At 36.7% G+C, this 122,010-nt stretch overlaps 6 protein-coding genes across 19 annotated transcripts; 1 reads left to right on the top strand and 5 right to left on the bottom strand.

Annotated features, from left to right (window-relative positions):
* Positions 1-10,998: 10,998 nt before the first annotated feature.
* On the bottom strand, positions 10,999-28,058 carry LOC106874058 (uncharacterized). 8 transcript variants are annotated; one of them, XM_089362669.1, is made up of 5 exons: positions 26,308-26,594; positions 24,926-25,080; positions 22,880-22,937; positions 18,989-19,106; positions 10,999-15,925 (listed from the first exon to the last, which is right to left on the bottom strand). In XM_089362669.1, exons 4-5 carry the CDS (start codon positions 19,013-19,015, stop codon positions 14,984-14,986), a joined length of 969 nt encoding a protein of 322 aa, XP_089218795.1. In that variant the 5' UTR covers positions 19,016-19,106; positions 22,880-22,937; positions 24,926-25,080; positions 26,308-26,594; the 3' UTR covers positions 10,999-14,983. The 8 variants fall into 8 exon arrangements, with proteins under 8 accessions (XP_089218795.1, XP_089218796.1, XP_052828782.1 ...); XM_089362670.1 differs by having other exon boundaries at positions 22,884-22,937; XM_052972822.2 differs by having other exon boundaries at positions 26,564-26,594.
* LOC149132678 (zinc finger protein 862-like) lies at positions 19,314-21,967 on the bottom strand. Its single transcript, XM_089362675.1, has one exon. The coding sequence runs from the start codon at positions 20,115-20,117 to the stop codon at positions 19,443-19,445; it is 675 nt and encodes a 224-aa protein (XP_089218801.1). The 5' UTR covers positions 20,118-21,967; the 3' UTR covers positions 19,314-19,442.
* Positions 28,059-34,786: 6,728 nt separating the features above from the next.
* Positions 34,787-38,407, bottom strand: LOC149132677 (uncharacterized). 3 transcript variants are annotated; one of them, XM_089362667.1, is made up of 2 exons: positions 37,246-38,407; positions 34,787-36,000 (listed from the first exon to the last, which is right to left on the bottom strand). In XM_089362667.1, the coding sequence occupies exon 2, from the start codon at positions 35,978-35,980 to the stop codon at positions 34,943-34,945; it is 1,038 nt and encodes a 345-aa protein (XP_089218793.1). In that variant the 5' UTR covers positions 35,981-36,000; positions 37,246-38,407; the 3' UTR covers positions 34,787-34,942. The 3 variants fall into 3 exon arrangements, with proteins under 3 accessions (XP_089218793.1, XP_089218791.1, XP_089218792.1); XM_089362665.1 differs by having other exon boundaries at positions 36,919-37,250; XM_089362666.1 differs by lacking the exon at positions 37,246-38,407 and adding an exon at positions 36,096-37,243.
* Positions 38,408-49,493: 11,086 nt separating this feature from the next.
* LOC106874060 (uncharacterized) lies at positions 49,494-55,520 on the bottom strand. 2 transcript variants are annotated; one of them, XM_014921637.3, is made up of 3 exons: positions 55,161-55,520; positions 54,715-54,805; positions 49,494-50,784 (listed from the first exon to the last, which is right to left on the bottom strand). In XM_014921637.3, exon 3 carries the CDS (start codon positions 50,772-50,774, stop codon positions 49,899-49,901), a length of 876 nt encoding a protein of 291 aa, XP_014777123.3. In that variant the 5' UTR covers positions 50,775-50,784; positions 54,715-54,805; positions 55,161-55,520; the 3' UTR covers positions 49,494-49,898. The 2 variants fall into 2 exon arrangements, with proteins under 2 accessions (XP_014777123.3, XP_089218799.1); XM_089362673.1 differs by lacking the exon at positions 55,161-55,520 and having other exon boundaries at positions 54,715-54,854.
* A 512-nt stretch (positions 55,521-56,032) lies between these two features.
* On the top strand, positions 56,033-75,548 carry LOC106874054 (uncharacterized). Of its 4 annotated transcripts, none has more exons than XM_014921623.3 (2): positions 56,033-56,159; positions 71,146-75,548. In XM_014921623.3, the coding sequence occupies exon 2, from the start codon at positions 71,679-71,681 to the stop codon at positions 73,950-73,952; it is 2,274 nt and encodes a 757-aa protein (XP_014777109.1). In that variant the 5' UTR covers positions 56,033-56,159; positions 71,146-71,678; the 3' UTR covers positions 73,953-75,548. The 4 variants fall into 4 exon arrangements, with proteins under 4 accessions (XP_014777109.1, XP_014777111.1, XP_014777110.1 ...); XM_014921625.3 differs by lacking the exon at positions 56,033-56,159 and adding an exon at positions 56,290-56,663; XM_014921624.3 differs by lacking the exon at positions 56,033-56,159 and adding an exon at positions 61,499-65,442.
* Positions 59,913-117,651, bottom strand: LOC106874052 (uncharacterized). Its single transcript, XM_089362089.1, has 3 exons — positions 117,503-117,651; positions 86,880-87,615; positions 59,913-61,500 (listed from the first exon to the last, which is right to left on the bottom strand). The coding sequence occupies exons 1-3, from the start codon at positions 117,583-117,585 to the stop codon at positions 60,049-60,051; spliced, it is 2,271 nt and encodes a 756-aa protein (XP_089218215.1). The 5' UTR covers positions 117,586-117,651; the 3' UTR covers positions 59,913-60,048.
* Between the last annotated feature and the right edge of the window lie 4,359 nt (positions 117,652-122,010).

Raw genomic sequence — 122,010 nt, 5'->3', positions numbered from 1 at the left:
GTGTGTGTGTGTGTGTATACAATAGGCTTCTTTCAGTTTTTATCAACGAAATCGACTCACAAGGCTTTGGTCGACCTGAGGATGCACATATAATTTGCAAAGAATAACAAAATTTGAACACAAGCAAATTATTTCTGCACATATACACACACATGCATACACCAAAATTTAGAGAAAACATTGCATGTATACATGCACACACACTCAAGGAACACATGTATTTCTGTCTGCCTCATTCATTTATTGGGTTCATTAAGTATTGAGAACTTATGAGACATAATTAATCTTTGTGTTGACTGCCTTGAACATGGACGCACTTTGGACTGAGAACTATTATTTTTTTTCCCACTTCGCACATTTTCTTTTTACTCCTGTTTTTTTTTTTATGTGTGTAAAAATCATGAAGTTGCATACAATTAAATACTTTGAATAATCGACTTGATAATCTTTTATTTGATCATATATACATACTTGTACACAAACACACATACGTGTACACAAATACAATTTCTACATATTGATATAATAAAGTGGAAAATCTATGGTGAGTAGTACAGATTTTATGCTGACGTTAGAGTCTTGTTCATACAAATATTGATTGGTACATGAAGGTGTTCTATGAAATGTTTATCTAAATCACCCAAAAATACTGATGTTTTCCAAAATATAGACAGAACCAAACCTTACAGCCTATTTTATCATCATCTTATTTTCCCTTTGTGAATCTACAACCTCAGTAACAATGTTTTTTTTTACGTTGGTACAAAGTTAGGTGTACTTTATTGGTTGAATCAATCTCATTACATGTCTGGTACTTTAATGACCCATAACAGATGGTTGGTATATTTGTAGACAACTCAGCTGCAGTGTATAAATATTGAAAATAGTATCCATATCTTAGAGCATAGTTTCAGCCTATGGACTTCTGGGTTATGGGCCCAGCACACTTCCTCAGCAATACTCCACTCAACAAGTGATTAAGAAAATATATAATGTATTATTTCTTATATTTTCTATTCTAGGTTACGTCACTTCTATTACATCTTCATCATTATTGTTTATTTATTTCTATACGTTGGACTGTCTCAAATGTATGAAATATACTAACTCCTTAGTACATGTTGCAATACTGGAATGTTAATTTACATATGGAAAGGTGACATTTCACTCTGCTTATACTCCAAGAGTATGAGAAACTATTTGAGAAACTGCATTCATAGATCTGTATGTTGCTAATTTTTATAGGTTTCTCTTTATTTGCCATTTTCAAATCATCCTGAAGCAATTCAAGTCTATAAATGTTTCTCCATTGCAACATAGCAAATGAGGTTGCTAGTAATATATTATTTTTAATGATTGTTTAATGCAAGTTTTCATACTATATCTTCAACTAATATTAAGACCTTTACAATCATCTCACTCACAGAAGAAATATGGTTAGATGTCTTATTTGGGGAACAATTTGTTCTGTTATATAAAATACAAAAGTATCTCTTAAAAAACCCTTTGTTTGTAAACCAGTTGTGTCGTTAACTTTTTCCTTGAAAGAATTTTCTTTCTCTCTCATTTTTTTCATCTGCCTTCACTCAATTTTCCTTTCTCATTCATGGATTTAACTCAATTGTATTTTATAGTTATTTTGTCTTTGCTGTTGCTAAGCATTTATTTTAAAAGACCTGTTTCAGCCATTTTGTGTGTATTTGTATGATGCAAATTAGCAAACTGTAAATTTTATCTCAAAATATATTTTTTGGAAATGTTCCTTTATCTGCTGATACATGTCATTTAAATCTACATACATTAAATATGGTAACTCTCACTTAACTAATTTTTTTCATGCAGATGATGTCTCTGAGTAATTAACTTCTGTGATTGATGATTTATGATTTTAAATATGCTAATATTTTTCACACTTAATAATTTATAATATTGTACATCTAATTAGTGATTCTCTTAAAACAACATCAGCAAATATGGTAAAGCTTTGCTGAGAAAATCTAATAAGACCAAAAGATGTCTCCCATACTCTGCTGAAATAATTAAAATAATATAACTCATTGAGTTTATGTTATCTTTTCCTCACTACATAATTCATTTCTAAATAGAATATTGATTTCAAATTTTGGTACAAGGCCAGCAATTTGCGGGGAGGGAATACATTGATTACATTAACCTCAGTGTTCAACTGGTACTTATTTTATCGACCCTGAAAAGGATGAAAGGCAAAGCCAACCTTAGTAGAATTTGAACTCAGAACATAAAGATAGACAAAATGCCATTAAGCATTTTGTCCACCTTACTAATGATTCTGTCACCTCACTGCCTTTTTCTAAATAGAATATTGATACATTCTGCATTAAATATGTTAAAGCTACCTTAACTACACTTTATTTACAGCATACATTGTATCTAATTTAGGTACAAGGCCAGCAATTCTGAGGGGAGGTGATTTAGTAGATTACATTGACCCCAGTGCTTGACTGGCACTTTATTTTATCAACTCCAGAGGGGTGAAACCCCTAACTGACCTCAGTGAGATTTGAACTCAGAACACACTGTTTTAATGATTCTGCCAACCCATCATCCTTACTTCAACCTGAACAGACATGAACCCTTTAGCATTGAGATTATTTTGTCAAATGTAGAGCTTATTTATTCACATTGTTTTGAATTAATTATGCTTTATCTTGTAGCTTCCAAATTTTGATGATGTGATTTGTTATTTTAAAAATGACATTGCAGGGTAGGTGTGAGAGGCCAGATTTGGTCACTTTGAACATAAAACAGAATATTTTCGCCAGATGTGATCAGTTTAAATGCTAAAGGGTTCAATGCTTACATTTCATATTTGAGTTGTCAGAGTTAAGCAGTGTAATTATTAAATCTGTATAGACTCCCTGTCCATATTAGCATGGAAAACATAATTCCATGTCTAATAATGGTTCAATATAATTTGATACTTCATATAAACCAACTGTTCATAAACTATGGATCTTAATCCAGATTGGAAAGCATTGCAAAGATAAAATCTTTTACATTTGAAATATTTAATAAAATGTAAAATGTTTGTGAATATGTTATATAATTAGCCATAATGCATAAGAGCCAACCTACCACCTGGGTTTGGGTTCACCACTACATGGCACCTTGGGCAAGCATCTTCTCCTAAAGCCCCAGGTTGATCAAAACCTTGTGAATAGATGTGGTAGAGAGAAAGTCAAAGAGAAGCTCAATTCTGTTTTTCTGAGATGAGGAATTTATATATTATGTATTAGTTGAAATGGTGTCTTCATCTTGGTGGTTGCTTTCACTATGTTTTTGCTGTATAAGCTCCAGAAGGCTGGCATGTACACAGCCAAAATGTAGTGAAAACAACAATCAAGATGAGAACACCACTCCAACTAATGCATAATATATTAAAGAAGCCCATCGTGCATACGTATACATGTGTGTGAAAGAGAAATAGTATTTTGTGTTTCCTTGTCTTGACACCACATGATTGTTATTAAATATCACTCATTCCCAACACTCTGCAAAAATATGTCTGGCCATGGGGAAATATTACCTTGTATGGAAACAGGTAAGGGTTAGCAATAGGATGGGCATCTGGCTGTAGAGAATTTGCCTCGATAAGCTCCATCCATCCCATGCAAGCATAGAAAAATGGACATTAAAATATTGATGATGATCAAAACCTAAGGAATATTTCTTCAAAGTAAGTATTTTTTGTTGATTTTATTAAATTTTCATAAAATTGTTTCTTTTTAAATATTTTTTTTAAATGGGTCATTGAAGATTATTGGTTTGCTAAAAAAAAAAGTGTGATGGTAAAATGGTTTGGAACTGCTTATATAAACCAACGAACCAATGATTGGTCCATTGAGAATCTGTATGCTATGATACTCTTGTTTACCAAGTACAAGAATAAATATATTTTAATAGAGTGAAAGTATTTTGAGCATAATTTTCAAAAAATTTCAGTGGTTGTGATGAGATTGTGCTGTGACTCTAAATGGAGTGAGAGGAAACGTCTTTATCGACCTGTGGATCTGGCTTAAACCAGAGACATCAAAATGAAATGGGGATAGTTTAGACAAAAATGAGTTAAGAGAAATAACTCAGAGTGACCAGTGGCATACTTTTGAATAACATAGACAAATACAGATATACCAAATACCATACAACATAACTTTTTGATTTATCAAAATTATCTTCACCTTTAGAGGATGTGTCATAATTACCAAAATGGCAATTAAGATCAGCTCCATGAGAAGGGGAGATAATCTCAAGAATTTTTCAAAGTGTCGTGCCCTTTGAGAAAAGGACAGGCTTATTGTGTGGAGATAGAGGACAATCTTGGACACAAGACTAAGTCATTTGGCTATGGAAGATAAGGTTGGGTAACGTCTTGGTGATGATGCTTACTGAGGCAGAAATGTGTCCACAACTGTTCTCTTATCTCCAAACAATAAACCTCTCCTTTTCTTAATGGCATGTCAACTTTGGAGAATTATTGAGATTTATCTCCCATTCTCAGATGGAACTGGTCTTATTTGCTACTTGGTAATTGTAATGCTTCCTCTGGCAGTGGAAATAACTTTAATAAATCAACAATTTATGTTGCTGGTATTTGATATACAGGTATTTGTTTATGTGTGTGTGTGTGTGTATATATATATATGTATATATATATATAGTTGGAGCACTCCATCGGTTACGACGATGAGGGTCCCAACTGATACGATCAACGGAACAGCTTGCTCATGAAATTAGCATGCAAGTGGCTGAGCACTCCATAGACATGTGTACCCTTAACGTAGTTCTCAGGGAGATTCAGCGTGACACCAAGTGTGACAAGGCTGGCCCTTTAAAATACAGGAACTACTCATTTTTGCCAGCTGAGTGGACTAGAGCAACATGAAATAAAGTGTCTTGCTCAAGGACACAACGCATCACTGAGAATTGAACTCATGACCTTACGATTGTGAGCCGAATGCCCTAACCACTAAGCCACGTGCCTATATTTATACACACACTCTCATACACAGAGTAAACAAAATTTATATTTTTATAAAATAAAAAGAAAATATTTTTAGTGATTCTATGTTTTATGCATTTTTTATTTTGTTTCCAATTTATTGATTTCAGCCTCAGACAAAAAAAGCAATCTCTGGAAACATGCTACAAAGCCACATAATGTGTGACTATCACAAAATGGTTTTTTGAGTAACTTTCCTATATATCACATTAATAGACAGAATGACAATTAATTAGTAAGTATTACAAGCTCAGTTATAATTTACAGTAAAAACAAACAAGTAAATGATGCAGGAATATTGGGTTTTAAATTCCTCACTGGAAGTGTATGTTGTTCATGGTTAAGACACTGAAGTCTCACTGAAGTAGTTCAATTAACTCTACATTGGCACCATGATATAGTATCACTATGGCTGTCTGCTGTAAATGGTTGAAGCAGAATATAATTGTTTTGTTTATGAACAATATTGAGATCAAAGCCTCTGGTGGAACCAGAAAACTCAATGGGAAGCCTCCATTGGATCTACAACCTGGGTTCTGAATATGTGATCACCAGTGTGCAACAGTCTGTCTTATGTTAGGTTCATCATAAATACATTTTTAAAAAATCACGATTCTTAGTTCTGGTGAGACAACCAAGAACAAGAAAGTCTTAAATTAAGAAGAGAGATTTTCTTGTTCATATCTTGGAATGTTTCTGCAGAAGAATTATTCACTGATTCAAGATATGAGGGTGGGTTTGTTGCAGAAAAACCTAAGTTAAGCAGGATCTTTCATCACATTCCTCTGCATCTTGAGCAAGCATCTTCTGTCATCACCTCATATCAACCAAAGCCTTCCAAACTAAATTTGGTTAATGGAAATTCTGTGCACCCATTTGAGGGATTGTTCCTCTTTTTGGATAGTTCTTTAACCTATTGACCAATTTAACAACACCCATCTGGTCATTGGGTGCCTCTAGTGGAGTTTATTTTGGCTTTGGCTTCAATCTGAGGATAAATTTCTCCTTGTCTCCTAACACTTGTAACCCTTTAACATTCAGATTACTCTGTCAAATGTAATGCTTATTTATTCACATTCTATTGAATTAACAATTGTTAACTTGTAGCCTCAAAATTTCAATGAAGTGATTACTTATTTTTAGAATGTCATTGTAAAGTAGGTGTGAGAAGCCAGAATTGGTCAGTTTGAACATAAATATTTAGGCTGAATATGACCAGTTTAAATGCTAAAGGGTTAAACGTTCTGAAAATGATTGTGAACACTGTTGTTCTTTTGATGAAACCATAAAAAAAAAAAAAGAAGAATATTTTCTATGTAACCATGAGATGAAGATTTTTTCAGCATCTATGTGGTGAAGGAAAGTAAACTAGTACCAAAAAAAGGGCTATTGATGTAGCCTTTCCTCATCTGAATGGTTTTTAAAAAAAACGAAATTAAAGAAAAATCCCATAAAATGTGATAATTTCTCCTGCCTCAACAATTTAGTGAAGATTTAGAGGAATATGTAAATTGTAGGATGAGTTAAGTGGTTGCAATATTTCAACAAATACAGATAACGATAAACATTGTTGATACAAAGGCTTCCTACATGGTGTGATTGTCTTTTCCACTATGACAGCGAACAAACATTACTAAACTCTGCCCGAGACACATATTGTGACCACACACACACATACATATATATATATGTGAGAGATTTCGACTCAAAACTGAACCCAAATCTCTCAGCTCACAACTCGACCTCAGAGGAAAATGTTTCCCACGGTCAAAAGTATATTTTCCCAACAAAATACCACACATTCAAGTGAATTGCTTGTAAAACTAAGGGATCCACTATAGATAACGAATGACAAAGAAAATGTTTGGCAAAAATTAATGGCCAAAACACTTGAACTTCGACACCAATAAATCAAGGGAGTGTTAGCTAGACATAGCTTCACTTGTCAGCGCTGTAACCACCAAATGTTATAAATAGAAAGACATTTGGCCAAGGAAAGTTAGTTGCCAGCAGACCCCACACCAGTGTTACAAAGTCAGCTGCTGTCAGATACCACACACTTTACAAGGACTGTCACCTGTCTAATTTAGACATCTCGACTGTTGACTACTACCAGCCCGAGAACACGGTTGCACGAACAACTGTTATACAAATAATATTTTTTGTACACACACGCTTTGTCTATTCAAACAAGCAAAAACACTAGTTACACAAACAGCAATTCCTACATCACGAATACCCCAACTGAATTTGTTTCTTGTGAACATTTTTTCTTGTTATTATTGTTTACCTGCTGTGTTATAGCAAATGTTACCATTACAAATCTTAATAAATAACTTATAACGTATTCCAAAAGTTATATTAAATTAATGCTCTACACCGCATTCATACAATTCGACTCCTGGTTATAAACAAGCGAGACACCTGAACAATACAGTCAGCAAACACGTGAATTGAACATCGGCTTCCTCCGTGGAAGAATCCAAATACTTTATATATATATATATATTGAAGTGATGATATGTTGTCAACTTAATGTGACAGTCCCATGAAAGGGAAGAATGCTACTGCTATTTAGCCCTAGGAAACACCATTTTCTGTTGGCCATGACACATTTTCTGTATCCTTATGTTTTCAAAGGGGAAGATAAGCACCTCCACCCTGCATCCAGAGACTAGTTTTAGAGTCATTGCTCATCATCAGTCTGGAGTAGCATGGGTTACTAGCTGAATTTTTTATTAGGACAACAAATGTCATACACAGATGGTACGATACAGGACAATACAAACAAAAAATGTTATAATGAGTTCAAATGATGCTTTGTTATTTTAAAAACTTTTTATGAAATAATTAGATTTAATTTATAGTCTTTTTCTTTTCAGGGAGGGGATTATGCGCAGTTACCTAAAAGGCCCAGGAACTATGAACGAAATGGACAGATGCCCGGTCTATCACGCCCACCGCTCGCTCATCTCGTACGCATCCTCACCCGTTCAGGCGGTAGGTAATTACAGATGCAATAAATGAACGGAACCCTTTTTCAGAGCTGAAATCTCGCTATCCAGAAGATATAAGAGATATCAGCTCCAATGTGGCAGAGGGGAAGCTAATTGTAAGTCTGGCTGCCACACCTAGAAAAAGCCCAGCGGCTACACCAAGTGAAGAGAAAGATGAGGAGGTAGGTGGATTTGTGCTACTCCAGACAGATGATAAGCAATGTCTCTGAAACTAGTCTCCGGATGCTGGCTTTGCTGGGTGGAGGTGCTTATCTCCCCCTTTGAAAACAAGGACACAGAAAATGTGTCATGGCCAACAGGAAATGGTGTTTCCTAGGGCTAAATAGCAGTAGCATTCTTTTCTTTCATGGGACTGTCACATTAAGTTGACAATACACCATCACTTTATCATACAGCTACTGTATAAATCTCTCTGAGAGATTTAGAAATGTAATATTTCTATATATATTGAGTTGACAAGAAAGTAATTTTGTTTTGCGCAAATAGTGTTACGATTTTTTTGAATGACTTTTGTGAATGTCATGATTTTTTCAGTTTGACATAGCCGTTACTTTTAGCTTACTTTAGAAGCAAATTGTGCATAATTTTGTTTACAGGTATTAGTTCAGTGTCAATTTTAACGTGAAGTGCAAAAACAAACATTTTCGCCATATTTTGATTTTCTATTTCCGTAAAGGCAAGAAAGCTGCTGATGCTCACAAAGAGATATATGAAGTATATGGTGTTGATTGCTAATGTACATGTCAGAAATGGTTTTAAAAAATTCCGTTCTGGTGATTTTTCACTCAAAGATGACCTACTGAGGTTGATGATAACTGAATCAAAGCCATGGTTGAATCTGATTATCATATAACTGTGCAAGGGATTGCAGAGAGGTTAAATGTATCACACACAACAACTGAAAATCACTTAAAATGTCTTCAACTTGTTAAGAAGCTTGATATTTGGGTTCCACATAAATTGAAAGAGATTCACTAAACACAACAAATCAATATTTACAACATGCATCTCAGATGCAGTGAAATCGACCTTTCTCTGAAACGAATCATCGCTGGTGATGAAAAGTGGATTGTCTACAATAACATAGAAAACGATCATGGTCCAAGCATAATGAACCAGCACAAACCACATTAAAAGCTGAATTGCATCAACACAAAGTTATGCTGTCAATTTGGTGGGATTACAAAGGTGAGGTATATTTTGAACTGCTTTCAAGGAACCAAACTATCAATTCAGATGCTTACTGTCAACAAGTAATGAAACTGGAGGAAGCAATCAAAGAAAAACGGCCAGAATTGGCAAATCGTAAAGGTATTATGTTCTACCATGACAGCGCTAGACCACACACATCTTTGCTAACTTGTGGAAAATTATTACAGCTTGGTTGGGAAGTGATGTCACATCCATCTTGCACCATCAGATTACCATTTATTTTGAAGTTTGCAAAATTCTTTGAATGGTAAAACTTTCACTAATGATGATGACCTGAAATCACACTTGCTTTAGTTTTTGGCTGATAAGGACCAGAAGTTCTATGAGTGTGGAATCATGAAGCAGCCTGAAAGATGGCAAAAGGTCATCGAACAAAATGGAAAATATATAATTGATTAAAGTTCATTCTTTGCATGAAAAATATGACTTTTATTTCACACTAAATTCTATGCCTCCAACCTAATTGTCCACACTCCTTGCACCCCCCCCCCCACCATTTACTTTCTTCCCAAAATCCACAAACCCAACAACCCTGGCTTCCCCATCATCTCCGCCTGTAACTGCCCCACGGAACTGATCTCAAAATACCTCGACTGTGTCTTTGCCCCACTAGTGACTTCCCTCTCATCACACATCCATGACGCTAACCATGCTCTTCATCTTTTCAACTCTTTCTCTTTCCCTCCAGGCCCCTCTAAACTTCTCTTTGCTTTTGATATCAAGAGTCTATATATGGTGATCCCACACCATGAAATTTCAAGATTCACAGGTCCCACTCCCGAACTATACAGTCGTTATATTGATGACTGTATTGGTGCGACCTCGCTCTCCCACGAACAACTAGACTCCTTCCTCTCTTTTGTCCAATGCTTCCATCCTGCCCTCGAATTTAATTGCACCATTTCCAATACTGATCAACATTTAAGATCAACAAACTGAAGATTCAGAAAGAGAGAGTAGTATATCAAGAAGAGGAAGGTTTATAAACATCTACTGGGCATATTGTAAAGAAACCTATAAAGTATTTTAATTTTGACAGAAGACTGATGTACTGCTGGAAACACCTTGCTGAATATGTCTCGCTATTCAGAAGGAATAAATACTTATGGCATTTCATCTGAGATTCATGTGTAAACTAACCCTCTGACGATAGAGTGTAATTTGTAGGAGATTTGGGTGTTGTTTCCAACAAGTTTAGTAGCTATGTAAGAAACTTGGTTGTTGACTGTCTTCTGTGTGAGGTAATATGCCTGTCAATCCCAACTTTCGTGGTATTAAATTGATGGAAATGACAATCCGTGTGAAAAACTGAACCTAATTAGGCAAAGGGAAGATTTATTTCTTGGTTACATGATGTTCCTACTTTTTGCAGATGTGTGTTCAATCTCTCCATTGTGTAGTGGTTTGGTGTGTTTGATCTCTTCTTTAGCTCTATACACAGCTAACTAAACTGAAACACTGAGGATTTTACTTCCCTTGTAGTGCCTGTGACGGAATGTCAACTATCAGCCTTTTGGACAGCAGGCTGATATTGCAATAATTCGGTCAGCTGTGGAACTCAGGTATGCGATGAAAGGAATGTTTACATTTTATTTATTTTATCTTTTGTCATCCTTTTACAAGTTTGTTTTTCTTTATTATTTAATCTGTCTTTTAAACAATAAAATTAAAAGGCAATGGGCTTGCAACATCTTTCCTACTGGAGGGAATCAACAGAACTAAGACAGAGAATTTGAGACTGAGCCAATTTATTAATTTTTTATTACTGTGTCCAAAGCAATAACTAAAACAACTGGACACTAACAAATATTTTTTTTTAAATAAAGGGACTATTTTGGATGAAAGTTTGTAAGTTGAATATTAACAAAAAAAGAAATGAAAGTGGGGAACATGTAGAAATTGTTACAAAATCTTTTCAGTAGAGAGATTATAGAAATGAGATTATTATATGATGTTTTTTTTGGTTTTTGTAGCTGTGATTATAGTATGAATATACTGTGACAGGGTTTGGTAGTTGTAACTATGATTATAGGGGAAAAGGTGTTTGGTATGTACTTGTGATTACAGTATGAGTAGGGTGTAGTTGTATTTGGTATGTGGTTGTGATTACAATCTGTATGTGTTTGGCAGTTATAGTTGTGATTAGAGTATGTATACAGTATGGTGGTATTCTGTAGTTGAAGTTGTGATCAGAGCATGGATATGGTGTGCTGGTGTTTGATAGTTAGTCATGATTACAGTGTGGTGGTGTTTGATCATTATGACTGATTTTATGTCACATTGAATAAAAATGTCAACACTTCATCTATGTTACAGTGTACATCTATGAATATATCTATGTGCTGTGTGTGTGTTAACTGCTGGGGAAGCCATGTATTCACCTCTTCAGCAAGACACTTGTTTCTGCCCCTCTATCATACTTTCACATCCTTCAATACGATAACTCCACTCAGTTGAGGAACCCCATTTTGTGAGTACTTGGTCTACCTTACTAGTGCTAGTTCCATGAGAAAAGAAAAAAGCATCCAGAACAATCTGTCAAGTGGTTCATGTTAAGAAAGGCATCCACCTATAGAAACCATGTCAAGGAAGACACTGAAGCTTGGTGCCACCCTCAGCTTGTTGGTTCCTGTCAAATTATCCAACTCAAACCAACATGGAAAAAGGGTCATTAAATGACAACAATAATGACGATGATGATGATGATGGTGGTGTGTATATATATACATACATACATACAAATGTCTTCTACTATGGCCTGACTTAATGCCTTGTGAATAGAATTTAGTACGTGGAAACTACAGAAACTTGTCATACATATGCATATAGCAGGTGTGTATATGTGTTTATCTCTGAGTGTCTTTGCATTGAAACCATTCTAGCAACAGTTACGTGTTTTTGTCTTCCATAAATGATACATCCAATAAAGGATTAACATGTAAAGCCATAATTCAACTCTTATTTGCAAAACTAGGGTTAGATTAGGAAGGGCATCTGGCTGAAGAATACCACCTCAAGAAACTTTATCCAATGCATTTCACCAGGTGTAAAAATTATAAATATATATATATAATGCAGGCATGGTTGTGTGGTTAAAAAGTTTGCTACCCAACCACATATTCATGTAGTGTATATTTGTGTGTGTGTGCATGTAACCTTCATTTAATTAAGGTAATCTCAGCCTGATGATAAACCAAGTTGAGCACCCCTCATTGCATAACTATTAGATCAGAGATTCAGCTAGCTAAGAAACATATGTAGTGTGCATTTTACCAGTTCCACTCCTTCAGTTAAAATTTTTATGTGTATGTGTATGAGTGTATGTATATTTGTGTCTCCTTATTCTGACATCACATAATTGTTGTAAATGAGTGTTACAGTAATAAAGCAGCCTTATTCATTTCCAATATCCTGTGGAAAACGTGGCTAGTTATGAAAAATCTTTGCCAGTAAACACCCTTCTGACTCATGCAAGCATGGAAAAGTAGATGTTAAAAGTGATGATAATGATGATGATGATGATAATATATGAGACCACTGTGAAAGATTGTGAGGTATAACATTTGTAATAACTTTGATAGATTTAATCTTTTTGTTTTTTCTTTGATTCTATTCATATGATGTAGGGAGAAGCAAGATATGCCTATTGATGCTGTTGAAGGAAATTAGGTTGCTAAGTCTCTTTTGAGAGATGTTTGCAAAAAAGTCACTGCTCTGCTCCTCCTAAAACGTAGAATGGGGTATGTCAATGTTACTTGTGGATGACATGTATGCAGGAAGTTAGTGAAGAGTGATGAGTGTAGGGTAAGTATATGTTTAAAAGAAACAAGTAGGCCCATCAGTTGAATAGAAGGAAGGATGTTGGCTACATAATCAAACTTATGAGCAAACCAGAGTTGACAGAATTTTAGGTTGGAGAGAAACATGTGTGTGTGTATATGAAAGAGAGACTGAAAGTAATGAATGAAATATTTGTTTACAATTGTTTCCATTACCTGTGAAATATCACAAATTAGTAGTTAGTATTGTCAGAGATGAGTCCCTTTTCAGTAATGGAGCATGCTGGAATGTGCTTTTATAGTCTGAGATACAGTTTTGTTGAGAGAAATAGCGATATTCTGGCAAGGGTTGGAACTTGTTCTAGGATGTTTGAGGGTGATGGAAGCATCACTGCTGGAACTAATGTTGGTGGTATTAAGGTTTGAGTAATGACAAATGTTTTGAATATAGAGAAAAAGTAAAGGTTGCTGAGGTCAGGTTTAAAGTAAATCTTGATAGGATGATAGCTTTGTTGGATATGTGATGATATCAGCTGATGTTCTCGATGGTTCTCAAGGTTCTGCTATCAAAACCGTCAATCCTCTTTGCCAGGGTATTTGCAAAGGATCACATTTCTGTTCCAAAGAGGAGAATGAAGGGGAACAACAAAGAACCGTGTGCATGCACACATCAGCTTGCAGCCTCCCTCATAGCTATCCATTGCATGCGCTGGTATGAACATATCTACTGTTTCCTGCTAGATCATCCTACCAATGCTTTTCTCTCATGCAATGCAGCAGCTAAGGGCTGGACATGATTAAGGAGGTTTCTCCAGAGGCTTAACATCACCCTGCAGAATGCAGAGGGGCTGGCTAGGAACTGCCAGTGATAGAGAGCACTGGTGGACTTGGTTGGCTCTATGCATGATAATATCTCTGGGATGACCCCATCCCCATCAAGTAAGAGTATGAAGCAAGTGAACAAGTATGATAATGATTATATGTTGCTAAACTGGACTATGAACTATGAACAGAAAGTGAGGATCAACCAATGTACAGAGAAAGGAAGAGAGACTGGCATATTCTTAAGAAAGAAAGAAGTTTTAAAGAAGGAGCCATGTAGCAGGTCAGACATATCTTGTGTAATTATCACACAGTAGTATAATGTTAGTCCAACATTCATTGAGAGTTTATGCTTATGAGTAAGCAAAATGATGATCATTTGAACCACTGGTCAAACTACTGGAAGAATTGTGCAAAATTAAAATTAGCATAAAATAACTACCTGGTTGGTCAATATTAGGTGAGTTGCTTGATAGATCAACATCTACAACAAATAGAATAAAATATACAGCTCATTCTCCATCCAAGTTCTTAACCTTTAGAATTGTTAACATTAATGATAAACTGGTAGGAAACAAGTATTTTATCAATATGCATGTGTGTATATATAATGACAATATTCTTGAATATGGGTATGTTTGTGGTGTGAATGTCTTTGTACATATACATGTATAGGTGTGTTACATATGTGTGTTTATATTCTTGTATGTGTTTCTGTGTAGGACGGTAGTTCTGTTGTAGAGTATAATATATGATGAGTCTAGATATTAAAAGTTCAAGTCAAGACACTATGACATAAACTTTTCATACTTATGGGTTTGGGAGAAAACAAAACAAAAAAAAACAGGTAACCAATATGTAACTGTTAAAGACTTATAGCGACATCTATCTCTACATCAATGAAGAGCTCAATGAATACGGAGCCTTCAGATTGCTACTTTTGGTCAGTCACTACCATGCACGTATATGTGTTTATATACATACTCACACATCACACATACACACATATGGAATTTATGAAAGGATAGTTTTTACTGCAGTTGTTTTGACAATTTTAGCAGCTGTCACTTTTCAGCATCAGTTCAGATATCTTGTAGAATATTAGAATATTCTGGTCACTTACAAGAAAGGAAACCTTCCTGCACACTTTCAAATGGTTTGTTTTCACAGCGCTTTTGCACATGTAGAGCAAGATTTTCTTTACTCCAGAAATACTCATTGCAAATCTGACACTGGTGGCTCATCACCTCAGCGTGCGATTTCATGTGGACATTTAAACTGTTCTTACGAGAAAAAATCTTCTTGCAAATCTCACATTCAATTTTTGTAGCACGTGTATGAGTTCGCATGTGTATAGTCATGCTGTATTTCCTGGAACATGCTTTCCCACAGATCTCACATCGATACGGTTTCTCTCCTGTGTGTATTCGTATGTGATGTTTCAAGGTTCGAACGTCAGCAAAACAGTAACCACAGAATTTACAATTAAATGGTCTTTCACCTGTATGGATTCGTTTGTGTGTATTGAGATGCTCTTTGCGAGTGAAGACTTTTTCACATGTATCGCAACGATATGGTGTTTCACCAGTATGACTTCTGGTGTGCAGAGTTAAGTAGTCTTTTCGGGCAAATACCTTATCACAATACTCACAACTGTAAGGTGTTTCACCGGTGTGTCTGCGCATGTGAATCCTAAGCGAGCATTCCTGGGAAAAGTTTTTCTCACACACTTGGCAGTGGAAGGGCATTTCCCCAGTGTGTGTTCTCATGTGCACTTTAAGGCTTCCCTTTTGAGTGAACATCTTATTACAGACGTTGCATTCGAAAGGTTTCTCTCCAGTATGTGACCTCCTATGATAAACTAAACTGCTGTTTCTATCAAATGTTTTGTCACAGAATTCACACTTGTGTACAGGTTTCTCCTTTGGTACATCTTTTTTCACACCCATCTCCTCTTCATGTGTTTTCATATGTTGCTTTAAATAAATATTTTGAGAGAATATTTTGCTGCAAATACTACAGTGGAACAGGGTTTTGTCTTTCGGCTTATCTGTCAGCTATTAAAAGAAAACATATTATTATCATTAGCATTATTATACACAAGCAGCATAATTATCATAATAATTTTTTGCATATTATTATACATATCATTATATTGTTAGGATACAGAGAACATAGGTGCCAACAATTGGAAGATACAAATAAAGCTTCCTTATTTTAGAGCAAAACTTTTAACAAAAAATTAAATGCTAAGGAATTTGGCAAATCATCCAAGCAATGCAGGCAGATATCTGCAGTGTTACAGTTACTTAGTTTCATTTGTAATTGTCTAAGGTTAGAATGAAAGCTTTGTTGGTATTAAAACTAGTAATCTAACTACTAATGTTGTTACACATGTTCCCCTCCACTTTCTTGAATCTAAGAGTGCTTAGTAATGACTTTCTATAATTCTTTCAGAGCAGTTCTATTACTTTAGCTACTTGCTACCATTCCTCAAGACATGTCTCCAATATTTTTGTGAACCCTTAGTGGTTAATAAAGAAAACATTATTATTATTATTATTACTGAGTGAGAGAACAGCGCATGCCATCAAAGTGACACTGGGGTACAAATATATGAAGCTCAATATACCCATTATGACTACACCAGGCACATGCATCACAACCATATGTGTGCAACATGGTGATCTCATATTAAGATAAACAACACATGACCTCGCAGGTGGGGCCCAGTTAGAATTTTCTTCAGGTCGAATAGCCCATCCCACTAAAAAGCTTCCTGAATAAGGGTTGTTTAAGGATGTTGAATGAAATACCCATGTTTCCAGAGGAGAATGATTCAAACCCCAAAGAATTCCTCTCAACATGGCTATGATGCTCCCCCACTACTTCTGCTCATGATCAGAGATGCACATATCGTCAGCCACCAAGGGACATGCTCAACTGGTTAAGGTCCAACAACTGACAAGAAAATCTGTGGTATTAAGCAGAATATTTGCTGTAGCCCATCTTTTATACCAAGACAAAACATGTACACAATAACACGTCCAATCAGTTAAGATCAGAAGCCATGAGAGCCACTGTCTGATACTGCATCAGGGCATTTATTATAATAATAATAATAATGATAATGATGATAATAATAATAATAATAATAATAATTATTATTATTATTATTATTATTATTATTATTAAGGCAGTGAGCTACCAGAATCATTAGCACGCTGGGCAAAATGCTTAGCAGCATTTAGTCACCTCCAACCTCTGGAAAATGGACATGTTGCATTGTCACTGAGCTTCTACCAGTACAAGAGTGATCTCAGCTTCTCACAGCTGACTTATGCTATCTCTATATGGGTCCGATCTTTCTTTCTCTCGTCTCTTAATATCCATATTATGTGTTCTTCATCTAAGCTACACACCAATCACTTCCCCCTCAAACAGCACCGCTCTGGAATTCCCAACTTGTCCATGTTTTTCCAATAGCAGTCAACTTTCAAATATTCAAGAAAAACATCAACCACACTGATGCCACCAATCTCCATGGCCAGTGAAAGTACCACAGATACAAACCTTTCCTTCAGAGCAAACATTTTTTTATTTTAACCCTTTAGCCTCCAAACAGGCCATATCTGGCCAAAATATTCAACCTGCTCTATGTTCAAACTGGCCAGATGTGGTTTCTCACACCACTTCTATAATATAATCCTCAAAATTAACAGTTATATCATCAAAATAATTAATGCATGATTAATTCAAAACAATGTGAATAAATAAGCGTTACTTTTGGACAGAATAATGTGAATGCTAAAGGGTTAATGAAACTAAAGTCCACTGAAGAAGGTGTGTAACCTAGTAGTTTGCAAGATCGTAGTTTTACTTCCTGGACCAGGCAGTGCATTGTGTTCTTGAACAAAACATTTAATTTCACATTACTGCAGTCCACCCAACTGTAAATGAATAACCCTATGATGGAGTGGCATCCCATTCAGAGGGAATGTTGTGATCTTGGCCACTTATGTGCCATGAAAATTGGGTAACTGACCCTTTGAATCCTAGGACTCAAGACAATAATGTCCAGAGGTTGATGATGATGAAATTCCATCTAAACAGAATTTGCGAGCGGGATCGTTGCTGGTGCCCCTGGGCTGGCTCTTGTGCGGGTGACACATGAGGTTTCTCAAGCGAGATGAGCGTGGCCTTTGCCAGTACCGCCTGACTGGCCTTCGTGCGGGTGACACGTAAAAGCACCCACTACACTCTCTGAGTGGTGGGCTTTAGGAAGGGCATCCAGCTGTAGAAACACTGTCAAATCAGATTGGAGCCTGGTGTAGCCATCTGGTTTCACCAGTCCTCAGTCAAATCGTCCAACCCATGCTAGCATGGAAAGCGGATGTTAAACGATGACGACAATACGTACAGACATATATATATATATATATATATATATATATATATATATATATACCACCTGACTGGCCTTTGTAGGGTTTTCGAGCGAGATTGTTGCCAGTGCCCCTGGACTGGCTCTTGTGCGGGTGGCACATAAAAGACACCATTTCGAGCGTGGCCGTTTTCGTGCGGGTGACACGTAAAAGCACCCACTACACTCTCTGAGTGGTTGGCGTTAGGAAGGGCATCCAGCTGTAGAAACTCTGCCAAATTAGATTGGAGCCTGGTGTTGCCATCCGGTTTCACCAGTCCTCAGTCAAATCGTCCAACCCATGCTAGCATGGAAGGCGGGCGTTAAACGATGATGATGATGATGAATACAGAATGCAAAGAGATAAAAGTAAGAAACACAAAACAATTATTCTACCACTCTGCTATTTCCAACATATGACTGTTCTAATAATGATCCTTAACAGAGGAACAAGATCTGAAATTTAAAGGGAGGGGACGTAACCAAATGATATCAACCTTACTATTTGACTGGTTCTTTATCTTATTCACCCTATAATAATATCCATAAGGCAAAAACCGTTTCATACAAAAGCAATTCTACACCCTTGAAAATCTAGCATGCACTGCAAGAAGGTGGAGGTGCATCTAAAGGAGGAGGAGGAGGAGGAGAAGAAGAAGAAGAAACAACAGCTTTTCGAATATCAATTGATCTTTACCTTGTAACTCCTTTGGAATAATTCCATGTTGAACAGGTTTCTGTTTCCAAATCCTTCAGGTCTGAGAGGAACAACAGAAACAGCTACCACCACCTTATCGTCTTACAAAGCTTGTTTTCTGCCCAAAACAATATAAACACAAAATATACAAGATTATAATTTTGTAAACCATCAACCAGACTTTTAGAGGTCATTTTTTGCAATATTTGCAAGTATGCTCTCTAAAATATTTACAATATTTACATCTACATAACATTTATTGTTGCTTTCATTCACAATCACCATCATGATTTATTGTTGGTGGTACACATGTCAGTAACCTAGAAGACTTGTCTTAGTTTAGAGTAAAGGCAGGTTTCAAGTTTGAATGTAATGTGGAACTATATACAAGGCCAGTAATAGGACACCTGACTGGTTTTATTTTAGAGAATAAAATATTTACAATAGTTGATGATCAAAGTGATAGATATGAATTGTATATGAATCTATATACTGCTGGTTCTATTGACAGCCACCTAGTTGTACAAGAATTCATGATCTTCAAAGGCTCTTTATCATTGATAACAAGGTAAAGTTGTTTGTAGGCACTTTGTCTTGTTGAAGAATGAGAGGACCATGTATAGGTTTCGGATACTAAAAATTCTAAATTTATGAGCAAGCATTCAGCACAAGTGTGGGATACTGCCAACTGTAAAGAATGATATACACATCTAAATAGAAGTAATGATGGAACTCCTTTTAATTTCTGGAAAACACCATTCTTGACTCCTATCATTACTCTAGCATTGTCGGTTCCTATAGCCAGTAAATTTTTTATATCTAATTTCTTTTTTACTAATTCAATTTTTAAGGCATCTACAATGCCATCTGCATCACATGTTTCTAAAGATACCATACTGAGATATGTATGTACCACTTTTTTCTGAGTGTCACTATAATATATGGTAACAATTCCCAACAACTTGTTTATTGATATATCATTGGATTCATCTAATAACAGGCTAAATTCTCTATCTTCTATATCAGAAATCAAATCTCCATCAAAATATGGAGCTAGAACATTTCTCACAATATTTGCACATTTTGTACAATGCAACTTCACTTTGGATATAATATCACTATCAGACATAATTCTTACATAACTCTATTAAGCGATCACAGCTATTAAACAATGAGTGGCAACAAATAAACATTGCTAAATTTGCTTCAAGATGTCTTATCATTTTTGGTTTTAATAAAATTGGTAAGAATCATTTGCCGGGGAGTTGATGCTTTATGTTTCTTTGCTTCACAGTGGCTTACTAAAAGAGAATTTTGCCAACATATTACATCAACAATATCTGCAATGGGCTTTAGATTAATCACTAGGTACTTCACACAACCACTTAGTAAACGCTGGCATCTTAAGCCATTCCTTTCGGAGTTTTTGCTGGTACAACTTTGTTTTTCTTTGCTCATTATAATGTAGTGGGAAGCAAGAAAATAAATTGAATGATTAATAAATATATAAAATTGAAAACAACTTATCAGTTTGCTGCTAACAATTCTTTCATTCGTCATTAACAATTCTCATGTTTGCTGCTTACAAATTCATGCAGTGAGGAATACTGATTTAGGATGCAGAGTGGCCAACTTATAAATGGAAAAGTAAAATCTTCAGAAATCCTAAAACTGTGTTCTGATATAAACCTGGGAACATCATATTTCACTTCCAATCTTACATTTAATATCTATTGGTAAAACCACAAATATATCCACAATAACCACAATACTTGAAAAAAAAAAAGTAAGTAGAAATATAAAGGGGGAGACCCCACCACCCCCGTACTTCTATACAAGATATATAATCCAAAACAAGCATGAAAAAACACAGGCCTATTTTAAAACAGTCAAACTGAAAGTAAACGAGTCAATCTGTCATGATAAAAACTCATCACTACAGAATAAAGCATTGTTAGGATGAATTTCCATGCTTTCATTCTTTGCAACATATTTACATTATTGCGTAGTGAGTTCAGGTGCTGACACGAGTTATCTTCTCCCCCTCCCTCCAGCAACACCACTCTGTATCCTAGCCGGTGGGGGTGGAAAAGTTCATAACTTGATAAACTTCCTTTTGATAAACTTTCATTTGAAGTTTCAAGAAAGGGAAAGAAAAATTCAACAATAGCCGATAGTACTAAAATTTGGCTATAAGATACATTAACGAAAGAAAAGGAGGAAAAAGAAGAAAAAGGGTAACTATTGTCGAAATGTCATGATCAGAGAAAAATGCTAAAAAATGCTAAATAAAATTTTAAACCTGCTATTTTCCCTGCTAAATGCTAGATTCAAAACTTTTCTGCTAAATGCTGAAAAAAGAAAATGCTAGATCTAGCATAAAACATGCTAAATTGGCAACCCTGCCACTACTGCCTGACTTCTATCTTTCAGAAAGTCATGTAACCACTCTCCAAGTTTTCCAGCTACGCCAAGATCACGCAGTTTGTGGTATATCATATCATAATCCACTTTATCAAAAGCTTTTGCAAAGTCAAGGTATATTACATCCATATTTGAGTTGTTGGGTACCTGCCTCAATACCCAGTTATAGTGCTGTAAGAGCTGGATCAGGCAGCTCCTACCTGGTCAAAAGCCATGCTATCAGTCAGCAAGTCATTTTCTTCAAGGAATGCAATCAATTTCCCTCTGACTATCTGTTCCATGACTTTGCTGATGTGTGAAGTCAGAGAGATAGGCCTATAGTTTTTGGCATCTGCTCTGCTTCCTCCTTTATGGATTGGGCATATTATTCCCTCCTTCAGTTTGCTTGGCAGCCTGTCATTTGCAAGAAAGATCTGGAAGAGAATCTGTAGTGATTTTGCCAGGGCATGCTTACATGCTTTGAGGATTGCTGGGAAACTATCAGGACCAGCAGTTGAGTTTGCATCCACCTCATCTATGGCCAGTAGTATATCTTCTTCACCAATGTCAATGTAATCCATCATAACTGCCTCGTTGGTTATAGGTGAGGCGGCAAAGAAATCCACTGGTTCATTCACTTGTCTGTGTTCCAACGGGGTGGCAAAGACACTTTTGAACTGGTCATTCAGTACTGTCTGTGATGGAGCCATCCTTTTGGAAGAGGGATCCTATTTTGCAGTGTACTGAGGCTGTTTCTTTGGCATAATGAAAGAAGGCCTTTGGGTTTGACTTAATGTTTTTTATAACCTAAGCTTCTTTCACTGCTCTCTCCTTCCCATAGGATTGTTGCAGGCTTTTTACACCCTTCGTCTGTCATCTCATGAGGATCATCCTCTCCCTTGGAATCTTGTTTCTTTTTGTGTTGGCCTTGTGCTCTGGGACATATTTCTGGCATAAGGTTTGCATAACAGACATTTCGGCCAGTCCTGTCTGAAGATCTCTTTTTGGATTGATTTCTAGTTTGCTTTGTTAAGTTCAGATTGGAGAGATTGTGGATGTTTCCTTTAGACTGTATGTCTCTGGCTACTTTTGGTCTATACATAGACAGCTCTAACTACACAATAATAATAGCAACTCAACACATCATTCACTAATTAACTCGCTCATCCAAAAAAATAGTGTTAAAATATTTCTCAAGAAACATATTAAAGAAAAAAAAAACCCTTTCGCCTCAACTCCTCAACTAACATGTACTGCATACATACATATGTACGTACGCACTCACACATGCTGAATGTGCTACTAATTACAAATTATGCCTGAAAATATTTGAACCCTGGTTTTGCAAAAAAAATCTGCACATAATAGTCACTGCTGCATGATGGGTCAAATGAAGAAAACCTTTACGTAATCGCTCGATTTGCTAGAAATAACATCCAAATATCCATCAAATCACAACCAGGCAGACGTAAAGAATGTGGATCGCACCTACTTTCGTTTTTTTTTTAAACAGAATCCCCCATTTTCGAATACGGAAATTCTGATTCTGCAAGAAAAAAAAAAACAGCATTTTAAAATTTTAATTTCCCCGCCCAAATTCTTCAATTTTCACTTTTTTCAGAAATTTTTTTTTTATTGTGAAATACATAGAAAAATACGGAGGTGGGGGATTAAAATTTTAAAATGCTGTTTTTTTGTTTTTTGTTTTTTGCAGAATCAGAATCTCCGAACTCGAAAATGGGGAATTCTGTAGAAAAAAAAAAAAAAACGAAAGGGGGCGCGATCCACATTCTTTACGTCCGCCTCACAATAAAGAATGATACATTGAACAATGTATTCCCTGATACACAAAAAAGATGCGATGGTCACATCTGGAAATCCTTGAGTATAGGTCTGCTCGACCAGAGTTAAACAACAGTATAGGCACTACCCACAAGAAACACTAGAAACCATTACTTTATACCAAACATTACGCATGGTAACGTCCCCCACACGCATTATTGTTGTCTAAACAACACATAGAACTACAGTCACAGTTAAATCGCAATCAAACCGATCACTAGTACAGCATTTGACCAAAGGAGTCACTCACCTTACTGGAAATAGCTGCCAAATCGACCTCGAATCACCAGTGGCGTTGCTAGTGTGTGCCGCTCGAGGCAACGCTTGAATTTATCACCCACCATACAAGATTATACAGTAGAATCAAAAGTGCTATCCTCATAAAAGCGCCGGTAAATTTTCAGATTAACACTCGCACCATCTACACTAGGGTGTTAGGGTTAGGGACGGAATTCCCTAACCCTAACCGCAACCGTAACCCTAACTATAAAACCCTAACCCTAACACCCTAGTGAAAATCGTGCGGGTGTTAATCTGAAAATTTACCAAAGCGCCACCCAGAACGGACTATCTTCATTGCAACCCACCTCTCACTTAGTTTGATTCGCAGTAGCCGTAGCTACCCTAGTGAGGTTCAGTATTTGGCCTAACTGTGAAGGCTCCAGCTGTTCGACTGTTTTAGATAACGACTGCATCGGCCTCAGACACTACACAATAAGATAAGAGACAGAGCAAGAGGAACGGTCACGGCTGGGACAACTCACCCCTCGCCTAGCGTGATTCGCAGTTGCTGTAGCTACGCTTACGAGGCCCAGCATTTGGAGCAACTGTGAACTAGATAACGGATACATCGGATAAGAGACACAACACTATTCGACAGGATAGAGAATAAGAGGGACAGTCACAGCTGGGACACTTTTGGTCACGGTCTGTAAAAAATTCCCTCAACATTAACATTTGACCAAAATCAGGAACCAAATATTAGACTTGACTGGGCTTCCAACAATTAAATTTAAAATATTCAAAACATCATACACAACCAACATAGCAGTCTCTGCAAGACAACGAAGGAGCTTCTAAGCGGCTGGTCGGTTGGCATGCTAAAAATAGCAGCAAAATCTAACCCTCCTCCTCAACAAACGATACATATTGGATAGTCTTGGATATACTAAGTCTAAAAATAAAACAAGATGGTCATCGTTGGAGAGATTTGCAGCCAAACAATAACTGTATTCACACACACACACACACACATACATACACACTACTACTAATGTCATATCTACTGATCAACAACGACCGAGAGATTCCGAGCCAACGAAGGAACCCCAATGCAGTCGTTAAGTAGCTAGAAATAGCAGCCAAGGTCCTTCAATTTACATTCTACCAATGAAATAATACATAAGATAATGTAGTCCTATGCAATTCTGAAATGAGAAGGTGGCCTGGGGCTACAGCAATGAGAGAAAGTGGTCTTTCGATCTGCAAAACTTAGCAGCCAAAATTCCCTCAATGTGTATTCTACCGTTTTGAAACAGAAAGGAGATTAAATTACTATAAATCCGAGATACACTGCCTTGGGTTAAAAAAAAAAAAAGAGACAAACTTAGCCCCAGCATGGCCGCAGTCTACTGACTGAAACAAGTGAAAGATAAGTCTGACCAGTGGCTAAACAACAATAATAACACTTACCTGCATTAGAAAACAAAAATATTCTTGTTGATGCGTGGATGGATACCAATTATGACAGCAGCAGTCAGGTGTAACCGACCAACACCTAACACCTACGTGGTCACTTGATCTGTTAGAAATAGCAGCCAAATCTCCCTAAAACCGCACCTTGTCGTCTGAAAATGGGAAAGATACATTAGATAATTAGTAGTTTGAGAAAAATATGGGATGGTAATAGATCTTTTCCAATTTGGGGGTTAAACAACAACTTATTCACGTTAGCAACACCCTAATGCACGCCAGCAACACAACAATACACAAACTACGAATCAATAGAAAATCCTCAGTGTGGTCGCTCAGCTTGCTAGAAATAACAACCAAATCATCTTCATCACACCACATTCTGGACCAAACGATAATGTAGCTGTAGATAAGCAGTGCACGACGACGACGACAAAATTCGCTCCAGTGATTATTTTCTCTGAGAACAGCTAGCCTTCTATGACAATTCCGGAACCACGAAATACACTACAAAGCGATCGAGTATAACTTGTCTGCTTGTTACGATCACCGCTTAACTTCATATCCAGACACAAAATGAAATTGTTGATGTTTGACCGCAGCCCAGCGCTGACAGAACAGCCCTATTGATCAAAAGCCAACCGTGACATCCTTGCCTTTCCAGATATAAAACACCTGAGACTACATTGGGTACTATTTAATTTTTTTTTCTTTTTAAACGGTAGTGTATAATGGCTGGAAGGAAATTTGTTCTATTTCTAGCATGTTGAGAAAGCATGTAAAAACTACTTTATTGGTTTGTCAAATCAAGCTGTGAAATAATCCTAGTAGGACATGTCCGAACTATCACCATACAACATCCTATGCAGGCCCATAGTGATTTAAAATAAGACTGGGGATAAACATCTTTTATGATATAAATTTGTTTTAACCATAGATTCTCTAGTGCAACATATCAATAGCTTGAACATTATACTGCAGCCATACGACTCAACAAGGGAGCCTCTACCTGGTAGCTGGACCAGTTAGAAAACAAAAAACAAAATCTCACAAAAATCACATTCTGCCGTCTAAACAAGGACATGATAGAATCAGATAATGTAGTCCTTTATATCACTAAAACCGTGTATTGGTCATGACAGCAATGCTTTTGATCAGGGTATTGGATTGGAACCAAATAGCAATAAAAATAAAACCAACTTTGTCAGCAACATTCATAGGACTGTCCCAGACATCAACAACAACGTCCACAGCATCAACAACGGACAATAAAGATCAGACCGTACCAAGAAGATGGTAATATCTCGATATTAAAAATAATAAATAAACGGTTTGGAGATTAAACAATGGTGAAGACAGTGTGAAAACTTTAACTCGATCACCTTATTCAATGGTTTGAGATCAATCACCAATATATGTACATATCCAATACGTAAAGGATTCAATGGTGGGAAGAATTTCTTTTCAAAGAACTATATATATACATATATATAAACAAACACACATATGTATACAAACATAAATATATTTCATACAAACACATACACGTGTGTGTGTTTGTGTGTGCGTGTGTGTGTATCTGTGTGTATGTCTGTGTGTATGTATACACCCACGCTTATGTATCAAAGTGACACAAACCTCCAATGAATATTTTAAGTTTCCGAAAGATGCCGGAATAATTCTAAAGCGGTGCTGAGGAACGCAAGTTCCGAATGTAAATTATTCCTCACGAATGACAAAATATACTGTTATTTCAAATTCTGTTTTGTTCTTTTTGCTGTTGTTGAATCTCACAGCTTTGTCTTGTATTCAATAAGACCTACGAACGCTCCTTTCATGTTGAATAGTTGTTCAAAATAAATTAAAAAAACCCTCAGAGGACAGTTTCTGTGCTCTGATAGCCATTTGTACACACTAATACACTAACATGCCACTCCTGCATACGCACGCGCGTGTACGCTTACACATACACGCCCAGCCATTTACCGTCTGCTTCTAGTTTAACACTCACACACCTTAGTCCAGGATTGCGTCTAGTGAAGTTTCACTTTCGGTAAGCATTCAGACCATACGACTGATCAAATATTCCCTGGTACCAGTGACTTTAATCTTCACAAATGTACTCATACATATGATAAATGCTATCACTCTCAGATCTGTATGAAAAGCTTCTCTAAGAATTATCACTGGTCGCACACCACAAGGTTTAACAGAATCTACTGAAGCTCGCAGCATTACCACGGGTGATGGCGAGGCTCAGGCATTGTGAAAGCCAGGCTCCCTCACGGGCATCACCTGACACCTCTGCGGGGTGAGCTGCTAACGTTCTCAAGAACTTTGCGGTTAGTGGTCCCCATCCCTACCTACTATTTTCCCGAAGGTGTCCAGGTTGGACCCTCATTAATCTCACCAGTCTATGAGGGTTTGTATTGTCTACCCGCTAATTTATTTAGTTTTTGTTATCAAATAGCAAAACAGGAAAACGCTTGATCTTGTAAATCCACGACTAAAAATTGTTTACGGAATAAATTTAACGACTATCTCAAATCGAACACATTGTTTCCTTTACAATACAAACTTCGCTGAACAAGGTAATCGAGGCGAAGGTAAAGAATACGCACACCCGGTGTTTAGGGTTACGCCGTCATCGAATTTAGGTTTATATATCAAAGAAGATCTGCTCTCTCTCTCGTGTGTGTATGTATATATGTATAAATGTAAAAAATAGTCACAAGTGGAAGCAACGCTGAATTACAGAACTCACGAGAGAGAGAGAGAGAGAGAGAAAAGAGAGAGGGAGAGAGAGTTTAATATCACGAATATTAGTGCGCATTATTACATTAAAATGATTCAATACCCATGGCCAAACGTTTTGCTCTATACATACTATCCAAATGAAATTTGTGATAAATAATGGAATGGGATCTGTAAATATAGAAAAGTTGTGATAGTGGAGCATAGATAAAGTAAGTTTAAGATAACCAGTTAAGTTCTCTGATTTCCAGACACCATTTTCCTCTTAAGGAATGCAGTTTGATTGTAATGTTTCATTTTTTTCTATTTGGGTTTCAAAATGAAAGACTGCAATTGTTGGTTGTTGCAACATAGTTTAAAAGCTGTAAAAACGGAACCTCCTCCTCCTCCTCCAACTACTACTACTACTGCCACTACTACACACACATTCATACATACGTATATATATATATATACACACATATGTGTGGTGTGTGTGTTTGTGTTGAGTTATTACTGGTAACATTGCATTTATACATTGTGTTATCAACAAGGCACCCATTTTCTAAAAAGCAGCTACTTTGCTTCATGAAGTTACTAATGGCATGCCTGTATACTATACTTTGTAAAACTGAACTTTTTTAGATCAGAGGTCGTAAGGGTTTGCATAAAATTAGGTGTAGTATGGTAAGATAATTTTATGATACTTTTATTAAAAGTTCCATAGTATTGGGTTTTCATGGAAATCATTTTTAATGTCATGGAAAAAAGAATCAGGCTATTGATTTAACTGGAGTTAAATTAAGTGGTGGGTTATACCACATTATATTCCTTACTCTATTTTTGCTTCTATTCCTACTATTATGTATGTGTGTGTGTGTGTAACTAAACATATCCAATCAATAAATTATAACAATAATAGGAATAGAAGCAAAAATAGAATAAGGAATATAATGTGGTATAACCCACCACTTAATTTAACTGTAGTTAAACCAATAGATTGATCCTTTTTTCCCATTACATTAAAAATCATTTTCACAAAAACCTCCAATAGAACTTTTAACAAAAGTATCATCAAATTATAATCTCACACTACATTTATGTATGCATGCATGCATGTACATACATACATACAAAAATATCCTGCTGATGTTGTTGAAATTCCAGTTTTCATAATGCTCCACTTGAACTTTGCAAGTTGACACCTGCAGGAAGGAGTTCCAGACCATAACATCCTAATTTAGTAGTGAATGTGGCTCCTGAGGTGTTGGACATACACATGGATAATGAGGAGAAGAGAGATGAAAGAGTCAGGAGTGCCTGAGTGGAGTAAAAGCAATTAGGGTTAAGGGCCAGAAGTAAGAGCATGTTTGTGAATAACTTTATGCCAGTCAGTTGAATAACTTTTCTCTGGATGCAGCCTAGAAAGTGTGTGTGTGAGATAGAGTGTGTATGTTTCAGTATGCATAATGGCAATTATATAAACTGTAAAAAATGCAAATTGTAAGAACTAGAAAAAAAAAAAGAAAAAAAAGACTTAGAATAAAAACCAAACTTTATAAAATGTAAGTACTAAGGTCAATTTGTTCAATTAATACTTTTCAAGGTAGTGCCCCAGCATGGTTGTAGTCCAGTGACTGAAACAAGTAGAAGATAAAAAATAACTCCTGTTACTAGATTTATTCTAAAGCTAAAAACTAAAATACACGCAGACATGTTTTTTCACCTTTTAGTAAATACTTATAAGCTATTTAACATTATGGGGAGAATTTAAAAAAAATCCATTGTGTGCTACCAAAAACCTTGTGGCATCCCACTGTTGGCATTCTTCATAGGTTCATCACTGTCCTAATTATCTTCTCCAATGTCAAAACATTTCCTCCTTCTCATCCTTTAGGATTATAAAATTTGCACACTTCATGAAAATCAACAGTTAACCCTTTCGTTACTGTATTTATTTTGAGATGCTCTGTGTTTCTTTCAATTACTTGAAATATAAACAAAGAATTTAGTGAAATAACTTAGTTATCATTCAGCTAGTGTTAGGAACATAAACTGTGACTAAGTTTTGGTGGAAGATTTTAATTCAAAACTTATGAAAACAAGACATTTGTACTCAGAGCCAGAGCCGGTTTCAGCCGGGTTGGTAACAAAAGGGTAAAGTATGTATGAAAAACCTAATTAGAAATACTAATGCTGTGAACTTAATGAATATTTTTTTTTTATATATATTCTAATCAGTTTGGCAAAATACAGGAGACAACATTGGAAATGTTTCAGTTTTATTAGGTTTTCTCAGTGAAGCATAGGTTTCACTGCACTTATCAAAGTACAACCAACTCTTGTGTGAATATAGTTAAGTAACATGTACCATAATTTCACTAATTGTTTTATGTCTCAATGTAGTTGCAAGTAAACATAGACACCCTCTCGGTCCCTCATTTTTGGTCCAGCTGAATATTCAGGATGTAACAGGTGGAGAGAGAGAGAAAATTGGGGTGCTGTACTAGCTTCCTGGCTGATACTCATTATAATCAAGCAACATGAAATGAAGTGGCTTGCTCAAAAACCCAATGCACAGTTCTGTCCAAGAACTGAATCTACAAATTTATGATTATAAATCAAACACCCTAACTACTAGGCCACATGCCTTCGTGTTTATTCAACAGTAATGAGTAGCAGCCCTCTCTCTTCTTGGATTGCTCTGCTGTACCAAGGGGCTGTCCATGTAAGCTTGTAACTACATAGGTACCTCAAGCAATTATTCTTTTATTTGTTTCAGTTATTTGACAGGGATGTAAACACACCAGCATCGGTTGTCAAGCAATGTTGGTTGGGGTGGACAAACACAGACACACAAACATATACACACATATACATATACGGCGGGCTTCTTTCAGTTTCCGTCTACCAAATCCACTCAGGTTTTGGTCGGCCCGAGGCTATAGTAGAAGACACCTGCCCAAGGTGCCACGCAGTGGGACTGAACCCAGAATCATGTGGTTGGTAAGCAAGCTACTTACTACACAGCCTAGCAAAAATGTAGTGGATGTTATTAAGCCATACTCATTTGTGAGTGATGGCTGGCTGTACTTTTTTTGAAGTATTGATGAGAAAATTACTCCATAAGATTACAATATAGTAATCTGTGTAGGTGTGGAAAACTAGCATATTTAATTTCTCTAACTATACTTAGTAATTCCTTTATCACAACTTAAGCAAATGTTGTGAAATGTGCTTCACTGAGAAGGTTTAACAAGACCGAAACAACATTGTAATTGTCTCCAATTTTTGCCACAACAATTAAAATAATATTAAGCATTGAGGTTGTGCTCCTCTTTCCTCTCTTCTCTATGTTATTGTTTCTTATAAGGTTTTTGATGTTCATGTCATTTGATATGTTAACACTAACTTAATTATTCTCTGCTTTGTACCTAGTTTGGAAAACCTGAGTTGAGATCTCCAAACAACACAGAATGTGTAGTAAGCTATCAGTCATGATGAACAGAATAGCTACATTGCTATTAATGATTTTAAAAAATAAACGAGATACAAGTGAGAAGAGATACTACAAAGCCCTAATAAAATGGATCAATTTATAGCAAAATCCAAATGTGACAGAATTGGATAAGGTGCATTTCTGATTTCTGTGTATGGCTTGTTGCAAAGACAAGCCAAACACAGTAGAGGAATATCTGCTTATTATTCTTGAACACTGAACAATTCAACGTTTGTCCTTTAACTTTTGCATTAAGTACTCTACAGTTCTTGAATATTTATGTCTGACACATTTTGTATCTGCTACCATTAGTTTGCAGACCTACCACTGGGGTGGTAATGTTAAGCGCAAGGTTTATTTATGTTTATACAGGTTTATTTATGTTTACACCAGCTGAGTGCCTGACACAATTCTGTAAATTTTATATATCCAACTGTATTTCAGTTCATCAGGAGGTCATCCAAGAGACCAAAACATACAGAAGATGGTGTTAATGTTAAAAAGCATGAACATAAAGTATTATCTATGCTTGAAAAGGTGGAGTTATAGAGAAAGGAACTTCAGTAGTGAGCTTGTGTGAATACTGTGGTGTCAGATCATTGACTGTGTATGATTTAAAGAAATTAAAAGAACAAATTCTAAAGTTTTTTGCTGAAAATGAAAGCTAGCAAAGTTTAAAGAGTGGCAAACTTTGAAAGGTTGCTGCAATATATATATGTTGCATACATATGGTTACATAGAGGATTCTTTTAATGGGTCACTCAAAGATCAGTTTTTGTAGTACAGAATTTTCTGTAATCTAGTAATGGTCAGGTCCTAAGTTTGCTGAATTAAAGAGGTTCAACCTGTACTATATCCCTTAATTACTATAATGGTTATTGCCATTTCTTAGCAGTGATAATGTTTTTCCAGATCTATTATGATTATTTCAATTAGAAAATGTTTGGATAGATTATGGGTGAGAAATGTAGGGGGTGTGCATAAAGGGGATAATAATGAGGAGATCAGTGAGGAATTTGGTGTTCAGAAAGCTCATTCCTAAATGCTGTTATCAGGCCATTTCCATCATAACACTCCCTGAGGCAATCACACAGCTGTTTAGGGGCCAGTACTTGTAACAACACCTCTAATAGCCACAACCTTATGCTCATCCCAGGAGTTGTGGGAGAACTGCAGACATTTAAAACTTGGAATAGTGGCCAATAAGTAAACCTGACCAAGACTGAATTACCAATCAGTTACAGGATGTCCATTAACGCTAAGGAAATGTTTTTGCATATATATGTGTGTCTATCCATATATATATATATATATATATATATATATATATATATATATATATACTCTTTTATTTGCTTCAGTCATTTGACTGCAGCCATGCTGGAGCACCGCCTTTAGTCGAGCAAATCGACCCCGGGACTTATTCTTTGTAAGCCTAGTACTTATTCTATCGGTCTCTTTTGCCGAACCGCTAAGTTACGGGGACATAAACACACCAGCATCGGTTGTCAAGCAATGCTAGGGGGACAAATACAGACACACAAACACATACATATATATACATATATACGACGGGCTTCTTTCAGTTTCCGTCTACCAAATCCACTCACAAGGCTTTGGTCGGCCCGAGGCTATAGTAGAAGACACTTGCCCTAGGTGCCATGCAGTGGGACTGAACCCGGAACCATGTGGTTGGTAGGCAAGCTACTTACCACACAGCCACAATGTGCCTATATGTATGTATGTATATATACAAGTGCGGGGATAAATAAAATTCAGGTGATCACCTCAGCAATACTCTTTATGCAAGAACCTGGCTAACAAAATGTTCAAAAAATGGCATAAAAATCTACACCTTTTAATCAGCAAATTAATGACTGATTACTCATTAGCTACTTAATAGTGGAGCACTTCACAAGCCCAAGGTATGTACACCAACAGAATAAATATTAATAATTTTAATGAAGGAATGGAATTCATGCAAGAACCTACCAAACATTAAACTGACTTCTCCATTCCCTCATAAAATCATATATCTTTTAATTATCCCATCCAATGGGCTGTGGTCAATCTATATGAAAATGTGTGGCTTAGTGGTTAGGGTATATGGCTTATGATCATAAGTTCAATTCCTAGCGGCATGTTCTGTCTTTGAGCAAGACACTTTATTTCACATTGCTCCAGTTCACTCAGTTGGCAAAAAAGAGTTGTATGTGTATTTCAAAGAGCCAGCTTTGTCATATTCTGTGTTACACTGAACTATGTGAAGGGCATGTGTGTCTATGGAGTGCTCAGCCACTTGCACATTAATTTCATGAGCAGGCTGTTCCATTGATCAGATCAAATGGGACCCTCATTGTCGTAACTGATAGAGTGCCAATTTGCATTTATATAGATGCAGACATGGTTGTATGTTTAAGAATTTCACTTTGCAACTAAGTGGTCCAGGGATTGATTCCCAAGCACGACACTTTGCACATGTCTGTTATCAAAGCCTCAGCTTTAATAGCAGCAATTTGGCAAGGAGAAGCCTGTCGCATATATCTTTTACTTATTTCAGTCTTTAGACTATGGCCATGATGGGGAACTGCCTAGGAGTTTAGTCAAATTGATCCATTCATATTTTTAAGCTGGGTACTTTTTCTATCAGTCATCTTTTACTGAACTGCTAAGTTATAGGGATGTAAACAAACTAACACTGATTGTCAAGCAGTGGTGGGAGATAAACACAAAGACAGTGTATATATATATATAATAGGTTTCTTCCAGTTTCCACCTACCAAATCCACTCACAAGGCTTTGGTCAGCTTGGAGCTATAGAGGAAGACACTTGCCCAAGGTACTGCAGTGGGACTGAACCCACGACCATGTGGTTGGGAAGCAAGCTTCTTACCACATAGCCCATGGTTGTGCATATATATCATTGTTTAAATGTTCAGTTTTCCATGCTTGCATGGGTCAAATGGAATTTGTTGAAGCAGATTTTCTACAGTTGGATACCCTTCCTATCACCAGCCTGCACTTGTTTCCAAGCTCGGTAATATTTCCAAGTTATCCCTCTTTCTAAACCAATTTCCACTATACACATATGATATCTTACAGGAACAATGAAATAAGTTCCAGTCAAAGTACTAGGGTCAATATTATTGACTAAATACTTCAAAGGTGATGCTCCAGCTTAGCTACAGTCCATTGGCTGAAACAAAAGGATTTAATTGTATTATATACTCCTCCCCACCACACACAGAAATCTGTGATATTTTAACTGACTCCTTGTTACCAATAGTAGAAACATTTATGTACTGCAACATCATCATTATTTAACATGTTTTCCATGCTAGTATGGGCTGGATGGTTGATAGAAGCCAGCAAGCCAGCAGATTGCATCAAGCTCCACTGCTCTGAAATGGTTTCTACAGGTGGATGCCCTTCCTAATGCCAACTACTTAACAGTGTACTGGATTTTTTTTTTGTCCCAGGCACTAATGAGGCCACTCAGTAACTCATAAGATAAGACCCCTCAGCTAAGGGAGGAGTAGTACTGAGTGCAGTGGCTTTATGCCAAGTGATGGGAGGTTAAAGTATGATACAGGGACAAATGAAAATAATGAAAAAAAGAAGACAGTGACTTGAAACACTTCACAACATTACTGTATTGAAAGCCTGTTACATATTACTTTTTCCATGCTGATAGAACTTTTTTTTTTACATAGCAGTTCATCAACTACCTTTTTCTCTTCATATTTTCTGTCCTGGTTATCATTAAGAACTTGACAAACCTTTTCTTATTCTTTATTGTTTATGTATTCTTTACTATTTGAATGTGTTTTAAGATGTTTTTTGAGATAACGATTTTGAGAGAATTTTTTATCACAGAATTCACAATGATATGGTGTTTCTTCTGAATGTGTAAACAAATGTCGTTTTAGGGTACTGTTCAAAGAGAAGCTTCTGCCACAAATAAAGCATTGGTAAGGAGTTTCATCATCATGAATCCTCATATGTGTTTCTAAGTTACTCTTCTGAGAGAAACCTTTATTGCAGAGTTCACAGCGGTAGGGTGTTTCTCCTGTGTGGGTACGACTATGTCGTCTCAAGTAGCGTTTTTGAGAGAAGCTTTTAAAACAGATTTCACAATGGTAAGGCGTTTCATTTGAATGTGTTATTAAATGTCGTTTTAAGGTACTATTCAGAGAAAAGCTTTTCCCACAAATTACACAGAGAAATGGTGTTTCATCATTGTGTATCCTCATATGTGTCTCAAGATTACACTTTTGACTGAAAGACTTCCCACAGATCTCACAATTATAAACTGTCTCACCTGTGTGTATTTTAGTATGTCTTTTCAGGTAGCGGCTCTGAGCAAAACATATACCACACACTTCACAACAGTAAGGCAAGCTATCAGAATGTGTCTTCATATGCCTGTTGAGTGAGCTATTGACTGAAAAACGTTTCCCACAAGTCTTACAGAAGTAAGGTGTCTCTTTAGTGTGTGTCCGTGTGTGACTCTTCAGAGTGCCATTTCGAGAGAAACTCATTCCACAGATCTCACAAGTATAAGGTTTCTCTCCTGTATGTATCCTCACATGCCTCTTTAAACTGCTCTTATCTGACAGAACCATTCGACACACACTACACTGATTCATCAATTCTCCTGTATGTATTTTGACATGTTTTAGTAGATAGCTTCTCTGCTCAAAGCATTTACCACAAGCATTGCAACAGTGGATAGCATTTGACGCGTTTGTTTTCACAGAGTCGGTAATTTGGTTATTTTTCCCATTACTTTCATAAGCTAAAGGTTTACCATCATCACTCATGGCTTCTGTAGCAGGGATTCCTGTAAAACAAGAAAGACAATAAGTTAGATATGTTTCTTGGAGGTACTCACAATAGTATCATGATGGCAATGATTCTAGATTAACTGATACTAACCGAATTAATTTTTTTCTGTCCAACTAATGACAAAAACGGAAATATAAACGAGCGTTAAGCTGGTTATGAAGAACATGCTGCTGCTCGTGGTGACCATGGTATTAAACATAACTACGATACTGACGATAATAATAACTGACGTGTTAAGTGATAACAAAAACAAATGAACAAGGCTTATAATCTACTAAGCAAATACCTAATTACAAAGTTGCTACAGGCATTATTATTGCTACTATAAACGTGATGCTAATTCAAAAGATAAATAAACATTACTCCTTTAACAAGTTCTGATTGAATTGTCAAACGATGAGGTGCTGGTAAGCGGTTGTAATCGGAAGCAAGTATTAATAACGATAAACGTGGGAACTAAAAAACATCAATAAAAGAAAATCGCATCCATTCAACGATGTTAAAATGCAATAAGTTCTCATTTCCCAAAGCGCTGCTATATTTCTATGAGCGAAAATATATACACACATCTACTTTCTCATACACTATTTACTTGTACGAGCTGCGGTACTCAGTTTTGTGACCGTTTGAAAGATTGGATCAAAAAAGAAATTCCGAGTGAATAAATAAACTCTACAATGTATTGAATACACTTAGTCTTGTTCGTTAAACACAATAATAAAAATATTCACACACAAACAAGCGTATTCTGCTAATCTATACGGTATTTTAATATTCGCTGTTAAATGTTCCTTTATGCCCCGCCTTTTTTTTTAATCAATCAAAAAATAAAATTACAAAATATTAAAACAAGCGAATTAAACATCTAGTTGAACAGTTCAAGAATAAGCTATGATTTTGTTTATCTAAATACCTTGGCCACGTTCTGTGTCTATTGGTATTTATCGTCAAATACAAATTGTTGATGTGGTGGTTAGCAGGTGCCTGGTGGTCAGAACTAGGTGGACACAATAGTAGCGTTAAGGTATTTACTAGAGCTTTACAAAAAAAAAATTTAATTGCAAGCAAATGAGAGAACGAGAAAAAATAAAAGGCTTGGGTGGGAGATATACATGCAACAGAAAGCAAATAGAGAAAACAAATTAAGAAAAAAATTTAAAGAATAACATAGCGACAGAAGGGACAAAGAATGAAAGACATATCATACATCTTAAAAACATAAGCAAAAATTTAGACTTACCTCCCTTGACTTAACTCTTAAACATTGGAGATCGTGAAAAGTCGATGCTTAGAAAACAGTTTGCAAAATGAAATAAATTATTTTACAGTGAAAAAGAGGAGAAATCTAAAGTATCGAGTGGGATTCTACACCTAGAAGCGTAGACTTCTCTTTTTCTTCACTATAAAATTAGTTATTACACTTTTCCAGCCAACGCTATTTTCTGACGGAATCCATTGATACAAACTTCGCACTGAAATATACTTCACAGTTGAGGCTTTTTTTCAAGGAGTACATAACAATTATGTTTTAAAGAAAAAAAGACAAAACATTATGCTGAACATCTTTGATCATAAAACCTGTTCGGTCTGGGCTTGCCTGTTGTCAGATATCAACAACAAAATGTGACTATTTACTGGTAATCAACTGTTCGTATAAGCGACAAGTATTTTGGAAGAGACAATCCCGATAAACAAAGGATTTGTTACAAAATTATTATAATAAGATACTGTATTTGATGGCATTTAAGTTGCATTCACCCCATCTCTCAGATGTTTCAAAAAGTCACCCGGGGTCCTGTATGCGAATTTGGGCTTCCTTTAAGCTTTAATGCACTTAGCACAATTTGCTCTGAAGATGCGTTACTGAAACCGACACACCCTTGCGTCTTTTATGCCATCAAATATGGTAAGTAAAGTTGTTTAACTAGAGATCAAAACATCGATCCATTTCTATTGTGATTATCCCGTCTTTTAAGGGGCGTGAAGACTACCCATTTTTAAAATTATTTATTTAACAAAGGTGTATGGTGAAAGTGGTTGTCTGCTATTTCTGAGTTCTGACAGTATTTTAGTGAACATGTCACTTGTTTAAAATTTCGAAGCTCACAATTATGTCTCCAATAAGATAACGTTGAATATTTTCATGTAGAATAAAGTTGGGATAGTTGTCCCAAAACCATCATAGGTGTTGTTTGGTCAGTCCCAGGTCAACCCTATGACAAAGGGCATTCTAGAACAGCATAAATTTTGGTCATGCAGTACAGTAACCAAATTGGCTGCCTCTCTTCAATATAACAAACCTTCAACTACAGCAAACACATGTATATTAAGGGGCCGACCTGTGTGGTTCATGCATCCAATGGCCACACCAGGCTACTCTCGGGCATTACATATCTAGGACTACATTATCCAATGTTACTCATACCCTTCCCCCTTTACATCTAAGCAGTGGTGGCTCAGATAAAATTAGTAGGGGCGCTGCTTCAGAAAATTTTTAGCCGTTTTGATATTGTGTAAAAGGAAACAAGCATATAAAAAGAATATTTATACATAAGCTTGATCGGTTCTCATTTTAGCCACTACCTGGTAGTGTGTTTAATTTATTCACTGAACATCAACGTGAATTCCCCCTTGTTTTTCAAAAATCCCCCCTAAATAACAAAATAAGGGGGAAAATGTGCCCTATATTTCAAATTCTGGCAGCAACACTGAAGCTGGAAGCAGGATAATAATCTAATTCTACACTTTATCACATTCAAGAATATAAACACATTTTTAAGCATAACACATACAGAGTCAAAAAGAAATACTACCTTTCACCAGAACACCAGGGTCAGGACTGTCGTTCATGCATTGCTCTCTCCCTAGCATGAAGCTTCCTATCTCAGACATGTGGGCATGCACACAACAGCCAAACACCGCGTTGCTGTAACTGTGAAGTGCAGTTTTTTGTACTTTTTCATAATCTAGGGGATGGCTACTGACATTAAGCTTAAGGATTATATAATGTACTAGTATAAAGGAAGAATTAAAGTAAAAGGGACTTATATTAAATGTTATCAATAATATCGAGTGGAAATAGGGGGTGCTGCAGTTCCGCAGTACCTATGCATGAGCCACCACTGCACAAGCATTAATCCATGTGTCCTTATGACAAAAATCATATGATTGCTTACATACAGCTCTACAAAAGGTCATTAAATGTAGTGAATGCATGGTAGAAAGGGAGCCAGCCCAGTATGAATCCAACAGAGGGACTAGCTATTTTAGTAGGTAGCAGTAAGATAGATAAAGCAGTTAAAGATATGAAGGCAGGGCAAACACTGGATCCATTGAGAATTACTGGCGTCAATCTTATTGTCAGCAGTTTGTACAGCAAAGTGTCATACCCAATGACTGGCATTATAAGCATCTATTACAAGGGCAAAGAAGATACCTGAGAGAGTGGTAATTACAAGGGTATAAAGTTGCTGAATCAGGTCAAGAAAGTCACAGAAAGGTTATAACTCAACTGATAAGAGAGTGAGTTAATCAAGATGATATGCAATTTGCCTTTGTGTCAGGAAGAGGAACTACTGATGCAGATTCCAAATGAGGCAAGTGCAGAAGTACCTCGCTATGAGTAAACCACTGTATTTGGAACTTTTTGACCTGGAGAAAACCTTTGTCAGAGTTCCTTACATGGTGATCTTGAGGTTCCTGAGGAAGCTAGTAAATGAATGGTTTGTGAGAGAAATGCAACCATGTACAAGATTGCTGTCAGCAAGCTGAGAGTTAGAAATGAATACAGTAACGAATTTAGTGTACAGGTGGGGGTCCATCAGGTTTCAGTGCTCTTCTAATTATCATAGTCCTTCATACCATAACAAAGAAGTTTAAAACTGGGTGCAATAAGAACTATATATTGATGACTTTGTTCTTATAGCTGAATCTGTAGTAAGATTAAGGAAGAAATTCCAGGCATGGAAGTAAAATCTGGAATCAAAGGGCTTTAAAGTCAACTTTGTAAAGACCAAAGTCTTAGTAAATAGGAAAACAGACAGAACCGTGCTGCCATCAGAGAAATGGCCTTGCTTGATGTATAGAAAAGGAGTAGGTAGAAATTTGATACAGTGTACTCAATGCAAATTATGGGCATATTAATCGAGAAAGCAAACTTTGTAAGTGTTGGAGCAACAAACTCTAAATGGAAAATTGATGCTCTTATATGTCTAGGAGAATATCTTCTGATATCTAGGTGACCTATTTAGCAATGATGGAGGATGTTCTGAAAGTATAGGGTATGAATAGAGTGGAAAGTTCAGAGATTTGTTACCTCTGTTGGTATCAAGATTTCTCTCTCAGTGAAAGGTAGATTGTATGATGCTAATATATAAACTGCAATGCTACATGGAAGTGAGGCATGAGCTTTGAATGTGGAGTGCCTGTGAAAACTAGAAGAAGGAAATGAAGCAAGCAAGCTCTGCTGAAGGTAGAATGCCAGCAAGAGCAATCAATGGAGTACAAGTGTGATGAGAAAAAAAAATAAGGCATCTTATAGTGCATAAGAAAGAAGACTGCATTAGTTGGGGCATGCAATGCATATGGGTGAGGATAGTTGTACGAAGAAACTACAATCACTCCTAGTAGATGGAACCTATGGAAGAAGAGACAGGATGTAGGATGTGGTGGTGAAGGTTAATTTCAGGATGCTGAAACTCATGGAAGAGATCACAAAGAATGGAGATAATTGGTTTTAGGCAGTATTCAAGAATACTCCCCTAAACCACATTGTGGTTGAGGCTCTCAAAGCATAATGTATATATACACAACTGAATCCCAGCAGATTTTGTTGTGATGAGAGGAAGGGGGAGAAGACAACTAAAGGCAGACAGGAATATGGGGAGCTCTAACAACCATTGTATGGTGCTGGATTCAATGAATGAATGACAATGATAAATACAACAAACAAATCAGTTAAGTTCCAAATCAAAGTTTATTCAAATCCCTAATATGGAGAAGATAACACCAAAATGGAGTTACATACTTCAGTTGCAATAAACACAAATTAAAACAGTTGCACAATGATTGCTCACCTTGCATCAGGCCATAAATTGATAGATGGGTGGTGGGGAGTGATGGAGGGGGAAGATATAGTTAATTGAATCAACATCAAGGTATGACTGGTAATGTTTTTTATTGAACCCAGAATGATAAAAAAAAAAACAAAGCCAACCTTGATGGGATTTGAACTCAGAATGGAGAGACGTAAAACTAAATGATACTGGCATATTGTCTAAGACACCACTGTTTCTGTCATTTCACACTGTAATTATTTCTAAAGTAGGCACATAGTCAGAAATTTGAGGTTGGGGGCAGGAATTTTGTCAATTAAACTGCCCCCCCCCCCCCCCCCCCCCGAACTTGACTGGCTACATTATTTCATTGACCTCACAGAAAGTGAAAGTCAAAGCTGATCTCAGTGATATTTGAGCTCAGAACATAAAAGCCAGCATAAATATCACAAAGCATTTTAACTAATTATTCTGCCAATCTGTTACCCTGATGATGATGATAAAAATAATAATCCTTTCTACTATAGGCACAAAGCCTGAAATTTTGGGGAAGGGGTTAAGTCGATTATATTGATCCCCATTACTCCACTGGTACTTAATTTATTGACCTCAAAAGGATGAAAAACAAAGTCAACCTTAGCAGAATTTGAACTCAGGACGTAAAGATGGATGAAATGACACTAAGCCCAGCGTGCTAATGAGTCTACCAAATAATAATAATAATCCTTTCTACTATAGGCACAAGGCCTGAAATTGGGAGAGAGGTCCATTGATCACATCAACCCCAGTGTTTTACTGGTTCTTATTTCATCGACCCTGAAAACATGAAATACAAAGTTGACCGTGACAGAATTTGAACTCAGAACATAAAGACAGGCAAAATGCCACTAAGCATTTTGTCTGCCACTAATGATTCTGCCAGCACATAATGGTTTCACATTTTGGCACAAGGCCAGCAATTTTGGAGGAAGGGTTTAGTTGATTATATTGATCTCAGTGTTCAAGTGGTACTTACTTTATTGATCTTGAAAGGATGACAGGCAAAGTTGACCTTAGCGGATAATATTGGTTTCAAATTTTGGCATAAGGCAAGTAAGTAAGGGGGTGGGAGTAAGTCAATTACATCAGTTCCAATGCACAACTGGTACTTATTCTCTCTGAAAGGATGAAAGGCAAAGCTGACCTTGGTAGAATTTGAACTCAGAATGTAAAGACAGACAAAATGCTGCTAAACATTTTGCCTAGTATGCTAACAATTCTGCCAGCTTGTTGCATCATCATCATTGTTTAACATCTGTATTCCATGCTAGCATGGGTGGGATGGTACCACAAGAGCTGGCCAGGCCAAAGCCGGCACCAGACTTCTGTGACTGTTTTGGCAGGATATTTACAGCTGGATGCCCTTCCTAACATCAACCACTGAGCAGAGTGGACTTAGTGCTTTTTATGTGGTACAAGCACTGGCACAAGGTCAGCAACTCTGAAGGGTGGGTAAGTTGATATTGACCACAGTTCACCACCATCATCAGCATCATCATCATCATCATCATCATTTAATGTCTGCTTTCCATGCTGGCATGGGTTAGATGGTTTGACTGGTTCTAGTCTGATTTGGCATGGTTTCTATGGCTGGATGCCCTTCCTAATACCAACTACTCTGATGATGATAATAATAATAATAATAATGGTTTTTCTGATTAAGATATAAAGCTAGCAATTTTAAGAGGAAGGGTTAAGTTGATTCTCTTAAGCCTAGTTCTTGACTGGTACTTTATTTTGGTCAAATGTGGAAGGATGAAAGTTAAAATTGACTGTCAGGGCTTGAACTCAACATAAAGAGCCAGAATAAATACTGCTAAGTATTTTGTCTCCAGCTCTAACATTTCTGCCAACCCACTTTCTTTCTGACAATAATAAACAATGAGGGAGCTTCCACATGACTGTTAGAATTGGCAGAAAATCTCCCTCAAATCACTCTCTTTTGTCTTTGAAAAATGACTGGAAGGACATATTGAGTAATGCTGTCTTACATGCACTGTGTAAGATAATAAAAGCCATGATGAGTATGGATTGAATAAGTAATGCTCATCAGGACTGATCTTGAGTAAATATCAACAACAATAACAAAATATTGGTTTCAAATTTTGGCACAAGGCCAGTAAGTTTGGCAAGGAACAGGTAAGTCGATAACATCAACCTCAGTGCTCAACTGGTACTTATTTTATTGACCCCAGAAGGATGAAAAGCATGCCTGGCATGCTAATGATTCTGCCAACTCACTGTCTTAACAATAATAAAAATATTAATAACAATAACAACAACATATTAATCTGACTAGACATAAAAGGCAATGCATTGTGTAAAGACGGCAGAGTTGCTTCAATCTCAATGCAGAAAAACAAGTTACTAAATCGAATATAAAATTAGACAACAATGCTCTACATTACCTACTGCAGCAGCTCCAGTGCATTTATGTGACTCAAGTGTGACAAGCAAAATAAATAGATTGATTCCTGTTGATCAATTGTATACATCAGTGGGTGGATACAATTGATCAGCAAGATGCCTCTCCAAGAAGCATGGGGCACAGTACATCAGTTCATTGAAACACTGCTGCAGTTGTTACACATCACAGTGAGTGCTACCTACTAATGGCATCTGTTTAAAAAAATAGGAGGGCTGAGTAAGTGACAGTTAAGGAGTTGAGTAAAAAAAAAATATAGTGCAGTCCCTTGTTATCAGATGTGGACCTTGCTTACACCACTTGGGTGACCAACACCAGCAAGGACCCTCCTTGCCCTATTATTGATACTCAAACCTTTACATTAAAACAACATATAGAAATGTTCTTAACATATAAATATTCTAAACATTATTAATATTTATATCAAGTTATAATAAAAACAATTTAACATTAAACTGTAGAATTACAAGAGGGGTGACAATGGCTTTGATGTTTCTGCCTGTCAGCCTTCATTGAATAGTCCAACAAAAATTAACAAGCAGAAATTCTAAAGTGATGACACTTCTCTTCATGTAAAACTATAAAAAATATATATACATATAATATATAGTATATTTATAAGAAAACACACATATATATTTAAAAATATAAATAATATCACTTTCTGACATAGGCACAAGGGGCCACAACTTTAGCAGGGACAGAACAATCACACTGATCCATAGTAATTTATTTTGTCTACCCCTGGAAGGATTAAAAGCAAAGTCAATCTCAGCATTATTGAAACTCCAAAGGTAAAACTCTGCAACTAAATAGTGCAAAGTATTTTACTCAATGCTTTAACAATTTGGCCAATCTACAGTTTCTATATGCACACACACACACATAAAATACAAACAGGTATACAAGCAAGACAAAAGGGCATTGAATAAAGGGTGTGGAGGTAAAATATTTGTAGTTTGGCTTGCATTAGCATTACTGAAAGTTTCACAAAAGCATTTGTCTGATTGTTCAAATGTCAGTCATTACCTTACAACTCGGTGATACTGCATCTGAATGATCAGGCATGCTCTTTTGCATCCATGAAGTTTTTAGTGTTGCAGATCTAAGTCAATGTTAGATAATGTGTGTGTGGAGAGAGAGATGTAAATATAGATATGTATATATATCCTGTGAAGGATCAGCATTCTGCACAGGGAGGAATATATACACCAGAGAAACCAGGAAACTGGCCCTTTACTCCTTAAGGAGTAATGAGGACTAGTAAAAAATGTGTGTGTGTGTATATATATAAATATCTGGAGGCGTGTGGCTTGGTGGTTAGGGTGTTAGCATCATGATTGTAAGATTGTGGTTTTGATTCCTGGACCGAGCGACGCGTTGTGTTCTTGAGCAAAACACTTCATTTCATGTTGCTCTAGTCCACTCAGCTGGCAAAAATGAGTAACGCTGCGATGGACCGGCGTCCCGTCCAATTGGGGAACACATACGCCATTGAAACCAGGAAACCGGGCCCATGAGCCTGGCTAGGCTTTAAAAGGGCGAAAAAAAAAATATATATACATTTATATATATATATATATATATATATATATCATCATCATCATCATCATCACCATTCAACATCCATTTTCCATGCTGACATGTGTTGGACACTTATTTATGTGTGAGTGTGTGTAATGATCAACATTAAAATATATTCTGAAAAGGTTAAACAAACATTTTTACATGGCACAACAAAACTACAAACATAATAGAAGAACATGTCTTTTGTCTTTTTGTCCATTCTGACCACCACATGGTCTGGAGAATGCTGGTGTATCTTTGGACTTGTCATAAAAGAAGTTATAGCAAAGAGATATTTGTACAGTATCCACTACCGAAAAGATTTTGTGGGCACTGATATGGCTATGAAGTTAATAATGTTCACTTCAAGACAATGTAATTTTAAATCTCAGTGCATCAACTCTTATCCTACATCCTCAGGTTGACCAATATATTGTGAGTGAAATTTGATAAGATATAAACTGCATGGAAGCCCATTGTGTGTGTGTAAATAATAAATGTATGTGTCATCCAGAATTGGCACAGTTAATGTCAATGTGAATACCCGTCAGAGTGTAAGTATCTTGAGAGAAAAGCTGAACATCAGAAGCATCAGTTGTGGTGTGCAAGAGAGACGATTGCGCTAGTATGGACATGTGGTGAGAATGGATGAGGATAGCTGCGTGAAAAAGTGCCACACCCTAACAGTTGAGGGAACCCGTGGAAGAGGTAGGCCCAGAAAGACCTGGGCTGAGGTGGTGAGGCAAGACCTTCGTACATTGGGCCTCACCGAGGCGATGACTACTGACCGAGACCTTTGGAAATGTGCTGTGCGTGAGAAGACCCGGCAAGCCAAGTAAGATCGTTGCCAGTGCCATTGGACTGGCTCTTGTGCGGGTGGCACATAAGATGCACCATTTTGAGTGTGGCCGTTGCCAGTACCGCCTGACTGGCTCCCGTAGGATTTTCGAGCGAGATCGTTGCCAGTGCCCCTGGACTGGCTTGTGCGGGTGGCACATAAAAGACACCATTTCGAGCGTGGCCGTTGCCAGTATCGCCTGACTGGCCTTCGTGCAGGTGACATGTAAAAGCACCTACTACACTCTCTGAGTGGTTGGCATTAGGAAGGGCATCCAGCTGTAGAAACTCTGCCAAATTTAGATTGGAGCCTGGTGTTGCCATCCGGTTTCACCAGTCCTCAGTCAAGTCGTCCAACCCATGCTAGCATGGAAAGCGGACGTTAAACGATGATGATGATAAGACTACCTAGTGTTTGTGTGCATATAAATATATATGAGCATATATATGTGTGTGTATGTGTATATATATAAATGTGTATATATATGTGCATATATATATATGTATATATGTGTGTATATACATATGTGTGTGTGTGTATATATATATATATATATGAATTTGAGTGGCTAAAATTGGGTCCATCACATTGGAAGAGCTGGATAAAGTAGATGTGTATGTAAATATGTGTGTGTTTGCACATCTATATATATATAGATGTATATACACACATACACACATAATATGTATCTTTTATTTCTTTCAGTCATTTGACTTCAACAATACTGGAATGCTGCTTGAAGCATTTAGTCAATAAAATTGCCCCCAGTACATACTTCAATTCTGGTATTTATTCTACAGTCTTTTTTGCTGAATTGTTAAGACAAAGGAACATAAATAAACCAACTGGTTGTCCAGCAGGGTGTGTATGACACACACACACAATGGGCTTCCACAGTTTCCATTTATCAAATTTCCTCACAAGTCGTTGGTTGGCCTGAGACTATAGTAGAAGATACTTGCCTAAGGTGCTGAGCAGTGGGACTGAACACAAACCCACATAGTTGCAACTTACATATATAGTATACATGTGTGTGTGTGTGTGTGCATATATATATATATTTTATCATTATTAATAAATCATAGGGCAGCAAAAAATTTTTAGAAATTTTATTTACCACCAGTGGTCCAGCGAGAATAAAAATTAGTCAATATACTATATACTATTCATTTAAAATACAGAGATGCCTATAATAGGACATCTAACCCGCTAGAAAGAGCAGCAAAAAACTTTATACCACAAAAATAGGGATAATTTTGAAAGGGAATGAAAAATAAAAACAGTTTGCTAAAATAGCTTGAAACCATGGTATGGAAAATAGATTGGTAAATGTTTTTATTTTTCATTCCCTTTCGAAATTATCCCTATTTTTGTGGTATAGAGTTTTTTGCTGCTCTTTCTAGCGGGTTAGATGTCCTATTATAGGCATCTCTGTATTTTAAATATATATATATATATATATATATATATATATATATATATACACACACACACACACACACACACACACACACATGCATGCACATCCATCCAGCATATACATATAAAAACATACACAAACACAAAGTTGGTAGACATAAAGCCCTAGATTTATAAAGATCAGTAGAGGAGGTGTGACAATTATTCTGAAGAGTATTAGCATGCCAACTGAAGGGTTTCAGGAAATGGAAACAAAGACACTGATTCAAACTGCTGCAAACTGTAACCATCCCTAAAGATATCTTTGGCAAAAATGCAGCAGTATAGCAGACAGTGAATGAACGAGTGGGTAATATACCAAGGTAGAGAAACAAGAAGAAAAGTGCACAGCCATTCAGGGTGTGGACGGAGATACTAAACATAGGAATCGTGTGTATGTGTTTGGACATCTTCGATAATCTATGCATTCACTTTTAACATCACCCCCATCACATTCAATCAGGGTGGAGGAGTTAGCTCTACAACATATGGAAGACTCCATTTTCTTGTTCTGAAAGTGGATCTGTGAAGAACAATGAAAGTTAATACATATTATTGTTGGTAATAATATATTTTTGTTGCGTTTTTTTTTTCTCCAAGTTTGGAACAGAAAAAAATCCCCAATTATCTTTTGACTTGGCACAAAGCAAAGGGTCTGTACCACTAATAGGTACATTATATACAATGGACAGATAGGTGTCCTCACCTTGTTTGTTGTTATCACAACATTTCGGCTGATGTACTCTCCAGCCTTCTTCAGGTGTTCTGGTGGAATTTCAAATCTTTATTTGACTAATGAGGTACACTGTTCTCTCATTCGTAAGATATGTTGCTGATGTTATTTTTCTTTTGATATTATTTTCGAAGTCCCTGCAATGGATTGAACTTAGAAACCAAGGGTTAGTAGCCCACACTCTTATCCACTATGCTATATGTCCATGGGCAATTGTGAATTTTTTAGGGCTTATAAACCTAGTATTTTATCTTTTAATACTGGTTCCCATATTACATTCATATCTGCACTAGGTCTGCTTAGGAGGTTATTGTGTCTGAGCATATGTGCAACCTCTTTTAATTTTCGTATTTTCCAGTACTGTTCTCTGTTAATTATTTTAACTTCATCCCACAGTGGGAGGTGGTCTCTGTTTTTCCATACATGATCAGCTATACCTGATTTTTCAACATCTCCTCATGTCAGAGCTTTACGATGTTCCTCTATCTTTACTTAAAGGGGGCAGCATGTTTTGCCTTTGCATAACCTACCACAATTGCATGGGATATAGAGTACACGCAGTTTTTGGTCATATTCTCTTCTATGGGTGGTTTTACTCGGAGAAGATATTTGCAAACTGTTGTATTACTTCTGAATACTGTCCTGATGTCATATGGACCACTTTCTTTTTGTATCTTTTCTGAGAGGCCTTTGACACAGAGTAGACAAACTGTGCTCAGTTTATGGGTTCCATCCTCTCCCCTCTTCCTAATTAGAGTGGATAGTATGTTCTTTGGGTAGTTGTTGCATAGCAGATTGTTTCTTAGCTTGATCATTTCTTCCTGATATGTAGGAATATATTTTTGTTGCGTTTTTTTTTCTCTCCAAGTTTGGAGAAAAAAACTTGCTTGATGTTTAGGCATTCGACAATCCCTCTCTTTATAGTGGATACAATATACTGTATACTTCCCACTGTAGGATGAAGTTAAAATAATCGACAGAGAACACCACTGAAAAATAGGAAAATTAGAAGAGGCTGCACATATGCTAGGACACAATAACCTCCTAAGCAGACCTGGTGTAGATATGAATGTAATATGGGAACCAGTATTAAAAGATAAAATACCAGGTTTATAAGCCCTAAAAGATTTACTCTATAATTGCCCACAAGCATATAGCATAGTGGATAAAAGCGTGGGCTACTGACCCTCGGATTCTAAGTTCAATCCCAGGCAGGGACTTGGAAAATAATATCAACAGAAAAATAACATCAGCTACATACCTTAGGAATGAAAACAGTGTACCCCATCAATCAAATAAAGGGTTGGGTTCGAAATTCCACTAGAACACCCGATGAAGGCTAGAGAATACATCAGCTGAAATGTGATAACAACAAACAAGATGAGGACACCTATCCATCCATTGTAAATAATGTACATAATTCCTCATCTCAAAACAAATATAGAATAGTTATATAATAGGGTGTATTGAATTTACCCCCATTATGTTACTGATGTTCATTTTATTGGCTCTAGATAAATAGAAGACTAAGCTGACCCCAGTAACAAGACAATATAATTCTTCAAAGGGGTACATAATGTTCAACATTAACAATATAATATATATATATACATGAGAGAATGGAGATTAAAAATAGACAGAAGAGAAAGAGTGTAAGGCACCAAGGTGTGAGTTATACCTCTCTTACCTTATAGTTTAAAAAAAATATATAAACACTTCTTTCTTTAGATTATAAATAAAAATTATTTATGATTGTTTTATCAATATACATATATGTATATCAAACTGTTTTATCTATTGCAACAGGTTTTACCTTGTGAATTTTCATGTGTCGTATAAGATGGCTATTCTGAGAGAAATTCTTCTGGCAGATTTCACAAGTATATGGTCTGTCACCTGTATGTGTTTTGATGTGGCGGACTAGTGTACTGTTTCGAGAAAATCGCTTGCCACAGATATCACAGGGGTAGGGTGTCTCTCCTGTGTGTGTTCGCATATGTTGCCTGAGATTGCTGTTGACAGAGAAACTCCTAGCACACACCTCACAATGATATGGAGTTTCTTTGGTGTGGGTGCGAATGTGTCTGATCAAGTCAATGCTCAATGAGAAACTCTTGCCACAGTCTTCACACTGGTATGGTTTCTCACCTGTGTGCGTTTTGATATGCTGTTTCAGGGCACTATTGTCAGAGAGACTCTTTTGACAAACTTCACACCGGAAAGGCTTCTCACCAGTGTGTATTCTCATATGTTTCTTGAAAGAACTGCTGTAGGAAAACCGTTTTTCACAGAGGCTGCACTGGTATGGCCTGTCTCCTGTATGTGTCCTCATATGAAGGATCAGGTGACTATTCTGGGAAAAGCATTTGCCACAGTCATTGCACTTATAGGGTTTTTCTCCTGTGTGAATCCTTACATGTTTTTTCAAAGAGCAGCTGGCTGAGAAACCTCTACCACATACTTGACAGTGGTAAGGTCGATCACCAGTATGTGTCCTGATGTGCAAAACTAGAGTATTCTTCTGGGAAAATGTCTTTTCACAAATATCACAGACATGGGTCCTTTTCACAGAGGCTACTTTGGTTGATTTTAAGAACTGAGTTTCCAATGAAGGATCTGCTTTGAAAATAATTTGTAATTCTGGTGGATCCTCCATGCTGGATATTCTATTAAACAAATAAAAAAATACAAAAATTAACAAAACAATAAGTAGGAATGACAAGAAATAAATCAATGTTAATGAAACTAACTGTTAATTTCAATTATCCTGTTTTTTATTTGTAGCCTTTAAATTTTTTTTGCTAACTTCAGTTATTAGATTACAACCATGTAAGGGCAATGCCTACAAAGTTTTTTAAGTAATCATCTCAGCCCCAGTACTTAATCCAGGCTGGAACTACAATCCTATTGATATCTAATTATTGAGTCTCTCAATTATGGAATTGAAAAAAAAATCGCAAAAAAATAGCAATACAAACATAAACAGACATATATAAGTTATAAAAAGTTAACTGCTAATATTTTATATAAACATCTTTTTCAGACTGAAGCAGAACAACAAACCCACTGATGGGAATTTTTGTAAGTTTTCACTCTCAAATGATATATACAGTAATTGCCTGCATACTGAATAGTTACCTCCACAATATGTGTAGTTGCTTCACTAGAATCAGACAACTTGGAGTTTCGATTTTCCAATAAGCACCATGAAATGTGATAAGGAAGTAAAATTATTCCCCTGGCCCATCAGGAATCACTGCAGAGATGCTTAAAATACCTGGTGGTGTTGGCTATAGTCTAGTCACCTGTACAGTCAATCAGGTGATACATGAAGAAGTCATACCCAATGACTGGTGTAACAGCACCATAGTCAACTGCTACAAAGGTATGAACAATTACAGAGGTATCAAGTTGTTGGATCAGGTAATGAAAGTCACGGAGAGGGTTATAGCCCAACTAATTAGGGAGAGAGTCAGTTTAGATGAGATACAGTCTGGGTTTGTGCCAGGGAAAAGCATCACCGATGCTATATTTCAGGTAGGATAGCTGCAGGAGAAATATCTAGCCAAAGATAAACCTCTGAATCTGGCTCTTGTTGACATTGACAAATCCTTTGACAGGGTCCCCCAATCCCTTATCTGGTGGTCAATGCAGAAACTAGGGATAGATGAGTGGTTAGTGAGAGCTGTACAAGCCACATACAGGGATGCTGTCAGTAAGGTGAGGGTTGGCAATGAGTATAGTGAAGAATTCCGAGTAGGGGTCCACCAAGGATCAGTCCTCAGTCCCCTCTTATTCATCATAGTCCTCCAGGCAATAACAGAGGAATTCAAGACAAGATTCCCCTGGGAGCTCCTCTATGCTGATGACCTTGCACTAATTGCTGAGTCACTATCAGAACTGGAGGAGAAGTTTCAGGTGTGAAAGCAAGGTCTAGAATTGAGGAGCCTTAGAGTTAATCTAGCAAAAACCAAAGTCTTAATAAGCAGGAAGGCAGACAAATCACAAACCCCTTCAGGTAGATGGCCCTGCTTGATTTGTAGAAAAGGGGTAGGTAGAAACTCCATAAGATGTACTCGGTGTAAGCTATGGACACATAAGAGGTGCAGCAATATCAAAGAAGGCTAACTGGGATGATAGTTCTTGTGTGTGGCAAATGCTCAGGGGTAATAAACACTGAAAATGTGCAGAAAACAGCTTCCGTCACATGCCAGGGGGAAAAACTAGAAGTAGTTGATAGCTTCCATTAATTAGGTGACCGGATGCTCTGAAAATGTAGCTGCTAGAATAAGAATAGTATGGTCATGTGTTGTGTATGGATGAGGAGGTGTGTGAAAATGTGTCACACCCTAGCAGTAGAGTGAACCTGTGGAAGAGGTAGACCCAGGAAGACCTGGGATGATGTGATGAAGCACGATCTTCAAACATTGGGCCTCATGGAGGCGATAACAAGTGACCGAGACCTTTGGACATATGCTGTGTTTGAGAAAACCCAGCAAGCCAAGTGAGACCGTAACCGTGGCCTATGCCCGTGCAGCATAACGAGCCCATTTAAGAGTACCCTTGAATCATTGGGCAATAAACTGTACTTGCGAAGACCTGTTGAGTCAAGTGAAGTCACTGTCGTGACCGATGACAGTACCACCTAATTGGCACCCATGCTGGTGGCACATAAAAAGCACCATTCAAGCGTGGTCGATGCTAGTACCGCCTGACTGGCCCCGTGCCGGTGGCACGTAAAAAGCACTATTCGAGCATGATCGTTACCAGTGCCGCCTGACTGGCCCTCGTGCCAGTGGCACGTAAAAAGCACCCACTATACTCTCGGGAGTGGTTGGTGTTAGGAAGGGTATCCAGCTGTAGAAACTCTGTCAGATCAGACTGGAGCCTGGTGCAGCCTTCTGGCTTGCCAGCCCTCAGTCAAGCCGTCCAACCCATGCCAGCATGGAAAGCGGACATTAAACGACAATGATGATGATGATGATGATATGCTTGACACTCCTTCGCCCTCAACGCCCAATGTTCCAATTATTCTGATCAACAGACCTGCTCGTTCGTGAAATTAACGTGCAAGTAGCTGAGCAATTTAACAGACATTCATACTCTTAACATAGTTTTCAGGGAGATTCAGCGTGACACAAAATGTATCAAAGCCCTTTCAATTATAGGTACAACTCATTTTTGCCAGTAGAATGGACTGGAGCGTGAAATAAAGTATCTTGCTCAAGGACAGAATGCGAAGTCGGGAATCTAACTCACGACCTTACGATCGAGAAGCGAATGCCCTAAGCCATGCACCATCACTATATACATATATTACATTATTACCAACTAGTAAAGGTATATTCCTAAATTTGGGGGGAATTTTGGTATTACACACACACCTCGTGTGATAGATGTGTGTGTGTGTGTATGTGTGCTTATACATGCACATTCAAACGCCTAGGACTTGAATATAAGGGAAAACGATTTCCTAGCAGCTTGCTGTCTGCTACTGACCAGAAGAGGCAGTGATGTGAATGTTGGTTTCCGAAAGACGAACAAAAGTTAGTTTAATTTTAATTATAAAACTGGCAGACTGATCAAATAAGAGCCAGGAAATAAAAATAACTCTTAACAAAATATGATAAATGAAAAGCAATCCAAACAGTTTGAAATTATTTTGGATAGTTACAGCGGAAATATATGATTTGCACCGATTGTATCGATACTTTTAACTATCAATACAATCAATAAAAGTCGTATATAAACTTTTCAAGTTCAATTTTTCTCTTCTTATTTTATGCTTACAATTCTGTACATTGTTTAATCGAAATTCATAATAAGAATTACTAAAAGCACAGGAGTACAGGGTATAGCAGAAAAAGTATCAAAGTGATGTGGAAACGATTAAGCTGAATTAAGATACTCGAGGGGAGGGGGAAACGTGTTTTAATTTTTACGAAAAATAATACAGTCTGGTAACAACACCCATAATGAATTCTGGAAACGTGGAGTGATGTGAAGAAAGAGAGAGAGAGAAACAAAACTCCAGTGAATGGGGTGTTGTTGCTGATAGCGCAGAAAAGAACAATCGCTGAATCAGAACTAAACTTATGTGGTGCTTGTAAAATATTTTCCTTGAAATTTATATATTTTTTCAGAATTAATTTATTGCACAAGTTTCAGTCGTAATAACTTGGTCAACTTTCCATTGTATTCTGAATTAACACCTGTTCCCTTTTTCCTTCCGTTTTGGAACCAACCTGCGTATAAATTTACAACTTTCGTTCAGTAGCAGACGGGCAAACAATGATTTTATTGTATTTTCTATTCTAGGCAACAGTAACCCTGATTAAAAACACACAAATATGTATAAGCACATTGATAGCCATACCTCTACATGCAAACATATGCATCTGCACAAATACGTACACTAAAGTTTCAGCTGTCAGCAAAAACTTCGTAGCTATCTAAAGTTTTTGCAGACATCGAAACAATCGCAAGGACATTCGCCAAAAGTTTCCCAAACAACAAATTCCGACAAGTTGTCACCACTACTAGATAACAATTTCTCTTTCTAAAAGGTATAAGTATAAATTTAGAATTGTACCTACCACTTTCCAGTCCTTATTCCATGCTTAAATTCAGTTAGGATTACAAGTACAAATCTACATGATCGTAGGCGAAACGTACAAAAATCCGCAACTGTCCGATTTAAAAACAAAAGAAAAAATTTATATATTTATATAAAAAAATGACAAGCAAAAACATCCAATAAAAATAAAAGTATCTAAAACAAATTAAGACACAAGCAGAAATAAATAAATATGTTCCCACACTGTTTTAGCTAAATTTTGCCATTTGCTAACAGGAAACTTCTTACGAAGTTTTATGTAACTACTGAAGAATGAGTAACGCCAAAAGTTATTGGAAAAAATACAAATAAAATATTATTAAAGTTTAGTCATATTTTTTTCTTCAGTTCTTTCGGTATGAAGATTGAAGTGAAAATGTAAAATATGAAAAAAAAGTTATAGAAACTACGGAAGTAGGTTATTACCTTAAGTCGGTCATTTTCCGCAACAGTTTCCTTCCTGTTGTTTTTGTTTTGTTTTTTTTTCCACACTCGAGAAAGTTTTAATAGAAAATGTGAAATAAAAGAAAAAGTTTGTATATATTTTTGTTGAAGTATTTGGTTCCGATAGAATATATATATGTACATAAATATATATTTGTGGTCCGAAAGAGGAGTAAATTAACAACAATAAAATAATAAATAAGTCGGTTAAAGTTTAAAAGTTAGTTCTGACACCCGGCACACCCATTGAGTAATCAGAGTTACCTCCCTTGCATACAACGCCTCCTCCTCCTCCTATTAATACTAAAGATAGTCGGTCGCTTTCGAACATTTTCATTTGAGGTTCTTCTCAATTATATAAATACAAAAAGTCAAGAAAATACTAATTAGATTATATCTCGCCCTGCATGATTCCTTCTTCAGTTTTGTTTCTTTCAAACAAAAAGTTTTTGCAAACAGATAAATTCTATTTCTGTACATTACGAATGTTTGCCTGTATGTTTATGAAATATCATTTTCATAACCTCTTGTATATTTGTAGTTTACATCATCATCATCACCACCACCTTCATCATTTTTATTCCTTTCTACAATAAGCATAAGGCCTTAAATTTTATTAATGGAGGGGCTAGTCAATTACATCGACCCCGGTGCTCGACTGGTACTTATTTCATCGACCCTGAAAAGATGAAAGTAAAGTCAACCTCGGCAGCATTTGAATTCAGAACATAAAGGACTGGAAGAAATGCCACTAAGTATTTTGTCCGGCGCGGTATCAATTCTGACAGTAAACATAATTACGTTTGTGTTTCTGCATTTGTAAGAGTGAAACACAAGATGTTAAACTGTCGTTGTTTTGATTCATATACAAGCTTAGCCAAATACGAATCTACGTTCTGCTCCAGGTTTCTAACTATGTAACCGTGCACGATAGCTTGAGTCTGAATGTAAACAACGAACTTTACCTCCAACGACATAAAGGTAAGCAGGTCATTAGCTAAGAAGTGTAATGCAGGTATAAAAAATGGGGCCTAATGCAGTTTCACACATTACCTTCAAAATTGCATTGTTTTGAAAAAAGTTCTTCGGATTCCTAAGTCGGAGATTACGAATATGCAAAAAAAAAAAAAAAAAAAAAAAAATTCAAAATTTCACCCCTTCCCCATCACCAGTGGAGCTCGTGTATAGACTCCGCGGAACTGCAGCACACCCTATTTCCACTCGATATTATTGATAACATTCAATATAATGAGTCCCTTTTTCTTTAATTCTTTCTTTATACTTGTACATTATATAATCCTTAAGCTTAATGTCAGTAGCCATCCCCTAGTTTATGAAAAAATACAAAAAACTGCATTTCACAGTTACAGCAACGCGGTGTTTGGCTGTTGTGTGCATGCCCACATGTCCAAGATAGGAAGCATCATGCTAGGGAAAGAGAGCAATGCATGAACGACAGTGCTGACCCTGGTGTTCTGGTGAAAGGTAGTGTTTCTTTTTGACTCTGCATGTGTTCTGCTTAAAAACGTGTTTATATTCTTGAATGTGATAGTGTAGAATTAGATTATTATCCTGCTTCCAGCTTCAGTGTTGCTGCCAGGATTTGAAATATAGGGCACATTTTCCCCCTTATTTTATGATTTAGGGGGGATTTTTGAAAAACAAGGGGGAATTCACGTTGGTGTTCAGTGAATAAATTAAACACACTACCAAGCAGTGGCTAAAATGAGAACCGATCAAACTTATGTATAAATATCCTTTTTATATGTTTGTTTCCTTTTACACGATATCAAAACAGCTAAAAATTTTCTGAAGCAGCGCCACCACTGCTCAGATGCAAAAGGGGAAGGGTATAAGTAACATTAATAATGTAGTCCTAGATATGTAATGCCCGAGAGTAGCCTGGTGTGGCCATTGCGTAGCGTTGGGTGCATGAACCACACAAGTCGGCCCTTTAATATACATGTGTTTGCTGTAGTTGAAGGTTTGTTATATTGAAGAGAGGCAGCCAATTTGGTTACTGTACTGCATGACCAAAATTTATGCTGTTCTAGAATGCCTTTGATCAATAGGGTTGACCTGGGACTGACCAAACAACACCTATGATGGTTTTCGGACAACTATCCCAACTTTATTCTACATGAAAATATTCAACGTTATCTTATTGGAGACATAGTTGTGAGCTTCGAAATTTTAAACAAGTGACATGTTCACTAAAATACTGTCAGAACTCATTAGAAATAGCAGACAACCACTTTCACCATACACCTTTGTTAAATAAATAATTTTAAAAATGGGTAGTCTTCACACCCCTTAAAAGACGGGATAATCACAACAGAAATGGATCGATGTTTTGATCTCTAGTTAAACAACTTTACTTACCATATTTGATGGCATAAAAGACGCAAGGGTGTGTCGGTTTCAGTAACGCATCTTCAGTGCTAAGTGCATTAAAGCTTAAAGGAAGCCCAAATTCGCATACAGGACCCGGGGCGACTTTTTGAAACATCTGAGAGATGGGGTGAATGCAACTTAAATGCCATCAAATACAGTATCTTATTATAATAATTTTGTAACAAATCCTTTGTTTATAGGGATTGTCTCTTCCAAAATACTTGTCGCTTATACGAACAGTTGATTATAAGTAAATAGTCACATTTTGTTGTTGATATCTGACAACAGGCAAGCCCAGACCGAACAGGTTTTATGATCAAAGCCTTGTGCGCTTCACAGTTACAGCAACGCGGTGTTTGGCTGTTGTGCACAAGCTCACATGTCTGAGATAGGAAGCTTCATGCTAGGGAGAGAGAGTACTGCATGAACGACAGTGCTGAGCCCACGTGTTTCTTTTTGACTCCGCATGTGTTGTGCTTAAAAATATGTTTATATTCTTGAATGTGATAAAGTGTAGAACCAGATTATTATCCTGCTTCCAGCTTCAGTGTTGCTGCCAGAATTTGAAATATAGGATATATTTCCTCCCTTATTTTGTGATTTAGGAGTTTTTTTGAAAAACAAGGGGTAATTTATGGCAGTGTTCAATGAACAAATTAAACACACTACCTGGCAGTGGCTAAAATGCAAACCGATCAAGTTTATGTATAAATTTTCTTTTTATACATTTGTTTCCTTTTACACAGTATTAAAAACAACAGCTAAACATTTTCTGAAGCAGCATCCCCAATAATTTTATCTATGAGCTGCCACTGCCCTTGCCCCCAATTTTAAACTTTAGAATATGGGGATTTTAACAACAATATCAAAACAACAATTTCTACAGTTTAGCCAAATGAACATAGAAAGTGTACTTTACATACCTGCTTTAATTAAATTTCCACACTTCAATAGACAACAATACATTCAGAATGAAGGGCGGGGGGTTAAAAATCTCAAAAATTTCATTTTGCATGTTTGTAATTTCCGACATCTAAAACCTTGGAATCTGAGGAAATTTTTTCAAAAAAATGCATTTTTGAAGGTGAGGTGCGAAACTGCATTAGCCCCACAAAATGTATACTGCAATGCCACGTTTCGATATGAAACTAAAATGTCAATCAAGTGGACATACACTTAATGGAAAAGTGTATTATATGTGAACATTAGATGAATTGCTTGAGACACTCATTAATATTGGACATTTGTTATTTCAATGATCCAAATCAATATTTAATTTTTGATGATTGGAACATAGTGTTAAAATAAGTAAATTATTCGTTATCGTAAAATACCCATACAAGTGCTGGCACCCAATTTCCTGGCACTGCAGTTTCCCTTGCTCCAAGCAAATAAAGCAAAACACTGTTTTCAGGAGTTTCATAGGATCAATTCTTGTAAAGTGTTTTGAGAAAGAGGAAGAGACAGTAGTTTTTGGTTGTTGCTACAACTGTAAGTAAAAAATTACTTTTTGTCTTCTGTTATATAATGTACCGACCCTTCTGCTGAGTTAGGTACACTAAAGCTGTAAGGTTTAAGTTCAGCTTGAAACTCTTGCATTTTACTAAATCTGTATAATAAAGCACAACAGAATTTTTTCTGGCAACTGAGTAAATTATACTACTTAATCTATAGTATTTTGATAAAGTTACATGTGGTTTTTATTTAAACAATAATCCAATGGTAACTTTAAGAGTTAGCATACAAACTTTAAGTACTAAACTCAAAATATGTGATAATTTTTGAGAAGGAACTAATCAAATAATAAGATTTATAGAAACCTAACAATCCAAGCAAGATGATGGCTCGGTGCTGAAGTGGTGGTCAAGACTATAAACGAATGAACCAGTAACATTCAATCTGGATTTCAATTTCCACAAAGGTCAAATTAATCTTCATTTTTATTCCTTGGACATGTTTTTGATAAAATAAGTACCAGCAATAACAAATAGATTAAAACCTAGATTATAACTGATAGATTAAAAACAGTTACCATCAAATGTTCATTTGGTCACTGCCATACCAAGAAATACTTTAATAGATATACTCAGCTTCATCATCAACAATACTATATGTTGTTTGTTTTTATATCAGTCTTTCCTATCTTAAATTACTTATGTTGCTAGTTCCACCTCTACTTGTGTTGATAATTATAGAACTGCCAATAACAATATCCACTTACAACTGATCACTTGTTAGTGCAAATTTTATTCTAAGCAGTAACTACCTCAAATATTGAGTTGCCATGCTTATATAATTTTTCCCATGTTTCCAGTACTGGATATAAAACCAAACTGAATCCTGAATCTATAAATTTTATTCTTGGTAAAATACATCAGTGGAATATCATAATACTATATGTAGCCAGGGGTAAGGGAAGAGAAGAAAAAAAAAAAAGCAAAAAACAAATTTAGCAGACCTCTTTAATCTTTGACTGCTATGGGAGCATTTCGCTAAGGTGATGTTTTAGTAGGTGTTTTTTCATATGACAACTCTGACTGAAGGCTTCCCCACACACTTCACAGGGGAAAGGTTTCTCACCAGTATGTACAGTGTAATGTCTTTTTAGTGCACTATTTTTTGCAAATGGTTTACCACATGTTTCGCACTTGAATGGTTTTTCTCCAGTGTGAATCAAAATGTGCTGATGGAGATGACCACTCTGGGTAAAACATCGACCACAGATATTACATTTAAATGACTTCTCCCCTGTGTGAATCCTCATGTGTTTTCCCAATGAACCCTTTTCACTGAAACACTCTTCACAGATCTCACACTTGAAAGGCTTCTCACCAGTGTGTGTCCTGTAATGGCTTTTAAGTTCACTACGTTGTGCAAAGGACTTTTCACACAGAGAACACTCATGTGGTTTTTCCCCTGTGTGAATCATGTTGTGTCGTTTTAGGTGTGCTTTGGTAGTAAAATCCTTACCACATATATCACAGTTAAAAGACTTATCCTCTTTCATTTTATTGTGATACCCAATTAGATTATCAAAAGCAAAAGTATTTATATGTAAAGCAACAGGGACAGGATTTTTATCAAGATAAATTTCGCTGTCTTCATTGATATAAATCATTTCAGTACAGGTATTTTGATGAGTTTCTGTTTCAAATGTGTTCTCAACAAAATGCATTTCCCAATGAGACAATAGATCATCTTCCCTCATGAAAATTTCCTGACATATGTCACACTCAAATGATTTAGCTTCTTTATGATGTATTAAGTGTTTTTTCAAGAAACAACTCCGAGTAAAAGACTCGGGACAAAAACTACATTGAAATGGTTTCTCTCCTGTATGCACCCTATAGTGTCTTTTCAAAGCACTATTTTGAGCAAAATTCCTACAGCAGATCTGACACTGGAAAGGTTTTTCACCAGTGTGGGTCAGAATATGTTGTCTCAACTGACTACTTTGGATAAAACCACGTCCACAAATGTTACACTCAAAGGATTTTTCTCCAGTGTGAATTTTTATATGTTTCCGCAGTGACCCACTTTCACTGAAAGACTCATTGCAGATTTCACACTTGAAAGGTTTTTCTCCAGTATGGATGCGGAAATGGCTTTTTAGGTCATTGTTTTGTGTAAAGGCCTTTTTGCAGATGCCACACTTGAATGGTCGTTCTCCAGTGTGTATCCTATGATGGCGTTTCAAGTGGGAATTAGTGAAAAATTTTTTCCCGCATATATCACAATGGAAACGTCTCTCATTTGTATGTGTTTTACGGTGCTGTTTTAAGTTCTTCAGACGGAAGAAAGACTTTCCACAGATATCACAGTCAAGAAGTTTACTTTTTGAAGTGTCTTTGATGTTTTTCTTTGTAGCACAGTCATTGAACTCAATAGAAGATTTATATGAGCCTTTGAATAAAGAATCAACCATAATTCAACATTGGCAGCAGGGATCAGTAACTGAATTCTGAAAAAAAAAGAAGAAAAAAAAATGATGACAGAAACATAAATTGCAGGAAAAGCAAGTGACATTTTTTAATGAGCATATAATCAATTCTGTTGGTACTTTATTAGTATAAAACTATTATATACTATTTGAACTTAGTGAAAGTGCAGGACCTTGGCAAGCCAAGACCAGAAAGTAGTTTCAGTGTCTGGTTAAAGCTGTTTTGCTTCTCTTGCACTATGAATAACTTTGAAAAAAGTTGTTAATTTTTTTTTTCCTGTGTTTCCTTGTTCCTTAAACCATTCAAATCATGTATCTAGTCTGATATGATGGAAGAAAAGAAAAGTTTAAATTAACACTCATCAGTAAAAAGAACAATCTTTTAGATTGATATTTTTAACTTGCTCTTTATAAAAAAGAGAAAAGTTAAATGCAAATTATCATCATCAGCATCATTTTCGTATCCAGCTTTTCCATCCACACATAAGCTGGATGGAATTTTTGGAGGCAGATTTTGTAGAGCTGGATGCTCTTCCTGTTGCCAACCTTCTCTAGGTTCCAAGTAAGGCAAAATATTCCTTCTTGACTAGAACTGTTTTCACAAAAGATTGCAAATGAAAAGCACTGCTTGCATAACAATGGCACTCATTTACAACTATCAAACAAACACAAGGCAAAGAGAGAGAAATATTGTGTGCATATACACACATGTATATTCTTTCAGTTTCCATCTACTAAATCCACTCAAGGTTTTAGTTGGCCCAGGGCTATAGTAGAAGACTTGCCTAAGGTGCCATATAGTTGGGAAGCAAGCTTCTTAACCACACAGCCATGCTCGAACATCATCATCATTTAATGTCCATTGTCCATACTGGCATGCTTGGACGGTTTGACCAGGACTGGTATGATGAGGGGTTTACACCAGACTCCAGTCTGATTTGGCATGGTTTCTATGGCTGGATGCCCTTCCTAATGCCAGCCAATCCGAGAGTGTAATTTTTTTACATGCCACTGGCACATGTGCCAGTCGCATGACACTAATACCTGCCACAACTTGGCTTGATGGGTCTTCTTCTCAAGCACAGCATAATGCCAAAAGTCTTGGTCATTTGTCATTGCCTCTATGAGGCCCAATGCTTGAAAGGTGCTTTTTACATGCTACTTTTTAAGGACTCTTGAAAAAATTTTGCTGTACATATATGTATTGGTATTTATTGCAAGAAACAGCTAGGTTTCTTTCTCTAACATTTTACATAGTTCAATCTACTCAAGTTAATGTATGAAAAACAAAATAGGAATTTTGAAAGAAGTTTATATAAAACTAGTTTTTAAACATCGAATGGCAATGGGGGCCCACCAGAATAAAATAGTAATCAAAAGGGTCCATAGATAAAAAATGGTTGAGAACCTCAGCTTTGGGCCTTTTGGTAGAATCAGATAGATTGCTTTTAGAAGTGAAATTATTCCAGCTCTTTGCATTCATCATCATCATAATTTAATGTCTGCTCTCCATGCTGGCATAGGTTAGATGGTTTGACTGGAGCTGATGAGCCAGATAGTTGCACCAGGTTCCAGTCTCATTTGGCATGGTTTCTACAGCTGGATGCTCTTCTTAACACCAACCACTTCAAGAGTGCTTTTACATGCCACTGACATGGTTGCTGGTTACATGGCACCAGCAACAACCAAGACTTTGATTCACGAGTGGGTGCCATTTACATGGCACCAGCAGCGACCCTGACGATTCATGGGTGCCATTTGCATGGCACTGGCAACCACTATGAACAATGACCATGATTCCTGAGGTGCCACTTTAAATGGCACCACCGATGATGACCATGATGCACAAGTGTAATTTACACGGCACTAGCATTCTGTGTTCAAATCCACCTGAAGTCAATTTTACAGTTCATCCTCATGTGGTCAATAAATAAGATACCAGTACTACACAGGAATAAATTATTTTCTTTCCCTGTTGGAAAGGGACAGGTTCAGCCAGGTCTAAAAATGCCCAAGACATACCATGTATCAGGTACTTTCTTATAACTCCAGCAATGAGTTAAGCCTAAGGCAAGGAGTAGACATTTTATAGATGAGAATCAAAGACTAGCAATGCCTATAATACATTATACACCGGAATACAATATGCTGTGTGTGAGAAGACCCGGCAAGACAAAGTGAGACCATAACCCATGGCTTTTACCAGGGCTGTAGCCAGCCCACTTATGTGTACTTTTCCTTCTTTGGACACAAAACTCTGCTTGCAAAGACCTGTTGAGGCAAGTGAAATTGAAATCGAACCAAATTCAACGACTGGCACCCATGCCAACCTTTCTTCACTGGATACTAAACTCTGCTTGCAAAGACCTGTTGGGGCAAGTGAAATCGAAATTGAACCAAATTCGATGACTGGCACCCATACCAGTGGAGCGCTAACAGCACCATCTGAGCGGGATCACTGCCAGAGAAGCTGTCTGGCTTCAGTGCCAGTGGCACATAAAAAGCACCATTTGAGCGTGATCGTTACCAGCGTCGCCTTACTGGCACTTGTACCAGAGGCATGTGAACAAAACATTTGAGCGAGGTCGTTGCCAGTGCTGCTGGACTGACTCCTGTGCAGGTGGTACGTAAAAAACACCATTTGAGCGTGGCCATTGCCAGTACCGCCAGACTGGCCGTCGTGCCAGTGGCACGTAAAAGCACCCACTACATTCTCGGAGTGGTTGGCGTTAGGAAGGGCATCCAGCTGTAGAAGCTCTGCCAGATCAGATTGGAGCCTAGTGCAGCCATCTGGTTCGCCACTCCTCAGTTAAATCGTCCAACCCATGCTAGCATGGAAAGCGGACGTTAAACGATGATGATGACTACAACACATTCTACATTAGAATATGACACATTCAACACTAAAGTGTGGCACATTCAATACTAGAATATATCATACCCTATATTAAGACTGTGAAGGTATATTGTTATGTGGTTAGGGTGTTGGCCTTACAATTATAGTCATAGGGTTCAATTCCTGGACTGGGAATTGCAAGTGTTCTTCAGCAATGCACTTCAATTCACATTGCACTCAGCTGAAATTACCAGCTAAGTGCTGGTGCAACTATTCTTATTCTAGGTCACATAAAAAGGGATGACTGTTTACCCAAGAACCAAGGCTTCAGACACAGGATTCATGAAATACATGTCCACTATCAAGCTATATCAATCTCTCTTTCTCTCTGAGTTTTTTCTTCAGATACTCTTTTAAACTTGCTGACTCAATGCCAAACTAACCTAATGATCCCATCTCCTATTTTCTTCACTGTGTCTCACTACAATGAGGGAGCCTTAATGTAATTGCTTGACCTGCTTGAAGTAGCATCTAAATGTCCCTCAAATACCACCCTACTGTCTTAAAAAAAGTAAGGACACATTAGATAATATGGTCCTAGATATTCTGTGTCTGGTAAAGAGAGCGGATAGTTACCTTTGAGTAAAGTTTATTCAATTAGAGCAGACCTGCAACTAAACAACAACAAGAACAACTAAGCACAATTCCTTTATTTCTTTCTTTCCACAACTGCATCTTAGAATTCCATCTCTATACATGATTTCCTTTCAGCCATTAATCTGCAATTAGTCAAAATTACCATTAACTGCATTAATCATATGCAGCTACTTGTCTCCTGTTCAAAAAAGCTTAAAACTATTACAAATCAATTGGTCTCTTGATTTTTATATACAAATATCTACCAGTCTTGTCAACCTGTTGAATAGTTCCGTCAAAGTTTAAGAGTGACTAGCCCAGAACACAGAACCTGGACAGAATGATGTGAAGAAGCAGCACTTACCCAGTTCGCAGATTTCTAACTCCCTGCAGACTAGGTTTTCAGCAACTCTGATAAAGTAGACTTATAACTGCTATAATTTACCCGAAGATGACACGTAAGTATTTGTTAAAAAAAAAAAAGTAACCTTATCTATCGATGCTGCACCTTCACAGCTTGTCATTTAAATCCTAGTCCGAATAGTGAACGTCGCTTTATTTTCGTCATACACCTTAATGGTAATGAAGGGTGCAATTTGAGAGACATTTGAGCTATTTCTAGCCGGTCGATTGACCGCATAGAGGTTTCTTCGTTAAGTCGTTCAGAATCAGCTGTAGTATGTCGTCGCGGAAAAAAAAAAGGGGGGAAGAAAAAGAAAACGTCATTTTGGAAATAATTGCTAATATTAATGTAACTAAAGGCGGAGAGCTCGCCGGGCAAAATGCTCAGCGGCATTTCGTCCGTCTTCATGCTCTGAGTTCAAATTCCGCCGAGGTTGACTTTGCCTTTCATTCTTTCGGGGGTTGATAAAATTATATCTACTCCAGTTAAACACTGGAGTAGATATAATCAACGTGCCCGCTCCCCCGAAATTGCTGGTCTTGTGCCAAAATTTGAAATCAATATTAATGTAACTAGATTCCGGCACTTTTCGTTCTAAGTTCATCCTTTTGGGATCGATAAGATAAAATACCAGTGAAGAAATAGAGTCAATATAATCGACTAAAACTCTCCTCACCAAAATCACAGGTTTGTGTCTAAATTAGGAAAAAAAAAAAATAATAATAATGCAACTAAAGAAAGTCACTAACATTAACAGATTATTATTTAAGAGTCTTGTTCATTAATATTAACTTTCTAGCAGAAGCTACTGAAGATGACTGAATGGATTAGGTGTAAAGTCTAATAGTAAGATAATAGTTGTGCCACGAAGAAACAGCGACCGATTGAACTGATCATGGAAAGCTACGAATAGACGTAGCTGCTTAACAAGTGTCGGCTAGGTAGTCCGAGCAGTGTAAATATAGTAAGAACATGTCATTACCATCTGTTGATAGAAAACGATGCTGCGTCAGCTGCTAGACTATATGACACTTTAATACGAAGATAGCGACAAATATATATTAAAATTTCCTATTTTTTTAAATGCAGAAAACAGATTAACTAAGATGCTAGATGCCTGGATTACGAATAAACTCTGCGCTGTACTCACCTTAATTCTCGATAGTTATCTAGTTCAGTGGGAGTATTTTTTTTTTTTATTTAACTTAAACGAATTGCATCTACAATGAAGATCGATCTTCTTTGTTGCAGACAATGGCACGGATTGTATAAAGTAAAAGAAAATAAGAAATACTTTCATCAACAACAAAGCAGTGTCTCTTGTCTTTTTCAAATATCAAAAGACATAATAAACTGTGTAACTAATCTCTGAACCGGTAGCGGTGTTTTTGCTAAAATGTTCTTTTCAAATTTATTTCCATATTACTCGAAAGCGTAATCTCTTAAAGTGCTCTCGTTTAGATGTGTATATAATTAAACATTTTAAGTAATGATTAAATAGTTTAATTTGAATTGTTCTTGATTAGGTCTTCCAGCCACCTAGACAGTAGTTTAGAAGTTTCAGTTCCAATTTTAATATGAGCGGTATATACATAATGAAAAGTGAAAATTCTTAAGAATAAAAATATATGGACTAAATCTAGTCTAATTTGAATATGTTTTATCATGATTCGAATAATTGTACAATTGCTTTAAGATTTAAAATAATTACATGATGCGATATATTCCTTACAACATTTTAAGACAGAACAAACACCGTAATTCACCGCCAAGTTATTTATTGTATTGCGTATTCTGTGGAAGAAAATATGGTTAACAGGACGGTAGTTTCTCGTTGATCATTGGGTACGAGTTAATTATTGGAAAAACAATGCTAAAAACAAGTTCGGAGAAAGAACTCCTTCTGTGTATTTAAAATTCTTTGAAGGCAACGTAAGTTTGATTGTCAAAATTCTCATTTAAGATATGTTTGTTATGCATGTTTATTCCAATATCTTATGTCTATTGAATGTTAACGGAAAAGATACAAATAAATAGAAAATGAAAAGTGAACGCCGTGTTGGAATTAAAAATACGATTTCTTGCTGAATAGAATAAACTAGGGTTTTATTTATTCCACTCTTGATGCAGGTCATTGATGTATTAAACACACTATTGGTAATACGTATTTCATTGACCCACAGAAAGGTATCAAACGTTATGCCAGTTTTGTCACGCTGTTCTGCTTGAAATAAGAAATGAAGATTTCTTTCAAAGGCACAATGCCAGTTTTCTTGGAAGAGATGTGTAATGATTTAGTCAATCTCAGTACACCACTGGTTCTTAATCCATCGACTTAGAAGAGTGAAAATCAGAATTGATATAAACAGGATTTGAATGCATTGATATGAAATAACAATAATTTCGAGACAGCGAGGGAACCGCTACGTGGTTATGCTCGACCGATAAGAAATAGTTGGTAAATATTCCCTTGATCACACCACGGTTGTAAAAAAATGGAAGGGACGCGGGGCAACGTTGCTCCTGATGTACAAACAAATGGTCATGTCTAGAAATGCTTTTGACCAAAGACCTGCTTTATTGGGAATGACTGAAGGCTACACACAACCACAATGATAATAATCTCAGTCATTTGTTTTGGTAAAACAACTAAAATTCATTTTTGTACTTGAAGGAAAAAAAGCAACAGAATTTTAAACTGGATAACTTTTTCGTCTGAAAGATTAAAAACAAAGTTAACCTAAAAACGTATGAGAAGTGAATGAGATGTCACAAAACTTTTAATTAAAAACTATATTAGCTTCAGCCTCAGAGGTCCCCTCTGTGGTTGTTCGATCTTCTTGAAATAACAACTAAGTCTCCCTCAAATTATACTCTACTGTCTTAAATATGGAAAGAATAGGAGATAATATAATCTTATACAGACCAAACACCAAGGATGGGATGCTTATGTTGTTGTTTAGCCCCAGAGCTACCTGAGGGCTAAATAACAAAGCAACTCATCAATAAGAATGATTTCTTCCTTAAGTAGAAGTAAAGATCAATTGAATTGGTTCAGTATAGTGCTGCTATTTTATTATATTGACCCTAGATAACAGTCATGGCACTGTTAGATTTGACTCCAAACATAGAAACAAAAGTATATGATGGAAAGCATTTAGACTATCCTGGTTAGCCACTTTAACTGCCATTGTAATAATAATGATGACTTCCAATATAGGTTTAAGCTGAGAAATTTGAGGGGAAGGGGTTAAACTTTTAAACTGATTCCTGTTTCTGATGTGTGATCTAGTGGTTAGGTGCTGCAATCATGATTGCAAGATTGTGGTTTTGATTCTCGGACCAGGCAGTGCATACTTCATTTCATGTCATTCCACCAGCTTTCAGTTGTGAATGAGTAACTCTGACAGACTGGTGTCTCATTCAAGGGGAGAATGTTCTGATCCCAATTACTTATATGCCATGAAAACCTGATATCTGGCCCTATGAAACCTAGGACTTGAGACAGTAATGTCCAGAGGTTGATGATGATGATGATGTCCTTGACTGGTATTTTATTTTATTAACTCCACAGGATGAAAGGTAAAGTTGACTTCAGCAGGATTTGAACAATTGTTGACACAAGGCTAGCGATTTTGAGTGGACAGGGAAGTTGGTTACATCTGTTCCAGTGCTCTACTGGTGCTTATTTTGTTGACGCTGAAAGGATGAAAGGCAAATTTGAACTCAGAACATAAAGATACAGAAGAAAAGCCACTAAACATTTTTACTGATCCACTTAAAATTATGACAGCTTGCTGCCTCATAGACTAAAATAAAAATAACAAATTGTAATATTGTCTCATGAGCACAAATTTGGGGTATGTTATGATGTAGTCAGTTTAATCAAACCTCCTCTCACTCCTCAATAATTAACTTATTTTTTAAATTGATTTTAAGTTAACTATGGGAAGATATTTGATTTGAAAATTGTTGTGTATTGAATTCCTAATTAATTATTTAAACAAATGTACAGCATTTGTTATATATAGTAGCGATGGAATGAATTGTGTGTCCTTGTTTATTTTAATTGCAATATATATATATATATATAAAAATGAACAAGTTCACATAAAACTCATGTATGCCATGTGACTGGCAGTTTTTAGTTATTTAAATGTACAGCATTTGTTATATATTGATTAGGAATTCAATACACAACAAGAATATAAAGTGCTGGATCAAATATATTGATGTTTAACATGGGCTAAAGCCGCAAATATTGAGAAGAGGAGTGTATAGAGTTCATCATATTAACTCTGCTTATGACTGAAAGAAAGAAAATTGAAATCAAGCCCATTGTACCTACTGTAAGAAATGTTATGTTAAATAAGACTGATTTTAGCTCAAATAGTATCATTTCAGTTTTCTTAATTTTTGTTCAAATCTTCCTGAGACCATTGTTACCACCACCATCATTGTCATATTTTTAATGCTCACTTTTAAGAATAATGAACAGGGTTCATTGAATTAGATTCTCAATGTTCCTGTTGTCAACCCTTACTTGTTCCCAAGCAAAGTAATATTTCCCCATGGCCAGACATGTTTTCACAGAAGGTTGGAAATGAACGATGTTTCTTGTATGATGGTGACACTTGTTACCATTACAACTATCATACAATGTCAGAACAAGAGGACACACACACGTATATAAAATATATGAGAGAAAGAAAATGGAATTCATGAGATTCTTTACTATTCACTGCGATGAATTGAAACGATTGTAGTGAATAATAAAGAATCTTATGAATTCCATTTTATTTCTCTCATATATTTTATAAAATCTACAGATACAAAGTAAATTCAGTGGCATATACTTCCATACTGTTGATGACATTAAGTAGCCAAATATTGTGAACAGGCTTTAAATTGCATAATGTAAGGCATATACCCAATTATAAAATTATTACTAATATATACACATGCATATACATACATATAACAGGTGTTTTACAGTTTCTATCTACCAAATACACTCACAGAATTTTGGTCAGCCTGAAACTGTAGTTGAAGACACATACCTAAGGTTTTTCACTGGGACTGAACTCAAAACCATGTGGTTGGGGAGCAAACTTCTTAACCTCAAAACCTTTCCTGTACCTCCTCAACCAGTTCTGTTTGTACTGACAGCATTTGTTTTGTTTAACATCTATTTTTCCATGATGGCATAGTTTAAATGGAAGCATTTTTATAGCTGGGGGCTTTTCCTGGTACTGGCCTATACCTATTTTTCAAGTTAGGGATTTTTTTTATTCCCAAAGAATTCAAAAGCACAGAACTAGTGGATGGTTTGTTGACAGAAAATGTCAACTAATAAGTGCAGGAATGACTGTGTAATCATGAAATTTGCTTTGCAGTTATATAGTTCCAAGATCAATCACATTGCACAGAACATTTGATAAATATCTTCTGTGAACTGTGTGGAATACTGTTGGACAGATTATTCCTATTCTTAGAATAAAGTTCCTACTCTTGGGTGGTAGACTTAATCCACTGGCTAGTTTGACACCACTCCCTGTCTTTTGGGTGTCTTTAGTCTAATCTATTCTGCTGCAAGTATTTGGTTCATGTCTCTGGCCTGAGATTAACTTCCTTTACATCCAATAATCATGGTGTCCCTAAAAAAAGAATGTAATTGGGAATTGCCATTTTGCCTTTAATTGTCATTGGAAAAAAAAAGAAAAAGAAAATGTTTATGTTATTGTTTTTTATTTTGTAGGTATTGATTCCAATGGATTTACACTCATTCTCTGCCACAGATGTGTCAGGATGCAAATATGGACCCTGAGCTGATCCCTTCCAGAATAACATTCACTGCTACAGGTATATCTAGCAAATGGATTGCAATTATTTGATGCTCAAAAAGATCAGTGGAATGCAGGTTGCAGAGGTAGAGATCAGCTCTTGGTTAACTGATTCTGGGACATGAATGAATTCTTGATTATGCTATTTCACTTTGTTTATTACTTATGTCCTTGCTCTAAGGTATGAACACCACAAATTCAAATTCCTTCCTGTCTGGAGTCATTAGGGCTAATCCTACATCTGCTCGAATACAGCAAACAAGTATAACTTAATGATAATATGAACAACATGAAGCTAGTCACTTATTTATGAATATGATCACCACTACTCAAAAATATAGTTTTGAAATTTGTTTTACTTGTGTTTATTATTAATTTTGTATTTTTCAAAGAATTCAGTTTATTGGAGTGTAACAGTTCAAATGTACGGTCATTGCTAATTGTAAATATGACTGTGAGCATGGATCTCGCAGATATTTTAACTGCATATACATCTGTGATTTCTGTCACGGAACCTCCCAAAGATTTTTACCCTCAAGAACTCAATGACAACAATATTAACAATCCCACTGCCACCACCATTACCACCACCACCACCACCACCACAAACAACAACTGCAACAGTGATATTTGTAATATCCAAACCATTGAAAATAACAATGTTGGTGGTGATTTCACACAAATTAAGGATATCCAGGAAAGACTAACAAATACCAACAACAATGAGGAAAAAATGCCACTTTGTGAAATTTGTGGAAAGTATTTTCTTAATTTACAAGAGCATCTTAAAATTCATGTCACCAAGAAGTCATTTGTTTGTGAAAGTTGTGGGAAATCTTTTGCTCAAAACAGCAAATTATTGGAGCACAACAGAATTCACACTGGGGAAAAACCATTCCAGTGTGATGTGTGTGGCATGCATTTTGCCAGGAATTATGATATGAAACGACACACAAAAATACATAGTGGTGAAAAACCGTTTAGTTGTCATATTTGTGGGAGACATTTTGGTCGTAGTAGCCAGATTCGAGAACACATGCTAACACACACTGGTGAGAAACCATTCAAGTGTGAAACCTGTGGAAAATGTTTTTCCCGCAATAGCCAATTGCAACAACATCAGAATACTCATTCAAGTACCAAATTATTTTCTTGTAAAATCTGTGAGAAATCTTTCTCATGCAAAAGCTCTTTAAATAAACATCAACATATTCATTTAGCTGAGAAACCTTTCCAGTGTGATGTTTGTGGAAAGCAATTTCTGAGAAATGATGAAAAAATTAGACACACTCAAACACACTCTGAAAATAAACAATTAGACTGTAATGTTTGTTGGACATCATTTCAGGAAAACTCACAATTGCAGGAGCATTTGAAAACTCATCTTAGCGAGAAACCATTGGAGTGTAGAATGTGTGGGAAATATTTTGCAAAAGGCAGTAAACTACAAGAACATACAAGAACACACACTGGTGAGAAACCATTCCCTTGTAATGTCTGTGGAAAGCACTTTGCTCGCAGTTATGACAGGAAAAGGCACACAAGGATCCACACCGGAGAAAAACCGTTTGGTTGTGATATCTGTGGCAAGCGATTCAGTCGAAGTACTCAGATACGTGAGCATATACGGATACACACAGGTGAAAAACCATTCAGCTGTGAAACTTGTGGACGATCTTTTACTCAGAGTAGCAAATTGAATGAACATTTACGAATGCATACTGAGGAAGTGCTATTTCAATGTTCAGTTTGTAATGAGAACTTCAATCAGAATAATATTTTGCAAGAACACATTAAAAGTCACATGGATGAGAAACTGACTACCTGTGAGGAGGAACACCGGGAACCTTTAGCTATAGACAATAAATTAAAAGATTGTAGACAGAAATTATTCCCATGTGAGGTGTGTGATAAGTCCTTCCAAGAGAATGATTTGCTGGAGAAACATCTAACAACAATCCATATTGGAGAGAAATCATTCGACTGTGATATGTGTGGAAAGTCTTTTGTTCAAACTAACCAAATGCCAGCATATCAGGATGTGGAAATGGCTGAGAAGCTATTCAGCTGTGAGATTCGTAGCTCTTATATTGAAAGCAGTGAATTGAAGAAGCACAGCCAATTACACAGTGAAGAAACACCATTTCCTTGTGATGTATGTGGAAAGCTATTCCACCAAAGTGTTCAGCTGAAAAGACATTTGAAAATACATTCTGGGGAAAAGCCATTTAGCTGTGATGTCTGTGAGAAAAAATTTGGCCGAAGGTGCCAATTACGTGAACATATGAAGACACATACCAGTGAGAAATCATTTAAATGTGATACATGTGGCAAAGGTTTCTCACGCAGCTGTAAACTTCAAGAACACAACCGAATACACTCTGGAGAGAAACCATTTCAGTGTTATATTTGTGGTAATTTCTTTGCCCGAAACTATGACATGAAACGCCATATCAGGACACACACTGGAGAGAAACCGTTCAGCTGTAGCACATGTGGAAAGAAGTTTAGTCGGAGCAGCCAGATGCTGGAGCACACTAAGACACACTCTGGTGTGAAGCCTTTCCGATGCAGTGACTGTGGGAAGTGTTTTGCACGTTCTAGCCAGATGCAGGAACATCATCGAATGCACACAGGAGAGAAACCATTCCCTTGCGATATTTGTATAAAATCCTTTGCAAGAAGCAGTACATTAAAGAAACACAAAAAAACACACAAATAAGAAAAAATTATATATACATATATGATATAATAAATATATTTCTATGTATCCAATGTAAACATTAATACTCAATAGTCAAGAGATAAACAAAAATAAGGTAAACATTACATAGTAATTCCTTTTTTTAATTTTTTAACTGCATATAACTTATGTATCTAATAGCCAGGGTCATGTTAATGACTTTGAAATGCATTTGTTCAGCTATTTTGGCTAACGGGTATAGTTGTGTAATGAAGAAACTTGCTTCACAACTATGTGGCTTTGGGTTCAATCCCACTGCTTGGCACCATGAACAAGAGTCTCCCACAATAGTTAAAAGTCAGCCAAAGCCTTTTGAGTAAAATTTAGCAAATGGAAATTGTAGAAACCCATGGAAAGGACTGTTCCACGTTTACTTCACGCCTCTGTTGACACACTTTACTATGTACCTAAGACATCATGGTTTCAAACACTTAGAATTAATTACATGGGGACTACACACCAGGCTTGTGAACATCAAATGTTATTGGATACCACTACAGCAAGTTATGAAATACATAAATTATTGAGTATTGCAACATGTTATTGCATACTTAAAAAATTTATTTTTTATGAAAGACATCTTCATTTGAAATGATTTTGTTTAGGAATCTTCTATGAGATTTATACATTGTTTTGACTGAGACCCCACTCCATATTCGTATCTCTGTGACTTCATTCACACCAGACTGAGTGTAACACTTCCTGTTAGTGTTACTAAAAGATCATTCCAGTGTGACTGCAACACCACTCCACATCAGTGTGACTATATCACCACTTCACGTTGGTCTCGCTATATTACCACTCCACATTGGTTTGATTACATCACCACTCCAAATCAGTATCACTTCATCGTAACTCTTATCATATTGTTTATAACTCCACTTCACATCAATGACTTCATCAGTTTATCACAGTGATATACCAGATCCCTGATGCTTTTCTTCTTCACTTCATCTCCGTCTGTCACACCATGTTCCCACATACATGTCACTCGGTCTGTCTGTCTGTCTACATAGATATACTGAGCCATTCAAATCGAACTAAGTGTTATATATATTTATATATATAGACATGTATATGTATGTGTGCACGCACACCCACAGATACACACAAATATATACCGAGTCATTCAAGTCAAACTAACACTTCATGTATGATATTGTTACAACGTGATATTACATTTTTAGTTTGAATTACAGAAACACTAGTCAGATAAAAAAGAAAGTGCCACATGTGACTTTTGCACAAAAAACTTGTCATCTATTTAAAGGAATCAATAAAAATACTTAAGCCTGAACTTCGTTTTTATTGTCGAGTCCCTGGTCAGTTATGATTAAGCAGACATTTGATCAAATGCATTCCAACCATCACAACTACATTTTAATTTTGACCATTTGTTGTTGGAGCTGCAGCTGCTGAGATCATGTAAGTTGAAATGGGAGCAAGCCACTAACCCTTTTATTTGCAAACCGCGACCTGATCGCCGATACAAGACCATGCAACTATTGTCATCAGACCGCAGTTGTGTGACGAAAATTTTAACACTTCAAGAAATAAAAGCAAAGTAGATATTTAGCTGGTTTTGTCTGATGTTTATTTTTTGGAAAAAATATTGGTGGCTTAAAAGAAGAGAATTTTTTAATCAAATAGTGGCGGGTAAGTTTCGTGGCGAAATTACCACAAATACTTTTTGCCTTTGATAACACAAATAAGGGGAATAACTTGTGTGCGCTTGCTTATTTACAGTTGTTTCCCTTGACGGATTTTTAAATAGAAGGGCATTAACTAGCTTTAGTTTTCTTGAACTGTAGTTTGCTTTCCGTTCCTTGTTCAAAACCCCTTTACTCAGTCATTTATTTCTCAAGATTAACAGATTGTTTGAGGGAGGTCTGCTTTATTGATAATTGATCCTACATGCTACAGATTATTTTTGCATATGTCACGTACTTTCTAAAGGGTTTTACCTCGGGTCAGCTCTTAGTGAACAGACATGATTAAAAGCATTTCGTCAATGACATTCCGCTCCCCCCCCCACCACCAATAGTGTATCTCTGACTTATCTTTCCCTTTTTAATCATTGTACCAGAGACAGGTTGATGACAAAAAGGTTAATGCTACTGTTTAGGATTCATTTGTTTAACCCTTTAGTGTTCAGATTACTCTGTTAAATGTAATACTTTTTCACTCAAATTGTTTTGAATTAATCATGCATTATCTTATAGCTTTGAGGTTTCAATGATGTGATTGTTTATTTTTAGAATGTCAATGTAGGTTAGGTGTGAGAGGCTAGATAACGCCAGTTTGAATATAAAACATGTAGAATATATTGGGCCGGATATGGCCGGTTTAAACACCAAAGGGTTAAGCTGGTTATATTTTAATAACCTACAACACTAACAATGCCCCACTTCAACTCATCAACATCATTATCTTAATATCTTTCTGTTAATTAGGCAAATTGGCCGAATCGTTCAAGTGTCAGATAAAATGCTTTGCGATGTTTGTTTTGACTCTTTGCACTCAATGTTCAAATCCTGCCGAGATCAAACTTTGCCTTTCATCTTTTTTTAAGGTTGATAATAAGTACCAGTCCAGCACTGTGGATTAGCTGAACTGTAAGCACTTCAGACTAGATGCCTTGAGGTATTTGTTGTGGCTCTTTGCATCTTGAGTTCAAATTGTACTATATCCTACTTGGGTAGCAGACTTCATCTGTCACCCAGTTTCTCATCACCACCTGGCACCTTTAGTTTCTCAGGTGGAGTCGACTTTGTAGCAAGCATTTGAGCCAGGCTTCCAGTTTGAAGTTATCTTCTTACTTCTTTCTCCCACTAGTCCTACAAACACTGTCAAATGTTATAACTCATACCTTTTCTCCTGATTCAAAGATAAGAACAAATGTACAGGAATTAAACACTATATCTTTCATGAATACAACTTCAGCATGCTGTAACTAGTAACATATATGTTGTCTAGACAGTGATTACCTTATGAAACAGGATACTGTCCCACCTGCAAATATTCATACATTTCCAAATCCAATCTTGGATTGTTATAATACAAATAATAGTTAAGTTACATGTACATTTCTCTCAGGGCTCAAATCCTTGGGTGTAGAAGAAAGAGCCTATTATTAACTTCTATAGTTAGAATTCACAACAGAAAAATTGTTGTAGCATAGTGTTAATGAACCCCTATATGTATATGTGACTGAATAAGCAAACTACTTTTAAATTGTTACCTCTGTTATTTAATGTAAATGATGCATTTGCTTGTAGGCCCCAGACTGACCATAGTCTTGCAAGTGGATTTGGTAGGTAGAAACTGAAAGAAGTAGTGTCATTCTTTTCCAGTCTTTCATGGAAATGTGCCTGGTTATGGGAAAATATTACCTTACTTGGTGACAGAAAGGGTATCTAGCCATACAAAATCTGCCTCAATGAACTCCATCTAACCCATGTGAACATGAAAAAATTGGAGCTTAAATGATGATGATTATGATATTCACTAATGATTGTTCTTCATAACATAGATCCATTTATTTACATAACTTAGTATAATAAGCCTATGCTGAAATTGGTTTTCCATGGCATCATATACATACATTGTCTTGTGAAAGACAAAACTCGTCAAAAGAGCAGAATATTCAGATTAATTTCTATTAATTCCTAAGATTCTCTATATAAAATTGATTCAGTGGAACAGTATATATCAAATCACTTGCATGCAAATATATGTGAGTCTATCGTCACGCACTTTTCCAGGCTTGGATGGATTAGAAAGATTTTTTTTTAAAGCTGGATGCCCTTCCTATTCCCAATGCTCAACTGATTCCAAGTAAGCTAAAACTACACTACCCCATGGCTGAACATGCATTCATAGATCAGAAATGTTGGATACACTTTGTATGACGATGACACTTGTTTAGAATTATTACACAATGTCAAAGCAAGGAGGTACAAACATACCCAACCATAGGCATTAACATAAATGTATATGATTGGCTACTTTCAGGGAGATTTAGTATCAGACGGAATGTGACAAAGCTAGCCCTTTGAATTACATGTACAATTCATTTTTGCAAGCTGAGTGGACTGGAGCAATGTGAAATAAATTGTCTTGCTCAAGGGCACAATGTGCTACAAGGAATCAAACTCATGTGCTAAAGACCCTAACAACTAAGCTATGTGCCTTCACACATATATACACACACACACATATATATATATATACACACCCATATATATATATATACACACACACACATATATATATGAATATTTATATCTATACAAGTGTGTGTGTGTATTTATATGTATCTTTCACACCCCGATCCAGTCCAATGTATCATTGCCATCTGGTAGTCCCAGATACCCAGGTTTTCACCACTCAGTGCATTCCCCTCCCTCACTTTCTGCTCACACCCCTTTGGAAATGTCCTGTCACTTATATTATTACTCCCATACCTCAAGGGTATGCCCTGGCACTTGCCACTATCTGTTTTTCTCTCCTTTTGCTCAACCATCCCATTTATATTGATTCCCATCCCTTGTGAGTATGCCAGGTACTCTGCCACCATCTCTTTCCCACACTCTCTCTCCATCTCCTGCTCTTCCCTCAGGCTGGGTAACCATGGATCTCCTTTACAGTGGCACACCTGTTTTTGTCTCACTATAACCTTTCAACATCTGACACAAGATCACCTTCAATGCCCCCTCCCCTTTCAAAGGATCAAAGTTACTTGGTGACCCTGCCAGTGTTGATGCCATGTAAAAAGTGGTTGGCAATTGAAAGGGCGTCCAGCAGTAAAAACCTTGCCAAAACTGACCTCACCTGTGCTGGTGCCATGTAAAAGCACTCAGTCCACTCTGCTGGGTGGTTGGTGTTAGGAAGGGCATCCAGCTGTAAAAAACCCTGCCAAAACAAATAGAAATCTGGTTCAGGCTCCTACCTGGCTAGCTCCTGTCAAACCCATGCCAGCATAGAAGGTGGATGTTAAACTATAATGATGATGTATATACATATGTATTAATGTGTGTATATATATATATTATGTATTTATATATGTGTAAAAACCAGTTTGTCTGGAGCCCATCCATGGATTTACAATACAGAATTGTGATGAACCATAACCTTGGACCTTACCACAAGATTACCTGGAGTTCTTCACTAATCTAAGTAATATTGTTAGCCTGATGTGCCAACAGAAAGCTTATGAAGTATTTTGCCCAGACTGATAATCCATCACAATTTGTTCTATAATCACATGTATATGTGCGTATATATAGTTAAGATTTGGGTAAAAACATTGTAGCATGCTATGTAAAGCTCATTCTGGTTATCAGATGTTATACTGTGAGAATACTCTTGTTACTGGATATACAACAGTATCAGGCATGGCTGTGTGGCAAGAAGCTTGCTTCCCAACCACATGGTTCCAGGTTCAGTCCCATGGTGTGAAAACTTGGACAAGTATCTTCTACTATAGCCTTGGGTTGAACAAAACCTTGTGAGTGGATTTGATAGACAGAGACTGAAAGAAGCCCACCGTGTGTGTGTGTATGTCTTTGTGTAGTGTTTGTCCTATCACTATTTGAAAACTGTTGCTGGTTTGTTTACATCCCCATAACTAGCAGTTTGGCAAAAGAGAATGATAGAATAAATACTAGGGTTAAGAAATAAATCCTAGGGTCGATTTGTTTGATGAAAACCCTTCAAGCCGGTGCTCCAGCATGGCCACAGACTGAAACAAGTAAAAGAATAAATAGATAAATAAAAGAAAACAGATTGAATGACATTCTTTATTTAAAATCACTAAAATTGTTTCAACTCATTGTTACACCCGCAGTACATTGGTGAGATGATATAATTAACATATTTTCTAATTAGTAATCATCCATCAAAAGTCTAAGATGTTTTTCTTCAGGTGAGTATTTTAAAATAATCACCTGAATAAACACATCTTACACCTTTGATGGATGATAGTGATTACACAATATTAATGTCACCAATGCACTACATGTGTAACAATGTGTGAAAACAATTGTAGTGATTTTAAATAATGAATGACTTTCAATCCATTTTATATATCAGGTCATCCCATAAGTACTGTCCGGATTTTGAATAAAGAAACAAGTGATCAAATGTTATATTTAATTGAAATTTAATCATCAATGTACTTTCCCTGATTATCTATGACTTCCTCCCATCTATTTACAAGCTTTTCAATCCCATCAATGTAAAACTCTTTTGGTTTCAAAGCAAAGAACTCTGAAATGTCAGTTTCGATTTCCTCCTGGCTTGCGAAAGTTATATCCCCCAAATGATTTTGTAAACTACGAAACAGATGGTAGTCTGAAGGAGCAAGGTCGGAGAATAAGGTGGATGAGGAATTTTATCCCAACCAAGCTCTTCGATCTTTTGTGATGTGATCTTTGCAGTGTGGGGTCGCGCACTGTCCTGATGAAACATCACTCCTTTTCAATTCACTAAAGCGGGTCTTTTTCTCTTCAAAGCTTGGTTCAAACACTCTAATTGCTGACAGTAGACTTGAGCATCGATTGTTGTATTAGGTGGTAACAATTCAAAGTGAATTACTCCTTTGCAATCCCATCGGATAGAGAGAGGAACCTTTTTTCCCATGAAGTTCCCTTCTCAGTTGTGGTTGAGCTTTTTCTCTTTTACCAAGCCACTGTTTACGACATTTAACATTTTGATAGAAGATTCACTTTTCGTCACCAGTCACAAGTCTATCCAAAAAGGGTGAAATGAGTTCGCGAGAATGGAGAGAAGAGCAGATGTCAACTTGAGATTTGCAGTTGCTTTCGGACAATTCATGAGGCACCCATTTTCCAAGTTTAGGAACCTTTCCAAGTTGTTGAAGATGATGATGAACAGTTGTATTATTTGAACTAAGCTTTATTGCCAATTCTTCAACTGATAATGCAGGATTTTCTTCAAGTAATGCCTCAAGAAGCTTATCATCAAACTCAACTGGACGTCCTGTTCGATCTTCATCTTCAAGGCTGAAATCTCCACTTCTGAATTTTGCAAACCATCTTCTGCAAGTTCTTTCATTCAAGCATTCTTTCCCATAAACTGAGTGTATGTTTCGAATCGTTTCAGCTGCAGAGTTTCCTTTTTTGTACTCATAAAGCATTATGTGCCTCAAATACTCTTTGGATACTTCCCTGTTAGAAAGGGTTTTAATCAAAGAAATTTTAATTCTGTTATTCTGTAAAATAATATTTAATTAGTTTAAATGTACACAAATGCATAAAATTTCATTCAATTTTAAAAAAGGTAAAATCGGACAGAACTTATGTGATGACCTTATATATAGGAGCAAGCTATGTGGTAAGAAGCTTGCTTCCCAACCACATGCTTCTGGGATCAGTCCCACTGCGTGGCACTTTGAGTGTCTTCTACTATAGTCTTGGGCTGACCAAAGCCTTGTGGGTGAATTTGGTAGATGGAAACTGAAAGAAGCCCATCATATATATATATATATATATATATATATATATATATATATATATATACACATACACACACACACATACACACGTTTGTCCCTCACCACTGCTTCACAACTGGTGTTAGTTGTTTACATCCCCATAATTTAGCAGTTTGGTAAAAGAGACTGATAGAGTAAGCACCAGGCTTAAAAAAAGAGTTGATTCATTCAAACTAACGATTCTTGAAGGTGGTGCGCCAGCATGGCTAGTCTAATGACTGAAATAAGATATATATATATATATATATATATATATATATATATATATATATGAGGGGTGCTGAAAAATTCCTGGCTTTAAGGGTATCATGAAAGGCCTGGTTGGAAGCCCAGCATTCCAAGTTCTTTTATAGGGCTTAGGAAAACTGAAGGACTGCTGCAATGAGGGTATTACTCTGAGATGGGAATATGTTAAACAAAATCATAATTAATTGATCCTCTTGTATTTTCTTTTATCCAAAGCCAGTAACTTTTCAGCACTCCCTCATATATATATATATATACCCATTCATATGCATTCATGAATAGGCAAACAATATATGACAAGAACAAATACATTTTCTCTCCTGTGGAAGTTGTTTTTAACAAGAAATGTCAATTTTAAAGTAAAAGCCTCTGACATTGGTGGATAAACGAGAAGCGTATGTGTATGTGTATATATATATATATATATATATATATATATATAAATACACACACACACACACACGTATGTAAATCATAAATTGAAGTGGACATACAGATACACATATTTATACATATGCATATGTGTGTGTGTTGGGGGGGATAAGGTTGAAAAGTTTCAAGAACACAATTAGTTCAAATCTACTTTATATTAAATATATTTTATTTTGATGTCTGTATACAAAACGATGAAGGCATTTTACCAGCGTACCAGTCTACGAAATATAATGGAGAGAGTTGTAATGGTAAAGAAAGGAACGAGTGAGTATAACATTACCGATTATGCAAGTTGGTCGAGGTTGATATCAAGGAACTCAGTTTTTATAGATTCAGAGTTAGATGGACTATTAGTTTCTTTTAATTATTTCACTTTTTGACTAGGCCCAAGTTCCTAAATTTATAAAAGAAAAGAAAGGGATTTTGTGATGTTCATGCTTTTTGCCAAAGACATTAGCAACATATAAGAAGGTGAGATGAAATGGTTTCAACTGGGAATTGAAACCATTTTGCATATTTGGCTTGCAAGGAATTTGTCTGCTAAATGACAAGACTCAGCACAGTGCAGTGTTATCTAATGTATGCCTTTTTTTGAGATGGCAAAGATGCGATTTGAGGAATTTAGCTGTTAATTTTTGCAGGTCAAGCAATGATATAAGGGCTTTTTGTTTGTTTCAAATGAATTTTAATTCAGTATCAAGGTTGCATCATATTCTCTTCTAGCCATTTATTTTAGGTTATTGAATTGAATCTTTCTGGTAGTTGCAGATAAATCTCTTTATCTGGCACTACACATAACATTGTAGGAATGCTTTTGTTATTGCGGTTGTTGTTGTGATGGTTTTTTATGGAGACAGTGGCAATGAAGATGTTGAAGGTGACTTCTGTAATATAGTTTTCGTGGATGATGGCGAAATCTGATTTTAATGATATGACACCCTTTAGATATTTTTAGTGTAATTATAGTACAGCATGATATAATGTAGTATGATGTAGTATTAGTGTCATTTAATCTCAGGTTAGCATTACATGACTATTAAAGTAAATCTAGCCATGCCCTTTCCATAAAATATCTGGCGCTACATTATCCAATGTCTCTTCCTTTTTTTTTTTAAAGATATGATGCAATTTGAGGAAGATTTGACTGTTATTTCCACCAATTTCAGCGACTGCATATACAGTCCCTCGTTAGCCAGTGTTGTGCCATGCAGTGAAGTGATAAAGTTGTTATTGAGTAACCTCAGTCAGCTGTGTCGGTTGAATGTTTAGAAACGTGGTATGGATTCACCACACTGGGTTTCAGTTTTGAGATTTAGGGCACCATTTTAATAAGGGTAGGGAGATTTGGTTACATCAGTGTATAGGTTAAATAACATACAAATAAATTCTGTTGTATCTTGCTATATTACTGTGTTGATGTTTTTATTGTTTACCTAGTATTGTAGCAGTAGTTGTTGTTTAGACTCAGGTCAGTCAGCCATAATCCAGTAGACCTATGCTCAAAAACATTCCAATCAAGACTATCCTATTTTATGTCTCTAGATAATGTATTGAGGACTTTTTTGATAGTAGAATGTAGTTTGAGAGATCTGGCTGCTACATCTAGCAATTTGAAAGGTCAAGTGGAAGTTTTCTATCTTTTGTTCATTTATAGTTTCTGTTGCAGTTTGATACTAGTGTGTCAAATATCAATGATGTCAAACCAACATGACACTTGGTTAAACAATCTCTCTGCCCACCTTCTTACTCTGTTTCTCAATATATATATATATATATATATATATATATATATATATATAGTTCAAATTTATAGAAAAACAAAGACAGATGTATGAACAATCACATACATACGTGTGTAGGTGTGTGTGTGAGGGTTTTAGATGACAGCACTCACGATCCTAATCAAACATTTACCTTAAATTATCGTTCTCACTGTCGTTTTAACCAGGGATTTATTAATATATCGTCATTAAAGTGATTTTATCCTTAATTCTATATATAGAGAAATGAATATATATATATATATATATATATATATATATATATATATATATATATATATATATATGTATATACATATACACACACATCTCTCTCTCTGTCATATGTATATATATATATATATATATATATATATATACACACATATCTACATACATATATATATACATATCTACATACATATACACACACACATGATATATATATATATATATATATATATACACCAAGAACTTTGGAGATATGCTGTGCTTGAGAAGACGTGGGAAGCCAAGTGAGACCATGACCTTAGTCTATGTGAGTGTCGCATAACTGGTCCATTTAAGAGTACCCTTCAATCATTGGGCAATAAACTGTGCTTCAGAAGACCTGTTGAGTCATTGTCGTGGCCGATACCAGTACTGCCTGACTGGCATGTAAAATGTACCATATGAACATGGTCGATGCCAGTGCTGCCTGACTGGGCCTGTGCTGGTGGCACGTAAACAACGCCATTTGAGCACGGTCGTTGCCAGTGCTACCTGACTGGCTGCCGTGCCGGTGGCATGTAAAAAGCACTATTTGAGTGTGGTTGATACCCACTACATTCTCAGAGTGGTTGCTGTTAGGAAGGGCATCCAGCAGTAAAAACCTTGGAGCCTAGTGCAGCCTTCTGGTGCCAGTCCTCAGTCAAACCATCCAACCCATGCCAGCATGGAAAGCAGATATTAAACGATGATAATGATGATACACACACACACACATATATATATATATACACATATACACACATATATTATATATGCATACATTCATATATATATATATATATATATATATATATATACACACACACACATATATATTTATATATATATATATATAATATATATATATATATATATATATATATATATATATATATATATATATATATATATATATATATATATATATATATATATATATATATATATATATATATATATATACACACACATATATATTTATATGTATATATATATATATACATACATACATACATATATATATACATACACATATACATATATATACACATACATATAGATACATACATATATAGATATAGATACATAGACACACACACACACATATATATATATACATATATATACATACATATACATGTATACATATATATTATTGTATGGAACAGACAAGACTATTAGATGTTGTTATACACTGCTGGTCACAATGTGCTTCTTCACATTGTTATAGCTTTAGAATGGTGTCACCCTGCTGGCTAGGTGGGCAGGTTATCATTCACCCGCAAATGGAATGACAGACCATCATAGGGTTACCCATTTACATCTGAATGGACTGAACCAACATGAAATAAAGTGTTTTCCTCCAAGAACAAAATGCACTACCAATCTGGGAACTGAAATCACAATCTCGCAACCATTAGTGTAACACCCTCACCACTAGCCTGCACATGTTCATACACACACACACATAAGCTAATACATTTGATAAAGTTTGTCTCTCCTGAGGTGTCTTTTTTATTTTCATAATACACACACACATCAGAGTATTCCAGTCATGACCATCCAATCTTTTTGCAGGCATTGCAAAATATAGGACTACATTATATAATGTGTTCTTCCCTTTTCAGAGTGGTAGGGTGTAATTTAAGGCAAATTTGATTGCTATTTCTGTAGGTTGAATGACTGTGTAGAATTCCCTTATTGATTAGTTATATATATTGCATATTTGTCGTGAAATTTGAGGATAAGTGACCACTATTCCTAGCATGGTGAATAACCTTGTAGAGGTTCTCTCAGTGACTAGTTACATATGTTGTATATTTATTATGTGATCTGAGAGAGATCTGGCTGCTGTTTTCGGAAAATCAATCGACCTCATAGAAGCTCCCTTATTGACTAGTTTTATGAAGTATATTTCTCATTGTTAGTGTGAATGATTGTTTTTGCAAATGAATATCCATTCCTACTTTTAGACACCCTCCCATGAAGTATGAGTGGGAGCTGTCTAAATAATGCTAACACCATGTAAAAAAAAAAAAGATCAAGACTCTCTCTCTCTCTCTCTCTCTACAGCGAAGAGACATAAACAGAAATTCGTGGCTTAAATCTTACCAAGACAGGCAGGGGTAATAACTCTAAAATAGACCTCCTAAGTGAAGTAAAATCATTTCAGTTAGACAGGTAAACTGGAGAAATCAGGTTGTATATTTTGCTTAGAGAGATAACACACTGATTGATTGTAATCGTAGTAGTAGTAGTAGTAAGGTTTGAACAAACATGTAGTCATAGGCATGACTACATGCCTATGTAGTCAGTGGTCCACCACTTTAACCTCAGTTAATAGCGAAGAAATGTGCAGATGTAATGACAAGGTGCTGCATGATGTATGTGTAATATTGTAACTGTTGTAAGATATATATAGCGTATGATAGTGAAGATGTAATACAGAGTGTATACATGATGGTGATTGAAAAAGAACAGAGAAAATGAGAGAAGTAATGAATTAAGAGGAAATAGAGAGTGAGTATGAGGAGCAGGGAAATAGGGTCTATGAAAGAAAGAGGGGGGGGCAAGAAAGAGACTGCATGAAAGTGACAAAGGATGGAGAGAGAGAGAGAGAGAGAGAGAGAGAAGGGAAAGGGTGTATATGAGAGAGAGAATGAAGATTTATTAGACTGTTGTTGGAAAGGTTCATTTTGTGGTGATTCTCAGGAGCAAGGGTGAAGATGTGTCAGGAAAGACAGCTTGAGATATACCACTTTGTTTGTAGTTACTCAATGCCGTGTCTTCTTCCTTATCCTCACGTCCTTTCTGTTTCAGTGATTGCTGTTCAAGTTGGTGTGTTTTTTCATGACACTTAAGCAAGGACTGGCGCTGGAATGCTTTTCCACACTGGCCACACACAAATGCAGTAATGTTATTCCCCTCAACTTTAGAAAAGTGTTTTCCTGCATCCTTCTTGCGCTCATGTGTGCGCAGGTGGCTTTTAAGGTTACCCTTCTGCGAGAATGCTCGCTCACAGATATTGCACTGAAATGGACGAATACCAGAATGAATTCTTTCATGGAGGTACAAGTTACCTCGCTGAGTGAAGGCACGCCCACATACAGTGCAAGTATAAGGTCGCTCGTTTGTGTGAGTTCGTATGTGATTTCGTAGATTGGTACGTTGGTAAAATGCCTTGGAACACATCGCACATTTGTAGGGTCTTTCACCAGAGTGCACTCTTTCATGTGTACGCAGGTTTGTTCTCTGTGTGAAAGCTTTGTTGCAGATTGCGCAGCAATAACTACGTTGCTGTTGTGAAGCCAATGAATGAGTTGTGCGGATGTGGGCTTTCAACAGGTCATACAAAGGAAATGCTTCATCACATTCATCACAGGAGAATTTTTGGCTCATGGTATAGACTGACTGACCAGGATACATATTCCGAAACCTAGAAATACAAAAATAGAGAAGAAAAATATTCTTTTAAATAGGCATAAGATTTATAGAGAATTTTCAGTTATTTATTTTTTTTATCATTTTAGTGAAGAGGGAAAGCTACCCCTGACTCATCACATGACTCGTGAGGAGATTGGAGATAAGTATTCTTAAATCGGAAACTTGACCTGAATGTTTGCAACAAAGTGGACTCTTCTAAAAGAAACCAATGCACTAAGTGGTGGTACTAAGCCAAGGTATGAATTAGGTCTGCTATGCAAGTAGGTCATAGCAGGATTTGAACTCAGAACACAAGGATCTGAAATAAATATCACAAGGCATCCAGCCTGATGGTCTCACAGTTCCACCAATCCACCACCTTGGACTGATAATTTATTTTATTGACCCTGAAACAATAAAAGTCAAAGTTAACTGCCAACTGTACAATAAATACCGGGAGACATTCTATCTAATAAATGCTCTGCTGACTCTACAAATTTGTTTACATTTTCAGTTAGATAAAAATTTTATTCACACATTTTCTGATTCAATCTAAAATAGTTACCAACACAACAGCATGGTTAACATTTCTATCAAGATTCAAACCAAAAGGAGGGTTTTAACACAGTACTGCTAGCAGACAGATCATTTATTGATTTTTACAACAATGTTGCAGGACACCCTCTGTGCAGTTGACTGATCTGTTAGAAACAGCAACCAAATCTCCCTTAAATCTACTCTCCTAAAAAAAAAAAATGGATGGCAGATTCTCAAAAAAAAAAAAAAAATTCTTAATGGCTAGTAAATTAATAAATTAAATTAGTAAATCAATTTATAATAATTTATAATAGTGGTTGTGTGTGCATGTGTGTGTGTACATATATATCTATATGTAGATAACACAGTACACACTTTAAACAGGTTAACCTTAGGGAGGGTATCCATGGAAACCATACTACAGTAGACACTGGAGCATGATGCAGCCCTTGGACTCATCAGATCCTTGTCAAGCCATCCAAACCATACCAGCATGGAACAGGGACAACAAATGATGATGATGATGATGATGATGGTGACATGTGTGTGTGTGTCACTGCGAACATTTATATGCAGGTACTCAGTTGTTTATGAAATCTCAAATAAAGAATTGAAACCAGTATAGCTGTTCCCTCTCTTCCAGTCCACAAAGCAATAGAAATTATATAAAAAGGCAGTTTTTTACAACAGCCAAGTCTATTTAATTAAGTTTAATTCACATATGCAGTGTTGGCTAAAATGTATAGATTTATTCTATAGTACATTATTGTATCAAAATGAAACAGTGTTGTGTCAGTAATTTTCAAATATAAGAAAATGTGTGTGTGTGTGTGTGCATGCATGGTCAGCTGAAGATATTAGCAGCTTAGGCAGTCACCCAGGGGACCATGTGGTACAGAGCACCAAGTCCCATGAGATATTCCAAGAAATACATGAGGAAAAAATATGAAAATAAAAAATACAAAACATTTAATTATTACATTTAATAAATTTGTAACTCTATTTTTAATTGTTGCAATTTTTACTTTTTGTCAAAACATTTTAAAAGTATATATTGAAGGAAAGAAATTCAGAGTACCCAGGGTCCTAGAAACCTTAGGAGTACATAAATATATGTGGATGGATGGATGGATGGATGGATGGATAGTTTGCCATTGTTTGTCAATGATGATTCTGTTGTTTGATCCACTGAATTCCCCAAGTTGGCTGGGCACTCCATTGGTTATGAGTGTTCCCGTGGATTCGATCAATGGAACAGCCTGCTCATGAAATTAACATATAAGTGGCTGAGTATTCTAGACACATTTAATCGTCATTCATTCATACAAACACATGCACACATAAATGCATACATATATATTTAATATAAGTTCCGTAAAACCCTCATTATGTGCAGTTAAGAGTTCTTATGTTGTTATTTGGCTACTACATGTTATCCTACAGTAGGATATATTCCAGGGTGGGATACACATGTGCAACCCCTCTACCAGGATCAAAGTCTACAAGGCAGCTGTCATCACTACTCTCTTCAATGGGTCAGAAGCTTAGGTGCTCTTCATGAAAGCTTCCACCTTCATTCCAACACAAGATTAATATAAGATGAGGATGGAGGATAACAGGCTTTAACAGTAGATTAAAGCTTGATGTCTTCCATCCTTGTTATATCATTCTTAAGCACACACAGAATTATGTCAGTTCTCCATGTTTGGAAGAGTAGTAATCCCTTAAGTGGCTATGTAAACTGATCCTTGAATGACAGGCTCTGGTGTAGCTGGAGCAAATATGTAGGCTTTGATCAGATGGGAACTGTGATGACAACTCTTTCCTTCTTTAGTATTTCTCATCTGCCACAACTGGTCCAGATTTCTCAAAGTTGCTTGCAGCAGTATGGATGCAATCTCTTCACATCTTCCTCCCACTCTGTGGGGTCTATCCCTGCCTGGGTGAGCTGGTATTTCAACTGATCTTTGAAATGCTTCTGGGGAGATCCTGTCTGAGCTTGCTACAGAATACAATCTCTGGTATTCTGGCTTTGACCATGTGTGAAGTGTGGCCTATCCATCTGAGCTGTCTGAACAGCAGCATGGTCTCAATGCTCAGAACATTGGCCTGCTGAAAGACTTTGTTGGTGGTGATGTATTTCTTCCATGAAATTTCCATGATGGAGTAAAGGTGGAAGCTTTCATGTAGAGTACCTCAGCTTCTCACCCATTGAAGAGAGTAGTGATGACAGCTGCCTTGTAGACTTTGATGCTGGTAGACAGATACAGTGCTCGTTTCTGTCATACATACTTCTGCAGACGTCCAAAGGAGGTGTTGACTATATATCCTCATCATCATTTTAGTGTCTACTTTTACATGCTTGCATGGGTTGGACAGAATTTGGTGGAACAGATTTTCTATGGCTGGAGGCCCTTCCTGTCACCAACCCTCACTTGTTTCTCTGTGACTAGACATGTTTTCCAGAAGAAATAAATAACGCTACTTGTATAATGGTGACATACATTTACAACTATCATGTAATGTTAAGACAAGAAGGCACAAACACACACACACACACACACGTTCACATTTATGTGTATTTGAGGGGCTTCTTTCAGTTTCTGACTCAAATTCACTGACAAGCTTTGGTTGGCCTGGGGTTATAGTAGAAAGCACTTGCCTAAGACACCACATTGTGGGACAGAATGCAAAATTACGTGGCTAGGAAGAGAAATTTTTAACCACACAGCTACATACACACATATCTATAGTCGGGAGCATTAACTTATATCCAAGTAGTTAATCTGTAGTGGGGGATTAAGCCTCTTCATCCTGATGAATGCAAAGTGTTTCAGTGCCTGAGGTGGCTGTTCAGGCCAAGGATCTTTACCGCAGGGGAGAGTTGATGGGGACAAGGAAGTGCAAGCTGCTCTCTGTGTCTTTGAGGTGTGGTCTCTGCCTCTTGGCATCTGTTATTTTCCATCCCTTGACAACGATGACAATGATACACACACACACACATACCATAACATTTTTAACAGGTACGAATAATTTTATGTACCACAGAAAAAGAAAAGACATTAAAAGTTGATTGGGTGGCTCTAAAAAGAGGTGGTGAAGTTTCCAATGGCTTCCTAGTTTTGGAATATAAAGAGTTGAGTGCAGACGATTGTGCATTTGATGTCAGATGGAGTAGTGGGGGTGGGGTTAATTCTTCATTATGTGTGGAGCAAGAACATAAATGTTTCAACAAATATCTGGGGTCAAGAGAGAGCAATTCCAAAGAGATTTAGGGTAACAAAAGTTTTTAAATGGTGAAGTGACACATCTTGTACATAAAGTAGTAGCAAATGAGAAGATGAATGGCCAATGAGAAGATACATGCTCAAGTTAAGAACGAGAATTTACCTGTAGAATACAGGTGTAGAAAGATGAGTGGGTGAGTGGTGTCAAAGAAAGTAATGGATGATCAGTGATAAAGGAAGGATCGTGTCAAAGAAGGGTAGTTCATGTCAAAGAAGGTGACAGACATATCAGAGATAAGAGAAGGGAACATTAGAAAATGGTGGGAAATTTTGCTGAAAGAGATAAAGTGAGAGAATGACATAAGTCATGGAAGCAGTCATTAAATGTAAAAATTGTATATTCAAGAGCAGACCCAATGAATTGGGCAAAATATTGGTCCTTGATAAGACTGAACATTTCATTGACTTCAACACTTTTCTTTTCTATATTTAATATCTTTTTAAAAGCTAAGGTCGTGTGATTAAGAAGCTCACTTTGCAACCATGTGGTTCTGAGTTCACTCCCAATGCATGGCACGTTGAGGCAAGTGTTGTCTACTATAATCCTGGATCAACCAAATGCCTTGTGTGTAAATTTCGTAGACAGAAACTGAGCGGAAACTCACTTGTGTGTGTGTGTGTGCATGCATGCATCTGTGTGTGTGCATGGTCTTTGTGTGTGCATGGTCTTTGTGTTTGTCTCTCCACTGCTTGACAACCAGTGTTGGTCTGTTTACGTCCCTGTAACTAAGAGGTTCAGCATTAGAGAATGATAGAATAAGTACTAGACTTCAAAGAATAAATACTGGAGTCAGTTTGTCTAATTAAACCCTAGTATAGCCACAATCCAGCAGATGAAACAAGTAAAAGATAAAAGATTACATTTGTTTTAGAAAGACAGGGACTGAAGTGAAATATTTCTTTAATGATTAGAACATAAAGTGGCAACCTTACACAAGTGTGACCCCTGACTTTGTTTCCTCAAATACTTTAGCTGTATGAATGATCTAATCATTACACACCAACATAAGTTTTCTTTCTTTCTTTAATATTGTAGGGTTCCATTACTCTTTTCAACTGACAGGAAGTTTGAAGAAGTTTTCCACACAAAAAAAAAAACAAAAAAAAACTGGATATGTTTTAATGAAATTATCTACTAATACCTTTTAGGTAGTGTAGATTAAGAGTATATTGGAGTTTGTTGTGAAAACTCTTTCGAGGAGGAGGAATTTCGGATAATAAACACGTATCGAATTTGTTTCCTCATAACTTTCTGAAACAGGGGTATTTTTTAATAAAATACTATACAAGTATCTTCCAGATGGTTTAGATTTCGATTATATCAGAATTTACTGTGCAGAAAAAAAAAATGAGCATGCACACATACTTAACAACACTCACCACATAATTTTATCAAAATTTCAAGTTACATTTTGTAGACATGTATGTGTGCATGCACACCATTTTCTTTTGTCCACATTAGATTCTGATATTATCATAATCTACACCATCTGGAAGGTATTTGTAGAAAACTTCATTAAAAAAATGCTCGTTTTTTTTCTTGAAAGTTATGAAGAAACGCAGTTGGAACAAATGAATTATCTGAAACTCTTGTCACTCTGAAAAAGACTTTTCACAACAAATTCTGATATAATCATAATCTACAGCATCTGAAAATGGCAGTCTTTTGGAGAAAGTATATGAGAAGTGATAGTTTTTCTTCAAAAATTTCCGTAAAATTTTTTTATTTCTTTAATTTTTTCAGCTGAATCACGTTTTTGAATTCTTGGTGTATGTATGTATATTTGCATATATATGTGTATACACATACATACATACACAGATAGATATATATATATATATATATATATATATATATATATATATATATATATATATATACTTGTACATAAACATACATACATACATACACACACAAAAAGACAAGCATAAGCCATTCAGCTGAAAGAAATGAAAAAAAATTTACGGATGCTAAACAAATACTTTTACTTCTCATATACTTTCTTTGAAAGATTGTCCTGAAAAAATGATGAAGTATTTGTAGAAAACTTCATTAAAAATAATATCCATATTGGTGAGGCCTTGGTGCTTGTTTTATAGGTGCAGGCATGGCTGTGTGGTAAGAAGCTTGCTTCCCAACCACATGGTTCTAGGTTCAGTCCCACTGCATGGCACATTGGGCAAGCGTCTTCTGCTATAGCTGCAGGCTGGTCAAAGCCTTGTGAGTGGATTTGGTAGACAGGAGCTGAAAGAAGCCCGTCATATATATGTACCAGTATACACCGGGACTGTTGCTACAGTAATGAAGTTAAAGTACAGAGAGCAAAGCTGCTTGGCACAGATTGACCTTGAACTCTGTTGCAAATGTGCAGTAAGTTTTAACGCCCTAACTCACTTCTGCTGTTTACAGGAAGGTGTGTAGTGTGTGATCATTGCATTGACCATGATAGAGAAAGTTGAGTAGAGAATCTGCATTAAATTTTGCCAAGAGCTTGGCGATACCTGCTTAGAGGCTTACGCAAAGTTTTCATTGTTCTTGACACAATCAAGAAGATATTGTGTGACTGAAACCCAAGTGTCCTTTTGGTCAGGTGACAGTAGTTTGGGCACAAACTTGGCAGACACACATCTCATACCCAAATCTTCAGTGATAATGAACTGAACTTAACTGTAACTAATCTGCACATCCGCTGATAATTCATGGATGGTGATTCAATGATTTCCTCTCACAGCTGCATGCCCATCTGTGATGTTTTTCTCAGTTCTGCCAGTTGAGTGTCTCCCAGAACGCTCGGCAATATCAACATTTTTTCGGCCATCTTGGAAACGTCTGAACCACTCATACACTTGTGTGCAGCTCATACAAACTGCTCCATAGACTTTCTGCAACTTTGTGTAGGCCTCTGAGCAGGTATCGCTGTCGTGGTCAATGCGATGATCACATGCTACACACCTTTCTCCCAAGCACTGCTGTAAACAGCAGAATTGAGCTAGAATGTTAAGACTTACTGCATATGCACAGCAGAGTTCATGGTCAATCTGTATCAAGTGGCTTTACTCTGCATGCTTTAGCTTCGTTACTATGGCAACAGCCCGGGTACTTATTGATCAGACCTCGTATATGTATGCTTGTGTTTGTCCCCCACCATCACTTGACAACCGATGTTGGTGTGTTTACGTCTCCGTAACTTAGCGGTTCGGCAAATGAGTCCGATAGAATAAGTACTGGGCTTACAAAGAATAAGTCCTGGGGTCGATTTGTTCGATTAAAGACAGTGCTCCAGCATGGCCGCAGTCAAATGACTGAAGCAAGTAAAATAATAACATTTTATGTGAAAACAAAGTCCAGTGGGGGAACACTTATATAGGTATGCATGTAGGGCAAATCAAATATACAAGGGAAATGTAATATGTCGGTATTTATTACATACTGTGCCAACAAGATATTAGTATATTTATTTAGCAAGTGCCGAAGAAGTTGACGAAAGGAGGCGAAATGCATCTAGAGTTATTTCCCGTACTTACTGAAAACTTCGTCGCTGATTTTAATACTTTAGCTGTATGAATGATCTAATCATTGCACAACACCATAAGTTTTTTTTTTCTCTTTCTTTAACATTGTAGGGTTCCATTACTCTCTTCAACTGATAGGAAGTTCGAAGAAGTTTTCCTCTAAAGACAGACGACCGCCACTAATGAACAGGTTTTACTAGTCTACGTCAACGACCTTGCCCACATACACACACAAAAACAGCAGACGAACATAAAGACAGTCTATATTAACGATATCGCAGACTTCGATAGAGATTAATATATATATATATATATATATATATATATATATATATACAGTCCCACTGCGTGGCACCTTGGGCAAGTGTCTTCTACTATAGCCTCGGGCCGACCAAAGCCTTGTGAGTGGATTTGGTAGACGGAAACTGAAAGAAGCCCGTCGTATATATATATGTATGTATATATATATATATATATATATATATATGTGTGTGTGTGTGTGTGTGTGTGTGTGTTTGTCCCCCCACCATCGCTTGACAACCGATGCTAGAGTGTTTACATCCCCGTAACTTAGCGGTTCGGCAAAAAAGAGACTGAAAGAATAAGTACTAGGCTTACGAAGAATAAGTCCTGGAGTCGATTTTCTCGACTAAAGGCGGTGCTCCAGCATGGCCGCAGTCAAATGACTGAAACAAGTAAAAGAGTATATATATATATATATATATATATATATATATATATATATATATATATATATATATATATATATATATACAGAGAGAGAGAGAGAGAGAGAGAGAGAAGAAGGAGAGAGAGAGAGAGAGAGAGAAAATACAAACAGATTTCAAAAGTGAAAGAGAAAAGAGAGAAAGTAAAATAGCATAGCAAATGAATTAGAGAAACGGAAAAAGAAAAAGTTGGCAGATTAGGAATGCGGTAGTCACACATCCCACCTCCGTATCTACATGCTCAATTATCCCCTCACTTTCCTATTCCTCTGGAACAGGAAAGTGAAACTTTTCTTTACAGTTCCTCGTCTCCGCCACCACCTCCAGTGCCACTTTTAATATCAAGATCGCCACTCTCCTCTCACTTTTCTTGCCCAATCATCAAATGATCGCCCTCATAAACATCCTCCAAACCACCACCACCAACTACATCAACAAGGGAATTTATACGCGACCGCTTGCTTTGCTAGAAAAAGCAGCCTATTCTCCCTCAAATCACACATTCCATCCACTTTTAAAATATCTAGGGCACATTGGACAACGTAATCTGATATTAGAAAAAATAAATAAACGGGGGATGTCTGGATTTGCAGTGCCTTTGTTAATAGGTTTGCTCAACCAGTGCGGATCCCAGCTAAACAACAACAACAACGATGAACAGTGTTTTTATTAATATCTAACTCTTCTAATCAATTAACCCTCAGCCCCAGACCTGCCACCATTACGATCATCGCTTTGGCAAAATACTTCTCCCGCCTTCCCAGCAGACTAACCAAGCATTACCTCTACAACAATAACAAAACGTTAGTTATCAAGATTTGTATGAACACCCTACTATCCACCACCACCACCACCACCACTACTAACGCCGCCGCCAGCAGCACCACCGTCTGTTCAAGCACCATTGCCACCACCATCATTACTAACAATAATTTTAGCCATGTCAGTCACGCCGAAAACACCGGTTCCCATTCGATTAGTGAGTTAACCAACTCCAGGACCCATTTAAGCACTACTTAAGATGGGTGACCACCTGGAAATTTTAAGTGCAAGCATCTTTAATGAGAGGAGATTCTTTTATGTGGTTGCTTGAACTGCTCGAAATAGCAGCCCTCAAAGCATACCATTGTTTTTTTTTAAAGATTATGACACTTTGGATAATGGTTTCAAATTTTGGCACAGAAAGTTCGGAGTAGGGAGTAAGTCGATTACATCGACCCTGGTACTTTCTTCATCGATCCCGAAAGGATGAAAGGCAAGGACGACCTAGGCGGAATTTGAACTCAGAACATAAAGACGGACGAAATGCCGCTAAGCATTTTGCCCTGCAATCAGTCTTAGATATATCGTCTGCATTAAAGGTGGGAGGGATGATCATGGTTGGAATACTTTAACCATATCTACCAAGACCCATCACCACTATTACAAGACCATCACAACTAATAATGTATCTTAGTAGATAAATTACTATCTACCGAAACTCACCTCCAAAACCACTAATATTTCTAGAAACACCCATAGACAACGCTTCTAACACTCCCACCACCACTAACAAGCATTTCTACCAATCACCATTATCACTAAAAGCATTTCTACCAAAGCCTGTCACCACCACCACCGATATTTCTATCAATACCCACAACTGTCATCACTACCACCATTACCTGCACTAATGACATTTCTACCAAAACCCACAGCCATCAACACAACCACCACCTATAATAAAATGTTTACCAAGATCCACATCACTAGTATTTCTACCAATACCCACAACCGTCACCTCCACTGGCATTTCTACCAAGACCCACAGCCACCACCACCACCACCACCACTAATGATATTTCTACCAATACCCACAACCGTCATCTCCACTAATGAATGATATTTCTACCAAGACCCACAACCACCACCACCACCACCACCACCACTAATGATATTTCTACCAATACCCACAACCGTCATCTCCACTAATGAATGATATTTCTACCAAAACCCACAGCCATCACCACCATCCACCACCACTAATGATATTTCTACAAATACCTACCATCACCACAATCAGCACCACCAACAACATTTCTACCAAGAGTCACAAACATCACCACCACTAACATTTCTACCAGTACCCACTACCATCACCTCCACAAATAACGTTTCTACCAAGATCTCTAACCATCACAACTACCACCGCTAATAGCATTTCTTCGGAGAACCACCACCACCACCACCAGTATTTCTAGCAATACCCCACAACCATCATCCCACTGCCACCACCACTAGTGACATTACTAATACCCACAACCACCTCCACTAATAACGTCTCTACCAATACACTCAATTACCACGAGTCAACAAGAAATCTTCTACGAGATTATAGGAACTGCTAGAAATAGTAACCAAATTTTCCTTAAATTTCTACCCTTTTGGACAACGTACTATGGAGACATGATGTTTGGATATAAAACTTGATATTCACGACGACTGGACCGCTTTTGATCATAGATGTACTTAATCAGAACTGATCTGGAGCTTCCACCAACATTAATGATAATATTTCTACCATGAGTCAAAGCGGGTGTCCCTCATATGGTTGAGCGACTTACTAGAAATAGCAGCTAAATCGGTCTCAAAGAATACTCTACGATCTTAAAAGAAAGACTTACTGGATAATGTAATCCTAGATACTTCTAAACAGATGGAATGGTCGTGACTGGAATGCTATCGATCACAGGTCTGCTGATATGGGGATAGACAACAATTATTTCTACCACGACGACGACCACCACCACCATAATTATTGCCATACATTTAAAAGATTAAAAAAAAAAAACGAAAAGAGAAATAGAGAAAAGTGTAGTGGAATAAAATGCAAAAATAAACAGAAAACGAAATGAAAAAAAGACAGTGGAATGAGAAGAAAACGAAGGAAGAAAATAAAAAAGAAAAACAAAAGAATAAAAGAACAAAGATAAAAAAATAAATAAAAGGAACAAGCAGGAGAGAAGGAAAAAGAAAGAAGGTATTAAAAGTGTGGCAGCTGTTGAAAGTTCCGTACTCACCAGCAATCTGTTCGGTAAGACTGTCCGATGCTTTACAGTGAAAGGAAAGTCTTGCCAAGAACGGCAGGAAAACATTGGTTGAGAGAAATAGGAATGGATGGAGAAAGAGAGAAGGAACGGAAGAGAGAGGGGGAGCCGGATAGACAGAAAGATGGAAGGGACATATGAGAGAGAAAAGTTTAGACCGAGAGAGAGAGAGAGAGAGACATATACTCGTAAATAGAGGAAAAAATAACAAAAGATACAGAATATGAAAGAAGGTAGGCGGCAGAATTTGAAACACAGGGAAATAGTAAGAGATAGATAATTGAGAATGGAGATTTAGGAAAAGAGAGAGAGGGAGAGAGAGAGACAAGGAGAGAGAGAGAGAGAGACAAGGAGAGAGAGAGAGAGAGAGTGCTGCGGTTAAAAGAAATATAAATTCAGGTTAAACAAACATTAAGAAAATTTTTCACAGCAGCGCTTACAAATGTCGGACGATGGAGGGAGAGAGGAGAGAAAAAAAACAACAAAAACTAGACATACACGTAGATAGATAAATGAAAATATTGATAGTTAAGCTGGATATATAGATATAAATATGCTGAAGACTGGATAGCTAAACATAGATATATAAACAACTAGATAGATAGATAGATAATGTAGATTAGATAGATAGATAGATAGATATAGCATTGAAAACACTTGATAGGCTGAATGTTAAACATGTAGAGGATAAAAAAAAACTGGGGTGGCTAGAAGTGGAATAATGAGGTAAGGAGAAAATAGATAGGGGGATAAGGACAAGCGAGAATAGAAACATAATGAATGGGATAGAGAGAAAGAGGTAAACAGAAAGAACGAGAGAAGTAAAGAAAATAGAAATGAGGAGAGAGGGTGAGAGAAAGACTAACCTGTCAAACTGTGTGCTGGTCAGTGCAAGATGTACCAGACTTAACTAGCACAACAGTGATTTCTTAAGATGAATTTCAATGTCGTTGGTGTTTCACCTGAGGTCAACCCTAATCATGCAGTCAAGTGGTTAATGGCGTTCCGCTTGTGGCCATCCAGTCTTATAATTCAGACATAGTATGTATATATATATATATATATATATATGTGTGTGTGTGTGTGTGTGTGTAGAAGGTTGCAAAGGAACACATGGGTTTCAGCCAAGTGGCTGCGGTCATGCTGGAGCACCACCGTGATTTTCCGTCTTTATGCTGTGCTCTCTTCACGTTCCTTGCATGGCTCTTCTCCCCCACCTGATATGGTCCAATCAAGAGTTTTGATGGCACATCTGGTGTATAAGAGAATTTGACATCGCTGCCCTAAACTGCGTCTCATTTCGAGCCATTGGTTCGTCTGGTATCGTGGAGAGGAAAGCGTTGAGTTTTGTCTTGAAGACCTCCGCATCCATGTCTTGCAGGTCTCTCAAATGTTTTGGCAAGGCATTGAAGAGCTGAGGTCCTCTCTCTCTCTATATATATATACACACACACACACAGTTTTTGAAGTGATGTACAAGTATAGTATATTTAGAATAATAAAGCAGTCAGAATGTTGGATGACTTTATATATATATATATATATATATATATATATATATATATATATATATATATATATATATATATATATATTATTCATATTTTATTTAAACTTTCAGCGCTTTCTTCCGTTATTGGATTTATCAAAAAGTAGTTTAAAGTTAGATTTCTTGGCCATTTTATATATAAAAAATTGTGGGGTTTGCCAAGCAAGGGAAAAGAAAGAAGAAAAAGTTTGAGAAGGAGGAGGAGATAAACAGGTGTGGCTTTTGTATTGGTATGGTCAAAATTATTTGTTTAATACTTAGTGACCTTTTAGGGTGAGGAAGGAAAAGGAATTTTTGTATTTCAATTGGTCAAGGTTTTTATTTGAAAAACCAGATGTTGATTTTGACTTTCTTCAGTAAAAATTATAATTGCATTTCCATGTCTTCTTTCTTTATTCTTTTGTATTCATTAATGTGAGGGAGGTAAAGGGGTGTGGTTTTTATATAAGTGTGATCAAATTTTTGTAGCAATCAAGATTTTTAATTGAAAACACCAGATGTTGTTTTTGACTTTCTTCAGTAATTACATATTCAGGTCTTGTTTACTCTTTTACTTGTTTCAGTCATATGACTGCGGCCATGCTGGAGCACCACCTTTAGTGGAGCAAATCGACCCCAGGACTTATTCTTTGTAAGCCTAGTACTTATTCTATCGATCTCATTTGCCGAACAGCTAAGTTACGGGGACATAAACACACCACCATCGGTTGTCAAGTGATGATGGGGGACAAACACAGACACACAAACACACATACATACATATATATATACATATACGACGGGCTTCTTTTCAGTTTCCATCTACCAAATCCACTCACAAGACTTTGGTCGGCCCGAGGCTATAGTAGAAGACACTTGCCCAAGGTGCCATGCAGTGGGACTGAACCTGGAACCATGTGGTTGATAAGCAAGCTACTTACCACACAGCCATTCTTTTGTATTCATTAAAGAATGGTTGTATGGATGTGCTCAACTTTTTGTGAAGTATAGTTCCATTATCTTTTGGAACTTTGAATTTTCCTTCTCCACATATTTCCAAATGTTTCCTTTTCCCATCCGTTTAATTTTGGTGAGAATTTCTTTATCAAGTGTAGCTCCATTGTTTTTCAGAAGTTTGAGTCGTTCCTTGAGCATTTGTAGAAGGGGAAGATGTTGAATCTTCCTTCTCCACGAAAGGAGAAGAGCCACTTATGCAACTCAATGATCAAAGAGAGCAGTCTCTGTGGATTGCCCAAAATCCACAAAAGCTCCAAGATGCAGAAGGCCATAAATGAACAGTGGCATCAATACGTAAAAATACAGAGACCCACAGACCTCAAAATGAGATCGACAGTTGCTGCCCCCCCCCCCCCCAGCAATTCCATTTATTAACACACATGAGCCTGGAATAACCAATATTTTTCACGTTACACAATCAATCCTATCAATACTCTTACAGAGCCCCCAAAATCAGAAACCTGATAGATAAAAGCTAGATATGAAATAGTAAATGCCAAGAAAAAAGCTTAAAAAACAACTCAAAAGGGCAAAATTCACATCAGAGAACGAAACAGAATTCTCCGTAAAGGAATGTGAAGACAGTAGATGTGGAAGATGCTACAACAACAATAAATACAAATACAGAGATGGGGACACCCACATAAAATTTAAGAAGGGATTCTTATTCAAAGTAAATGCAAATACGAGCTGCAAGACACAAAACCTCATATACTGCATTACTTGCTCCAAATGCAAGGAGAATTATATTGGTGAAACCAACAATTCCCTTTGCCAATGCGCAAGAATCCATAGACAGTACATCCGACAAGAAGAGCTATGGAAAATTCCACTGAGCAAACATTTGGAAATATGTGGAGAAGGAAAATTCAACATCTTTTCCCTCTGCAAACCCCCAAAACACTCCTTTTTTTTCTCTTCACTATCTTCCACTCTCACCCCTGCCTCTTCGATTCTAATTTGTTCCTCTTCCCCTCCCTTCCTCCCCCTCTCTCTCGTCCTAAAACATCATCCATTTCAATTCTATATAAAAAGGCAAAGCAAACTTACTATAAACCACCTTTTTGATAAATCTGGTAATGGAAGAAAGTGCTAAAAATGTAAATAAAAATATTTACATTTTTAGAGCTATATTGAGAATAATATGGTGGATGATTATATTTATTTTTATTAACATTTTGTAGCACTTTCTTCCGTTGTAAGATTTATCAAAAAAGTGGTTAACTGTAAGTTTGCTTTACCTTTTGATATAAAATTGAAACTGATGTTTTAGAAAGAGAGAGAGAGAGGAGAAGAGAGTGGGAGATAGTGAAGATTAAGAAGAGAAAAGAAAGTAGGAGTGTGTTTTGGGGGAAAAGAAAGAAAAAAGTTTGGGGGAAAAGAAAGAAAAAAGTTTGAGGAGGGAGAGGTAGAGGAGGAGTGGTTTTTGTATCAGTGTTTGATTAGAATTCAATAAGTTATTTTCTGCTACTTAATGACCTTTTGGGTAGGGAAGAAAAGGAATTTTTGTATTCAAGTGGTTAAAGTTTTTAATTGGAAAACCAGATGGTGTTTTTGATTTTTTTCCAATAAGAATTATAATTACATTTCAAGGTCTTGTATTTTAATTCTTTTGTATTCATTAATGTAAAGGGGAGAGAATGGTTGTATGGATGTGGTCAAAATGTTTGATTAAAATTCTAGATGTTGTTTTTGATTTAGCTGTGTATGGCTATGTTTTCAAAAAACATAGCCATACCATTCTCTCCCCTTAACATTAATGAATACAAAAGAATTAAAAAACAAAACCTTGAAATGTAATTATAATTCTTACTGGAGAAAATTGAAAACATCTGGTTTTCCAATTAAAATCTTTGACCACTTGAATCCAAAAATTCCTTTTCTTTCCCACCCAAAAGGTCACTAAGTGGAATCAAACAAGTCTGACCACATTGATACAAAAGCCACGCCTCCTCTACCTCCCCCTCCCTCTCAAACTTTTTCTTCTTTCTTTTCGATTCCTTGGCAAACCCCTCAAAAACAAGAATACAATCCCAAAACACACTCCTACATTGTTTTCCCTATCTTCCTTATCTCCCACCCTCTCCTCTCTCACCCCCCTGTACCTTCCTTTCTAATTTTTCCTCCCATTCTCTCTTTCTCCCTCTCTAAAACCTCATCAGTTTCAATTTTATATAAAAAGGCAAAGCAAATCACTTTTTTGATAAATCTGATAAAGCTAGAACAACAATGCTAAAACACATTTGAAGCAACGGACAACAGTCAAAATATCATAAAAGATGGGTAAATACCATCCTTAAAGTGAAACAACACATTGGTAGGTAAACGAAGGTATCAACAAATAGAAGAGAGGGAAAGGAACAATACCTTTCAAGTAACCCAGAATAGGTAAAGGTAAGCTTGTCAAAGTTTAATGCAGTTTAATTATGAAGATTTAAGTTTGTTTGGTATTGGATATTCATCATGTACAGTGTTCATAATTTCATTCGTTTCTTTTCTTTTTTCTTCTTTGTTCGATTTCCTTTTCTGTAATTTTATTTCCCTGATTTTATGTTTTGTATTGTCTTGTGTAAAGCGTCTATAAAGGACCCTTTATGGGTAATAAAAAAAAGGAGTATGATGGCAGCCATCTTTTTTTGTGAGTTATATTTTCTGTACTGTTGCTTGTTTTCTGCTTTTTGAACACTTTGTTTTACTTGTTTTGCTGAACTGTTGAATTTCTCGTTGAATTTGCTGTTAAAGACTGTTTATTGCTTCTTGGAAGCATTTGTTATTCATTCCCTGATTGGGGGGGGGGGGAATAATTACTATTTGTTTTACAAAAAAATATGTTGTGTGGCGATAACCCTAGTGAAATTGTAACTGCCACCATGTCTGATATAGAATCTCAAGAAGAGTACCCAAGACTCTCACCTGGAAGTTCACCAAAGAAAAACAAAAAGGATTCAGAAAGCATAGTATCGAAGAGAATGATTAATGCACCCAGTATACAAAGTGGTGAAACAGAAAAAAAAAAGTTTTGCTACGGCGGCCGAAGGTTAAACCAGGCAACTCACAACAGAAAAAAATGAACTAAAGAAGTACCAAAAAATGTTTCAAAAAGAAGGCAACGCAGTGAAAGTTGAACCACTGGAGAGAATCTTACAAGAAAAAAGGAAAACACTGATTTACAAAATGTATAATTTAAAAAGCAGAGAGATAGACAGGATGTCTGGAGAGACAGTGGAAAAATGCCTCAAAATATTTGGAGTGATATTGATTATATCACTCAAGGCAAAAAGTTCGGCACTGTGGAGGTATGAATGGTGAATGTAGAGAAAGCCCAATACCATTCAACAGAAGCTTTAAAAACAGAAGATGTGGCTCTCATTCCTATGTACGTGGGAATAAGAACTTCAAAGGTGTGAATAGGAAGAATCCCACCAGAGGTAGATGCCATGTGGCTGGTGGCAGCCGTGACCATGAACCTAGAGGAGAAGATCACACTCTGCCAGGCGTCAGTCACGGATAAACAAAACTCGCATGGACAAACAGTCAATTTAATAATTCAAGCAGAGCCGCAAACATTGGAGGGAATCCCTGAAAAAATAGAGGTAGGGGATGAAAGCCTCATAGTGTTTGTGGAGGGTTGGAAGCCATGGTGTTTCCAGTGTGATGAACTGGGGCACATCTGTGCTAAGTGCAGAGAAGGAGAGGAAGAGGAAAAGAAAACAGAGAACCAAGCAGGCAACAAAAGAAAGACACATCCTACTGCACCAACCAAAACAGTACTATCGAACAAGAGGCTGAAGAAGATGGCAAAAAGAGAAAAGAAAGAAGAAAACGGCTTAGTAGCTATAAAAACAGATAACGTTGAACTAGTAAGAAGCATGAAGATGATTAAAATTGCCATATGGAACGATGAACATTCGGAGAAATACAAAAACTATGACATTTATGAGATAGACTTGAAAAACTACAGAATCCAAAGTAATAACTTTAGGGATTCTGTAGGGATGATAAGGAAAGACTTTTTACCATCAATTTTTGAAGGACTACCAACTCCAATCCTGCGAGCTAAGAAAAAAGAAGAGGTGGAGACTCTCCCTCCACCCGACACCATGGAATAACAAAAAAAAAAATCAAGGTAAGACATTATGGCAATTCACATTGGTTGTTTAAATGTACATGGCTGATGTTGAGCTGGCAGCAAAGTCGCTTCCTAAATGACATCGTCATGGAATTTGGATGTAATTGTTGCTGCAGAAGTCCGGTTGAAGGGGCCGAGAGATCTGCTATCTCTGCTGAACAGCTACAAGAAATACGTTTCTCTGTGTCAGGTGACAGGTGGGGGTGGGGTGTTGGTCCTATTAAAAAGAAACCGGATTTCGGAGAAAAAGTTGATTTTTTTCTGATCCAGAAGGTAGGCTGGTCATTTTGAACTTGACATTCAGTTGTGGCAAGACTATCAGGCTGGCTGCAATTTATGCACCCAATGTTTCTGGTCAAAAAAGTGAGTATTTTCGTGACCTAGAGAAATTTCTAGGCTCGTCACATCCTTTAGTTTTGCTAGGAGACTTTAACACAATCTGCGATGCACGTGTAGATTGTGTTGGCTCGAGACTGGATAGGACATGTAACCTTGGCTTCCGGGATCTGCTAAGTCATTTTCAGCTAGCAGACCCATATAGGCTGGAACACCCAGATGCTCCATTGTGGACATGGTCAAATAGCGACGGGTCTTCCAGATCATATATAGATAAGATTTTAATTAGAAAAGTAGACAAATGCATAGTTAAGCATCCACAGTTTTATCCAGTTAGCTACAGTGATCACAAGATGGTTACCTGTATTCTGAACTTAGATAAGGTACATAGACAGGGATCTGGCTACTGGAAACTCAATACGTCCCTGTTGGCGATTGAGGAGTACAGAAAGTGGATTAAGATGATAATTCAGAAGGTATTAACAGGAGCCATCATTAACAACTAATGGTGGTACGCCCTAAAACCAGTGATAAAATTTGAGTCTATTTGGTATGGCATAAATTTAGTGGGTAAGGAACATAAGAAAGAAGAGGGTCTAGTTAAGAACTTAGAGGAAGCCATGGGGACTGCCAGTACAGACCAGGTGAGGGCAAAGAGACTGGAATTAAACCAGCACCTCAAAACCCAACACATGGGGTGCATTATCAGGGCTAGACTAAGTGCAGTGGGTTGCGAAGGGCTCAAGAACACTGGATGGACCCAAGTGGTGGAAGCTCAACATGGAAATGATTCCACAGTTCGATCTTTGGTAAATCATCAAGGTGTATTGATAAATGAACCCAAAGAAATGTGTAAGGCTTTTTAGGAGCACTTCACCCAGCTTTTCAGGGGGAGCGATGGACCAGGTGGTAGGAGGGACCTTGCGGTCTTCCTTGTTGGGCTGCTGTGCCTCTCAGGGCAGGATACAGAGTCTTGTGAAGGGCCGATCATACCTAAGGTGATTGAGGCTGTGGCAGACTGTGGTGTAGTTAAGTCACCAGGACTGTATGGTCTACCCTATGAGTTATATAAGTGTATGCCAGGCTTGTTTGGGCGCCTGCTGGCTAGTGTGTACATGAGCTGGCAACAGAATGGGTTCATTCCCCGATTTGTGTGCCGGGGAGTGGTGACACTGATCAGAAAGGACCCGGACAAGGGGGATCATATGTATAATTTCTGGCCCATCACTCCACTAAACACAGAAGTGAAGATTTTGGCCAAGGTGCTAGCAAAAAGGTTGGCACATGTCGCGGATGGTCTGATCAGGGAAGCATAGAGAGTAAATCTGGCAAAGGTGGGGCATTGGTACATTTAGACCAATCTAAAGCTTTTGATAGGGTTGACTATCATTATCTGGTGACTGTTCTTGCACAGTTCGGCCTGGGTCTTGGCTTCCTTAGGTGGAAAATACAATTGTATGAAAACATTGACTCAATCATTCGAGTGAACGGTTTTCTATCAAGACCGTTCTGTATCAAATGCTCAGTTCGCTTTTGTATGTGATGGCTCTTGAGCCATTACTGCAAAGGTTGAGTGGCATCCTGAGAGAGCCAGGATGTGGAGAGTTGGTTTCAGCTTATGCGGACGACATCACCATCAGCGTAAATAAAATGGAATACCTACAAGAGGTAGGGAAGGCCATTGTGGTTTACGAGACGGTAGCAGGAGCAAAGATTAACCGGGAAAAATCAGTCAGCTTGCAACTCAGCAACTGGAGAAGCAAGTCAATGCTTTCAGACAGCGTCGTAGGACATTGGACAGAGGGCCCGGTTAAGTTGCTAGGGGTCTGGTTTGGTCCAAACCTCCAGGTAGAGAACTGGGACGAGGTTTCAAGCAAGGTGGCTCAGATAGTCAGGACCTGGTCTTGGCAGTGGCTGTCTCTGAAAGGGTGGGCGGAGGTGGCCAATGTGTTCATCGCATCAGTCATTACCTACGACCTAACCATCGTTCCTTGCCCAGGCTCATGGTTGACCAAATTGGAAAAACAGCTCTTTCACCTTTTGTGGAAGGGCTCAAAGCCACTTGTAAAACACTCTTCTATTTACTGTCAGACTGTTAAAGGGAGGACTAGGGATGCCTTGGCTGTTGATGCACAGACATGTGCTGAGGTTGAGGCACTTCTGGATTCTTCTCGACGGTGAACTGGTGTGGTCTCTGCTGGCGAAACAGATGTTTCCCTTGTTTGCTGCCCAAGATGTGAGCAGGATAGGGACCTGCCCAAGATGTGAGTGGGATAGGGAAACTGTCCCGCATGCTATTGTTCAGTGTCTGGAGGTGCCAGAGATGTGGGCTTATGTGGAACACTTGTTGTCTGGTACAAGAAGAATACAGCTATCGACTGAGTTAATTATTAAAATTGACCCACCTAATTTTCAGTCGAATGAAGGTAAGAATTGTTTTCTCACCGTAGTAGCATTAGTGGAAGAGGCAGCATGGAAGACAGGGATGAAAGGAGTAATGACAGGCAGCTTTATCTCTGGCCTTGCCTTGCAAAGGTATTTTACTTTCCATTTGAAAAGGAAAATAGGGCTGGAGAAGAGGTGTCTGTCAGAGAAAATGTTTAATGAAAGATGGAAATATGTAGCATGAATGCTGAGAGTAGTTGTAACCATGTGAATATATCATAAAGTGTCTTAAAGGTATCAATGGTGAATTGGGGCTTGTGGGGTTGGAACTGAACCCAAACACCACTCCATCCGTGTTGTCTGTTGTGTTGTTATCATTCATTGCATGTATTATATGTAAATTTTTAACTGCATTTCTTTTCTAAATTTCATTTTCGTTGTATCTGACCTCTCAGATTGTAATGTCCCATCTGGTTGGGGCTATAGTAGAAGACACTTGTCCAAGGTGTCATGCAGTGGGACTGAACCTGAAACCATGCAGTTACAAAGTGAGATTCTTAACCACACAATCATGTGCAATAAATGCAACACCTGTTTTATGGAGTTCTTTCATCACCCACTGCTGGACAGGCTATTGTTTAATGTGGGCAAATTTCTTGAGGATAATTAGGACGAGGGAAAGGAGGAATCTTAATCCATTCTTTCTCATCTTCTCTACCAGACTGCCTATGATTCTACTGTACCTCTTGTATATCCATGATTTTGTGACGGGTACATCATTTCTACATCACAAACACAGCCATTTTCCTGTATTCTTTCCTACTTAATAAAGTTTACTTTGAGATCTGTCAATTCTAGGTTTTGCTTTTATGTCTGGAATTTCTTTTCAAAATCTTTTACAGAGTCAGCAAACAAGAACTTGGACATCAAAATAGATGGCTTCCCACAAACAACCAGCCTTAAACACTTATAGACTGGAGGCTCTAACAAATAAGAGGGGACTGAAAAACTGAACCTTGATGGACCTCTGCCTGCATGTAAATTCATCACTAAACACACTGCTAACTATCACTTGGAAAGCACTTCTGTAAATAGTCTGCATGGTTCTTAAAAGCCATTCATTTGATTTTAGTTTCTTTAGCAATAAACCATTAGATATTTTCTCCAGATCGATGAATACTTGTTATAGTGGCTTACTACAAGCTAAGTACTCTTCCTGCAGTTGTTTCATGTGGAATTAGGTATCAATAGTACCTCTTTCAGACAAAAAGCTGAACTGCATCTCATCCAGTCCAATTCTGTTCTTAATCAGTTGTGCCTTAAATCTTTTATGATCTGGTACATCAATTTGATACCTTTGTAGTTGCCTCTCCTTCTAGTGCAGTGCTCCACAAATGGTATGTCACAACACACTGGTGTGCCGCAGTGTAACCTGAATATAATTTTTTCCCCTATACTTTTAGTTATATTTTTAGTTCAGGAGTTCCACCAAATTTTGAAAAGAATATAAGTGTATTGCAAGTGAGAAAAAGTTGCGGAGAACACTGCCCTAATGCAGTGGTTCTCAACCATTTTTTTATCTATGGACTTCTTTGATTACTATTTATATTCTGGTGGACCTCCATAGCCATTTGATGTTTAAAAGTTAGTTTTCTAGATACTTTGTTCAAAATTCCTATTTTGTCCACCCCACTCCACATCCACTCGTGTAGGTTTGTAATAGCACTCTCTGAGAGAACATATTTCAGCAACCAGAAACATGTCAAATTAAATGCTAGAGAAATAAACTTAGCTGTTTCTTGCAATAAATATATCTAAATTGAAATTTTATCAGACCTTTAGAATAATACTGTGTATCCCCAATTTACTATTTTGTTTGCGTGCCCCCAAAAATCTTATATGGACCCTGGTTCATAACCACTGCTCTAGTGCATCTCCTTTGTTCTGGTAGAAGATGATAATAATACTACTCTGCCAGTCATCGAGTGTGATACTTCTCTATACTACCTGGCTATGCAAGTGACTAGCCCTTTCCAGATATTTTAAGCATTTTAGCAGCTATTCTTGATGGTCCACATGCCTTTCCTATCTTCATATACAAAATTATGCTTGCAATAGTACTGTTGTCAAATTCAATGACAGGTCCCTCCTTTGGGGTGGGCCTTCTTTCTCCCATTAATTCTCATTCAACAACAAAATAGCAATTCTATGCCTATTTTATTTCAGTGTTGGTAAGGGAAAGTAGACTGTTAAAATCAACAACTCTTGATTTTCTTGAATACACTACCTTTGCAATCCAGAATAGTCTATGCCTTTGATCACATCACAATATATGTGTAAACCTATTACTTTTGGCTTATCTCCTTGCTAAATATATTTGATGTCTAACTTCTCTATTGGCAACTAGGTATTTCCCTTTCCTCCAATCTTTCTCAGCTTGCCCCTTAGGTGTTACAATTATTTGCAGTACTATTCATCACATGTCACCTTTCATCTGGCAGAAATCTTATACCAGCCATTGATCTGGTCTGTTGCTGCAGCAGGTTTTCTTTAACTTCTTTTCTCTATTGCTATATGTTACCTACAACTTTTTCAGTTTCCATATCTTCCTTCTCCTGACTGCCTTTTGTTCCATTTAGCTATCACTCTAAAATCACTAATTACTAGTTTAGGTTGGGTGGTGCATTCTTCACTAGAGAAAGACTTAATTTTCACAGGCATTCTAACTCTCCTGTTTCCAGGTAAGAATGAAATCTATCTGGCTTATGCTTTTCTTGATTGGTAAGATGATCAGGAGGCTGGCCAGCTTCTTAAAGTTAGTATTGCAAATGAGTAGGTTTACGTGTGTTGCAGAACTCCAGGAGAATAATTTTTAGTATAGTCTCAACAAACACAAATATTGCATTTAGCTCACACTATACATGCATGCATTTGGGGGAACCAAAATGTAATGCTGCATTTATGTAATGAGTTCAAATTAGCATAAAACATATTGTAAATTTATTTATTCATTTACAATATAACCACCAATCATTATCAATAACATTTTTCACCTTAAAGCCAACTTATTGATTCATCAAGCAAAATAATCCTTGGAGTGTCATTTCAATACTGTCCTTGCTTCTGGATGTTTTTCCACTGGTAAAGTGTTCAAGTGACTAAATAAGTGAAAATCTGATGGTCCAAGATCTGGTGAGTAGAAGAGTGAAGTAGAGCTTTTCAGCCTGATGAATTTACCTTCCCTTGGGTTTTCTTCACTGAACTAACCCTGCATTACCAATCATTATAATGTAGTATCCACTTCTCTTCTCCATACACTTTCCCAATCTGCTTGAGATCTTGCACAGTGGACCAAGATTTATGAAGCCTCCAGGATAAGTCCCCAATACTTTAATGTAACTCTTCTTCTATTGCTGTTTTCACTGCATCATCATTATTGAGAACAGTTGGTCTTCCTGATCGATACCCATCCAAGAGATTGAAATCACTGTTTCTAAATATGTTAAACAACCTTTGGCCTTTCTGAACACACACCATAAGGATATACAGTACATATATTTCCCCTTGCACAGGCTGCATTGATACCCTTAGGGATTTTGTAAAGCATGGGCTATCAGATAGAACATATATACATACACAGCACATGTCCACATTAATGTTTGGCCATTAACTCTATGCTGACTGATTGATTACAAGGATATCTTTTATTGGCCCGTAAACTATTTGTGGTATAACAACAGATTATTTGTTTGATAATATGACTTTACTTAACAGTACTTCTAATATATATAAGCAGAAAAAGAAAATGCAGCTATCACTCGCAAGCATGACTTGGTAGGTATTACTATGCTTTTGCGAATTGTTTTATGTAGTTAGGTTTTAGTTGTGAACAGAGATGCCCTTGCCTTCTCATCCTTGTCCTTGTAGAAATTCAAAGACGTGACAGCTGGATGGACAGCTACACAAGCAGTCAACCTGCAGTCATTTCAGCTGTGTAGACTAGAGCAATGAGAAATGAGGTGCCATGCTCAAAGACACAATGTACTGCCAAGTTCAGGAATAGAAGCCATTACTTTATTAAGTCAATACCCTAAACATTTAACCATATGTATTCGCATATACAGACACATATACATGTGTAAATTTATTTCATATACTCAATTCTAAAATTACACATAATCTCTATATGTGGTAGCCACCTGAACAACTACAAATAGCAACCAAATCTCCCTCAAATAACATCCTACAATCTTAAAAACAAAAAGGAGATATACATTTTATAACATCGTCCTAGATTCACAGCCTGAAATAAAGACAGGATGGTCACTGTTGGATTTCCTTTGGTCATAAGTCTGCTCATTTACCACCACCAACGACAAGGAGCTTCTACGTTGGTTGCTCCACCGATTAGAATTAGTTGCTTAGGGAAGGACACATGAAATAATAAGAGTTCTACATACACTATTTGAAGAAAAGATTAGATGATCACGGCTGGAGTACCTTTAATAACTAGCTTAGTTAATTGGTGCTGATCTAGAGCTAAACGAATTCGACGAGGAAGCCTCTACGAAATCGTTTGACGTGTTAGAAACATAAGCTAAAACTCCCTCAAATTACTATATACTGTGGTCTGAGAAAATGATAAATTGTTTAATGTACTTGATACACATCTTTGTGAGAATAAGAGACGAGACGGTTACGGTTGATCACAGTATGATTAATTAGAACTGACCTGTGGCTAAACAACATACCGACTTATATAACGTGTGGGGAGACTACGCAGTCGCTTGACCAACTAAGAATAACAGCCAAATCGCATCCCGCCGTCTTATATATGGATGGGATAAATTAGATAACGACTGACCAGATGCTAAACAACAACACGTGTGTGTGTGTATGTGAGATTATATATATATATATATTAGTGCATGTTCCATTATGTATATGCGTATGCGTGTGAGTAGATGCTTGTTTAAAGGGATTGGAAACAATGCATATAAATTTTAATAAAATTCTAGAATTTACGTATTTAAAAAAATACCGTTTTAATGATTTACAAAAAAAAAATTAATAAAGCTGGTCAAAATATATAATTGAAATATAATTAAAAATTCCAAAATATTTTAATGATTTTTAAAGCGCGTTTCCGGTTTACGCTCCCCTTTCCTCTTTGAATATATATGCATACACATAAACACACACACTTAATTTACATATGTCAAAAACGCACACACATTTACGCTACACCTGATAAGCATATGAACCACAAATACACATCAGAATAAAGATGCAAATAAACAACCACATGCTAACACATAAATACATACAGAAATGTATATAAAATGATAGTAATGAAATATATACAAGATGATTTTCTTATTTCGTGGTGGGGCTAGTTATATCTATAAATGTACAAGCAAAATATAAAGTAGGTGCATGAGTCCAGGGCGTGTGTGTGTGCATGTGTGAACGTATGTGCGTGTAATTATATTTTGAGAAATACACATTATTCAGTAAGGAACTTTTTCATGGTCGTTCGGCATGCTAGAAATAGCAGCTATATTCCTGTCGAATCATACCCTTTTGTCTTAAAGAAGGACACATCGAATAATGTTGTTCGAAACACACTATTTATAAATAAAAGATGGGACGATCACGGCTGGAACGCCTTTGATAATAGGCCTTTTGGATCAGAGCTGGCCTGGGGCTCAACAACAACAACAACATTCATGCAAGCTAGCAAAGACGAGAAGAAAGATAAAGACAAATGGATAATGAGATGGAGACAAGTAGAGGATGATAGAGAGACAAAAAGAGTAAACAAATTATATATAATGTTGACATAGATATGTATATATATACACATGCATATATGTATGAGTGTGTGCACGTATATGAGCGTGTTGAATGAGAAGAATAAGGAAGAAGAGAAAGAAGAAATATGATATGAATGCTTTGTTTACCTTTCGTCAGTGCCGTCTCTTCTTGTTTTGAGCTGGAATTTTTTTCGCCCACTGGAGGGAGTTGTCTGTGTGTTTGCGTTGGAACCGGTGTCAGGTCCCCACTACTAATAAGGTCCAAATCTTATAGAGTAAGGAACATCAAGGGTTTTTTGTTGTTCTTTTCAATTATTGTTTTAATGTCTTCTTTCTTTCCTTTCAATTTCACTTTACAATGATATCATTAGGTTTATTTCTCTATCTTTTTATATGTAGTCTCTTAGGTAGCGATGTTTGTAATCTACGTTGGGAAATATTTGAGTAACCACAGGTAGGACAAGAAGTGTCAGTCAATCAGTAAGACTGTTCGACATTGTTTTGATTTCATTTAGTGTTTCTCTGCCGGTTGAGTGAGGATTTCGGCTATCTTCAATTAACGCTACTCTACATTCATGTACAAAAGGGGTTTTCTCACTAAATGTGTTCAACCTGCTGTGGTTTTCAGGACTTCCTACCTAGTGATAATTACTAGACTTCTAAAATAGGGATGCATAGTCAGCCTTTAAACAAACATAAGAAATGACATGCTACATTCATACAATTTCCAAATAAATCGTTTTACGTGTGTGACTGCTAAGATTAATATATTTTATTGACATAAAACAACAGAAATTTTGTAGATATGTGAAAATAATATTTTATTAAATGATATTTTTGTAGACATGTAGTGTAAATGATATTTTATGAAATTATATTTTTTAGATAATGAGGGGCCTATGATTATTAAAATTCATTAAATTGACTTAATTATCTTTTAATAGTATACTTTATTAAAAATTAAGCATATTCTAGAATTTTAATAGACATTTGGATGGTTCAGTCTGCCATTCTTTGTGTTTTGAACCTGATGCCATTTATTTACGTATGTATGCATTAAAACCAGATTAATTACACAGAATAATTGCATGCGTCTAACTGTTTTGCAATGATTAAACTTATCGGTTAAATGCATATTTTTTTCTCCTGATTTATATTTTAAAAATGCTAAATGTTAAATGAAATTGAACATTTATTTGATTTTATGTGAATAAAGAGTTTTGTAGCAGTTTCTGTTTTCATGATGATAGTTATCTGTACTCCATGTTCACAAAAAATGTTAAATGTATTCAAGTTATTCTTATTATTTAAAATTAAGAGACAAAGTTCAAATTTTTGATGTCTATGGGGGAGTTAAAGAAGGAGTGCCCAGTGGAATCTGCTATTGGAAAAAAGAATAGTAAAGTGGACTCTACCATATTTAATGTAATGAGCTAAGACATTTTAATTAATTAAATTTAAAATGCTATGGAGAAAAACTAATGGGTGATATACTTAATCCGTCGCCCGGTTTAAGACCACCATCAAATACTTGGGTGCCTTTAGCAGAATGCACTGCGTTGCAAGCATTTAGGCCAGGTCTCTGGTTTGAGGAAACTTTCCTCTCTCGTGTCACAGAGGTCCTGTAGAGAGTCATAGGTACAGCCTTCCATCTTGACTAAAAAAATTTTTTTAACCATTATCTACCTGTATTAACTCAGGTCAAGAAATGCAAGGGAGACAATTCCAGAATTTTATTAAAAACTAATCGGTTGCACAACACATGGTAGCAAATTTATTGAAAATTTAGAGAATTTAATTATTATGTATATAATACATATATGGTACAAAACCACATTAAGATATACAAATCCAAACTCGAAGAAAACACAAGCACGAGCGAAGAAAGAGAAAAAAGAAGAGACATTAATTCAACATTAAGTGCTTCAATTGGTCGCATACCATCAGGGCCGGACCCAAGGGTGGGTGTTGGCCTGAGGGGCACGTGCCCCCCACCCCTCAAAAAAAGAAATTCACCCTTCTAAATAATGTTATTACACCCCTTTTCTCTTGGAATTATAATCCCTTCTAACCTTGTACCCTCCCTTTGAAAAATTCCTGGAACCGCACCTGACCACAACAAAACCTACTAAAGCAAGCCAACATGCTCGCGGCATTACCACGGGCGATGGTTAGAAAACGTCGCGTGTCCTGTTCCGTTTATTCCGGTTAAGAAGGTTACCCGAGTACAGCTTAGGGTACGGAGGTGTGCGCTGGTGCTCATTTCGATGAGCTGCGGTGGATTTGGGATCCAGGATCACAGGGTGGGAGTAGTGCCTATTAGGTTTTCTACTACGTAACATTTGGAGGAGGTAGGGGACGGTGAAATATGTGAGATACTTGTGTTTTATTTAAAGGGGCAGATGCATCCATAGTGCCGGGTTTAGTAGATGGAAGGTCGTCCCATATAGAGATATATTCGATCGGATTCTTATATCCGGCGCGTTGCAGGGCGCAGTGATAATATGATTCAGCATATTGCTCGAATATTTCCTTACTGGCGGACAGGAATGAAAGCCTTTAAGATACGCTGTCCTCGATGGATTTTAGGGTAGAGGGGTGGGTGGGGGCGATTGGAGGAAAAGTCAACATTGTTAAGGTTCTCACCGGGTTTTATGGTACGGGTAGAAAGTGTTGTTTTGTAAATCTAGAGTGACATCTAAGCAATGAGCTGTTTTAATGCTGTTACTGTAAGAGACGGTAAGGCCCACGTTTATTAAAAAATCTGATTCAATTTCGCAGTTATTAGAGTTCTAGATTGCAAACAGAGCGTCGTTCCTAATATAGACCACCAGATATATTAGGAAATTGGTCTCGGAGATCATGGAGCCGCTAACAATCTCGAATGGGGTTGGAATGTTTCATTGCAAATATGACATCTTTGTTGAACAGGATAGGGGTACGCTAGAGTGATATCAGTCTATATCTACCTGAATGAATTTAAATGTATGTTTGGGGCTTAGGGAATTAAACCATTGGATAGCCTCACTCCATATGATTTAGCACGGAGTTGGGGTAGAATCTTATCTAATACAACTTTGCTAATCCTATCAAAGCTTGAGGAACAGATGAGACGAACGGAAGAGTTCGCAGCAAAATTTTCTTTATGGTCCTTTAGAAAATTTTGCCGCGAACCCATGTTTAGAGCATAAATATTTGTCATGTTATACAGTTCAAATTTGTGATTTAGTAGTCGGGAGCCACAAATGATATTTTTAAAAACTGTTTCTTTATATTTAAGAAGATATTGTTTCTTTTTACATCATGGTTGCAACCTCCAATATATATAATATCTATCTTGAATGCTATGCACTGCCCTAAAACAATTATTTTTATTTCAAGACTACTTTGGACATGCACGCCAATATAATTTTAACTAAAGTTTTCTGAGTCATGATGGCTTGTATCAGTAGCAAAACTACAATAAGCAATATTAATTTATTTAATGTTTTCAGAACCTGATTAACAGAATGCGAAACAATTATAAAATCATAATCACCTGTATTTCTTTTGTTTAAGCGCTTGAAATACTTCGAGATACACGAAAACTGGAAATAGCTTCAGGGTGGAGTAGTATTTCATTGATATGTACCTGTCGTGATAGTTAATTCAAAAATATTTAAAACGTAAACAGTATTTACAAATTAATTTGATTTTGTTGACACATTCGAGTTGAATTAATTACGTTTCGATTATTATTTCACTTTCATAATGACAAGAAACAGTTTAATGAGTTTGTTTCATGATACTTAATCAAAATAAGATCTAATATTTTCCAGTTTCCGTTGATTAACACGGAGAACAACATCTGGGAAATGTTATCCATTCTTTTCGACGATGTTTTCTCTTCTAGCCTGTTTTCTCATTTTGGTTTGTGTGACATATTCTTGCCTATCATCATTGTTCTTATTTTATCTTCTTTCTCGATTAACCATTTTCATTCTTTTCCTATTCGCTTCATCTTCGTCTTTTGTCATGCAACACCTTTAAGTCCATTTCTTGCATTAAGTTCATTCTTTCTCTCTTGGGTTAATGCTTCTTGTTACTGAATCTACCTCCTTTATTCGTAACTATTATTTCTTATGTTACCCCTGTATTTTCTCTGTCTCTCTCAATTCAGTTCTTGTCGCCATAACACACCAAACCCCGCTTCGGTAACAGAATAATTTAAGAAGTACTTAGTATTAAATCGTTTCTAGTTTTTCGTGAAAAATATGTCCGGCGACGGAGAAGTATCACCTTGCTTGGAAACAGGAAAGGCGTCTGTAGAAAATCTGCCTCATCAAATTCCGTCTGACCTGTGTTTGGCAATGTGGACGTTAAATGATTATATATATATATATATGTGTGTGTGTATATATATATATATATATATTTATGTATGTGTATATATATATATATATATATATATATATATATATATAGATCTTATATATAAATGGTAATTTCTGTCTTTCTGTTACATCTTGCTGCCTACACCAGTGAACCAATCTTGACGAAACTTTGTATACATGTTAAGCTAACCGTTCAATTATAGGCTAATTAGATTTCGATAAAAATCTATAATAGGCCCCATGATGGGGTTGGGATATTATATGATAAAATGAGACGGGTGCAAAGAGTTTTAGGGCGAGGGAAACGTAGTAGCGTAGTGAGTGTAACTCATATCAGGGAAGGGGAGAACAGCGTCGTGTAAGCAACAAATAGGGAGTGACAGTGAGTTGATAACGTTACTACAGCTGTCATATACACGCAATACTGCATGCATGCTTTCGTAAATACATAGATACATGCACACACACAAGTAACTTTTAAAATGCCAAAGGGAAAGAAAGGTAGGTATGAGGAATACGTAGCTTAAAGGAGAGAGGGGTAGGTGACTTTTCTGCTGTCCATTGCAAAGAAACACACACACAAATACATATATATATACATATATGTCTACCATACACCTTTTTAAACTCGTGATTGCCTGAGTGTACGTATGTGAATGTATGTGTGCCACGTCCTATAATTCTGTCTCTCTACTTTTGTAGCGTCTTCCCTGTTGCTGTCACATATTGTGAAATTTTAAGATTACGTCAAAATTATCAAATTTGGTATATTGAAATAATTTCCCCCGTTAAATCTGATTTTGTTATTTATTTGTTCCAGAAAAATGTTACTGAGGTTTAAAGTTTAATCAATTTTACCTAATCAGAAAATAGGATTTAAAAGCTGACATTTTCTGCATGATAGCTGTCTATCACAAATGAAAGCAAAACCATTACAAAGAGGAATTTTTATTAAACAAACGAAAGTAAAGCACTACGATGACCAAAGTTGTAAGAACTTCTGAAGTTTTAATTAGTTTTAATGAATAAACGGTTGAACAGACATGTAAATAATTTAAAAAGGAAAAAAAATCCTCCATGAAGTTTTTTTTTTGTGAAAAATTGCACAAATTTGTCCTGATCAAGAGGCCTATCTGTCAGGGAAGGCATGGTTTGACATGGAATAAACGAAAATTTATAAGACATTCAATTGTAAAAATTGCCTGGCACTGACGGGCTATTCAGCTAAGATATATATATATGTATGTGTGTGTGTGTATGGGTATATATATTTTGTCCCACCTCCTATCTTTCAATAACTATCATTTCAATCCCTGTAAGATTCTTTATCGCGATAAAATAACTACAGAAGGCATGCTTTCAGAAAAAACACATGTTTTGGCTTCCCCTCCCCTTATGTCAGTTCTTCTTTGTCAACAATTCTTTGTAATGGATGTTGCTAATGCGACAAGCTAAATGGTTGAATGGGTTTTACTTTTTGACCCATAAAAATTCTGACCAAAACATATCAACAATTCCATAATTCTTAATTAGTCAACTCAAATGTTGCTGTGACTTTGGAATATCTATTTTGCTCTGTCGTTTTGAAATTACTATCATTAATCATCCTCTCTGTAATAAACAAAAACATTCTGAAATCAGAAATATAATATAGCTAATTAATCTTTCCTTAATTTACTAAAATTATCTTTCCATTTTGTTGAAACTGATTTACAATTCATGATTGCAGTAAAATGAGGTATACTGTGACAGTAAAATGAGGTTGTTGTTGGTGGCACTCCGTCGCTTACGACGTCGAGGGTTCCAGTTGATCCGATCAACGGAACAGCCTGCTCGTGAAATTAACGTGCAAGTGGCTGAGCACTCCACAGACACATGTACCCTTAACGTAGTTCTCGGGGATATTCAGTGTGACACAGTGTGACAAGGCTGACCCTTTGAATTACAGGCACAACAGAAACAGGAAGTAAGAGTGAGAGAAAGTTGTGGTGAACGAGTACAGCAGGGTTCACCACCATCCCCTGCAGGAGCCTCGTGGAGCTTTTAGGTGTTTTCGCTCAATAAACAGTCACAACGCCCGGTCTGAGAATCGAAACCGCGATCCTATGACCGCGAGTCTGCAGCCCTAACCACTGGGCCATTGCGCCTCCACTGTAAAATGAGGTATACAGTGACAAAGTGAAATTGAAGTGTTCATTGTTATTTCTGTTTTTTTTTTGTTTTTTTTACAACTGAAAGTGTTTGTTTTCCTACAAAATGAAACTTGAAAGTTACAAAAAATATGAGTTCAGAAATAAGTCAAATCTCCAACAAACTCTTTTTCACAACTTTGTCACAGTATACTTCACTTTACTGTGGGAAATTTCTCTGAAAGAAATCTTTGCACAAAGGTGAGTAGATTGATTACATATTTCTTTGATTATTTTATCGCAGTTTTTACACCCAACAAATTCCTGTGATTTGGCTGCTATTTCTTGCATGTGGATATCCTACTTGAAGGCTGTAGAATCAGGAGGGGAGGGGGTTGGGGTGATTTTTTTCTCTCTTTTCTGAAAAATTGCAATATTACAAACAATTTTTTTTCAGAATCATAATCTCCGTGTTTTTCTACATATTTCCCAAAACAAAATTTCTGAAAAAAGTGAGAAATGAAATGTGGAGCGGGAGAGGGGAATTGAAACTTACCAATTGTTTTTTTCAGAAACGGAAATCTCCATAGTCAAAAACGTGGGTTTTCATAAAAAAAAAAAAAAAATTTTAAGTGGGTGGTGGAGGGGTTGGGTTACGTTTCTGCCATGTGTGCCAAGTAATTATTGCTTGACCAACCTCAGAAGTAAATGCATGCCACTGATACACACACACATATATACATATATATATATATATATAGAGAGAGAGAGAGAGGGTGTTCGGGCTAAATTTGATGATTTTTTTTGTCTCCTTTTTTACAAGAACAGCTTGATGTGTTGGTGAATGGTCAACGGCATTGGAGAGCATAAAGATTGAAGTTAAAGTGGAGATGAACTGGAAGCCATGTGAATACAAAAAAAAAGTTACCTGTATCTTGCTGATTTGCACCAGGTGTCAAAATGCTGACATCATGACTGCATCTCAATGTTCTTTCAACACAGTCTGGACAGCTGTAGTGAAGACTGCAAAGCTGTGGCCAGCAGGAAGGGACACGTAGCTGTACTGACTGCATCAGCATGTTGGAATTCATCCCCAAATCTTTGAACAGGGTCTTAGACCTAATTCAGATTGTTATGTGAAACTGTTGGAGATTGTGGTCAAGCCCTGGCTGGAGAGGGTTACTGCTGGAAGACTATATGTGTGGCACAAAGAGTCAGAAGTGGTTGTTGAAATTCTACAACTTCACCAGCCCCAATTTCTGGCCTCTTAACCCCCTTGTTTGTGATCTCATGGGTTACTAACTGTGGGGCATGGCTGAGAATGATACCAACTGCTCTGCCTGCAACACCAAGGATGTGCTGTTAGCCAAGATCAAGATGTTCGAAGATCTTCCCAGAGACACAGTGAGGAGTCATCTTGAGAATGTGTTGAAAGCTGAGAGTGGCTTCTTTGAATAAACTATTATCTCTCAGCCATAAACTAGTCAATATTTTTTGCCTTTTTAAAATACTTTTATTTTGGATGGGATAGTGTTTTCTGTTCC

Source organism: Octopus bimaculoides, chromosome 14, assembly GCF_046866305.1.
Source record: "Octopus bimaculoides isolate indiv1 chromosome 14, ASM4686630v1, whole genome shotgun sequence".
Classification (NCBI taxonomy): Eukaryota; Metazoa; Mollusca; class Cephalopoda; order Octopoda; family Octopodidae; genus Octopus; species Octopus bimaculoides.
Note: the sequence above shows the minus strand (reverse complement) of the source record. Positions and strands in the feature narration are given on the sequence as shown.

What these genes read in the sequence shown, in the direction of transcription:
- LOC106874060 (XM_014921637.3), bottom strand. Translation starts at nt 50,774, where the DNA reads ATGGAGGATCCACCAGAATTACAAATTATTTTCAAAGCAGATCCTTCA.
- LOC149132678 (XM_089362675.1), bottom strand. Translation starts at nt 20,117, where the DNA reads ATGTCTGATAGTGATATTATATCCAAAGTGAAGTTGCATTGTACAAAA.
- LOC106874058 (XM_052972821.2), bottom strand. Translation starts at nt 19,015, where the DNA reads ATGGAATTATTCCAAAGGAGTTACAAG. An exon ending in TATTCCAAAGGAGTTACAAG is followed by an intron (nt 15,926 to 18,988) that starts GTAAAGATCAAT and finishes TTCTTTTAATAG; the next exon opens with CTGACAGATAAGCCGAAAGA.
- LOC106874052 (XM_089362089.1), bottom strand. Translation starts at nt 117,585, where the DNA reads ATGAAATACTACTCCACCCTGAAGCTATTTCCAGTTTTCGTGTATCTC. An exon ending in CTTAAACAAAAGAAATACAG is followed by an intron (nt 87,616 to 117,502) that starts GTGATTATGATT and finishes TTGTATTTCTAG; the next exon opens with GTTTCGGAATATGTATCCTG. An exon ending in CCTTGCTCCTGAGAATCACC is followed by an intron (nt 61,501 to 86,879) that starts ACAAAATGAACC and finishes TGCCAATGTTGA; the next exon opens with ATTATGGTTGATTCTTTATT.
- LOC149132677 (XM_089362667.1), bottom strand. Translation starts at nt 35,980, where the DNA reads ATGAGTGATGATGGTAAACCTTTAGCTTATGAAAGTAATGGGAAAAAT.
- LOC106874054 (XM_014921623.3), top strand. Translation starts at nt 71,679, where the DNA reads ATGACTGTGAGCATGGATCTCGCAGATATTTTAACTGCATATACATCT.